The 143,153-nt window shown below is 46.8% G+C and overlaps 6 protein-coding genes across 10 annotated transcripts in view; 4 read left to right on the top strand and 2 right to left on the bottom strand.

The window, feature by feature from the left end:
- Positions 1-7,054: 7,054 nt before the first annotated feature.
- Positions 7,055-32,709, bottom strand: LOC144125134 (polyubiquitin-C). Its single transcript, XM_077658245.1, has 3 exons — positions 32,553-32,709; positions 30,533-31,912; positions 7,055-9,813 (listed from the first exon to the last, which is right to left on the bottom strand). The coding sequence occupies exons 2-3, from the start codon at positions 31,900-31,902 to the stop codon at positions 7,518-7,520; spliced, it is 3,666 nt and encodes a 1,221-aa protein (XP_077514371.1). The 5' UTR covers positions 31,903-31,912; positions 32,553-32,709; the 3' UTR covers positions 7,055-7,517.
- An 8,890-nt stretch (positions 32,710-41,599) lies between these two features.
- LOC144125133 (uncharacterized) lies at positions 41,600-53,196 on the top strand. Its single transcript, XM_077658244.1, has 3 exons — positions 41,600-42,127; positions 44,857-45,207; positions 47,510-53,196. Exons 1-3 carry the CDS (start codon positions 41,770-41,772, stop codon positions 47,776-47,778), a joined length of 978 nt encoding a protein of 325 aa, XP_077514370.1. The 5' UTR covers positions 41,600-41,769; the 3' UTR covers positions 47,779-53,196.
- A 981-nt stretch (positions 53,197-54,177) lies between these two features.
- TH1 (negative elongation factor complex member TH1) lies at positions 54,178-63,793 on the bottom strand. Its single transcript, XM_077658240.1, has 5 exons — positions 63,503-63,793; positions 62,784-63,008; positions 61,519-61,713; positions 59,749-60,399; positions 54,178-55,340 (listed from the first exon to the last, which is right to left on the bottom strand). The coding sequence occupies exons 1-5, from the start codon at positions 63,791-63,793 to the stop codon at positions 54,918-54,920; spliced, it is 1,785 nt and encodes a 594-aa protein (XP_077514366.1). The 3' UTR covers positions 54,178-54,917.
- Positions 63,678-74,800, top strand: LOC144125132 (uncharacterized). Of its 3 annotated transcripts, none has more exons than XM_077658241.1 (6): positions 63,678-63,816; positions 67,582-67,874; positions 68,441-68,596; positions 70,084-70,257; positions 71,595-71,943; positions 74,691-74,800. In XM_077658241.1, exons 1-6 carry the CDS (start codon positions 63,810-63,812, stop codon positions 74,702-74,704), a joined length of 993 nt encoding a protein of 330 aa, XP_077514367.1. In that variant the 5' UTR covers positions 63,678-63,809; the 3' UTR covers positions 74,705-74,800. The 3 variants fall into 3 exon arrangements, with proteins under 3 accessions (XP_077514367.1, XP_077514368.1, XP_077514369.1); XM_077658242.1 differs by lacking the exon at positions 63,678-63,816 and adding an exon at positions 64,257-64,484; XM_077658243.1 differs by lacking the exon at positions 63,678-63,816 and adding an exon at positions 65,500-65,517.
- A 1,314-nt stretch (positions 74,801-76,114) lies between these two features.
- On the top strand, positions 76,115-117,597 carry Pak (serine/threonine-protein kinase PAK 3-like protein). Of its 3 annotated transcripts, none has more exons than XM_077658248.1 (11): positions 76,115-76,318; positions 81,210-81,324; positions 82,249-82,367; positions 94,555-94,821; positions 96,592-96,665; positions 96,807-96,896; positions 98,330-98,413; positions 103,227-103,460; positions 103,904-104,273; positions 106,524-106,858; positions 107,887-117,597. In XM_077658248.1, the coding sequence occupies exons 2-11, from the start codon at positions 81,266-81,268 to the stop codon at positions 107,968-107,970; spliced, it is 1,716 nt and encodes a 571-aa protein (XP_077514374.1). In that variant the 5' UTR covers positions 76,115-76,318; positions 81,210-81,265; the 3' UTR covers positions 107,971-117,597. The 3 variants fall into 3 exon arrangements, with proteins under 3 accessions (XP_077514374.1, XP_077514372.1, XP_077514373.1); XM_077658246.1 differs by having other exon boundaries at positions 76,127-76,318; positions 98,327-98,413; XM_077658247.1 differs by lacking the exon at positions 76,115-76,318 and adding an exon at positions 76,834-77,021 and having other exon boundaries at positions 98,327-98,413.
- A 22,158-nt stretch (positions 117,598-139,755) lies between these two features.
- Positions 139,756-143,153, top strand: part of LOC144123378 (hydroxyproline dehydrogenase-like) — a 14,161-nt gene continuing 10,763 nt past the window's right edge. The window contains 2 exon segments of the mRNA XM_077656220.1: positions 139,756-140,282; positions 142,589-142,806. Of these exon segments, the coding sequence (XP_077512346.1) occupies positions 140,091-140,282; positions 142,589-142,806 (410 nt within the window). The 5' untranslated portion in view covers positions 139,756-140,090.

The raw sequence follows: 143,153 nt of genomic DNA on the forward strand, positions 1-143,153 counted from the left end.
ATCGCGTGTATTGCAATGGGTGGGGTACATGTAGTTAGCAATCTTGTGATTCTAGAATTTGCAAAATTTAGTGAATTAAAAGAACTACGCGCTGTCCTCCCTCAGTGTCTAACGCAATTTACACCCATTAACGTCTCTGTTACCTAGGCCGATTTATTATTTTGATGAATGCGCTTACCCTTTTACTGCTGAGACTGAAAGCTGGCTTCACTGCTGAAATAGTTATGTGAAGGCAAAGCCTAAGGCATGTGTAGCTGTGGGTAAGCAAATTAGTCAATTGGGCGAATAACATGATGCTGTCTATAGAAGAAAAAATATTGAATTTACAACACCGGAAACTGTTTACCTAAAGAATAGCATGCCTGCCGAGGTTTAAACATATAAAAAAAACGTGGATGAATATCACGATCAGTTCATGCGTTCTAAAAGATGCGTGAGCGCATCTGCATAGCTCTCTCTCTTCTAAGCCTTCCAGGGTTCAACCCTGGAAGGCCTATACATTATTGATTTTGATACACATTATCGAAAAACAGTTAACATATTTAATGAGAGAGCACGTAGAAGGAGTGGGATAGGGGGCAGAAGTGTCAGGGACGCGTCGCCACGTGCGCCGTTTATCAACTAGAGGCGCGAGGTGTGCGCCCTAAGAAAAAAAAGACGTTTCTGCATGAGGTAGTGTGTGAGAGAAATAATTATAGTGACCAAGCGATCTGGGACACGTACACTATAGGTCCCTCACGTAGGTAGTGTAAATTTTAGCAACAGCAGGGATGGGGCCAAATGCTGACAGTGTTGGAGTACGTATACGGGTACACAAGCGGTCATGGGGTACGCTTTGCGCGGACGATGCCTACGACGCGAGTTCATGAACCACTGTAAAAAAAAAAAAAAAATGACAGGACGGCTACCACTGTCTAACGCGACATTCAGCGAGTACAGCTGTTAGGGTATTCATATTTTACGAGAGATTGAGGTAAAAAATATGAGAGCGACTTCATATCCGTATAGCTTTAGAGCGCTCTTTTGAGTTATCTGCACATCATCGCTTTCCGAGTAGCTCTCCTCCCCAGTCCGCCGCTCTAGGCACGCGGCGCAGCCAATGACCTCCTCCACGGGCAGCGCGTTTCATAGCAGCTGCCGTAGCTGGATCGTCGTAAGTACATTCCTCCATTCAGGCCATACTCTTCCTCCTCCTTCCATTGCAACCGCCCCCGGTCATGCATTCCTATGGTCTAGCAATACCCTCCTCCTTCTAGTCGAACTGCCCTCCGAGTGGTTCCCATGACAACGCATCTACCGGTTACGCCAACGGCTACGACATATACTACGATGACGACGTGAAACGCAGGAATGGGCGCTCAACAGCTGTCGCTGTAAAACTAGCGCTCTTCAAAGCCGCCTTTCCTTTTCATATACCAGGTGTCCTGCAGCTAAATGTAACCAAGATTTTTAAAACCACGGAATCTCTTTGCCGCTAGAAACCCACTGAGGGTTGTTTATAGTCGCGTGGCCTAGTCTGTAGTATTTTTCATTCTTCAAAGATAATTAGTTAAGCCTAATTCGCTTACTTTTGAATTACTGACTTGAGGATCGAACAAAAGGGTCAATGGAAAAGTTGTAGACCGCTTTGAAAAACGACTGACAGAAACGTTTGCGCCTTCGAAGCCGACCGCGGCGGTTGCGTTTTTATGGAGGAAAAACGCTAAGGCGCCCGTGTGCTGTGCGATGTCAGTGCACGTTAAAGATCCCCAGGTGGTCGAAATTATCCCGGAGCCCTCCACTACGGCACCTCTTTCTTCTTTCACTCCCTCCTTTCCCCTTCCCTTATGGCGCGGTTCAGGTGTCCAATGATATATGAGACAGATACTGCGCCATTTCCTTTCCGCAAAAAACCAATTATTATTATTATTATTATTTGCGCCAAGGTACCGTTTACGTAAAGTAGCTTATTACCGGCCTTAAACATAACTCGCACAATTAAAAAAAAAAAACCTTCCACGTGACAACGGCGCCATTTCAACGTCCCAAGACATGTCGTAACGAAATCCAGCTTTTTCCTGAAGTGCTATCTCCGATGAGCCTTTTCGTGCACGTTAGGGTGGAGATGTGAGCCAGCAGCTGGTCACGTGACAGCTTTCTTTTGAAGGCTAATAAATAAAGCTGATCGAACGAGCGCGGCTGGAAGTTTTTCGAGACGATCTAGAACTTCTCCATTGACACTTTGTTCCTCAAGTCAATAATTCAAAAGATAGGTAATTAGGCGCAACTAATGAATTAACATTAAAGAACGAAAAATTTGGCTGTGAATTTGCTCAGCTAATCCAAGATATACAAAGCTAAGGCTGTCGGCATTCATTGTGTTCATTGGCGTTGATAACGTTCTAGACTTCGATGATCTTGAGGAAAGGAAGTGTGCATAACTGGCTCCCTGGGTCAGCGGACGCCTCAATCGCGCTTCGAGGTACGTGGTGGTGGTGAGAGAGATGAGGGCTGCGTGCATTAGCGCCGACAACGTTATGGCAGACACGCGGCATTGCAGCAATAGGCCGCAGCGTTCATTTGGTGACCAACCTCTCGCGATCAACCATTAACTGCCACCTGCCAGGGTGGGCGCGCTGCCTATCCAGTGTGCGGCACGCACTGAACGTTACCAAGGCCAAGCCGCGTCTACTTGCCCTATACACAACAGCTTTCGCTCTCAGCCAGGTGCAGCAGAAGTTAACCCGCAGCTATTTTTTTTATATACAGCTGAGGCTCGGCTAGATCACGTGGTCAGGCACAGCCCCGGCACAGCGACGGCGAAGTCACGTGATGCGTTGCTACCCAGTAAAAAAAACATTGGAACCAATTGGAATGGTGTTCCAAATGGACTAACCAATTGAACCAACTAGGATTCCATTTGGTGAGCCCAATTGGTCAGCCCCGCTGCACCCACTGTATCCATATGAATGTTTGCATATTTGATAAACAAAGAACTAATCTGGTTCTTATGATAAGAGCTATCAGCAGCTTAACCTACTAAATTGTATCCATCATTGCCATCAAAATTAAATAACTGCACCGAGTAGGCAAGTGCCACTGGCCTCAGCATGAGAGCCTTATAAAAGGGGTATATAAGTTGAAGCAGAAGACTGTATTCTCTGGATGTACATATTGAGCTAATATATGCTTCTAGAGTCTGTAGTGTTTCTTGTGTGATGTATGCATGTCTGTTCGCCTTGATTTCCACAAAAGTATGCTAATTCCAATTCCGCAGTACAAATGTTGACACCAGGCACAGTGCCTCCCTGCAGTCCTCACAAATCAGTTTTCCTTTTGCACATTAATATGTTCAGTCGTAGAAATATTTCTCACACTGCATATTTTGCAAAACTTTATATTTTGTGACTATTACCAGAGTGCAGTAACTACCTGGCCTAATGGGTCCAAATGGGACAAACTGCTTGGGTGGCTAAAAACACAACTGAAACCACTCGGAAAATACAGTTGGAATCAACCGGACAATCCAATCGATTTCAATGGATTTTTTTGACTGGGTAAGGAGTGGCGCCAAGTTGCATGGTTGTGAAGTCTCATTCCTAGGGAGCAGAGCTTGCTCGCTCCTGCTAGGCCAGTAAAGCTTTCGCTGGAATAATACTGCAGACTAGGCCATGCGACTCTGAATAACCCTCAGTTGGCTTAACGGAATAATGACGCAGATCAAGTGACAGGACAGCAAGAGAGTACAAACACACACAAGCGCCAACTTACAACTTTATTGTTTGGCTGCCAATATGCTGAACTAACTCATGAGCTTCCAAGTGAAGGTTTTATAAGGTTTTTGGACCTTCGTCTGACCTTCAAGGACAACCACATCTGTTGGTGCTACGAACCCAGAGCGAAGAAAGGCCTCCTGCCATACCAGTCAGTCCACTCCAAACTAGTAAAGAGAGCCATTGTGCAACACTGTTTCACCGATGCTCTCAGAAAGTCGTGTCATCATGGAATGGACAGAAGCTTCAGTATGCAGGTCACGCGCCTAAAGACAGCGGGCTATCCGGATCCCTTGTTGGTATCGGTTGCTGAAGGCGTGCACAGGAAACAAAAAGTAGAGGCCCGTCTGAGTGATGAAGAAAAGAATAGAATCAAGGCCAAGAAAAAGGAGGAGCTCAAGGAAAGCAAGGTTGCTGTGATACCATATCTTCATGCCGTTTCACACAACCTCAAAAAGATCAGAGCTCGTGCGAAAGTCAGAGTGGTATGTTCCGCTCCTGTCAAACTTTCTGCCCTTTGCAAGAAATCCTGTCATGTCAAGAAAGCGAAGCCGGACTGCATGATCAACCATAAGAACAAATTCGTAGCCTGTTCTGAAGGAGTCGTTTACAAGATCCCTCTAACATGTGGTACCAGTTACATAGGCCAAACAGGAAGGTGCCTCAACGAGCAGCTGAAAGAACATAGCAGGAAGTTAAGTCAATTGAAGGCCATTTAGCCGAACACTGCAGATCCTGCAAGTGCAGGGCGCTACTCAAGAAATGCTATGTTATTTACAAGCACAAAGATCAGCTCACCCGGGAAATTGTAGAAGCGCAAGAAATAGCGCGAGCTGAGAAGACTTGCATCAGTGCGGCATCAATATGCCTAACGAAAAAAGAATTAACCTTCCTCACCGAACGAGAGCACTCTGGAGGTGGCAGACCTACTTGAAGGGTTTTGATTTTGTTGCCCTTTACTCTTTATACGGGGCCCCGAGGTCGTGTCAGCATGCTTAGTAGGTTTTTTTTGCGCTTTTATACCAGGTTTCTTGTTATTCACTTTCCATCGAATTTAGCCGTGTTTTTGTTGGCTTTGTAGTTTTGTTTTATGAGTCTTGTTTTACACTGAGTCTTTGCGTGTTCTGTTGACGTTTCAGGTTTTATTCTCATGGTTTTTAGCCCTTTTAGTCCTCCTTTGTCATTTCCCTGATTTTATGACGTGGCCTTCCGTCATTATTTTTCTTCGGTGATATGTGCGTGATTAGTTTAGGTTTTAACTTGTGTCGTCCCGTCTTTTACCTCTTGTTTTTTGCCAGTTAGTCATCTGAGACAGGGATGTTCCATGTCCTGCGGTAGAGCTTTGTGCACTCGTCATGTTGTTTGCCTCGTGCGATATCATGATGTGCCGCTTCGCACATCGCGTCCATGTGCGTCACTGTTTGATTATTGTTAACAGTTTGGGCGTGTTGCTTTGTATAAATTCGGCATATTGGCAGCCAAACAATAAAGTTGTAAGTTGGCGCTTGTGTGTGTTTGTACTCTCTTGCTGTCCTGTCACTTGATCTGCGCCATTATTCCGTTAAGCATGTCTGACCAACTTGCCCAATCCTTTACGCTCCTCAGTTGGCGTCAGTGGGCTAAGAGAATTCTTTTAAAAGCGTGGTTAAATTTAGCTGGGACAGCCGATATATTGGGCCTCCACGAGTACTTTTACCTAGACAAACTAGGATGGGCCCACTATACACTACCAATGGACATGGTCCAAAATGCCGTGACCGTGCACATTTCTTTTCTTGCCATCGCAGCGGCTCAATGGTTATGGCGCTTGGCTGCTGACCGTAAAGACGCGGCTCGATCCCGGCCGCGGCGGTCGAATTTCGATGGAGGCGAAATTCTAGAGGCCCATGTACGGTGCGATGTCAGTGCACATAAAGAACCCCAGGTGGCCGAAATTTCTGGAGCACTTCACTAAGGCGTCCCCGTAGCCCGATACGCTTTGGGACGTAAACTCCAACAAACCAGCCTTTCACCTTTTGCTTCCCTTTCATGGATGGTCACCTCCTCTGCATGTCACCTTTCTTCACAACAGGGGCAAGGGTGGTGTACCACAGTGGCAGCTACCCAGTGGTGGAATCATTGCAGGAACGATCCAGACGAAATCACACGTCCGGAGGTCGATTAACACAGGACACCAACGCTTGTGCAAGCTCCCTTTACCACAATGGACGAGATAGACCCAGGACCAGTACTCCTACCAGCTATTACCGTAAAGAGTCTATCTGCTGCCGCATCAAGGGCAAAATGCGCAACAGAGTATATTGATCAGTGTTGCACGCTACAATAACATTACGCAACCATAGCTTTAAAATGGGCAATATAAGCCAATGAGCATGAATGACAGCGCAACTGGATGAAGTGTGTTCAACACCAAACGTGCTTCAAACATCGTTGAATGTTGGCATCAAGGTACATCCAGATCACTACAGACTTCAGGCCATGGCAGCCCACTGACACATCGTTGAATGCTGGCATCAAGGTACAGTACTCACGGATTGAAATAGGACATTCGGAGCGCGTGGCCGTCGCTTCATGGAGCGCCGCCCGTATATGCTCATGGAACCAAGGTGGTGCATTGTGGTATGGCGCGAGGGGGAGAACATCTACAAAGCAGAATTGTTCCTTCCAGTCGCCAACGAGCCAGCCTGTGGTTTACCACATGCCTGCGTGGCACTGTAAGGCTTGCGCTTCGAATGTCCTATTTCAATCCGTGAGTACTGTACATCCAGATCACTACAGACTTCAGGCCATGGCAGCCCACTGACACAATTGCAATGCGATGGTGGTCATAACATGCTCTGGCAGACGCTTTTCAGATATACAGTTAGGATGCTGCGTCAGGCTGTGTTAAGTCGGCAAGTCTATCAGCACTACTGGCAACCAACTCGTAAACTCACTAGCTCATGCTTTCATGCAGTCAAGGCACATAGCTTCCAGTAGTCGATCACAGGGACGATTGCCACCTTCAAAGTATTAAGCACTCTACCATTCAACCACTACCTACTTCTGCCATGCATGGCTTCACAATCAACAATATGCAGACTAACGAGTTCCACTAACTAAGTTCATATTGAAATATTAATGCTGCCTGAGACCTGAAGAAACTGACACCAATATTACTTTTCCACTAAGTGTAGCAATGAAAGAATGGCTACATTTACCACAGTCAGTGCCACGAAAATGACAACATTCATAAGCAGGCTCCAGCTGCACTGCGCCAGAGCAGCACGAGAGTCAGGACATTCAAAACAAGCACACCACAGTGCACATGTACATGTCAAATTTTATTTTGGTTACCAATGCAGATGAAATTGACAGGTTCTCGAATCAACTGATCACCGTGCATAAACATGGAAAAGAAAAAAATTCACAGATGCCTTGTTGAGAAACACTGGACGATTTCCGGAAGTCCACAGGTCATCATTGAGCTTCAGGACAGGATAAGGAAAGAACATGATAGACCATATCAAAAAAAAAAAATGCTGGCAGAAGTCCAAGATAGAAGGGAAAAAAAACCTGCTGGTAACCACAAAGTGAGTCATGATAGTCCTATACCATTAAAAAAAATTCCCCTCACACAACTGATTGAAGGTGCCTACAGCGCAAAAAAAAAAAAAAGTAGGCACAAGGCTCCTTCGGACCAGATGAGAGTAAAAATGGCCCTAGCAAAGAAAAAAATAGTCACTGGACAATGTTACCTGGAGGTGTCCAAGGCGAAAAAAACATCTACTGTCCACCACGCAGACGCAGCACCAGGTGAAGGGTGGACTCTTTCTGAATGTTGTAATCGGACAACGTGCGGCCGTCCTCGAGCTGCTTGCCAGCGAAGATGAGACGCTGCTGGTCAGGCGGGATACCCTCCTTGTCCTGGATCTTGGCCTTGACGTTCTCGATCGTGTCGCTCGGCTCAACCTCGAGCGTGATGGTCTTGCCAGTAAGGGTCTTCACAAAAATTTGCATCCCACCACGCAGACGCAGCACAAGGTGAAGTGTCGATTCTTTCTGAATGTTGTAGTCTGACAACGTGCGGCCGTCCTCGAGCTGCTTGCCAGCAAAGATGAGACGCTGCTGGTCAGGCGGGATACCCTCCTTGTCCTGGATCTTGGCCTTGACATTTTCAATCGTGTCGCTCGGCTCGACCTCCAGCGTGATAGTTTTGCCAGTGAGGGTCTTCACAAAAATTTGCATCCCACCACGCAGACGCAGCACAAGGTGAAGTGTCGATTCTTTCTGAATGTTGTAGTCTGACAACGTGCGGCCGTCCTCGAGCTGCTTGCCAGCAAAGATGAGACGCTGCTGGTCAGGCGGGATACCCTCCTTGTCCTGGATCTTGGCCTTGACGTTCTCGATCGTGTCGCTCGGCTCGACCTCGAGCGTGATGGTCTTGCCAGTAAGGGTCTTGACGAAAATCTGCATGCCACCGCGCAGACGCAGCACGAGGTGAAGGGTGGACTCTTTCTGAATGTTGTAATCGGACAACGTGCGGCCGTCCTCGAGCTGCTTGCCAGCGAAGATGAGACGCTGCTGGTCAGGCGGGATACCCTCCTTGTCCTGGATCTTGGCCTTGACGTTCTCGATCGTGTCGCTCGGCTCAACCTCGAGCGTGATGGTCTTGCCAGTAAGGGTCTTCACAAAAATTTGCATCCCACCACGCAGACGCAGCACAAGGTGAAGTGTCGATTCTTTCTGAATGTTGTAGTCTGACAACGTGCGGCCGTCCTCGAGCTGCTTGCCAGCAAAGATGAGACGCTGCTGGTCAGGCGGGATACCCTCCTTGTCCTGGATCTTGGCCTTGACATTTTCAATCGTGTCGCTCGGCTCGACCTCCAGCGTGATAGTTTTGCCAGTGAGGGTCTTCACAAAAATTTGCATCCCACCACGCAGACGCAGCACAAGGTGAAGTGTCGATTCTTTCTGAATGTTGTAGTCTGACAACGTGCGGCCGTCCTCGAGCTGCTTGCCAGCGAAGATGAGACGCTGCTGGTCAGGCGGGATACCCTCCTTGTCCTGGATCTTGGCCTTGACGTTCTCGATCGTGTCGCTCGGCTCAACCTCGAGCGTGATGGTCTTGCCAGTAAGGGTCTTCACAAAAATTTGCATCCCACCACGCAGACGCAGCACAAGGTGAAGTGTCGATTCTTTCTGAATGTTGTAGTCTGACAACGTGCGGCCGTCCTCGAGCTGCTTGCCAGCAAAGATGAGACGCTGCTGGTCAGGCGGGATACCCTCCTTGTCCTGGATCTTGGCCTTGACGTTCTCGATTGTGTCGCTCGGTTCGACCTCAAGCGTGATGGTTTTGCCAGTGAGGGTCTTGACAAATATCTGCATGCCACCGCGCAGACGCAGCACGAGGTGAAGGGTGGACTCTTTCTGAATGTTGTAGTCCGACAACGTGCGGCCGTCCTCGAGCTGCTTGCCAGCGAAGATGAGACGCTGCTGGTCAGGCGGGATACCCTCCTTGTCCTGGATCTTGGCCTTGACGTTCTCGATTGTGTCGCTCGGTTCGACCTCGAGCGTGATGGTTTTGCCAGTGAGGGTCTTGACAAATATCTGCATGCCACCGCGCAGACGCAGCACGAGGTGAAGGGTGGACTCTTTCTGAATGTTGTAGTCCGACAACGTGCGGCCGTCCTCGAGCTGCTTGCCAGCGAAGATGAGACGCTGCTGGTCAGGCGGGATACCCTCCTTGTCCTGGATCTTGGCCTTGACGTTCTCGATTGTGTCGCTCGGTTCGACCTCGAGCGTGATGGTTTTGCCAGTGAGGGTCTTGACAAATATCTGCATGCCACCGCGCAGACGCAGCACGAGGTGAAGGGTGGACTCTTTCTGAATGTTGTAGTCAGACAACGTGCGGCCGTCCTCGAGCTGCTTGCCAGCGAAGATGAGACGCTGCTGATCGGGCGGGATACCCTCCTTGTCCTGTATTTTGGCTTTGACGTTCTCGATCGTGTCGCTCGGCTCGACCTCGAGCGTGATGGTCTTGCCTGTGAGAGTCTTCACAAATATCTGCATGGCGGCTGATCTGTTGAGGAAACAAACAGGAAACAAACAGCACGGTGAGTCACGCGACAAAACTAAGTGCGACTCATTAAGACCAGTCACCCAGGCCCAGGCAAGGATGGTGCCCACCCCCTAGGTCTGACCTCCCGCGTTCGACTCATTAAGACCAGTCACCCAGGCCCAGGCAAGGAGAGCGACTCATTAAGACCAGCCACCCAGGCCCAGGCAAGGATGGTGCCCACCCCCTAGGCCTGACATCCCGCGTTCGATGCTTAACAGTCGACCTCGCTAACACATCAGCCGCATAAAACACCATAAAGTGCATAATTCAATTAGGGCAATGGTAGTGCCATAATTCTACAAGCCATCAACGACAGCGAATAAAACATGGCCCAAAGTGGCACCACGCCAACAACGCATTAGGCTTACGTATCACCCAAACATCCACGCAGCAGCGATGACCCGCAACGTTATTACAGCTACAGTCGGCAACGGCGCACTACGCTTACCTAAAAGCTCAATGTATATGACAGGCAGAGCGGGAGAACGTACGCAAATCAAACTAACCAGATAATTTGAAGCAAGCTACCGTTGCTGTCGGTCTGTGCACGGAAGGAATTAGCCGACCGAAAGAATTTGGAACACTCCCGATGGCAGCGCGATCCTCACGAGTCTCGCGGCACTTCAACTTCATCGCACGGGTTGCTAAGAAGTTACCTACCTGTAACGACGAGTCTGCAACACAGCAAAAAACAGAGCAACCGGCGATCCTTCCACGACCAGAAACGGTGGCGCACTGGTAGGCTGGCAGCAGCTGTCAGCCTTTCACGCGCGCAACGACCGCCCAGCCTGTCTGGTGACGTCAGACGTGTGCTTGTCGTGTCGGCCGCAATGGCAACACGCGGGATAACCCACGTTTACCCACGTTCTGTTGCAGGTATTTGCACTCTAGAAATGCTATTCTCTTCTGCAACAAAAATAACTCTGCTATGCTACTGTCGAGGAGCCGACACTTTTATTAATGCAAAAGTAATAAAATATCCAGCGCTGGCAAGAAAGGGTGACGTCAGCGCAAGCGGCCGTAGGACTATGGTTGCTATGGTGTAGGACGCGCACAGCAACGTTTGCGCCATGGTTTGCGCACAGCTAGCCGAGCAGCGCCATTTCTAAATCCCAGGTTGCTCGCTTGCAATTGTCAGGAAGACAGAAATAAGAGCGGGAAAGCTGCCGGCTGCATCGTCTGGCAGTGGAAGTGTCGGGGATACCCGGCCAAGAGGTTGATCTTGCAACAAATCCTTACTACATATGCAGCTCCCCCATTAGTGATTGCTCTCCAGGAGACCAACACACAAAAGGCTGGTCTCAAAGGCTACAGATGCTTCCCAAGTTCGAAAGGGGTGAAAGCCAGAGTTGTCACTCTGGTCGAGCACAATACTGCTGTCACGCAGCATCCTATGGACGGGGAGATAGAGGCGGTCCTAATTGAAATCCACTCCGGCTACCCCCCCTGTTCAAAAAGGCACTTAAAATTGCGGGAAACGGCAAGCTCCTCATATGCGGGGATTTTAATGCAAGGCATCCGGAAAGGGGCTATAACACTCAGTGCACCAAAGGAAAAAGACTCCTAGAAGCCATTCTAATCAATGGGATGTCTATCTTAACAGACCCGACAGCGCCCACTAGATCTGGGAACAGCATCAGTAATGACACGTCACCAGATCTTACCTTAGCACATAGATGTAGCAATGTGTAATGGAGGAACACTGGAGAGAACTTCGGGAGTAATCATTATGTGGTGGAGATCACTATTGTCTTCAACCGGAGAGCTCCCAAAATCAGCAGAAAAATCACTGACTGGGATAAATTCCGAGAAATTAGGCAATCCCTGGAAGTTAAAGCTTGGCCTAGTCTCATGGCATGGCAGAGGGCGCTTAGTAAAAACCTAAAGGAAGCAACAGATACTGTTCAAGACACCCTAGCGGTGCCCCGACTGGACAGTCAACTAGCCAATCTCCTGAGAAAGAAAGCGGATCTAGAAAGGGAACTGAAAAGCTAACGATGGAATCGCAATATTAGGAGAGAAATTGCGAGGCTAACCAAAAGCATAGAAAAGCATGCCGCTGATCTGTGCGAAAAGAACTGGATGGAGATGTGTGATGAACTTGGATCTAATATGAGTCTATCCAAAACCTGGGCCATTCTCAGGTATATGATTAGTCCAACAAAATGCAAGAGGGAGACCAGGCTAAATCAAACCAAAATCAAGCATAATTTTAAAGGAAGTAATGAGGAACTGCTAGATAAGATTTGCAAAACCTATGTTTGTCAAGACCCGGGCTCTCCACTACCGGAATATGAAGGCGGGGAAAATAGAAGCATTGATTCTTCGTTCGAGGTTGCAGAGGTGCGGGCAGCGTTACAGGACCTGAAAAAGAAATCGGCTCCAGGTCCTGACAACGTCACCAACACCACTCTGAAGAACTTGGATGATAATTCTATCTCTTTTCTAACTGAGCTAATGAACAAGATTTGGGACGGGGAGGACTTACCGGAGCAATGGAAAGTCTCTAAATTAGTACTTATCCCAAAGCCAGACAAAAGTCTTGATCTGGGCAACATGCGACCCATCTCTCTGACATCTTGCGTGGGCAAGCTCATGGAGAAGGTGGTGCAGACAAGAGTCTAGCGCTACATGGAGAGCGAGGGACTCTGGCCTGTTGAAATGGTAGGTTATAGACCGCGTCAGCGCACAGGACGTCATGCTAAGGCTTAAACGTGATATACTTGATGATCCCGACGGAACTAAAGGGGGCAGGGCAATCTTGGGGCTGGATCTTACAAAAGCCTTCGATAATGTTGAGCATAGAGCGGTCCTTGAAGGCCTCAGTGAGGCCGAAGTAGGCGTCAAGTGCTTTAATTATGTCAAAAGATTCTTAAGCAATCGAAAAACCACTATAAGCTTTGTAGGGCTCTCCTCAAAGCATATTGGGCTCGGCAATAAGGGGACCCCTCAAGGTTCAGTCCTGTCTCCAATGCTCTTCAATTTTGCCATGAGAGGACTGTCCCACAGGCTAAATAGTATTGAAGGGCTAAAACACAGCATTTATGCCGATGATATAACCATTTGGACAGCAGGGGGAACGGACGCTGACATCTCATACCGACTGCAGGCAGTGGCAGAGGTAGTTGAAAACTATGCTCTGGAGAGAGGACTTTCCTGCTCCCCTCAAAAAATCTGAGATCTTCTCGCTTAATACCAAAGACCAGATGAAGAAAGAGACTCGCTTCCCTCACATATACGGCCCGATAGAGGTTGTCGTTGGAGGTAGGTTAGTACCTAGGGTTGACACTATAAGAGTCCTAGGATACTTTCTCCAGACGAACGGATGTAACACAACCACTATAAAGAAGCTTAGCACCTATGTCACACAAGTTATAGGTATCTTTAGGCGGATCTCCCTCAGAAACAAAGGCCTGCGAGAGCACTGTCTCCTCAGATTAGTACAAGCATTCATAGTGAGTAGGATTGCATACGTGACTCCATTTCTGAATATTAGTCAGCAAGAGGAGGACAAAATAGACAAGTTGATACGAAATGCATACAAAAGAGCTCTCGGCATCCCATTGAACTCCTCGACAGAGAAATTGCTTAGTATGGGAGCCCACAATACCTGTGCGGAGATCACCAGGGCAGTAAGAGAAGCACAAATTTGGAGGCTTAGCTCCTCAATAGCAGGCAGGCAGATATCCAATGACCTAGGGGAGAGCGAGAGGAAACCCCCGTATTCAGTAGTATTCAAGACAGGATTACGGTAATCGAGACAGAAATGAGCCGATTGAAGCAGTGTGAAAAGAAAATAGCAGAATGCGAGGTAGTCTGTACGAATGCCAATATACAGGTGTTGGACATGGCAGCCAAGCTAGATGATCTAGAAAACAGGAGCAGACGTAATAACCTTCTCATATACGGGGTAAAAGAGGAGCCGGAAGAAGACGCAAAAGTACTCGAGGGTAAAGTCAAGCAAGGAATTTTTAAAGACATCCTTGAAGTAGAAGTATCCTCAATAGAAAGAATACATCGAATCGGAAACTCCAACAGCAAACGCTGCCGACCGATCATGTTGAGATTTTTTGACTTTTCTGAAAAAGCTAAGATTCTGTCTAGTTGTTTTAAACTGAAAGGATCAGACTTCTCTATAAGTGAGGACTTTTCGAAGAGAGTGAGAGACATACGAGCAAACCTTTGGCGTTCTGCAGCGGAAGAAAAAGCGAATGGAGCGAAAGTGTCACTGGTATTCGATAAGCTGAAAGTGGACGGAAAGGTGTACATTTGGAATTCACAACAGGATTGTAGAATGGAGGCACCTCGCTTAGGTGCTTCTGCACTTGACAAACCAAATGTCTGCAGAATGGAGGCAACTAGCTCAGACGCCTCTGCACCTGAGAAAAAGAAAGCCCGAGGCAAAAAATGACAAACAAGCCATAAAGTTCTCAGAGTCGTATCCCTCAACGCTCGAAGTATACTTAACAAACTCAGTCTTCTTGAAGGCATAATACTGTCTTATCAGCCACATATTCTGGTCATCAGCGAAACGTGGTTGCACGCTGAAGTGCACGACTCGGACATAATCCCGCCTTCGTACAAACTTATCCGCAAAGACCGAGGCGCAAGAGGTGGAGGAGTCGCGATAGCAATAAAAAACAACATTAAATTTTCCCGCCTGGAGGACATTGATGGTCATGAAAGCATATGGTGTAATATAGAATACGCGGGCAAACGCATACTCCTCGGAGGCGTGTACCGACCACCCAATGCTCCCCCCGAGTATCTCGAAGTAATGCACGACTACCTCATGCAATGTACCAACTCACGATCCAAAATAATCATTACAGGAGACTTTAACTTGCCTGGAATCAATTGGTCAGACATGTCACACGACAACAAGGAAGTGAAAAGCGCTGAAATGTTGTTACTAAGTACCTTTAGTTTTTCATTAAAACAATTAGTAACTTCTGATACTCGTACTGTCGGGTGTTGCTCTTCTCTACTCGACCTTATGCTTGTTAGCAATTCACTTCAAGATTGTTCCGTAAATGTAGCTCATGGAATCTCAGATCATAAGATGTTAATCCTAGCATGTCCGTTGCATGTTTCAACTAAGACTGTGAAACCATCTGTCACTTTTGTTAAAGATTACGAGCGGGCAGATGACACTTCTGTTTTTGCTCGCCTGGAATCTTGTTACCCAGCATTTGAAGCACTCAATGACGTATGTGAAATGTGGTCCTATTTCAAAAAAACTGTTCACTTCTGCGAAAAGCAGTACATTCCTTTGAGGAAAAAACGTGTGAACCGAGAATATCCGTGGATAACGCGAGAAATTATCCATCTGAAAAGAAAGATTAAGCGGCGGCGCAAGCGTTGCCTATCAAGCAACCTTGCATGCCTTGTCAGTACACTCAAAGGTAAAATTCGAGCTGCGAAAACACGTTTCTTCTCGGAGACGTTACCGTCATTTATGAAGCATGACCCGGCAAAGTTTTGGCGCTACTTAGCATGCGAGCAATCCACAGTTTCTGAAATAAAAACGTCCAGTTAAACTATAACCAACACTGCCGCTATTGCTACCAATTTTAACTCGTTCTTTCAGTCTGTTTTCTCACGCTCGGTTTCAGGTGCTTCCCTTGATTCTTACTCCATCACTCATCCCATGTCAGAAATAAACATTAGTGAAGACGGCATTTTCTGCCTGCTGCGCAATCTAGACGTAAAGAAATCTCCGGGGCCTGATGACATCTCAAATAATTTCCTGAACAGATACGCCTTCTGGGTTTCCAAATATTTGTTCCGAATTTTCACTCTGTCGTTGCAAACCCTAACAGTCCCGGATGACTGGCTCAGGGCTAAAGTAGTTCCAATTCATAAAGGCGGTCCCAAAAATGAACTAAACCACTACAGACCGGTCTCGCTAACAAGCTCTACTTGTAAAATACTCGAACATATTATTTACAAAGCAATTATTAACCACTTAGAGGTTAACAACCTCCTCTACAGTAGGCAACATGGCTTTAGGTCGAAATTATCAACAACCACACAGTTGGCAGAGATAACGCACGATATCGCAAGCGCCCTTAATGTAAGGAGTCAGTTAGACGCCATTTTTTTAGACTTCTCTAAGGCATTTGATTTAGTTCCTCACCTAGATTTAATAACAAAACTGCAGGCTATAGGGATCGAAAACACTATCATTTCATGGGTTGAGTGCTTTTTGAAAAATCGTAAACAGTGCGTCAAACTGAAAAGTTCCGAATCTGATAATTTGGATGTCTACTCAGGTGTACCACAGGGTTCAGTCCTCGCCCCCTTATTGTTTTTAATATATATCAATGATATTTATCTATGCGTTGACCCTGAGGTACAAATTCGGCTCTTTGCGGACGACTGCGTGGTATATAAGGAAATAGACACCATTAATGATCAAATTAAACTAAATGAATCTCTATCGTCTATTCAGTCTTGGTGCACTAGGTGGGGAATGAGACTTAATGCCACCAAAACAAAGAGCATAACTTTCAGTAAGAAAAAAAAGCCACTAGATTTTTTATACACTATAACTAATGTTCCTGTCGAGAGAACTAATAACATTAAATACCTAGGAGTGACACTATCAAGCAATCTATGCTGGGAACAGCACATTAAAAACATATGTCATAAGGCCCAAGGTAAGCTGTATTTCCTTAGAAGAAGATTACGCAACGCACCTCCTAACGTGAAACTTAATGCGTATAAAACACTCGTAAGACCGACCTTAGAATACGCGGATCTTATTTGGAGCCCACACCAAAAATATTTGATAGGCAAGCTGGAACGTATTCAAAACCTAGCAGTACGCTTCATATACTCAAATTTTTCTAGACATTCTAGCGTATCTAACCTACTTCACAAAGCAGATCTTCACACCTTAGCACAGCGCAGAATAACATCAAGGCTTAAATTTCTGTACTTACTTTATTACGGTCATTTGAACATCTCAAGAGAAACATACCTCCAGGAACCATTCCGTCACTCTTCAAGAAATAACCATGAAAAAGCACTTCATCAACCCATAAGCCACATTAATGCTCATAAATATTCTTTATTCCCATCGGCTATTTTTTGCTGGAATAAACTACCACCGGCTGCTGTAAACTGCAACTCAATCGAATCATTCATAGAGCATGTTAACAGAGTTGAATCACTGTCAGTACCACCGTGATGAACCTATGTCGCCCAATTTCCATTTGTATTTTCTTTGCAATTACATGTGTTTCCTTTTCAACCCGCTAGTTTCTTCTCCTGGCTTTGACGTCATTAGTACCCTGTGCCACTATAGCGATGAAATGTTATTTTTGTACCCTTGTACTTTACGTATTCCCTTTGTTTTATATTCCCTCCTTGTAACCACTCGTGCATGGGCCCGAGAAGGGCCTGCAGTATCTGTAAATAAATAAAATACTGCAGAGCTAATCCCCTTAGACATACGGAAGCATCTCAAAATTGCCAATGTACCTACGAACATGCACCCGGAGCATGATAAAGAGAGGAGGAAACATAGAGCCCGAACAATAATGAACAATCTTGCACGGGACCCGCCGGGTAACATAGCCTTCTGCGACACAGCCTGTGGGTCCGATGGCGCCTCCGTCATTGCCGCCGTTGATGGGAATGGGGATAAAGTGACTGTAGCATCAATTAACACTCGGAATGCGTTAGTGGCAGAGGAGGCTGCTATTGCCCTAGCGTGCGTCAGTACCGAAGCCAAGATCATCTTGTCTGACAGCAAGGTAGCTGTTCACAACTTTTGTAAGGGGGTGGTCTCCAGTCAAGCCTCCAAATTACTAAGAAGATACCCCTCAAGCAGAGAAGTCTCCCTCATATGGGTTCGTGCTCATGAGGGCATTCCGGGGAATGAGGCTGCTCACAGCCTCGCTCGAGAACTATACATCCGAGCTGCTCTGGAAGTGCCCCTGAGTGGGAATAAAGACCCTCTCATAACGTATAAAGAAATAACAGGAGCACCCAGACTGGATAGGAGAACACTCTCATTTCCGGATCGGTCACTCAATCCAAAGGAGTGCAGGGCCTGGAGGAGGCTTCAGGTCAACAGATTCTTTCCTTACTCCATGCTACATGATGAAGACACTGGGGAGCCTGAGCTCTGCAGTAGCTGCCGCAGAAGGGCTTCGCAAAATCACTTAATTTGGGAATGTCAGGATTCTCCTGGAGCTAAATCACAAAGCATCCCAGACCTTGCCACCTGGGAAGAGCTGATCCAGAGCCACGACCCGGATCAGCAAAGACTGATCATCCGACAAGCGGAGACAGCTTACTGCAAGACTCTCTCCGCGGTCTCCGGTGCTGAGAGCTGGCTGGGAGGCACCCCCTCCTATTTGCTGCGCCCCGACCGCAAGACCCCACGATGTCGGAAATAAAGTTCATTCATTCATTCATTCATTCATTGTCAGGAAGAATGAAAAGGAAAGTGCACAGGCGTGCCCACTGGCTCAAGCTGAGCCACAATCGCTGCCACGTGCTGAAAGTAGGAGAGTTGAAAGATAGGATAGGAGAGCAAAGATTGAAAGAAAAGACGCGCTCTATAATCCTAAATCCTATAATCTAAATCCTAGGTCTCTTCGTCCGCATGCCCCACTGGCTCACCTCAATGTGGCGCTAGTTCAGTTTTCCCGACTACATTCGTGCCAAAATTGTGAACAACCGGCTGTTGTACAGCGTGCCTGTGGTGTCATACGATTTCTCGTTGCATATAGGTCACATGTGTTAGTTAAGTTGGAGGCTAGCTTACGACAGGGGCTCGAACCAATGATGTATGCACCCTCAATTGCATGCCCTCTCAGACTCTACCTGTTTCATTAAGGCGTGGTTGAGGTTTCCATCAAGATGTGAGACAATTACTGTGCCATTTCCTTTCTTAAAAAAACTAATTTTCCTATCAAAATTGTAACGCAACGCGGCAACCGTTCATTCGTCCTACACCGTTGCATGTGATGTCATACGACTTCTCGTTACATATAGCACATGACGTTTGGGTTCGAGGCTAGGTCCCGACAGGTATTCGAACCGAGTGTTTCACTGGACCTTTGTGTATTCAGCGTTTGTGACATCAGTGTTCGGAGGCATGTCTCCGTTTCGTTTTTCAGTGTGCAACCTGCGTCAAGGTCAACGCTCACGATGATACACTAATATCCTTTTGCCTTCACAGCACACAAGCAGTCTTAAGTGTCTTCTGAATTTTTTATTCTGTACATTGGCGTCATGTCAGCAATATTCTTGAAAGTACACTTCCATATATCCTGCAACTCGAACAGACACTGATGCCGGTATCAATGCCAGCAGGTTGGTTTATAGAGGAAGGAAGAGGCGTGAATCCTTTAATGGGGACTGAAAATGCTTAACTGCAGGGTGATATATCTTGCAGCTATAGGTTAGACCAGATTAAGAGGTTTAGGCATTTATAAAGGTCCTAAAGAGTGGCGTGATACTGCAGAAAGTCGTAATCTTTTCATGTTAATGTTGCCGTTGGCTTTGGTAAAGTGCATAAACCTCTGGAAAAACAAATAACATTCAAATCTAGGGTGTGTTGCCACTCCACTACTGCATGGGTCAGGCCGTTCAAATGTGGCAATTTGGTTTTCTGAAACGTCGTGTTACTTCTTGCAATAATTGTGCTGAAAATTTAACGTTGACACACAGAAAGCATTGAAATGCAAATTCAACTTTTCACCTCGCACACAGGATCATTTCATTTGTGATAACACTGAAATTTGGGCTAGTTGGTTCATGTTCGAAACTTTTACCAGCGATAAACCAACTAGCTCAAATTTTCGTGTTACTGCAATTCATCTCTAGCACAAGTGCTTGTCCTTGTGTCTCCTCTTGTTTATTTGTGATTTGCCAGCTCACTGCCAGAATTTTAACACGATAGCGTTAAAGGCCGCGTTCACCAGAAAAGCGAGGCCAATGTCGGTGTTGTTGGCGTCAGCATTGCAAGTGAAAAATCATGGGCATGGCTGTGGCAGGTCGTCCCCGGACTGCGACCTAGGAGGCAGGTGGGCTACAGGTCACGTGACCTCGGGGCGTCATCACAACCTGCCCACTGGATAGTGAGCATACTGCCCACTGTTGCAGGTGGCAGTTAAATTAATGATTTGTCGCTCGGGAACAGAAATCTGGGCTCCACAAGGCCCACCACTGGAAGCACCTTCCATCGCACGGCAGTGGCGCAGGGATCTATGACTGTAAAGTATAAAATGACCATTTGCACATATGGGAATTAACCAATTACGCTGTCATAATTCGTGACATAACCTTAAGGCAGAGCTTATGTCTCCCCTCCAATTTATTAGCTAAGCCCAGCTGTGTGAGAATGAGCAACTGTCCATCAAAGAATGACAACAGTTTGTAACAGAAAAACTGCAGTCAATATACAATTATAAAAATTTGTCTGTTGTGTAGCCCGCAATACTCGATTCTAACCTAGAGGCGCACAAACCTGTAGTAGAGTATGAAGAATTTTGACCTCGCTTCAACTACTAGGATTGTATAGTGTTTAAGCAGAGCTGCATCATATGTAATGCAGGGTTGTTGAAGTGAAATGTTCTAACATTTGGGTCAGTACACTTAAACCCACTCAATGAAAACTTGTTTGCCAAAGAAGGAAATTTAGCTGGCATGTGTCTTTCGGTCTGTTCAAACGATACTGGGAATGTTAACTGATGGTGCAAACATTAAGTAAGACTGTTTCTGACTGACAATATGTAATGAGATTTCTTAGCATATAGGTGCTTTGTTTTGACATCATAAATGATATACTATTTTGGAGTGAACAAAGATTAACCTAGGGTATGTATTAAGTGTCACTGATGAAAATTCAAGATATTGTGCTTACTGTATTAATTTTGACATAACTGTATTCACTGGGGTACTTTATCTACGGTCAATGATGAATGAATCACTGTGTACTGTACCTTTATCTGCAGTGGGGTCATTTCACAAGTAAAATTTCGATTAAACCGTTGCCTTGCATCGCCATCAGTATTGGAGTATGATGTGGCGCTATGGCCAGGGCACATTGCATTCACTTCCTCACCAATCAACACAATGTAGCCAGGACTAGGACTGAATGTTGTGCATGTTTTATGACAGGCTTAGGACTGTCCTGGAAGTACAGTGGAGTGTGGTTTGCCAAAAGACGCTCACTTATGTCCACAGCAACCTTGCTGAGGTTGGTCAGTGGCTGTGGCATTTGGCTGCTGAGCCCGAGGTCGCAGGACAAAATTCCAGTCGCAGCTGTGAAAGGCAAAAATGCTTGCGTGCAGTACAGTCTTGCAGTACACATTGGACTAGGAGCCAGGTAGTCAAAACTAATTCACAGTCATCCAGCTGAGACAAATCTTTCTCTCTGCCTCTTTTCAGCTTTGGTTCCTTCTCCTTACAGCAAGGTTCAAGTGGGCTATAAGTGGTACAGTTACTATACCCCTTTCCTCATAACCACCCCATCTCACTACCATGTCTACCACAATGCAAGTTGTCAAGGATCATATTCTCATGAAATTCATGTGCCTTTTATATTTTCTACATAACAACTTTAAAGAATTATAGGCTTTCTTTGTGCAGTTATGTGCGATTTGTTCTTCTGGGTTTCCAAGCAGTTTCAAGAGCCCTCACCAGTTCTTGAGCCAAAGCATCATAGAGCCCTTGATGATTTGGAATGACACGAATACATGGAAAAAATGGAGCTTCCTTATTTCTACTACCTAAAAAGATGTTTACACTGGTGAACTGTCAGCCTTAATTCCCAAATAAGGCTCCCATCTTTTCTCACAATGAGTGTTGTGGCAACTGCAAATTCGCTTAAGAAAGTGGTTTCACTTCAGCACTTGGGTCGCTCACGTGTGTCATTTAGGTCCTTGAAATAGAAGATGCTATCTTTTAACACAGTCCATCTCTCTATGGAGTACATACCATAATTAATCCAGTTGAATGTCAACATAAGTGCGACCAAGGCTTGTGGCATATGGTGATCTGACAAAGTTCTTATGCTTGCACACTCTGCTTAATAAAACTGTTAGTTGCCCACTCAAAAGCAGCTCTGTAAAGTATCATTCAGAGCATGAAGACTGAGCCACATGAAACAAGGCATGTTCTACTTGTGTGCACGAGGGATGGGGGACAATGGCATCATGTACTGGAAGTGGCTTCTCCAGTTCAGTTGGGCCAGATGTGCTATACTTCTCAACACAGCGTCACTACTGGACCTCACAAGAGATGTCCTCTCTCAAATCTTATAAGCACACATAACTTTTTCTTGTACATGCATGCTTGATCTTCACAAGAAAGGCGTGTATCTCCAAGAAATACCACACATGTCAATACTTGCATTCATTAAAATAAATACAGTCTGGATGGCTAGTAAATGTTATCAGAGAACAATATAATGTATTGCTGGCATCTGCATGTTACTTCTGTTGTTTACTTCTGCAGTGTTGCCATAGTTTTTCCTTATTAATTAGGAAAATTATTTTAAAACATCAAGAGCTAGGCTGCTCTAAATTTTTCCTGTGTCTATAGCTGTATGAGACAAATAAAATCCTCTGGGGAAGATATATAATTCCCCCAACTGGCTTATGGAACCATTCCCAGTTGGTTCCAGTTGCTTTCAACTGAAACCAACTGGGAATGGTTCCATAAACCAGTTGCACGGGAAGCCTGGCCTAATTACAGTGCTGGAACATACATACTGCACAAGCACTAGTCTGTGCTACTACAAAGTGAACTTTATGCTTTTGTGGTTAAACAATGAATGGTCAAACCTTGACTTTTTATTCCCAAAATGTTTATTGCAGAGAAGAGAAGCCATTGATTTCAGTACTGGTCTCTTGTAGCACAAAGGATTTAGCACACCCTGAATGCAACTAGGGAAGTCCATCCTCCTCTCAACATTTCCAAGTGGCACAATAGCGGAGAGGCTAAAGTGCATTGATTGCAGCCATCTCCGGTTGTACTAATTAAGTCTTATTAACTGTAATCATTGGACAGAGAATGTCGTACACCTCAAATCTTATGTTGTCATCATTTCAGGGCAAAAGGCACTAAGAACGCTTCTTGCTTAGAAACAACAAGCGTAACTGGCAAGAGCAACTATCTCGACTGCATAAATTGCCTATGCCTGTAACAATATGTCAATGTGCCTCAAGGCTATGGCTATAAAGCATCAGATATAGTCAGTGCACAGGTAAAACTAAATGCTTTGAACACGAATAGATACACTAGTTGTTACATCAATTCCTCTTAAATTTCCAGACCTTTTTTCGAAATGTCACGCCACAAGCATTTTGTTTTAAAACAATGCACCAACCATGACCTAGCTCTCACAACTGTCTTGCGTAAAGGAAAGCTTTCGGTCTTTCTGCCTTCCTCCGAGGTGAACAAGTGACAACAATAGCTGTGGCGCACCCACCCACCGTGGTGGCTGAGTGCATGGTTAGGGGGCCTGGCTACTGAGCTGGCGGACCTGTGTTCGATCTCGGCTGCGATGCACTCATGTTTTCATGGAGGAAAAATGCAAAAGACATTTCGCATGTTGTGTTTTGCCTTTTTCCATGTGCCGTACGTGCGATCTCAGTGCATGCTGAAGAACTCCAGGCGGTCTAAATTAATCCGAAGCCCTTCACTACAGCATCCCCCATAGCCCATACGTTGCGTTGGGACTTTAAACCCTGCAGTTCACAATTTACAGTTTTGCACCCACCCACTCCATGAGCGCATGTGGCCACTTCAAGACCTACACAAGTATGTGGGTCACATCCAGGTGAGCAAGTAATCTTAAGTGAGCACAATCCCAACTCACCTACAAATTTTCATTGGACACCAGAATCATTATCAATTATGATGTACAGCAGCACCAAAAGGTCTTTACTCCTCCCTCTACCCAACTGTCACTGCAAAACAAAGAACACAAAAAGATAATACGACAAGAAAATCAATGATTTGGAGAAAAAAAGAGCACAAATTTACTATGGCATGCATTTTGGTAAATCACATTAAGGACCCTTGAACGTGTTATTTTCCAGCTATATTTACATTTACAGATTTTCTGCTAAAAAGTTGTGTAATATATTTAAAACAAAAGGTACTGTGCTTGAAAAAACCTGTACAGCAGCAATCCTACATCATTATCTGCAGTGTATTATGATTTCTATCACACCCTATGCATAGAATTACATGCAGTGTTTCTTCAAATGTCACTCATCGGACAAAATTTGTAACTCAATCTGTCAAAGGATTAAAGTTCAGAATACATTTCTTGCAGCTGCTGTTCTCATGATTCCACTCAGCCACCAACATATATGATGAGCATCTAAAAGACATGCTATCTGGATATTATACTTCATGTCCATCAGACATTCACTCACACTGAACGTGTACATGCTGCCTTCTGCAAAATAACACTTAACTGATGTAAGCTACTACTGGATACACATTCAGCAGTTTTAGTGAACGCTGCTACTGAGCATTCAGGAGGCTTTTATGAAACACTTAGAGGCAAAAAAATTCCAATATGTGCAATGGTCACAAATAATGGCGGCAAATGGGGAACATCGTGCTATTTTATGAACTTTGAACTTTAAATATACACAAATGAATTTTGCATTTTTCATTGAATATTCAGTGAGCAATGTAACTATAACTGAATAATTTTTTGTGGGTAAGCAAGAAAGAGGGTTTCTTTTTAGGACCCATAAAAATGTACCACCTTAAGTTTACAAATGCACTATGAAGTTGGAATACTGATTAATTTAAAATGAACAATGATATTTAACAGACACAAAAGCAGTTTTCGATGCAGCCCTACTTATTCCCATAAAACACTCCACAATTCTACAAAGGTGCTGTTGGTTGGGCTCTGAATTCTTTATACACAACTGCTTCTTAATCTGCAAAATACACAAGATAGCAGCTGATGTGCAACATTTTAGAGAGCGATGACAAGATTGTACAGTGAAGCAGTGCGAGCTGTTCAGCATAATCAGCCTCCCAGAAAAGTCAGAAAAAAACTGAAGACAGGACCAGTACGATAAAAATTCCTTCACTAAAATTCTTTTCCATTCTTACTGTACATCATACTAACCAGCAGATCCCAGGGGCGCATCTTTGCAGTAGCATATGGAGGGCAAAAAGAATAAAAATGGCCTAGAACAGGACAGGATTGTTACATTTTCTTGGCCAAAGTGTCATGCTTTATTTACTGACTGGCCCTTCTTAGTATAAAACAAAATGTATGATAGTACGATTGCAAAATAATCACTGAAATTTATGCCATGCATACAAGCGAATCACCGCAAGTACACATTTAGCTGTAAATAATGGCAAGAGTGGAGTTCATAGTCTCCTTAGGTAGAGCTACGGAGTTGCGTAAAGGCAGCTTAGTTTCATGAAGAGACGAGAAAAATGTTCTTCAATACTGTTTATTGCAGCCTAGTGTTTCTGAAACATTTGACTCAAAAATTATCTCCAGGCAAGGTTGAAAAGTCACACAGTGTCATATAGTTTACCTTTACTTGCGTAAATATATCTGCTCACTGTGTCACTTCAGCATTTTTTCCTAACAAACACTTCCTGCAGGAATGCAGAAATTGCAGCCTGCTGATACACTTGCTCCTGCCTGGCCATCAATACATGCACAGCTGTTGGTCAGTTGGGATGCATTATGCATCCTCTGTCCACATTATGCATCTTCTGTCCAATCTTTTTGTCCTCTAGAAATCATATTAACATCATCACAGAGTCTTCAGGCGCCATCCACAGTCTGCAGCATGTCCAGAACTTCAACTTTCTGGCATAGGAAATTCAGGACATACTTGACAAATTCTCTGCCTCGGTATGCGTACAATGGATCCATTGAAATGCATACTGCACACAAGCCTTGGTGGATGGAGCAAGTCACAGCCCAACACCACCTCGTCCCCTTCCATCGGTCCTCACTTCTCCAGAAAACTTTCAGCGTGCCACACAAGTGCTTCTCCCACTGTGTGGTACTGACCTACCAGGCGGCCTCGCACATCGGGTAGGGGTCTTGGTTAAAAGGTTAAGCCTCCGTGTCCGTGTACCTGGTCATGGCTCACAGTTTCATGCACTTTTGGTGAATGCTGCCCCTTCTGTCCTGTTCCTGTCTGAGAGGTGGACACTATACACCTGCTCTGGACCTGCCCTTCTGTGACTGCCCTCTGGAAGAAACACCTGCTCCGATGCAGACTGCCCTCAGGTCGACTGCTGGATGTAGAAGGTTGAACTTTGAGGCTGCACCACCAGACCTTGCTTGACCTCCTTTGGGAATCCTGCGTGCATCTTTATCTGTAAATTGCCAAAAGGCATGCTGTCATATGCAGCCGATATGGAGGGTTTCAAGACTCCATGGACGTGGGCTAGATCATATGAAGAGCAAAATAACTTTAAGCTGCTTGCTCTAAAAGCTTGGGCATTAAAGTTACAAAGCAAGAGCACGGTGCACTAAGAAAAGGTGTTGAGACAAGTCTCCGAGTAATCATTTTATTATACTCTAACTGCTCTATGTGTAACGGCAATAATGCCCCGGTGGGTTCGAATGCACATTAAACAAACCTTTGGCTGCAGCACGATTTCATTTTGAAACTGGTGCCGACTCTGTTTTGATCATTCTGCTCCAAAGAATGATGTGGCTACGAATCTGTGACTGACAACTCGGAAGTTGACGAGCACTCGGCATTTTATGATCCGAGCCTTGGTAAGCAGTGCGTTACACTTTCGAGAACACCGCAAACTACATGACATTGTGACAGCCTGAAGTACCATCATGCCTCATTAATATGAATGCTTTGGTCCCCTAACAAAATTGTCCATAAAGCAAGTCACCCGTAATAACTCACAAAGAAAAAATATTTAACAAAAACACGCTATGATTTGGGTCTTTTTCTGTGCATAGTAGTGGTCAGTGAAGTTCGAATTAGAATAATTGTGAGATCCTCAAGCCCATTATCCTGGTCGCTATTGTGCTTGAAATAATCTAGAGCAGCGCGCTTCATGTGCCTAGTGAACTATGTATGAGGTACGTGATGCGCCCCAAGGTTAGATGATCCAATTCCTTCTAAGACTGTTCACATCCCCGGCCCCATGACTTAGTAGGCTGACAGCTACTCAATTAGGCTTTCTACATAGCACAAACTGCAGAGTATTTTCCAGTCATTCATGCAATACGGCAAATGGCAAGGGACACCAACTTGACAACTCTGGACTGCAAAGCATGAAACTGGTAAACAAAAGGGCCATCAGACATTCATTTGCACTTTTCTACTTCATTCCTATGGTCTCCTGTATTGAAAATGCAGAAAATGGACCACCTGGTTAGGACAATAGAGATTTTGTTCTCATCATTATCCATGTCAACGAGACAGAGAGAGATAGCTCTTTCATGAAAAAGAGACTTTAGCTAGCGTGAATATTGGCTGACATGCTACTCTGCATAGGGGAGGGAAATGGGGAGCAAAGGTGGAAGGAAGGTGCTAGAAAAGTGTGCGGTTGTTGAAGCGAGTTGTAGCGCAATAGTTCATTGCATGATGGCTTCTTTGGATCAGACCAAAGTCATGTGCATGTACAGTGGGGTGATCAAGTGTTTGGGCACTTAGTTTGTCTAAAACACCAACAGCATCTAAATAGGCAACTAAGAATATCATTGCACATCGCTGCTGTCTGTGGCAGGATGTAATATAGAGTCCACTGTGAGTGGCACTTGGGTGATGGACTGCATGCATTGTTTATAGTGCGCATGTTTGTTGGTGTATGTGGGACATTTGAAGAGAATATGAAGTACAGTCTCAAACGAGCCGCAGTTGTCACAATACGGACTGTCTGCTTGCTTGAAACGGTATCGTAGACTGTTCGTAAATGCAACATTAAGACGGAGACGATCATAAATTGTTTCTAGTTGACGCGGAAGCCTGAGTGGTAGTCTTGATTTGAGCTGCGGGGAGATGGAATGGAGAAAGGGGTAATGATGACTTGGCAATTTAAAGGAAGCGGTTCTTTTCATCCCGAGTATATCGACTGACGAGCTGGGGCGCATCTGATTTTGTGAAGATGCGCTTATAATTACGACGCTGTAGACCTTTGCGGGCCACTTCATCTGCTCTCTCGTAGGCCAGGATGCCACAGCAAGCTGGAATTCATTGAAAAATTATACAGTGGCCTTCAGCAACAGCCAAGTGGTGCAGGTATCCAATGTCCTGAGAAATTGGCTAGTGATTTGTTCTCTTCAGTAGGTTGCACAAGGTTTGTAGGACCTCTTGCGAGCCCGTGAAGATTACCCGGCGCCCTGCATTATGGCGCAAGACATAGGAGACAGCTTCTTTTATTCCGCATAGCTCTGCTGTGGCGGAGGATGTCCTAACGCTCTAGGTGCCATGAAAGCATTTGGTTTGATGACGGCACATAAAGGCTGCATGATGAGGAGTCGTGAGAAGTTGAGCCATCAGTGAAAATGTGCATGTCGTGCAAAAACTGCTCAGCTAAGTAGATCAGAGCAGCTTGTAGCAGCACAGCCAGCAGCATGCCATTCTTTGCAATGACATCCAGTATGACTGCTCGATTTCAAGAGGTGAGTGTGTCCATGGGCCCCAATGGGCTCTGTGCATTTTCCCCTTGTCCATTGGCCAGACAGCACGTTTCCATATTAATGACGTGCAAATGCATTAAAAAAGTTTGATATCCAGAAAACTTGTCCACAGTTCGAGTTGTTCATATTGACAAGGGTGGAATTAATGAGGCACGACTGTATTGCTTCTACATGAGGTGTGCACCTTGACTTTCAGTCACTGCACTACATCCCAAAGAGTTGCGAGGAACCTGCCCACTGCGGCAGGTGGCAATTCAATTAAACCATATGCTAGAGCTTAAGTGGTCTTTTTTTTCAGGAAAAAATCAGTCAAAAGACGGAACACTGCACTATGGCATAGTACCAACTGACCCAGATTTCAACTTTACTACAATGGTCTTTTTTCCTTTTTTGGTCAGAATAAGTTCATCTGATATTTAAAATGATATGGCCGCACAGACAATGCACACCATTTACTCTCTGCAAAGCAAGGTGTACAGGTGCATACGAAATTAAATGGTGCACGCTTTTCCCTTCGAACATTTTTCACGCATTTCCCAATTGAAACTGACATTTATGGTATGCGATTGTTCAGGTTAGTGCACTTTCTCATGTCCAGTAGGAAAGGCATGGTTGCAATTAGAACAAATAGCGTACTCCGTTCATGCACCATACCAAACCTCACCTACATTAACCGTAACTACTTGCCAAGGTATTTTTCATTCCATTTTCCCGCCAACCTTGAGACCCTAGGCTTAAATTGACGTCTACACCCCCCACATCAGCAACACTCCCCGGCAGACTCCTACTGCCCAAGAAGCATCCAAAAACACTTTCCTCAATCTCCACAGCCTATATCGCATTCACCCGACATACACCCATACATGCCCCTGGAGTGGCGATATTCCCACGTTCAAACACATTACATAGTTGGTTGATTAGGTTTATTACATGAACATGCACAGCTAAATCCAACCACTGCTCTGGAGCAGCGAGAGGAGACTCTGGCCAGCGACGCCCTGGGAGACCAGGGGGCGTTAATCGTCCCCCTCAAAGAGTCTGTGGAAGCTACCATAGTCCTGGACCGAAGTCCCCACCCACAATCAGGTCTCCTTTTACACAACAAATGTTTTCTATGTTCACACCGAAGCGTAAAGCATAGTGCACCCTTTATGAAGGTTTTCATTAGGCTTCTTCTCATTCCAGCATTTGACATTCAGAAACCAATACTGCAGCTTAACTGCCTTAGTGCTGCAATGCTTCCAACACCAAGCAAAAGCACTCACTAAAGAACAGAACCTTTGGAAATTTTAATGGCACACAAGATTCTATGAAAGAGAACTTGTAAACAAAAACTTGTATCCAGAAAATCTCCATTGCACACACTTGAAATTCAAGCAGCACCCCGGGTGCAACACCCCTGATCTTGCATCAAAAGTAGCGCTGCCTCCATACTAGTCTTATTGGACTTCAAATAGCTGCAAAAATTTAAGATAGCTTGAACATGCACTTTACAAAGGGAGAAACGGAACTATCTGTACACATATTGCCCAGCAATTTCAATGGACGGCAGCTGTCAAGGCGGCTGTGGGTACAAGTCAGCAATCAGTCATGCCATCAACCCGCAAGGCTGACTGATGCTAGTGGTGGTTATGTTTATACGCTGTGGCTCCAGATGCATACTGCACTGGTCGGAAAACTCCGCAATAAACACACTCAAAAATATGCATCAAATTTTATTCTGGCAGCACATGTAAAGCAAAAGTGCTGGCTTTCAAAATTGCTGGACACTTTGAAGATTGCCAAAGGAAGAGTGACTTGGCAAAGTTGACGAACATGTCTAAGTTGGAAAATAAAAATGGCCAACTTGGACCCTCAGGCCAAAAATAAAGAGAGACCGCAAAGTCACAGTACAAAGAAAAAGCCTACAGGCTGCCCAGGAACCTCAGGAAAGACCAACACAGAATCACCATAAAAAAAAAAAGCCTACTGGCCAACAACGCACCTCGGGACAATTTTAAGGATTGACACGAGACCACAGAAAAAAAAAAAAGTTACTGGCCCCCGCGCAGACGAAGCACGAGGTGAAGGGTGGACTCTTTTTGAATGTTATAATCTGAGAGCGTGCGGCCGTCCTCGAGCTGCTTGCCAGCGAAGATGAGACGCTGCTGGTCAGGCGGGATACCCTCCTTGTCCTGGATCTTGGCCTTGACGTTCTCGATCGTGTCGCTCGGCTCGACCTCCAGCGTGATGGTCTTGCCAGTGAGGGTCTTCACAAAAATCTGCATCCCACCACGCAGACGCAGCACAAGGTGAAGTGTCGATTCTTTCTGAATGTTGTAGTCCGAAAGCGTGCGGCCGTCTTCAAGCTGCTTGCCAGCAAAAATGAGACGCTGCTGGTCAGGAGGGATGCCCTCCTTGTCCTGAATCTTGGCCTTGACATTCTCTATCGTGTCGCTTGGCTCAACCTCCAGTGTGATGGTCTTGCCGGTGAGGGTCTTGACGAAAATCTGCATTCCACCGCGCAGACGCAGCACAAGGTGAAGTGTAGACTCTTTCTGAATGTTGTAGTCCGAAAGCGTGCGGCCGTCCTCGAGCTGCTTGCCAGCAAAAATGAGACGCTGCTGGTCAGGAGGGATGCCCTCCTTGTCCTGAATCTTGGCCTTGACATTCTCTATCGTGTCGCTTGGCTCAACCTCCAGTGTGATGGTCTTGCCGGTGAGGGTCTTGACGAAAATCTGCATTCCACCGCGCAGACGCAGCACAAGGTGAAGTGTAGACTCTTTCTGAATGTTGTAGTCCGAAAGCGTGCGGCCGTCCTCGAGCTGCTTGCCAGCAAAAATGAGACGCTGCTGGTCAGGTGGGATGCCCTCCTTGTCCTGGATCTTGGCCTTAACGTTCTCGATCGTGTCGCTCGGCTCGACCTCCAGCGTGATAGTCTTGCCAGTGAGGGTCTTGACAAAAATCTGCATCCCACCACGCAGACGCAGCACAAGGTGTAGTGTCGATTCTTTCTGAATGTTGTAGTCCGACAACGTGCGGCCGTCCTCGAGCTGCTTTCCAGCAAAAATGAGACGCTGCTGGTCAGGCGGGATGCCTTCCTTGTCCTGGATCTTGGCCTTGACGTTCTCGATTGTGTCGCTGGGCTCGACCTCGAGCGTGATGGTTTTACCAGTGAGGGTCTTGACGAAAATCTGCATGCCGCCCCGCAGACGCAGCACGAGGTGGAGGGTGGACTCTTTCTGAATGTTGTAATCGGACAGCGTGCGGCCGTCCTCGAGCTGCTTGCCTGCGAAGATGAGACGCTGCTGGTCAGGCGGGATACCTTCCTTGTCCTGGATCTTCGCTTTGACGTTCTCGATCGTGTCGCTCGGCTCGACCTCGAGCGTGATGGTCTTGCCTGTGAGGGTCTTCACAAAGATCTGCATGTCGGCTGATCTGTTGGGGAAACAAAAAAACAGCACGGTTCGTCATGCGACAAATCAAGGGCCCTCCCAGAGACCAAGCTAGGATGACGCCTAGGCCTAACAGCTAGCGTTCGAAGCTTCGCAAGCAGACTCGCGGAGCTCATCAGCCCTCCCAGAGACTAAGCTAGGATGACGCCTAGGCCTAACAGCCAGCGTTCGAAGCTTCGCAAGCAGACTCGCGGAGCTCATCAGCCGCACAGAACGGTACGAAGTGTATACTGCGTATGAGAGGCAAAGGGACTGCCACAGTTCGGGAGCCCGTCAACGGCGGGAAGTTGGCGAAATATGAGGAGGTGACGTTCCACCAACGGCGCATTAGGCTTACACTACAGCTGCAACAAACGGCAACAACGTTAACGTCATATGCAACGGCAAAATACGGTTTATAAGCTAAGAAAGCTGCCACTACGATACAAAGATGGAGCAGGCTAGCGTAGGCAAACGAACTAACCAGAAAATTTGAAGCCAACTACTGCTGCTCTCAGTCCGTGCACGGAAGTATTCAGCCGACCCAGTGAATTTAGAACGCCTCCATCGTAGCACGATCCCCACGCGGCTCGTGAGCATTCAGCACTTCAACTTCGTCACCTCAACCAAGTAAGAGCACCTACCTCTTTCGAAGCAATTGGCAACACAGCGACACAGCCAAACACAAGCGCAGAACAACGAATGACTCGACTCAAAGGGCAAGAAATGTTGCAGCGCTGTGGCGGCTCTGGCGCTGATGGTTGCCTTTGCGTCAAGCGTGATGTCATGATCTCGTGACGTAGTGGTGTCGTCGAGATGCTTGTTGCTTGCAGCGTGCAAGGACGCTCGTAACAAGTGCGTTGTTGTTTTAAGAGCTAAAAACTATTATCTAGTGCAAAGAAAATAAGTGCAGCATTATCGCACACACGATAAATGTTTCGTGTACACAGCGTTGACCGCTAGCATGATAGTCGAGGCGCTAGTTTTGAACGCGGTTGTGCGTTGTAATGCTGTTATCATCAAGCTAGGGAAATAGCAGCCTCCTCTGCCACTAACGCATTCCTAGTGTTAATCGATGCTACAGCCACTTTCTCCCCATTCTCATCAACGGCGGCGATGACGGAGGCGCCATCGGACCCACAGGCTGCGTCGCAGAAGGCTATGTTACCCGGCGGGTTCCGGGCAAGTTTGTTCATTATTGTTCGAGCTCTATGTCTTCTCCTTTCTTTATCATGCTCCGGGTGCATGTTCTTAGGTACATTGGCAATTTTGAGATGCTTCCGTATGTCTAAGGGGATTAGCTCTGCAGTATACGGGGGTTTCCTCTCACTCTCCCCTAGGTCACTGAGGATCTGCCTGCCTGCTGTTGAGGAGCTAAGCCTCCAAATTTGCGCTTCTCTTGCTGCCCTGGTGATCTCCGCACAGGTATTGTGGGCTCCTATACTAAGCAGTTTCTCCGTTGAGGAGTTAGGTGGGATGCCGAGGGCTCTTTTGTATGCATTTCGTATTAACTTGTCTATTTTCTCCTCCTCTTTCTGACAGATTCAGAAAGGGAGTCGTGTATGCAATCCTACTCACTATGAATGCTTGTACTAATCTCAGGAGACAGTGCTCTCGCAGGCCTTTGTTTCTGAGGGAGATCCGCCTAAAGATACCTATAACTTGGGCGACATAGGTGCTAAGCTTCTTGATAGTGGTTGTGTGTTACATCCGTTCGTCTGGAGACAGTATCCTAGGACTCTTAATTATAGTGTCAACCCTAGGTACTAATCTACCCCCAAACGACAACCTCTATCGGGCCGTATAGGTGAGGGAAGCGGGTCTTTTTCTTCATCTGGTCTTTGGTATTAAGCGAGAAGATCTCAGATTTTTTACGGGAGCAGGAAAGCCCTCTCTCCAGAGCATAGTTTTCAACTACCTCTGCCGCTGCCTGCAGCCGGTATGAGATGTCAGCGTTAGTTCCCCCCCCCCCCCCCCTAGTACCAAAGCCAAGATCATCTTGTCTGACAGTAAGGCAGCTGTTCACAACTTTTGTAAGGGGGTGGTCTCCGTCATTACCAAAGCCAATATCATCTTGTCTGACAGCAAGGTAGCTGTTCACAACTTTTGTAAGGGGGTGGTCTCCTGTCAAGCCTCCAAATTACTAAGAAGATACCCCTCAAGCAGAGAGGTCTCCCTCATATGGGTTCCTGCTAATGAGGGCATTCCGGGGAATGAGGCTGCTCACAGCCTCGCTCGAGAACTATACATCCGAGCTGCTCTGGAAGTGCCCCTGAGTGGGAATAAGGACCCTCTCACAACGTATAAAGAAATAACCGAAACACCTAGATTGGATAGGAGAACACTCTCATTTCCGGATAGGTCACTTACTCCAAATGAGTGCAGGGCCTGGAGGAGGCTTCAGGTCAACAGATTCTTTCCGTTCTCTATACTACACGATAAATACACTGGGGAGCCTGAGCTCTGCAGTAGCTGCCACAGAATGGCTTCGCAAAATCACTTAATTTGAGATAGGATATGATAAACTTTACTGCTATAGTTTCTATACACTTCAGGATGCAGAGGTCGTCTTCATCTTGCGATGTCTTCGCCCTCTTCAGCGGATGGAGCCCCTATTCCAGGGCCCCATTGGATCTGGCAGCTTTCACAGCATGTTGTACCAGCCTTCGTTGGAAGGCTGGATTGTGGCTGGAAAGCGCTTCCTCCCACTGCTCCCGACACGGTTCTTTCTGATTATGGAAACTATAATTGTCCTTGCACTCCCACGTTGTGTGATACACCGTGGGTCTGCCTCCGCATTTGGGGCACGTGTCCCTGTACTGCGTTGGATACATCATATTTAATATGAAAAGATTAGCCAGGGTTTCTGTTTGGACCTATATGACCGCCTCTTCCATATGACCGCCTCTTCCTAAGTCAGGCTAGAGTGCGGTTCCGGATATCTTTTCCTTACCCCCCTGTAGTAATTTGTGATTTCTGAGAAGGTGGGCATTACGTTTTCTAAGGCCCGCTCCGGCCTGAGTGGATGAGAGGCTCGGTTCGTGTGAGCTCGAGCGGTCTCATCGGCCCTGAGGTTGACCCATACTTCCGCATGTCCGGGTACCCAGAAGATAACATGCCTCGCCTGGTCCTTTTATGGAGCCACTTGTGCTAGGACCTGTCTTGCACATTTACCTATCTTTCATTTCATATAGTTCCTGCACGCCTCTTTCGAGTCCGTTAGGATGGTTAAAGATTTTCCGATCCGGCTGCCTTCGGCGATCGCTAGAGCAACTGCGAGTTGCTCGCCCTCATCAACCGTACCGTTTTTAATGGATGCGCTAGCAAATTCTGCGCCCTCCCAGTTGAGTGCTACAGCTGCCATTCTCACGTCTCTTCCTCTATATCTATATATATATTAATTTGGGAGTGTCAGGATTCTCCTGGGGCTAAATCACAAAGCATCCCAGACCTTGCCACCTGGGAAGAGCTGATCCGGAGCCACGACCCGGATCAACAAAGACTCCTCATCCGTCAGGCGGCGACAGCTTACTACAAGACTCTCTCCGCGGTCTCCGGTGCTGAGAGCCGCCCGGGAGGCACCCCCTCCTACTTGCTGCGCCCCGACTTTGAGGCCCCATGACGACGGGAATAAAGTTCATTCATTCATTCATTCATTCATTCATTCATTCATTCATTCATTCATTCATTCTGTTATCAGTGTTGGTAGTGCTTCAGCATGAACTAATCACGCGTACAACCTGGACACATTTCCTATTGTGTAAATAGTTTGTGTATATTACCTCTCCCCTATTTTCTTTTCCGGTCGCTTCACCTCTTTCATTTAATATCTCCATTCTGCCTGCTAGCCTTTATTTCGACTGCCCCAGTTCAGGTGCTTCAGTATCGATGGCAGATGCCAGGGCTAGCAAAAATCTGATCCTTCCTTGTTATTATTTTTAATAAACCACTACTACTACTACTACTAAAGTATTGGTAGGAGGATTGGTTGGTTTTGGATTCTTGGGGTTATTGGCGGATATGCGGCCGCCCGAGCACATACCCACCGGGACCTCATCCAGGCTCCTCCGGCTCATGGATTAGGCAACCGCTTCTGCGGTTCAGGGAAATTCTGGAATACTATTGCGAACGTCATCGGTTTTTCCCGGTCCCTGCTGAGGGCCTGAGTATAAAGCCGATGAGCGAACTCCGAGGCGCCTGCAGACCAACACTTTGTTGTGTCCTGCAATAGCGAAACATTTTGACCCTAAAATTGATGGGCGCTGCCCACACTGTGGGGAAGTGTCCGATAACTTCCACATGGTTTCGGCCTGCCAGAAGAATCCTCCCCTTCCCCTTCCGAGAGGCAAGGGAAGCAGCCCTGCTCAACTGCCCGGGGCTGGAGTGTCAAAGGGCGCGAGTAGCGGCCTCGTCCAACGGGGTCCCGGACTAAGGACTCCACCTATGTAAAGGACCATTTTTGGCCTGCAAACTCTCTTTTCACTGAATAAAAAAAATTTCGCCACCACCGGCGGTCTAATTTCGATGGAGCCGAAGTTCTCTACGCCCCTGTACTTTTCTAAGCCTATGTAACGCCGATGTAACGCATCGTTTGGCAGCAGAAAACGAGCAATAAAAGTGGTGTCTATAGTCCTTTAAAGTCTGGCTCCATAGGAGGGGTGATGCGAGCACAGGTAGAGAGGGTAATAGAGGGATAGAGAGAGAGAGTCTGGAAGCCTGTTTTACGCATAGTTTTTTTTTTGGAACAGACATACGGTGTATGCGTGTGTTCGGCGAAAGGCAGCAAAGCGGCAGAAAGAAGCTCGTTCTAAGGCGGTGAAGCTATCTGAACAGTGTACAGTGGAACGTGGTGCGTACGTGCGTGCACGAATTTGGAAAACGGGTCTGTGTATGCTAGCTTGCTTGAAAAAAAAAGAAAAGATCGCTGTGTGCAGATTCCGATTCCCCAATACCCAAAGACAATGAAGGCGAGGGGGTCCTAGTACCCCTCGTCAATATAGGAGGGGGGTTGGAGACCCCCCTGAGCCCCCGAGACTCCCCTGACTTTAAGCCCTGTACCAAGGTAAAGGAGCAACCTAATCCAACGGTATATCCCGACGAGCTAAGGATGCTGCTGCTGCTGTTGCTGTTGCCGATAGGAAGAAAGAATAGGAAAGTGCACGGGCCTGCCTACTGGCTCAAGCCGAGCCACGCTCGCTGCCGCGTGCTGAAAGTAGGAGAGTTAAAGGATAGGAGAGCAAAGATAGAAAAGGCGCGCGCTAATATCCCCCGGGCCGGTCCCGGAGGGAGCGCAATAATGGGCCTACCCGTGCCAGAATTCTTCAAGCCAAGCACTCCACAATATTCCAAAAATAAGTTTGATATCTTGGGTCCGAGGACCCGCAGCAGATATTAAATCAGATATCAGGTACTAAGGACGCGATATCTTCCGCACTTAATTTACTGTCTAGCTGTGCCGCGCATTTCAAGGGTAATGACAAGTTTTTTTCGGTTAAAACCGAATTTCGAAAGTTGAATTCGGCGTACTTTTATCAACCCGGCGCAATGGCTGGCTAGGGCGCTCGGTTAATTACTGATCCGGAGTACCCGGGTTCGAAGACCGAGGCGGTCGCGCATTTTGATGGGGGCGGAAGGCAAATTTAGGTACACTGCCCGTGGGCTGTGCGATGTCAGTACACGTTGAAGATCCCCAGGTGGTGGAAATTATTACAGAGCCCTCCAATACAGCACCTTTCTTCCTTTCTTCTCTCAGTCCCTGCTTTATTCCTTCCCTTGCGGCGCGGTTTAGGTGTCCGCTGAGATGTAAGACATATATACTGCGCCATTTCCTTTCCCCCCATAATATATTGCTTTTAATTTTACCGCCAAAAGCCCAACCCCAATTCATAAACAAGTCTGCAGAGCAATTTAACGCCTTAAAGGGGCTGTGAAGGGGGCTCTAATAAAGTTGCGGCATGCCTGGGATATTGAAGCACGCCGCTTCACGAATAGCGTCCAGCAAGGATTTTTTAAATGCGCTTTGTAGAAGCTGAGTTATCTGTAGTTAAAATTTGAATTTCAGCGTCTTTGCGCCTTTCCCTCTCGTCACTTTGCACGCTGGAAGGTAGGCGCTCCTAAATTCGCCGACTCCCCTCTGGGAGGGGATCTTCCCGATCTGCCGGAGATAAGTGGCTTATTGGCCGAGGCCATGGTAGCTGCCTGACGTCTGAAAGAATCTAACCAATGGCTACCTCTCACCTTGTCTACGCAAATGCGGGGGACGGAGGAGGGTGCGAGCATGAAAAAGTCGCCGGGAAGAGCCGAAGAGCTCGCCAACTTTGACGCGTGATTGTGGGTCGTCTGCTGCGTGTAGAAGAGTATTATTTGGCTCTGGTTTTCATGGCAACACAGTGCAGTGATTGAGTGAGTTAATGTGCTCTCCTCGGAAGGCGTTTCAGAGCCCCTTTAAAGCATAGAGCTTAAATTTTTAAGTGTTTAAAGGAGCAGCTTTCAGTTATCAGAGGGTCACTTTTTTCCCCCTTTTCAGACTGATCCCTGGGTAATTTATTTGAACATATGGGTGATATGGGTTATGTTCGCCATTGTACAGAGCGCCATTTTCCTTCTTTCTTGACTACAAACCACTCTAATACAAACTATAGGAGGATTATATACAACTTAAGAAAACAGAAAATTGGTTTTGAGGAAAGCAGCTGTCTCAGGTACAAATCTCGGTGGACACCCGAACCGCGCTGTAATAAAGGGATAAACGAGGGAGTGAAAGAGGAAAGGAAGAAAGAAGTGCCGTAGTGGAGGGCTCCGGTAAATTTCGACCACGTGGATCTTTAACGCGCACTGACAGCCAGTCGCCAATCGCGACAGCCAATCGCAACAGCAAACGAAATCAACAAGACGCCATCTACCAACTGACGCGCCGCTGTGCGGAGAAAAAAAAGGCGCGCACGCATTTCGCTTAGAAATAGACAGTGGAAAAAGAGACAGCCATCACGTGAGACATTTTGTGTAGAAAGCGGCCAGGTGGCGCGCACGCTTATTTCCCGCTAGAGTCATTGGAAAAGTCACTGAAAGCTTTTTTTCCGCTGGCTCTATTTCCCGCTACAGCCCCTGTAATAATTCCCACTGCAGATGAGCATAACCTAGGTCACGGTACCCTACAATTGCTAGAGACGACAGCGATACACCACATACAAAGTGACGGCAGGGTTGTGAGATAGCACACGAAAGGCAGACGCGACACAAATGAAAATGAAAATTTAGAGGTTTGCCCCGCCGCGGTGGCTCAGTGGTTAGGGCGCTCGACTAATAATAGTTGATTTTTGGGGGAAAGGAAATGGCGCAGTATCTGTCTCATATATCGTTGGACACCTGAACCGCGCTCGACTACTGATCCGGAGTTCCCGGGTTCGAACCCGACCGCGGCGGCTGCGTTTTTATGGAGGAAAAACGCTAAGGCGCCCGTGTGCTGTGCGATGTCAGTGCACGTTAAAGATCCCCAGGTGGTCGAAATTATTCCGGAGCCCTCCACTACGGCACCTATTCTTCCTTTCTTCTTCCACTCCCTCCTTTATCCCTTCCCTTACGGCGCGGTTCAGGTGTCCAACGATATATGAGACAGATACTGCGCCATTTCCTTTCCCAAAAAAACAATTATTAATATTAGTGGTGACACACACACACACACACACACACACACACACACACACACACACACACACACACACACACACACACACACACACACACATATATATATATATATATATATATATATATATATAAAATCACCAAAAATTGAAGAAACATAACAGGATTTAATTCACGACGTTTCGGCTGGAGGACCAGCCTTTTCCTCCAGCCGAAACGTCGTGAATTAAATCCTGTTATGTTTCTTCAATTTTTGGTGATTTTATATTATATTGACCATATCAGCTGCCAGAAATCACTTTTGGTATATATATATATATATATATTTATTTATATATATATATATATATATATATATATATATATATATATATATATATATATATTGGTCCGCTGTATCGTTGTTGTGACAGGTCCGTTAAAAAGAGCCACATGAACGTCACCAGCGAAGTCTGCGCACAACGCGCGGTTAGAATGGGTAAGAAATAACTAACGTTGTCATCCACGAGCACACGATTCATGATTATCGTGGCCAGAAAATTGTTTAAATTGCTTTTGTCCTGTGTTTTGTTGGAGCTGCTTTAACGAGGCCTTCTGGCCGTTTTGGCCATATAGTTTCTTACTGTTAACTAGAGGGAAAGGGGAGTTTGCACGGAGCTTCCTCGAGATCCCCTGAGCCACCATGGGCGCTCTAAGCATCATGGGGCGGAGAGCTGCCGACTGCAGAACCACAACTTTTGGCCAAAAAATAATAAAAAATAAACGTTGTTCGATAATCAAGAATGTCCTAACATTCAATATCCTGTCTATAAATTACAAAAAGACGAGGAGAAAAGCATGTAAATCTAAAGCGATACCTTGATCACAAAATACGACATTTCGTGCTTAACAAGCGCTTTTTAAAAAAAAATGTTGAACAAATTTTGCTGCTTCAACATTTTAAGAGGTTTTTTAATTGCACTTCGGAAACCAAAAACATTTTATTGGCGTCGTGTGCTGTTGCGTTTTCGCTACTATGGCTTTTGCGCACTACATTTGCGCCAAAATCGTCTGCGCCGCGGACGGAACGGCACATCTACGCCACTTCTGTTCGTGAAAAAAAAAAAAAAAACGACTGTCTCGCACCAAGTAGCTCATCGCCCCATGATGCTTTGAGCGCCCATGGTGGCTCAGGCGCAGCGCCGCCAGCTTTCCGTCTAGTTAATAGTAAACTCTGTGGTTTTGGCCGCATGTATAAACCTTCTTTGAAAAATAGGCTTGCTAAGAACAGGTTGTAGAGCGGCCTCTAGCTCTGTGGCGTTGCTGGTAAATGGACCTCGCGTTTTTTTTTTTTTTAGAATAGAAAACATGCACGCGAGTATGCTGACATACTCATGTGCACCTCATACATACTCGAATGCGCAACCACATGCACATTCGTTAATTAATTACTTGATTGGCCTACGCTAATATATGATAATGAAGATACAACATCCCCAACAAACAATTGATGCTTCTGAAAGACGCTTATCTTTTCGATGCAGGTTATCCCATTGCGTACGTCGAGCGTCGTTTTCGGACTACTCCGAAATGTAATACCGTGCGATAATTAAGCCGCGGGGTATCCTGTCTTGCAGCTATGGCCAGGTGCATTTCTTGTGGAATGTCGATACTGATGAGAAACCTCAACAAATTCGAGATTTTTCGAATGTTTGCCTCTGCCGCCTCTGCCAAAAACTCCAAGCATCGCGACTGCCGAAGCAGGCGCGCACAGGTGCGGCCAAAATGATTAATAATGATTAATTATTACGAAGCACGCTTTGGTGTCTCAAGATTTTCACACGTTAGAGAAGGTATTATGGTTTCTTGCTTTCATACACGAGCGCACCAGCGGCATTATTTAACATAGACGGATGCATAAAAGCTGAACCCTTTAAATCGGGCGGTGGTTCAAGTCACAGCAGCGCTCCTGTCGGCAATCCACACTTTCGAGATCACGCCGCCAATGCGACACAGCTGCCGCTTTTTCCACTGACCCTAGTTTTATTACACTACTGTTCGGCTTGGCCTAGCCATTGGCCTAGCACGCAATAGCAACGGCCGCTTTCAAATGGATGTCTGTATATGTGATACCGTTTGTGTTACGCAGAGACTGACCGTTGTTTATCTTATGACGCCAGTATTTTAAATACGCTGAGAGTCGTAGCTTTCGTGGCTGCATTGCGTGATCCGGCCTGAATGGCTCCACAGCGGCGTAAGCGGCGTTTCTCGTCGTCGTCGCCTGAAAGCGGCGGCGGTAGTAGTGATGGCAGCGAAGACGCATTAACGGTGTCGGACGTTACTTGCCCGGTGTGTCTGAGCCTTGTCGTCGAGCCTGTGACTATGCCGTGTGCTCACGAGGTTTGCAAGTCGTGCTTCACGAGCACTGTGCTCATGGCCAACAAGGAATGCCCAATGTGTCGCATGCGGATCGCATCATGGGCTCGGCGCGCGGCCCGCGAGGGTACCCTGGTGAACCGCAGGCGCTGGGAGCTCATCCAGAGACGCTTCCCGGCACAAGTCGCGAAGAGGCTCAGTGGAGAGGATAGCCGAGCAGGTAGTGTGGAAACACGTCTGCCCGATGCGCGTGCTTTTTTTTTCGCTGTCGGGGAGCTAAATGGGTGTTGTCAGCGCGTACGAAAGTTGGTGTGGTTTACTAAAAGAGTACTCTTACCAAAAACAGTGGATCGCGGTGTGCCCCAGTTCTGCGCTTTTTCCTCGAACACAAACGCCTTCTCTCAGCGTGAGGCCAACGGCGAAACGATCGGAGCGGCAGCTTTGCGCTGCGGTTTCGGACATAGGAGCCCGGTATCCGCACTGCGATTTGAGTGATTTTGGGCCGGTTTTTGCACCCGACCAGCATTGCCCGATACTACCGAAACTTCCATTGTGAGACTATTGCCAGCGCAAGGGTGCGACGAGTTCGTTCCCAGACGTGTTATAACGTGAGAGCCATTGTTGGCAGCGATCCAAGTCGCCTGCTCGCCTTGATCGGCGATTATGTTGCATGAACTTGGGTCCCGTCTTTCTTCCTTAAATGGAGTTTTGCGTGAAAAGGGTACTGTTATATACTCCAAACGGCGACATATGAACGTGCATGCTTGTTCGAAGGTGCAAAGGAAGTATTCGAGTAGCAGAGGCGAGCTGAATACTTCATCGTGTGGAATCTTAAAGCTGAAGCAGCAAGGGGATCGTCACAGCGTGAAGTTGGGCTATCGCTCGTGTCATCCCTGATCCTCATGTCCCGTCCTTTGCGCTAATTTATATTAAGGGACCCAGTTGTCATAACTTGTGTGGTCCTGTGACCCTGTGTGGTCATAACTTATGTTATAGTAGGATACAAATTAAAAAACCGCAGTGGGTAACAGTGTGCCACAGTCTGTGGCATCCTGTATTACACCGCTGACCAGCCACAACAGTAAACAAAATCAGGTTTAATGTTTGACGGTATCAGACAAGCCAGAGCCGTCAAAATTATTGAGCTTGTTATTTCATCTCATGATTGACTTTTTTAGGCAACAAGAAAGATTTAAAGGAATATAGGCACCTAATTTTGGTGGCATGTTTTCTTCACTACAATGATGCGGAAGACACTACTATGCATGAATCACCATGTGGTATTTGCCTACGACAGCTAAATAATTTATAATCGAATTTTTGTGTCATGCTGTTTCGGTTTAAACAGCCGAACGATTTCTGTGACATCAAAGTGTGGTTATTTGTCACATGAGACATGGAAAAACTGCGGTATAATTGCCACTTCATCGTTTTAATTCACTGCAGTGCTGAAGTCAGCCTTCATCAAGAGCTGGAATGGCAATGAATTTAGAAGCAATGATTATATTGCAGTTTTTTTTATGTCTCTTGTGACCTATAACCACACTTTGACATCACAGTCATCTTTGGCTGTTGAAACTGGAACAGCACAAGAAAGAAATTCGATTATAAATTACTTAGCGGTCATAGGAGAATACCACGTAGTAATCCATGTATAATAATGCCTTACACATCATCAAAAACCCAACGGTCTACTTTTTGTGCCGCGGAGGAATTCTGTTCGACAGTCCTCAATGTTGGTGTGTGGTCATAACTTGTGTAATCGTAGAATACAAAGTAAAAAAACAGCAGTTGGTAACAGTGTGTCACAGTCTGTGATGTCCTGTATTACTCTGCTGACCAATCGCAACAGTGAACAAAATCACACCAGGCAAGCGTAGCATGGGGCGACAGAAAATTAAGTGGGTGGATGAGATTAAGAAGTTTGCGGCCGTACGGTGGGCGCAGCTGGCAGAGGACAGGGTTAATTGGAAAGACGTGGGAGAGGCCATTGCCCTGCAGTGGGCGTAGTTAGGCTGATGTTGATGATGGTGATTTTTTCTTTGGTTTAACGTGGAGTGCTTCATGAATTTCTAACAAAATTCAAACTTTCCATTCCATTAGCACCTGCAAATACATCCTCAGCCTTATGGCGTGCTTACTTCACATGCTGACCTGCTCTAAATTTAAAGGTTTGGAACATGAACATTTCAGCAGAGATCTGTTTGGTCAGGAGGCAAAATTTGAAAGAAAAGACTGAAGCTCCGACCAAAGTCTCACGAGAAAACCTCTCATTTGAGTTTGGTCAGAGTGTCACGGCATTTTCTCTCTAAATTTATAGGGACAGTTTTTGTTTTTAGTAAAAATTGATTCTATGGCTCTTTCTTGGTATGTTGATGTTTATTGGGCAGGAAAAGATGCATATATTGCTGTGAAAATTGCATTTAAAAATCTTCCCATCATTCAGCTTTAACCTGTGGCACCTACACCGAAGAGGCCTCTGTGAGTACCATTGTGAAGTGAATGGCATAGCTTCTGGGATTCTTGCCCAATATGCTGTGTTGTTGCCCCGCAGTTTACCTGTGAAATTGCCAGTGATGGTGACAGTGTTCCAGTTTTTACCCTTTTATTACCTTTGTTTCTTTTGTCTTGTGCAGTGCACTACTTGCCCCTTCTATGATTGCTGAACCATCAAGGTCACTGGCAAGAAGAGAGAGCTAGGTTAAAGCTAAAGAAATGTGTCTATACTTCCGCTGTAATTGCATGTTCTTGTAATATAAAATAATAATTATAATAATAATTTGTTTATGTGACTCCAGCATTTTCTTTATTGAATTTATGCTATCGTTTGCAAGACTTGAAAGATGTTTTTTTGTGCATGCATTGTTCCTGTTTGGTTGCGCTTCAAGCAGGGCTCTGCTTCTGAGGGACAGTGTCACAGTTAAGACAGACCAGTGATTCTGGTTGCAGGTACACCACAGCCAACATTGCTGCGGTCTCTTTCGGCACCCGGCGAGATTCGCCGCGAGTACGAGGAGCAGCGGCAGCGCGTTGAGGCCGAGTGGCGTCAGGAGCGTGAACAAGAAGCCCAGGCTGGCGAGGCCCTGGCTCAGCAGCTGGCTTCAGAAGAAGAGCGCATTCTGCAGGAGCAGCGAAGGCAGGAGCGGCGGGACCTGCGCCTGGCCTGCCTCTGGGGTGTGTTCGGAGACACCCCTGCCGTGCTGGCCGCTATGCCGGTTGTTAGGTCCCTGCTCATGCCAGATGACAATGACGATGAGGACAGTGCGTCCTCCTTCGTGGCACCAGAGGATCGGCCAAACGGTGTGTTTTTGCAAGTCTCCTTGCAACATATGATGCAAACAGCCTTTTCTTTCATCTGCTTTGTCCATGAAAGTGCGTGAACTTTCAGGAGTAAGAAAAAAAATGCATTAGTGACTAGATTTTGCCGAGCTGTGCACATATAGACCGTAATGCTGTGTGCAACGTTTATGGCACAAACTAATTGTTCATTCTGGACTATGTTGATGGTGAAATTCTCATGCAGAACGCAAGAGTACTGTATATACTTGTGTAAATGCTGCACCTCCTACTTGGCAGCTGGTAAAGCGGGAAAAAAAGTTAGTCAAAAGAACTGCTTCATGTGTGCATAATTTTGCTCACGTGGTATGCTACGCTTGGAGCTGATAGACAATAACTGCCTGCAACACTCAGTATTACCGCGCGTGGGTCGTCCTGTGCACCGGACTCCGTCTGGAACCATGAACATGCGGAGCTGCAGCGTTGCTAACTCGTCTTGTGTGCTTGGCGTTTGCACCACTGTCGACGAAATGTTATGCTGCGCAGAAAAACTAGAACGGGGTGCACTCACACTGGCGGCACATTTCTTCATGGCGACGTGCCGCCTGCCAGGCTCAGGCACCATAGCAGCTTGCCGTTAGCCTGGTGTCGATAGGCCTAGCACGCTTCGCATCAAAGCTGCACTGAAAGTGCTTCGAATCTAGTCACAGTTTACTATAAAAGGTCTAACCTTGTTACCAGTTCACCATCACACAATAACCTCACATTACCTTTTGCTACCGCAAAAAAATGACCGATTTTGAGTGTTTCAAAATAAAAATTATTTCTTCAAGAATTGCTAAATACACTGCACAATGTAATGCATCAGACTGTAGCTTATTGGTGATATTTTCGAACGAAATAAATGCCAGAGTTGTGTGTGCAAAACTTTTCTAAAATTAATTGGTTAAATGTTATGGGAACGCACACACAAAAATACAAGCAAAACAAAAATAAGCCGCAGCACTGAACCAGAAGTTGACTACAAAAAAATGACAGTGAATATGACCAGCTACTATTCTTGTCATTTTCAGCTGCGTACATAATACACTGAACTTTCTGTGGCCTTTAAAGTTGGGGAATATGACTGCTGCGCCACTAGAGAATGCATCTGTGTGAGGACATGAGGTGGAGATAGATATGAAATGTGCTCCACATTACACTTGTTCTGAGTTTTGTTCTTGTTTTTTTATGACAGAGCTTGCAGTTCTTCTTTTTCTCCATATTTTTTTTCAGTGGATAGCGAATGCATTCTATGGGTGAAAAAAGGGAATGGCTTTCCTTGACATCATAATCAAAATCTGCTGATGCATTTGGTAAAATATATTGTCAGTATGTTGCGAAGACCCTAAAGCACCAAATAAAACCACTCTCACTATTTGCAAATCAAGTGCACGACATAAAATACAATGTGAACGGTAAAACAAATTACGAGTGAGTACGCGCCGATATCCCGGGCCCCTGAGACGAAGTCTCGCAATCGGAACTGAAATCCGACCATTCCGACCAAATTTGATGGCTGTTTATATCTAATAGCTGTGCCTGACAATGGCGTTTTCCTGGCTCATTTTCTAAACTGTTATGTATTTCACATGGCGAGATGCTTTGAACTGCATTAATGGACTTTGTGACAAGGTCATTAAGCTGTGTAGTGCCTCACTGTGTCTAGTCATCACCATTTTTTTTATCTTGCTTGTACAATCAATGATGGAGGAAAGGAAATGGTGTGAGCGCAACGTGCTTGATGTCCTTTGAATGCATTCTAAAATTGTCTTGCTTTAAATATTTGCTTTATTCTTCTCAAACATTTCAGTTCACATTTGTTGTGACAGTCACTCAGGTGTACAAAAATTGCATGTTTAAACGAGCCCCATGATGATGGTGATTGGGCTTGTTGGAAGTGCAGACTTTTATCTTGTGCACGTGGTTGAAGAAGCCCTGCAGCTAAACCTTCCAAACTACCCTTACTCGCACGAGAACTTGGAGCATCACTGTCGCAAGTTATGAGTAGATCATCAGTTGCGAGAATGAAAGGTTGAAGGTTGATGGCCGTCTAAATAGTTGGATGGTAAATGCTTGTTTGGGCACACGGCTTTTTGCAGAATGCTTTCCACTTCCTTTGTCAGTGTGAGTTTCACCCTGCTATGTTCAGCATTCAAGATTAAATTCCGCAAGATACTGTGTGGAACTGTCATGTGTAAATGCCTAGTTTTGAGGCTGCTCAAATTGTCTGGTACCATGCTTGTGCAAGTGGAAGTGAAAATATGTACGACCTCTGCCGTTGCAGGTGGGACCACCGAGAATGTACAGACAACGCCCTCTCATGGAGGCGGTGACAGACTGTGTTCGCGCAGTGTTCAGACTGTGCTTTTTGAGACTCGGCAGCAGGAGACTCAGACGAGTGAGCATGGCGACAGGAGTTCACCTTCTTACCTCGAAGAGGACCTGGAACTGGCACGTCGCATCCAAAGACGGCTGAACCGTCAGAGCATGCTGTTGCCTGGCCGTACATATGAACTGCGCTCACGGATTGTGCCCACTGACAGAATCGAGTGACAGAGTTGGTCGGTTGCTTGAGACAGTCTTCTTTTTAAACTTTTATCTTTTTTTTTTGGTTTCCCAGCACTGTAAAGTTGTACATATGCTGTAGGACGCTTGGATGGATACTAAGGAAGGTGCAGATACAACATAGCTGGTAAATGGTTTGGACAGAGTCCGAGTGGCACCTTCTTGTGTGGAAGCACTACTTCACTAGCAAAACTGAAAAATCCGAGGTATGTGTGAAGCGTCAACCTTTGACCTTTGACAGAGTGCCAGTGTCTTGCGCACCTGCTTCGTCAATGTGTGAAACTGGCCCCCCCCCCATTGCCTGTGCGTGGCTGCCAATAGCGGCTGCCTGAAACGGGTGAGCCGGCACCGCCTCCCCCACGCGGCTGACGATAAGATCTTGCATGCAGTTGCCTTTGAGTAGGTGTTGCCTCTACTGCTTTTGTCCATCGTACTTGGTTTTAATACTTTACTTTAAAACCATGCCATTTTTTTTTTAAAGCATTTAACCTGTGAAAGAAAGCTAAGGGGACATTGCTTTCAGAACTTGCACATTGCACAGAACTTGTGGGTTGCCAGTATAAAAGGTAATGATGTGCCACTAGGCTGTCATGTTGAAAGAAAGGTTAGCTATTGTATGTACCATGCGGGACAAATCTAATTTGGCTGACAGTGGATTTAGTCAGTGACAAGGTGATGCAGAAGGTTGAACTGGGAGATAAGGTGGCCCCTTTCCCAAGTGTGACCTTCGGGGCAGCCGAGCATCAGTTTGGGCTCACTTTACTTTACAAAAAAACCAGCGGATTCTTAGGATGCTCTACCACTAGACCAAGCCACCACCACTGTTGCCAGGTTATTGCAAGGCCACTGGGATTCAAACCATTTACCTGCTGTGTATATACAAAAGAGGCACCTTTTTACTAGGCCATTGCCTGTATCGTATCTGTTACTTCCTGCCTGTCTGAGTTTGTGGTAGAGTTGTCACATAGCATATACAGACTTTGTGAGCAGCAAGTCGCTTTATATATATGTCTGTGTGTCCTTGCTGATGACAATGGTTTTCAGACAAGATGAGTGAGAAAATGGGCGTGTAAGTGCCACATTTGGCAGAAGTTAATTTGCTATTGCACAAGCAAGTGCAAAGCTTGTGCTGCTTAGATTTGTTGTTTTAACTATTTGCAATGACAGTAGTGCTTTATATACGGGTAATTGTATACCTTGGGGCGTGTTCACATCGGCGGGTCATGACAGGAGTCTGCACAAGGGACTGTAGCTTGCAGCCTGTGAGTCATTGAGGAAGGAACTTAGTGGGACTTGCATACCATAGCATGGTGCCTGACAACATGCAGCAATGTTTCATGCCACCGCTTCTGCCAGAGATGTCCGTAGGTGCAAATGATGGTCGTGAAATATGGGGTATAAACCTGCATCTTATTTCAACCTCATGTCGACATCCATGTGTCAAGAAACTAGAACAGGCTTAAAGACAAGCACCACATAGGTGCGTGCTCATTCCAAGCCAAGAACACATGTAACACGTCAAACATGGTACTTTGCGCACCGTTTCACACTGAAAGAAATATATTAATGTAATTATTTCTGGAAAACTGTATTTTAAACACAGTCTCAATTTATAATATCAAAGAGCATTACTTTAAGAACTGTGGATGGTAAGAGGGCACCATTATGAAAATTCGGCAAGCACACTCGAGACTGCTTACGTGTGGGAATGCGAAAGCATTGATGGTTCATTGTTCATTGCACGAGCACACACACAACCGGCTGCAATGAAATCCAATAATAAAACAGCGCACCGCAGGCATTGTGCTCCACTGTCTATGCTGTGTCCAGCGGTGCTATGTATGATGCCACCCGGAACACTGTACGACGAACGGTTCCATCACAATTTTTGTACAAATGTCGGGAAAACTGGTGCCACATGGAGGTCAGCCAGTGGTGAATAATTATAGACAAGCAACATGTATAGGATTGTCTGAACTGGTTGCGCTCAGCTTGCTGTGTGTGTCACAGGGCCACTTGGTGACGTCGCCCTTTTTTCTTGCCATCACTTGGATTTTCTGTATCCTCTGCGAATACACACACCACCTGGTTTTTTCTTAATGGGACTAGTAATACTCTCGCATTAAAAGCCAGATATAGAAAATGTTACGGGGGCACCTAAGCAATTCTTATGATGTGTAAATGCGAGAGAAACTGTAACTGGCATCCACCTACACATTCAGGCAGTTATGTGTCTTTCCTTTCCTCAAAACCAACGGAGGGTTTGTACGTGGTGGTGCGGAGCCAGTGGCCTATTGCTCCAGGAGGGGTGATGACGTCATTTGCATGCTGCGTTTCAGCCACGGGTTTCTGATGACTGCAGGTTTTAGCACAGTGAGCCAAGTAATGCTCTCGCATAAAAACCAGACGTGTTGGCGTCACTCATTGGCCGAGGAGATTTGAGACATCATGTGAGCTGCAAAAAGTCATTCAATGCACGACTACCCCAAAGAGGTCACTTTTCAACTCTTTGAGCATAGAAAATTGTAAGTTACGGGGTTTAATGTCCCGAAGCTACACGTGGGCTATGATATGCCGTAATGGAGAGATCCAGATTATTTAAACCACCTGATGTTCTTTAATATCCGCTGACACCGCAAAGCACGTGGTATTTTTGTATTTTATGTTCATCGAAACGCAGACACCGTGGCCGGGTTTGAATCCGTAACCTTTGAATTGGCAGCTGGATGCCAAAGCCACTGAGCCACCGCGGCAGGTAGCTTTGTGAGCATAGCCAATTGACTAAACTGGTTGTGCAGCCAACTGCAGTGGTGGCCTAGTGGTTTGAGCATCCGCCTCTCGTGTGGGAGGTGCGGGGTTTGATCCCCAGGACCGCTTGGTACCCACTAGCAATACAGTGGGCACACACTTTCCTCTAGCCTGGTGCTTGGTGTCTTTAGAGTAAAATGCTTCGGAAATGGGTCCTTGTCACCACCTTGAGTAGACGAAAAAAAAACCTTGTGCCATGACATCCTTTGGTCACAGGTGCTCTTGTGCCATAAAAATTTATGGTCAGCATCATCATCTATGTGCAACCGTTGTAACTCGCCGATGTGAATACGCCCTTATAGCATTTGTGCTTGAGCATGCACGCTGCCTGGTTTTTGCAGCGCCATGTCTCGCAAGGGGACAGTAAAAAATGTGTCACATTGGAGCACTAACCTCTCGTTCTAACAAGACTTCTTATTCTTCTTTAGGGACACTGAGGACATATTGAATTTGGCCTATAATGATGGATTACAGTTAAGACAAAATGACAAAGAGGATACTTTCACAGAAAACTGAGCTTGTATAAGCTAGAGAAGGTAAGAAAGAAAATGGATACAGGCGTAGCCACTACCGGCTGTTTTCGTAAGCAAACTGTGTCTGCCAATGCAGTTGTTTGTGCACGTATCTCTGAGGCTATAGACAGATACAGCTCAAGAACGAAGCGGCAGATTCCCCCAAAGAAGGCTCTCCAGCCAATGGCGTCGACTGATTTTCATGACGCCGTGACTAATCCGATTAAGCTGTGGATATCCCCCATTCAACTCCCACTCCCTGCAATTTCATGCTAGCCGGCAAAAGGGGATTGGTCTAGGAGGAGAGAGGAAGAATCAGTCGACACCATTGGCTGGAGGGCTTCTTTGAGAGGCATTTGCCACTTCGTTCTTGAGTTGTATCCGAATACAGGCTACACTGCCATTCACTTCCAAATGATGACCATGGTGTACATTTCTGTTTTGATGTCGTGAGTTTGTTGGCGAGAAAATTTCTAAATCCAATTTTCTCAGCAATAAACGCGCCTTTGCTGGAGCCTGGCGGAAAAAAACCGCCATAGCCAGAAAATGCCAGAGGATTGATGTTTAGTGAGAACAAAAATTGTATGGAGTTGTCCTCAATGTCCTTCTAGTGGACGAATCTTAACATGTATGTGTACTTTTTTTGGGGCATGAAATTCTTGTCAGCCATATTGTGGGCGGTTTTAGAAGGGGGAATCCGTAGCCCAGCCAAAGTAGGTTGAAATTAAAACAAATCCAGATCTGAAATCGTTTGTCGTCATGCAACACTACTTCAAAAGTGGCATTGTGCCCAAGCCTTTCGTGCCAGTGATGCTTCCTTCAGCAAGGGAGTGCATTTTTAATCTTTACAAGTTTTTCGATCAAAACAGCCTTTTTGCTTGTGTGACAAATATCCACTTGTAGTCTTGCCAGAGGCTACAAGCCTTTGTTAACAGTGTTTCTTTTATTCTGCTTCAGCCATGCCATGAACAATTACTGTTAGGCTTGCATTTATGTTCAAGGGGCCCACGGCTTGCCAGTCTGTGATTGCCATCGTGTTTCGCACAACAGCAGTGTAGCAGCGCTTGGTGCATTCACTTGTAACAAGTTGCAAAATGCGCTTTGCTAGCTGTTTTCAAACCGGCAAAGGGATATGTGTGACATGTGCCTCCTGTTACTGTGTTTATTTCGAGTGCAGGGTGGGCACAAATGTACAAAGCACAAATCTTTATAGTTTGATGGAAAGTGGTTGTTTATACGTATGTTAGCACTGTGCAGGTGTAGCCTAGAATGCTGTGCTGGGGTGCACAAGGAAGGTGCACTCATTCATTTTTTCTGCCTTAATAGCCAGCAGCTGATCACCAGGATCTTTTCACCATTGCAAGTTTTGTTACAAGTGGTGGCTTGAATGGAATGACTGCCTTGCTACTAGAGGCGGCTGTTTAGCCACAATATAGAGCACTTGCTCAGTCCCTAAGCAAGGGTGGGCTCTTGGAGGAGCTCTACTTATACTCAGATAAATATGATACATTATGTTCACAAATAGCTGCATCTCATGTTAGCCTTAGAGGATGCTGGGAAAGCACGCTTCAGTACATTTATGTCAGAAAGAAAACTTGCTTTTAACTGCCTAGTGGACTTGGGACGAGCCTGGCTCGTCATAAGCAGACTATCATTTCTGGCGCTGATGAGACTTCTGCGTCAGGTTTAAGACAAGTAGGTCTTGTCCAAAGCATTTTTTGGGTTCGCCAACAGACTGCAGTATGAATACAAGTTGACCGTTTTAGTACCACTTTCGAAGAAAAAAAGAAAAATGTGTCCGCTAGGGAGTTAAATATTTATTGTGTTCTATCGGGTGTGTTTGCTGTGAGTGTTTGCTGAATGAGAGAGTTGTCCTTTCTTGCTCCTTGCAAGATGCGTATGCTGTATTGCAAAGTGTTGCCTTATGCAAAAGCATCTTGACTGATATTACCTAAAGGTGTAGAGCTTTAAAGTTCTCAAAGAACTGCTCCTCACTTGTCACCGAACACTTTTCATGCTATGCTATGTATATACCATGTCCGTGGATTGCATACTGTTAAGCCATAAAATGAGCCTCTGCAATGTCCGTGTCATGTGTTGTCTTCTGGCAGATGAAAGCTTGGTTATCAAAGATTGTAGCAAACTGTGGGGCAGCTACAGTCCTTGTACAAGCAGAGTAACGCTGCCTTCAAGATGGATGTGCTGGGATAGGAAGACTTTTTACAGCAAAAGCTGTTATAGCTTTGGTTTAGTCATTTAGCTGAAGCTATTAGGGGTGCCATCTTTGCTACCTGCCTCAGCTATCGCATAGACCATGATCCGCCGGAGGGGAGAGGTGCCTAGTGGGAGAGGATGTTGCACAGACGCCAGTGCCCGGTCCTTGGCGCTGGGGAGGGAGAGAAGGGAGTGCACATGTGCAGTGCGCCTAACTTCGGGGGGGAGTATGCGCGGCGCATAGTACAGGATAGCTTGGCTCCAGAAAACCTGTCTGAGAATTTCCAAGCAGTTGTTGCCCAGCGTTTGCACATTGTTGTAGCTATTTGTCCACCGGTGTTTAGCAATCAGTTTGCCATGGATTCTGCACAGGATAATGAAAGTATAGCATTGCAGCAAAGCAATGACTGCTTCTGCACCGTGAAGCTCGAAGAGCGTGTATGTCTAAGCCTGGAGTCAGTGAAGTGTGCCGGGAATGCAGTTGGACCGAAGACTGCAAGCGGAAGGCCGAGTATACACGCAAGCATTTGGGACTCCAAAACGGGCCTGTTAGAAACCTAACCGGGAGCCGCCAGGGAGATGCCAAAACGGGCCTGCCATTCGAGACCTCTCAGCTGCTAATGCCAGTCAGCTTTTGCCGATTAATGCACTAAGCTGGTAAGCTTAGCTCTACTACTTTTTTTTTCTACTACTCTTATTTATATTCAGAGGTTTTGTACTATCATAGAAACTTATTACAAGTGAGCTATTCATAGCTGTTGCATTAACAAGCACACCTTTGGAAACTTGGAACGTGAAGCCAAAAACATGCAAGAGCTCTTTCTTCAGCAATGAACAGAGAAGGAGCAATACATTTCAGATTTTGCATATTTTTTATGTACAGTGTCCTGAAGAGCTAACAGTGACATCGATGCAGAATGCCGCTGGCATGGTACGATGCTGCCCACACAGGTACAGAATAGAGCAAGAACAAATTCACAAAGAGTCACTTGCTGGATGGCTGGTTTTCTTGCAACCAAAAGTTTTGTCTTTGCCCTGCTGTGCTAGAACTCTAATAAACCTCCATCTCCAGAAAATATAGCTTAGTTAAAAATGTGCAGCACTGAGATGCACTCCACACAGTGACCTATAAATTATTACCAAAATAGTGTTGTCAGTATGACAACATGCTGGAACCAAGCAGCCATCACAGTGGAGAGAGCATCCTCAAACGTATTATCAAAGTGAAAAAATGAAAGGAGGCAAATAATACAGTGTGGGCTCTCTGCTGCATGCGTTTTGCATGTAATATATGTTCAAGTGATGAGCTATGTATTGGATTATGATGCATGCCACAACACATGTTTGAGTGCCTTTCAGGAATCGCAAACACTAATGCCGGTCTGTGCAGATCAAGGATAGTGGATTCTGTTAGAAATCCACACACTAAACAGAAGAGAACTGAACTAGTAATATGCACAATGAATTGAATTTATGACGTAGCAGTTTTCTGCACAGGCACTTTGCTGCCTTTGCAACACTGCCAGTGTCAATAATTATCACAGAAGAAAGGGACATGAATGCCACTATTTACACGACGAATTGCGGTGCACTTCAACTCATCACAATGTAGTTAGCTTTGCAGTGCACCACAAATTCTGAGACTGCGTCTCCTTCGCCACTCCCGCACCCTCCACCCGAAGCTCCTCCTCCGCCACCTTCTGTGGCGGCTGCTCCACGCAGGCCACCCGTGATCTCTTCACTCTCGGCAAGGGGCAGAAAGAGCTGGACAAACTCGGGCGTGTATGGCGGTGCGATAACGTCCAGCACCTCGGTCACAAAGTAGCGGATGAGCGAGACGTCCGTATCCTGGCGCTCCCAGCAGGCCCGCACGTAGGTGACCACAGGCACCACGCAGCCACGGCTCAGCAGATGCACCATCCGGTCGAGCAGCATCTTGCGCCGCTCCAGTTGCACCAACACATCCAGCTCCTCGTGTGGGGGCGATTCAAACAGCCTCACAAGCAGGTCGAGCACCTGCGAGACCCCGCGGCTGATTGCAGAGGACTTGTGTGCTACAGCTTCCACACTAGTAGCAGTCGATATGGGCACTGTTTCTGCCAGTACGCAGGTGTTCTGTGAATGGCTGGAGCATCTGCTGCAGCATCTTTTACACTGGACACTTAGAGTTGTTGATAGACTTTTACATGCCAAAGTAACATTGTTGGCCACGGGTAGCCATATTTGATGGCTGCAAATCAATTTCTGCCACCTGGGGTTCTGGTACATGCACCAAAATATCTACATAAGCATCAGCGCATTCTGCATCCAGTGAGGCGGTTGGAAGTGAGCCTGCAAACTTGTGCTTGGCAGTCTAATGCCACAGGCATTGTGCCAACGCAGTCGGTGGGATTTGTTCACGTGCAGACATAAGTTGCGGTACAAATGGGGCCATGACAGACAGGGAGAGACTGAAAAATTCTGAACAATTTCGTCTTGACAAACTACCACATATAGTCGCGTAATGAACCCGCACCCCACTTTTGTCGTCCTGAATTTACTTTTCTTTAGCCTTTTGCTCTTTGTAGCGGGTTCTTCAGTTTTCAGCTGCAGCGCAGACCTTGGCAACGTGCCAAGATGCTCCGTGCTGATAACATCACTGCTTGCTTGTTTAACTTTTGAGAAGAGCTCCTGCCAGGGGAGGGGGTCGGCGAACTTGGCAGAGCGTCAAAATGTTGTGTGCTCTAAGCTAAGCCTTAAAAGTTCGCACTGCACACTCGTAACCATCCTGTGTGTTTTTTAACCTCGCGTAAAAAAACGCGCACCTGACCTTCAGAGCCAGTGTTCAGCATTATCGCGTTATCTCGCCGCGATTGGCCGGCGCCGCTGGCTACCACAAAATTGTCGCACAAAATTGATGACGGAAGGATGGACGGAGGTATGAAATGAAATTTCGACCCTTCCAAAAAAAATATGTTGTAACTTTTTTTTCCTGTGTAATAAACCCTCCCCCAAACTGATGTCATTCTGGTAAAAAAAGTGGGTTCATTATGTGAGTATATATATGGTATAGTGACACATTTTGATGGGTCCGAATTGCATAAAGTGCTCACCCCGCTGCCACATTACAAGCAAAACTGGCAGATTTCAAAATAATGTACGAGTTACTGGGACCAAACTACATCTCAGAAAAGAGGCCCCGAAACATTTTTTTGAACAGAGATGTAAGTTCTCCCAATCAGATAATGCCAGAAAATGTGCTGGTGAACACATGAAGCAAATACAGTGGCTCTATGTGCAGCGGAGAAACTATAGTCTGTAACCCCGCTGCCACATTACAAGCAAAACTGGCAGATTTCAAAATAATGTACGAGTTACTGGGACCAAACTACATCTCAGAAAAGAGGCCCCGAAACATTTTTTTGAACAGGGCTGTCATCAAGGGCTGTCATCGCACAGCGGGTGCCTTAGCGTTTTGCCTCCATAAAAACGGAGCCGCCGCTGTCGGGTTCGAACCCGGGAACTCCGGATCAGTAGCCGAGCGTCCTAACCACTGAGCCACCGCGGTGGGTGAGGACTCAATACAAAATTTTGTTTTCTGTGCTTCATCAAATTCTTGCCTCCCTTATTTTTTACCAAATACAATGTCATTTCCACTGCTGTCAAGTTGTGGCAGACGGATGGCGGGCGTTGTTCTTTTCGTCATTTGTGGCAGTTGCCAGTGGCAGCACAGTGGTAAAGAGAACAGGCCATGAAAGCTTGGTGAGCCCCACATTTAAAGGGCAACCATAGGTTTTAGAAAGCAACGAGCTTAAAGGGGTCAAATGTGTGAAACTTGAACGTAATGCACGCGAAGTCCCTTTGGGCTAGAATTTGAAATGATGACGTAATCGCCAACTAAAATCGCGACTGCCTTCAAGCTTCTCGGCAGCGCACAGCACCAAGTGGGGGACACATCATGATGTCATCGAAGGTACTGATACATTTCCAACGCATAAACACTTGCTTTCAAGGAAAAAAACCGATGCCATCAAAGGCAAAGGCTGCTGAGCGTTGTTTGGCATCATCCAACGAGGCACGGCAGGGTGTGGTCGACGGCAGCAGAAATGTGGAATCTTACTCGCCTCGGTGGGTCAGTGGTTAGGGCGCTCGGCTACTGATCCTGAGTACCTGGGTTCGAACCTGACCACAGCAGCTGTGTTCTGATGGAGGCGAAACGCAAAGGCGCCTGATGTGCTGTGGATGCCGGTGAACATTAAAGATCCCCAGGTGGTCAAAATTATTCCCAAGCCCTCCACTGCTGCACCTCTTTCCTCTCAGTCCCTCCTTTATCCCTTCCCTTATGGTGCCCTTCAGGTGTCCCCCGAGATGTGAGACAGATACTGTGCCAATTTCTTTCCCCAAAAACCAATTTAAAATTTTTTTTACCTTCCACACGTCACACCAAGCTTCACCTACCCCTCCGCTGCAGTGAGGAGAAGCTCGAAATTTAATCGTCGATTACATCACTATTATAAATGCTAGTGCAAAAATACTTGGCATGCTTCACGTACAGCTTTTATAGATTTGAATCCTTGAATAGCGCGGAATTCTCAAAATGTGGTGCAGTTGCATATCATTCAGGTTATGTGAGCAACAAAAGAAAATTATGGTCGATTTGCGTAGTTAGGCCAAATGCGAATTAGGTGCACTAGCTGTTCAATTTTTTCCTTCGGTTCTGGTGTTCAGATCGTGTTCACGGATGGCAGTTGTTCGGATAGCGATAATGGGTTAATGTCCATGTATGCGGAATTGGTCATTCTCTACATTCACAGATCCCTGGGAGTCTTCCTACCACTCCTGGCGCAGTGGTGCAACGGTCAAGCGATGGTCTACTGCCCTCCTATGGCAGGTGCTGCCATCGGTGGGACTTTGGTTGCTTAGGTTGGGTCTCCACCCGGGCTGCTCTTCCCAAGCAGCCTCTCACGATTAAATGAGCTGCCGCTCGAAACGGTGGTCAGGTTGCTGGTATATATATATATATGCCTGGGCAGGTGAGCAGCCGGCCACAAAACTGGCTTCAGACAAAAACACGACGACTAAATGCGGGAAATGGCCACAATAAGTGCCAGCGCACTAAAAATATGAAGCATAATCAATGGGTGCAGCATCATGAGCACTTGCTGTGCTAGCAAAAGCATGCACCCTCCAGTGTAGGGTTTTAGGAATGATGAGAGATGGAAAAACTTCAAAGTGCTCAGCAGAAATTTTCGGCTGCAGATAACTTTTTTAGGTGATTCTACAGTTGGTGGCCCCTTCTTGCTGCATATATTTTGAAACTTTGAAGCCCCCCTCTAGTGCCATGCGAACCTTTTTTCGTTTTTTCCTAATGAGGCCGCTATGAAAGTTTACGGTCCCATAACCAATGCAATATACTTGAGTTACCTAATGGGGTTTTCAGGCAGCCCTTGATAAAGCTAACTCACGTCAACCTCTGCAATGTATACTGTAATACTCAAATATAACAAAGCCATGTCAGCATTACATTCAGATAATCTTCCCACAGTGAGCTCACCAGGCAAAAGCAGCGGCAGGCGAGAGAATGCTATTCTATAAATGCAAGGAAAAACTGGTACGAAGGTTACCTCTTAGCAAATGGTAGCATACAAGCTATTAATCCGCCGAACAATGAGGACATTCATTGCGATGGGCTATAATATAAGAAAAATAGTGCCTAGACCGCGCTGCCTTCAGCCTATGAACAGCAAGAAAACTGCATGAAAACTTTTTTTTTACCTAGCGTGCACCGTCTAGCCCAAACAGTTACATGATCAGGAAACTATGCATCCAGTCCCGGAAAGGCGCTCTTCTACATGGCATGTGCGCATTAGCTGTCCTTTCGTTAAGCTGCATAACTGGCAAGTACCTCTTCACTACGCGGCTCGGCAGTTCAGCAGAGACCATGCCCACTTGAGAAGCTCCTTGCGCATGTTGGCACACATGCCGTAAATTCCAGAATACAGCTTGCAGGGCCTGCATGTTTAAAAGTTAAAATTTTGGGCTTTGCATTCATACGTAGGCTGAAGAATAAATGAGGCCTTAGCTACCATCTCATTCATACGAAAGTGCTCAAACTAAACTTCATGCATCATTCCGTGGGCATCTTGACATTTGGCAGCCCTGAACACAGCCAAGTTGGACCGCATTTACATATGCACTAAAGTGTGTGTGGTACTTGCCTGCACTTCACTTCTCTGCTGCTTTCACCCGTCCTCTATTCCTTTCCTCAGGTATCCACCCTGAGTGAGACTATTTACTATGCCTTTCCTTCCCCCAAAACTGTAACCACTACAACCACTGTCCGGCACTGTTTCTTCTGCATCCTCATCTACACTTATTTCCTACTGGCAAAATGCAAAACAACACCTTATTCAACGCACCACTCTCTGATGAGCCAGTTACCCACCTTCTGGTGCAAAGTAGTGTGGCAGACAACCACCTCGTCGAGTAGGGCCAGGTGCAACGGTGTGTGCTCTGTGGACAGCTTGAAGTATGAGGGGTCCGACACTGTGTGCTCCACCCAGTGGACCACCCCGAGGGCCACCACTGGATACCGCATGGCCTGGAACAGGGCGCCCAGCTCTGGCACCAGCTCAGAGGAGCCCCGGCGCTCTTGGCACAGGGTGTGCACCTTCTCAACTGCCTGCTGCGTGGCTCGCAGCTCGTCCCGGTTCAGGGACTTCCGGACACCCTTGCGGCGTGTCTCGTACACGCTGCCCGCGTACGCCAGCAGGTAGACGTACTTGGGCCGATGCTCGGGGTTCAGTCGCGAGCCAGGCCTGAACAGCGCATCTAGCAGGAGGTCCAGAAAGTGCGGCTCCCGCAGGAGTTCGACGGGTGGTGGGTCGGGTGCCTGGTACATCTTGTGCAGGACAGTAACATCGGCCGGGTTGAGGGCGTCTCGCGACAGCATGGCTGACAGGGCCTGGCAGGCACGTGGGTATGCGGCCGCACCATTGAGTGCCATGGTAATGGGGGTTGGGTCGTGGCCTGTGCGCTGAGCATACCGGCTGATCTCCTGTGCGAGGCGCTTGACGTTGGAGCCTCCACGGGGCTCCTGTGTTGTGGGATGTACAAAGATGTGAAATAGCATGAAAAGAACATTTAGGAACTGGAGAACTCACAGAGTTCCTGACACTGTAATAGCTGTAGCCCCCTGACCCCATGAGAAAGACACACACTCCAAGGCACCATTCGCTGAGCCACTTGGATTACATTACCACACAAAGGATGTTCCTGATAGTACCACCTCCCTGGCCCACCTAAACAATATTCTCATTGACCACAAGGTGGACATCGAAATTTTCAGTCCAGATACATAATGATGACAATGCTGTCTGCCCCAGAATAAGTTACCTACACACCTGTCACTATGAAAAATCATATTTTTATTTCACCCAACAAAACCATAAAACAACAAATGCGTAAAGTTCATAATTAAAGAAGACGCAATCAGGCTAGGTGGAACAGACATTGCAAAACTCGTACTAAAATGGAAATATGGTTGTTTCCTCCCTCTCATTCCTTCAGGTGCATCACACGACATTTGTGGAGAAAGCCTCTATTTCTCTGCGTTCTCCTCGCCTGACTCATCAGTAAGTTAACATGCTGCTAACCATCAACCCTGCTCGATTGCAGCGCTTCACCAGGATGTATGGGTGCAGTTAGAGAGACAGAAGACCGATGTGCATTTTTCCAATAGCTGAAAGAAGCAGTGCCGAGGAAAGCAATGTTGCCTCTATAGCGGGTACTCTTAGTTCTATCTTCGTTCCTGCGTTGAGAGATTCCCAAAACGGAACCACTGCATGTATCAGTGGGCAGCACATCCTGCTGAGCAACATCATCAAGTGCATATTGACTGACTAAGAATGGCACTTTTTTTGGCTGCCTGTAGACCTCTTCATGACCCTTGGAACGCATTACTTCTGGACTGTGGGGACAGCGTGCAAGAGTCGCATGCCACTTCTACATGCAGGTGTTTGCCGCTGCTCCCACAGGCCAATGTTGAATATGGCAGGAGTCCTCCATGTCCTTGTGGAAAGGTCTACTATAGCCTAGTCTCTGCCTGTACTGGTCACCTCCTCTGGGGAATAGGTGTTCTCTACACAACTCTGTTCCCTCACTGAGGAAACGGGAAACATTAGGAAGCACAGGCAGAAACAGGGGAGTTGGTCACCTGCGCGAGCGTGTGCAGCACTGACTGGCTGTACAGGTAGGTGTGCTCTCCGTGACAGACCATGCGCGTGAGCTCAGATAGGTTTTGGCTCATGCGCTCCTCGCCACCCTCCAGGAAGTTGTCGGTAGCAGCCCGAAGCACTCGTGAGAACACTTCCAGCTGCTGCGAGGCTGTTGAGATGGACGTGATCTCGGCCTACAGAGACCAGGGCAAGGGGAAAAGTGGATACAATGCTTTGTGTAAACAGCAAGCTTGTAGCACGTGCCCACAAACGTGATGAAAATTAAACACGACCACAGAAAAGAACTGGCAGCAGCAAATAGAAGTGCAACTACAAGGAAAGCCACAAGTGAAGATAACAACAGCCCCTGCAGTTCTACAATGCCATCTGCATGCAGAAATGCAGGATTTAAAAATATGCTGCTGCATTTGAAGGAAACCATACATTGCCTCACTTAATTCTGCACGCAGCCTTTGAAACTGAAGCTGCAGCTGACCAGTCCAGTCAGGAGGGTAAACACAAAAAAGCATTCTGTTACTCAACCCTCTGGCTTACTCCGTAAGCTGTGGCAACGGCGACCTACACTCGTGACGGACCCTTTGTTTTTTTGCATGTTAAACGAGACCTTTACAATTGTACATTGCTTCTGCGCACTGCCTTGCAAAGAAGAAATAAAGAGGAGTGACCGCTAGGTGCTGCTTTTTACTTGGTAATTGTGGTGAAACAGTGCAAGAATATGCAACCAAGCACTACAGCTCCCTGCGTCAAATTTGCTCGCACTGCTTTGTACACAAGTGCGTGCTTTACAAGTGTGGTTCTCCACACAAAAATGGCAGCGTTACATGAGGAAAGCTACGATGCATAGCATTAATGAGACAATCTGTACTATGCTATTGCCAAGGAGCACCAATAATTTTTTCTGAGGTTCTGGTTCATTCCTTTCGATAGTCATGTCTGTGGTCACACTATGACACACTACGACGGATCTCGACGGATCTAGCACTCTGGTGAATCTCGTCAAGTCTACAACTAGTGGGCAGAAAATAAAAACCCCAAGAAGGACAGCTTTAAACTCTGGATTTTGCCTAAGCCTTCATTTCTTAAAGACATGGAACTAGGTTTAAAGAAAAATGGGGTTAAAAGCACCTGAGTCTCTGCCCCTGACCCTCTGCACATTTCCATTATATGCATTATTGTTAGTATAGAAGCATGTCCCTCTGTGTTTAAATTATTTTTCATGCAACTGTGAACCTCGCTTTTCTACCTGGAACCCGGCATCTGAGATGAGCTTAATGGTGAAGTTGAGCATCAGGCAGTCCGGGTACTCTTCGGCCAGCTTGTAGATGAGCGAACGCCAGGTGGGGTGCTCAATCATCTCCGTCAACCAGCCGGGTGTCTCGCCCTCGTCGTTGAAGATGGAGTCGGCCTTCTTTGGGTCAAAATGCTTCAGGATCATCTGCTTCAAGTGGTCTTCGACAAGACCCTGGACCTGAAGCCATGATTAAAGCATCACAGTGAGACCAACCACAAAACAAGCCTTGACTAAGATTAAGTTTTGCACCGGTTTTGCTATATACTGTTTACCACAACGCAAGGGCATGCGTGCAAGGAACCATCGAATCGGTGATATGCAGCAGGTCGCAACACAGCAAACTTATGGCGTTCATGTGGCTGCAAGGTAAAAGTTCGCACTTTTGGAAAAAAAATAACAAAAGTAGAAACTGACGACCAACATCGCGTGAGCACTAGCGGAATTAAGAATTATTAGCTTCAGCTGCTTCAAATAAGTTCGGTGAGAAAGCAAGGTGAATCGAAACTCGGATGCGTCTGTAGACGTCGCTTACGGTTGCAGCTACGCAACGTCAGTCTAGTTTAATCACAGCACCCAAAAAATGTCCAGGACCAATTTCGATTGCTTGTTGACGTTAGTCACGTTGCGTTGGTGTTTAAGGCAGCGCTCCGGGAACGGCGGAGCAGGTTTACCTCTGTGATCTTCATTCCGGCCATAATTAGCCACTCGGCCAGAAGGTTTGCCGTCTGGGCCACAGCCTGATAGTTCTCAAGCAGCAGGTCCACGACTTGCTCCGGGTTTCCGCCTGCCTGGAAATAGCGTTTCAGTTGCACGAAGATGCCGGGCTCCATGATGAAATCCAAGCTGCTGAACTTCTCGATGCACTCTTGTTGAATTCGCTCCACGAGCGCCTCCTGATCTTCTCCCAGTGGTGAATCGGCGTCGCCCTCTTCCCATGCCCGGTCTTCATCGTACTCTTCCATCCTGGATCTACACAATATGTCCGGTAACTATAACAAACTTGTTTATTGAAAGCTGAAGCGTTCTTCGCGCTTCCGCCTGTTGCTGTTTCTCTCAAGTTGACTTGGTTTGGATTGGCGTTGTGATGCTGGTACGGATTGTTTACTCTGAGCCGTTGACAACGGACGCTGGCCTTGTCTGTTCAGTAATCTTTGGCACTCAAATGAAAGATCAGAAATATCTGCTTTGAGACCTTCGACCTTTGTTACAAATTTTTGATTATAGAACTCTCAAACCTTTGATTTGATTGAAGGGTCCTCTACCCATGCTCTCGAGTCAGTTTCAGCCCTTGTTTCAACAAATTAATTATTCGTGAAAGATGTTGCACGTATTTTCTAACTTTAATGTTCTTTTTTCATAAATGACTTGTTTTGGGGGCTCAAAGTAATCAGGCGCAGGGTAGATCTTGTCACGCGCAGGTATGATTAGACAACAATGCGCATACCGCGTTCGCGCTCTACAGCTACAGCTGACAGACGAGTTTGTTTATTTTTTCCTTGGTCGCTTCGTGTCCTTGTAATTTTAGTGAAGAAAAATAACTCGTAAATCGGTGTGCTCGCAGTGGGCATTGCACTCGTCTGCCACCCGTAAAAGACCATACTAGTGCGTTTTGGCTCCCCTGTGGTTCTTTTTCGCAGTTTCCATCCTTTTCTCGTAAGTTATACGTGTTCCGTTCTTACCGCCCCATTCATCATGATCTCGCCGCACGATCCTTGGTCCCGTTATTCGTTTGGTTTTACATTTGATTTGTGCAAATGTTATGGCTTCTTGCTGCGTGACATCGTTTGTTAGCCATCTGACTTAACTGCGAGCGCTTGCAACTGCTCTGAAACCCGTACACGAACCTACTTCCATGTAGGAAATATGAATTATGTTTGCCGTAACGCTTTTCAGCTACGTTGAGGCTTGTCCTCTTGTTCTGTGCCTTTGCCTTTATTTTTCCGTAGTGAATAAGCTAAATTATACTGGCTTTATAGTTAGCCTTTATCTAGACCACAACGCTTTACAAAACACTCGATCCTGTATTTTTGCTCTAGGAAGTGCCCACCTTGCGTCGAATCCCTGTGACCTCTCCCCTATGGTTAGCTGGGTCGCTTACGAAGATCTGCCCAAAACTTATTTTGCGTACATCCTCGCTGTGCTGCGAAGGGCGTGTTGACATTTCGCTTACTCGCCACTGGGTTTGAAGTCAGTTTTTTTTTTTTTTTCATTGGCATACTTTTTTGCTTCTGTTGAGATTGTGTGAGCTGTCTGTTATTGTATTCGCGTAATGTTCCGGATCGCGACCGCTGCAGGATTCATTTCTGTGCGAAAGAACTGGATCGACGAACCTTTTACCTTTTTATTTAACGAATGGGTGCGGAAGTTGAACAATGGCTGCCTCCGTTCGCTCATCTCTTGTATGTAGTACCAGCAAAAAAAAAAAAAAAGGCGTCTTCTCCAGCAAAACTTATTTTTATGAACTTCGGGTACGTTTCCCTCAATCCGACCGACCCTGCTTTTCAAGAGGCTGATAGTGCCTAGCTCACGTTTGCGGCTACATTTATCAGCGCCGTTTTCCGGGCGACTTGTGCGACTATCTTTGAGACAGCAGCAGCTTGGTTTGCTGAAAGGAATCTTTATCGCTGTTGCAGTGATGTTTGCCTATGGCAACTTGATGCAGGCTTCTGGGTGTGGCTTTGGCTCAGTTAACGCTTCTCAATTTTATGAATAGTGTTGCTTTGAGCACAAAGCTTCATGCTGGTCTTTTTGTTTTCTTGATAATTACATTGTAAGCTGCTTATTCATGCTGCCATTCTTTCTCCCCAATTCCTGGTTCAGTCAAATTTAAATTTCGCAGAGGGTCGCATTTTTTGGTCTTCCTCGCACAGTGATTGATACATTTGGCATTGGTCTTTCCAATGCGTGCATAGTACAAATGGAAATCCACTGTCGTATGCTTGCTTGCCGGCTCTTGAAAAGCTAGCTTGTGTAGCAGCAGAGATCGGTGTCACCATCTGCTGGGCAGAGGCCAGCCCAAGAGCAGGCACTTGCATCGGTGGCTCAGTGGCTTTGGCATTCTGATCTCAGGGTTGTGGGATTGAATTCGAGCTGCCATGGCCACATTTTGGTGGAGGTGAAATGCAAAAAATGCCTGTTTGTTGTGTAACGTCGGGGCACATTTAAGTTTCACAAGTGGTCGAAATAAACGCAGAGCCCTTCACTACAACTTCTCTCATATTCCATGAGCAGCTTCGGGATGTTTACACTGCATGACGTAATATTAAGAAGCAGGAATGCAGAGCTATTGTGCTGCCAGTAGTCTTGTGCTTAATCCTGAATGAAGTGAAATGCGTTTCATGTGACTTCAGACGAAGCAAACTGGTGAAATGGCTTTTTTGTGACAACTGCTTGGCCCGTGCAGCCACTGTGCCTTGCGCTTATGACGTTTATGATGTGTTTATCGATTTAGCATTTATTTGTCTATCATAAGGCCTGAGCATGTGAACATTCTGCGCTTGAGCTTCTTTTTCTTTTTTTTTTCTTGCAAGTAATTCCAAATGTCCTTCCTTACTAAAGCATATCCCACAGTCAAAGGTGCCACTAGTGACTGTGTAGTGAGTGCTGGTGATCACCACGTAACTGCTGTGTGGTGCGCAGTACTGGTGGTAGGTATGTATGCAGTTTATGTATAAATGAGCAGCAAGAAAACCAGTTATCTTTGTCCTTTGCACTGCTCTTTGAAAGACTGGTGACAGCAGCAGCATCTATGAAATGATGGCTGACCGTGTTGTGCATTGGTCAGACATATTTAATGCAGCTCAATATCAAGCTAACTTTCAGGGTAACTTTAGAAGAAGTACTGTGAGTCTTATTCCTCGAGAAGAAATGGTTTAAGTGCGCTGTTTTTTCCCAGCTGCTGATGTCTGTAAGGAGGCTTCATTATGTAGTCCAGTAACTAGATTTCTGTCGAGACGAGTTACAAAAGCACTTGAATTGTAAAATCTAGACGTTTGTCGAACAAACAGTTATTTAAAGCTGGCTTTGTGTTCTCTGCTTTTTTGTATTAGAGCTTGCAATTCTGTCTGGCCTGGCTTGTATTACTGCACAAGTTGGGAAGCAGACTTCAAGTGAGCTTCCAGGGATATCTGTGTCTTGGGCCAGTGCATGGTGGGAGGGAACCTCATTTGGAAGCTACCATTACAACCTTTTCTGCAACCATGTTGGCTGCAGCAAAGTGCAGCTGCTGTGAATTTTTTGCTATTACACACAGAAATGAGGGCTACTTCTTCTGCATGGGGTTGGCATTGGCCTTGCTACAGTAATAAAAACCTTGAGGCTGACTAGAACAAAAGCAGTATCAAGGAGGGCATTATGAATAAGACCTTTAAGAAACATCCCAATTTACCAGAACATGCTCTTTGGGCATGTGGTCAAACCTGTGCTAGACCTGGACTTTGAGGATGTTACTACATTCTTCCTAATTGAAGCTAAAAACCAAAAACTGAGGTAACACTACATCATCACTTTTTATAACTATTATTGGACATCTTCCATCAGGCTAGCTAGGCATGCAAACTATGCAGACTGGGCCTAATCACAACAACTGCTGTGGTGTATGCCACTGAAATCTGCTCATGTGATGAGGATATTTGGCCAGTGTAGCCTGACCAAAATGTTCTGTCATTATGTATAAGCCTGCCCTCAAACTTGCCGCTGTTTTGTGACCATGGATCTCGAGTGACTTTAAACATCTTTCTTTTGAGTGTAGAAGAGGGAACCATGTCGTCATCCCGTGCCCCGTCACCATCAACGGAGACCCGCTTAGAGGCCCTCGAGTCGTCGCTGCTCGTGCTGTCGCAGAAGATGGAGACGCTGCGGCCGCTGTTGCACCGTGTACTGGAGAACAGCCAGGCACTGCATCATGGTGGTGGAACTGCCTCGTCATCCTCCTCCGCCTCCCTTAGGGATGATGATCCAGCCACCTCGCAGTTCCTGCATGACTTCTTCACTGAGGACTACGATGAGGGCGGCGGAGGTGACTCCTCTGAACCAGACAGCCAGGTTGGTGACAGGCTGCTGATGGGGAGCATTCGTCATTTGATTGGCTCTGAGTTGCTCAGAATGTCAGTGGAACGGTCATGTCATGTCTGGAGATATTTCTATTGTGCCAGACACAGCATGGTGAGAAAGCCACAGTCTGTGTCTGTGTGAAGCCACCACAGCCCAGCGCCTCTAGTGTACTGAAGCACCTTCTGGGCACACACCAGTAAAATGCATCTCCCACATATAAACCTCCACCCTTCAGATGGTCTCCATGCCCCACCACCATCCACCCACCTCCACCTTCCACCCACGAGAAGACCACACAATAGCAGAATAAAAAGGCAATACTGAAATAAAATTCAAACTCAATGAGAAGGCAGTCAATGTAAACCCGAAATGCACAACCAGTGCAGATTTGTCATATCACATCATATGATTGCCTGTGCATTTTTTCTTCCTGTGTTCCTGCACTGTGTAGGCCATTCATTTGTTCCTGATTTGTCTTGGGGGTGGAGCTGGTGCGAGTCAGCTATCTTTGAGTGTAACTGAATTTATTTACCATGTTAGCCTTCTCTTTTATGCAGGAGAGCCAATGGGCAGAGGAGGACTTTGCCTCCAGCCGCCCTGTGGCGCCTTACATCGGCCGCTTCGTACGCCGGTGCTGGGAGGCTCGTGGACGAGTTCTGCGCTGTCGCAAGGCTCGGGCTGCCTACCCTAACCCCAACCTGCCTTTCCTCAAGGTTTGTGTATCTGCTGCCTTGGTCAACTTGATGCTCATTGAAAGTAAAGATCTGATGCCTTTGAAGGGGATGATTGCTACGCACCTGTTTCATAAAAGCCTCGCTTCTGTAAACCAGCAAATTCCTCGACAAGGACAAGGTTGTGGGTTTTTGCTTCAAATCAATACATAATTTGCCACATGGAAACTCGTTCTGAAGTGGGTGGTACTTGTACTGCTTTTAACTCATCAGTTTTAATCCCTGCTTTTGGTGTCATCTTACATGCGATTCAAAATGAGGTGACATAAAAGCATTGTTGTCGTACTCAGGTATGGTCTGTTTGAATTCTTCGAAACATTAATCTGGTAAACCAATGGTACTCATACTCCAGATATATTTGTTATGGGGAATTCCAGGTGCAGATTCGGAGCACTTCTGGATTAACTCCTGCTTTTTTTTTTTTTTTTCAAACAAGGCTGTTCCAGTGGAAGATTGGGATCACAGTTCGCATGCTCCGATGGCAGACTGGGATAAGCTTCCAAGTCTAAGTCGCTTTGTGAAGCAGTCTTAAGTTCCCCACTGAATCACGGATTTGGCTGGAAGTTTGCGTGATGTATTTGCTTTAGCAGTGCAATTCTTTCTGGCACCCGCCGTTTCTTGATTCATAGCAGACAGCTTGAATGGGGGAGCACAAGGAATGCTAGGTAAAGCCGAAAGTTGGGCAAATTGGTGAATGTGAGCGCTTGTCTGCGTCGTCCTGTCAGTCTTTCGTGTTTCCTTTGCGCTATATTTTACATCATGAATACTAAGTACTTTCTCTGTCGGTGGCATGTGAGTGCTCCCAGCTTGCTCTGGCCAAAGCACGAGTGTTCCAGACGCAGGTTTGGGGCAAGTGCTGTCCACTGGACTTAGGTGCTGTATTGTAGAGCGGGTGGATCACTCCGGACCTTTGGTTGAAATTCACTATTTTTGTACCATCATGGAATTTCCTCAGTAGCTTTTCATTTGGCTGTAACTAGGTCTCATAACCTTTTTTTCATTCATCAGGTAAATAGTTAATAGCTGTGGACCTTGCATCAAGGTGCTGTTTTGTAGCCACAGGGCTTTCGAAGGCATTAAGCTCAGAATGCTTTGCATATCCTGTTTTGCAGGTTTTAAGACATAAATTGTATTAAACTGGACCTAATTTCACAGCGTAACTCAACATTGCTGACCAACAGGTCTACAAAATCTGTGAATAAAATTTCAATCACGAAGTCAAACTCGGTGAGAAATTTTCTCATGGAGCCCCTGCAATGGAGGAATCACGTTGATTGGGCCATGCTTCCGCATGGCCCTGGAAGCTGTAGTGACATTAGGCTCTTCACATGGTGCCAGATAGCTTTTTCTTGCATACACTTTTTGTAGTGAGATAGACTGGCAATTTTGCTTGCTTCTTATGTCTGATTCTGTTGTGATGAGGCCTTATTGTGCATAAGGTCCTTGCAAGTGCACGTGTCCCGCTCCAGGTGCCCCGGCTGAACCCCGAGTTTGAGGGCTACAGCCGCTTCCGGGCCATTGGCCTGGATCGAGCACGGGATGAAGCATTTGGCCGTACCCAGGCATCGGTGGTGGGTGCAGTCGGGGCTCTGGTGGACTTGCTTGACTGCTGCGACCGATCTGGTCCGCACGTCGCTCGGCAGGTGAGCTTGCACCCAATAGTGGAGTGGAATTGCACGTATACACCACAAGGTCGTTGGTTATGCCTCACTGATGCTGTGTGCTGGTAGAAAATGGCGGAAAAAGATTAACTAACCTTATAAGGATGAGACGTCTTATTATGGGTGGAGTTTTGCTGTAGCTAAGGGGCGAATTTGCCAACTTGCATTCTTGGTGGCATGCGTGTGCTGGGGTGGGGGTATGTTAATATTACATAGCTGATAAACTTTGCAGTGACATTTGCAGCACCCCTGAAGGTATGAAGGGGTGAGCTCTATAGTCTTTTGCCCTTACCCTCTATTAACTTCGGACGTTCAGTAGTGCTGTGAGGACTCGTCTACACATCTCTACAGCAGACCTTGTTGCCTGGAGTGACTTGACAAGAGGTGTATGCAGAGCGTTAATCACCTATTTCAATCTAACCTAAGTTAATTACTTCAAACCTTCCAAATGCTACGTGCTGTGATGGTATAACATGGACAGTTGTCCACAGTTAGTATTTCTAAACATGTGTCAACACTTACAGCAACCCAGATATGGCAGGCATTGCACTTGCAGGGTCGGAGCCATCTGCTCCTTGTGTGTCATAGGGAATACTCTGCTTGGTGTCCGGGCCCAGCCACAGCTGCTGGCTGTTCTCTGCCATGTCCTGAGCGATAAGCTTGACCACGGTTGACTCGCTGGCAACCCTCACTCACTCTAAAGTGCATCCACCTTTGCTGGTACTCTTCCACTCAAGGGTAGCGTGGAGACCATGCAAGTCTCTGCCACTGCACTATGCCAACATGTGCACTTTTCTTGATGCATCTTTTCATAATGACAACACTTCTTGTACTATGGGGGCAGAGGTATCCAGGACACGCAAAAAGTGATCTAGGTATGTCTGCCTACAGTCACCTTATTTCACCACCATACATTAAGATACTGTTGAGTGCAAAAGTGGTATACAACACCCGAGGTTGCATGGCTCACTGCTCTTTTGGCGACCTTCGGCATTTGGGGCAAACTGGTGTGCCACGCATCAAAACGAGGTAAGTGGCATGCCTCGGGATCAAAACGGTCACTTTCTTGTCTGTATTGACACTAGCTGCTGCTGGAATGTGGCGTGACATTCAAGTCTAATTAAAGCGCTGCTGTTGTTTTTTTGCTCCTGAGAGTACATAATCTACAGTCTCACCTCCACTAGTGTGATCTCGAGCCACCCGGCTGATAAGAGCTGTTGCTTGCAGCTGATGCATCCTGGAGACTTTCGTCCCTGGTAGTACATTCTTGCATTGGGGCCATAAGCTGTGATTGCAGGAAAATGTGACTGCTCTTTTAGGCTGTGGCCGAGCGCACAGGAGCTGCGCTGGCACATCTGGGTCGGGCGTTTGAAGCGCTGTCGGCGGAGAGGCGCCACATGGTGTTGTCACGGGTGGCACCTGACCAGCGGCGCCTACTCGAGGGCCTTGGTCCGGGCAATGCTGGCAGCGGTGACCAGTCGACGGAGTTCTTGTTTGGGCCGCGGCTGCGTGACCGGGCAGCCAAGCGGACAGAGTTTGTCAGCTTGCTGGACTTCCTCCGTGCCCGGGGACGTCAGCTGCAGCGACAGAATGGCGGGAACCCGTCGGGCGAGAGGCGGCGAGCATCGCGGCGGCGGCCACGAACTCACTTTGGTGCCCCTGCCAGGCGTAAGTGTGATGAGGCTGCTTGTGTGTATGTGTCTTCTGCCTAAGGGGTGGCTGGTATTTCGAACTATGCTGGTACACCGAAATTTCGTTCCTCGTGAAGAAAAAAATTGTTTGCCATGGAGTATTTATTCGTTTTGCTGTGTTATGAAAATCAAATAGGCGTTCATTTGTTTGTTGCGCTTGTAGCATTTGAGTAGGTATAATATGTACATTTCATTCTTTTTCCCATTCTGTTTCGGGAATGTTGGCATGCGGTTAGCCTATTTACCTGTTTCTAGCGCATGCTTTTATGGTTTTAGTACCAGTGTGAAGGCCACAGCTGCCTTTGTATCAGAAAAATTCATCATCGTCGCCACTAGAAGAAACAGTACTGCCAGCCTTTGTTCACGATGAATGAGTAGTCTGCAAAGCTTACGAGGCATTGATATGTGTAGAAGTGAACTCGAATGTGTTTGCACACCTGTAAAAAACAAGACAAAGTGGGCAAGGACGGTTTAGTGAGTATCTCTTAATTACAGCAATAAAATGTTTTCTTTTAATTCTGACCGGCTATTGGCAGCCTGCTGTATTGACTTGCCCTGTTCACTTCTGTAGCAGGCTATATTTTGAGCCTGCTTCGCATTTAGCTGTCCTGCTTAGAAGATATCTTTTTTCATGCTAGAACTTGTAATGCATGCCACCACGTTGCTTAGAAGTGTTGAAAGTTGGTAACAGTTCTTGGTAGTAAGTTGCTTTGCTACAGCTGTTGCATTTTACTTGACGTCAGGCTTCCCGTCGTGTTCATAGTGCAGGGAAAAGCATGCGCACTTCACTTTCATTCAGTCGACCTTGTTGGTACCCGCAGAATCGGCTCCAATTATTAGTAATGTGTGTTTATTTGAAATTTTGAATAGCTTATGAATAGCGGTTGCTGATTGATTCAATTTGCACTGCGCTTGTACATTTCAAACGGCTTGAATTTTTGTTACATTTTAAAATTAAAATAGATGCAGTCGAGCCTTGTTATAGCAAATGGGTCAATATAGCTAAAATCCGTAATGTAAAATTTCGTCGAAAGCTGTGTGCACTTAAGTCTGTGAAGGGACAGAAACTCGGGTGGCCCTTGCTTGAGAGTAGGGATAGACCTTTTTCGAAGTTCTAGCGGCCGTTTTGAAGGCACTTGTAGCGATTCCAGAGGCCACAGAAAAGCACCTCCATGATAGCGGATGCTAGCACAGGGTATAGCCGTCCACACCATTGCATCTGGGGTGCTGTCAGTAGACACAAGAGACGCCGAAGCATGCCAACCACATGGCTACCAACCATGCACACCAACCATGCACAGGCTACCTGCCCTGCGGTTCCTGGTCACCGTCATTGATTTGATGAAGGATGATTCAAGGAGAAGCCCAGTGCGCAAGTCATACTTCGCTTATCACATGAACATATGGAATGCCTGGGCAGAAAATTCTCGGGATCAGCTGTCTTTGGTTGCAATACTTTCTTCCCAGTTCTTGCAATAAAATGGTCAGCGTAGCCATTTCCAGTGAGTTCCCATCGTATCGTGTAGAGCTTGAATTGCTGGCGGTCTTTTTTCTGTGCAGATCCGCAAGGCACACGTCAAAAGTGATGAAGCGACCAACTTCTTGTGAGCCACAGGATGATTGAAGTTAAAATTATGGTAGCGGCCTGTGTATGTAGGCTTGCAGTATATGATGAAGGACAGATGGCTTCCTTTTCGGTGCACGAGGATGTCAAGGGAGGGCAGAAAGTTGACTTTTTTGATTTCATTAGTAAACTGCAAACTGGGGTTCACCGCGTTAAATTTTTGTAGAACCCTTGTAGAACGCGGCTTCTCCAGGATTTGTCCTTTGATGACCAGGACCATTGATGACCAGGACCATAAACTGCACACCAGGAGGCATGCCACTAATCTACATCCAGTCATTATGTCACAAACTTCTCTCTTAAAATGCTACCTCGTCGTCTTGTCCACCTCATTGTGGTCAAGGAACCTGTACGGGATCTGAAACGCCGTTCTTCAATGTCTGACTTGGCCTGTGACTGCTGTTAGTTTCAAAACATAAATTATGGTCTCTGCTGTAGTTGTGGTAGGCGTTGGCCGGGCAACGAGAGTGCACCTTCTCATACACCTGCCTGAACAGTCTCTTACGCTATATTCATTTCACTCAGCAGCACTTTTGATATGGCTGGTAATGCTTGTAATGGTGCCAGTCAGTGACTGTCTCAAGTTTGAATTGTTGGGAAAAAATAGCTTCCCCTTTTTTTTTTTCAGGAATGCACAGGCGCTTGTCCAAGTTTAGCTGGAATCACGAAAAAGGACAAATGGACTAACTTTTCTGTCATGGTGCCTCACTAGTGCCTATGGTATTCTGCTACTTAGCATTAGGTCACAGGTTCAAGCCTGGACGGTTGCCACATTGTGATGGATATGAAGTACAGAAATGTTCATGCACCAAGATTGCAGTGTACTTTAAATAACCTCCCATGTGGCTGAAATTAATCTGGAGTCCTCCGCCACGTTGCGGTTTATGGGCATTTAATTGGTTTTGACACATAAAAACTGGTTTATATGTGGTATTAATAGAAGCAAACTGTGCGTTATATTTCATGAATATCAAGTTGCCCTTGCATGCTGTAGCTACTGCACATGATAACTGTGCACTCACTGACACCTCTGGTGAAGTCAGCACATTTGTGAACCTGTTGTCAATTGTTTTTTTCCCATGCAATTTTTCTTTGTACAGGACGAAGGACGTAACAGCCACCGGTTCCATAGCCCCTGCCATCCCTGTGCCTGTCAGCTTGGTTTTTTCTGCAGTATATAATAAATCTCATGAAAGTTCTGTGCAAAGAATTGTCCCTCCTTGTTCTTGTATTTCTTACCTTTTTGCTTTGTGATGCGAGTATGTAGCAAAGCCAGGTTGACAACTTCATGTTTACAAGAGGGATAAAACATACATTTTATCTGCTTATTTTGCCTTCCAGGCAGTAAACTAAAGTGTGAAGTTGCGACTGACATCAAAGTTTGAGAACATTGTTTGACCCAAACAAATAATGCATTGCTGGGCAAGTTGGCTAATGTTATTCAGTAGTAAATTAAGAGCGCAAAACGAAGACTGGGCATGAGAGAATATACGAGAGAGTGCTTGTCCAATCTGTAGCCTCTCTTCGTGGCTTGTTTTCTGTTTTGGCAGTTTAGCAATGAAAAAAAAATGTTCGTGTAATGTATGGGTGCTACCGAGGGCGGGCCCGCCGATTTTTAGCACCTTGATTGTCCCTAGTGTGGAGGAATGCAGAATCCCGTTGGACTGCTAAAAGGGTCTTGAAAAGTCGAGAAAATATGTACATTGTACTGCGCGGTTACTCGTACGTGCAGGGCGAGTGGCGCAATTCAAAATGCGATAAGTATAATTAAACGTCGGTGGAGATCGCAGCTCCTTCGCGGAAAAATGGCGTGCCGTATGCTCCTGCACGAACTACGGTTCTCGAAGAAAAACTTCAGCTGAAGCTTCTTGCAAAATCTTGCACACGGTTTTCCGAGCCCCCGTTTAATTGTACCACACGTGATTGCATTTGAGCCACCTATGAAAACATGCACGTTACAGATTGATGCTCGATCGAAAACGCTAACACGCCCGCCACATGTTTAAATGCCACCGGATGAGGTGAACGCACCTGTTAACGATCACGTACTAGTTAGGAAGTTCGGGATCGAGTTGCACGGCAAGTACGGACGGCAAGCGCCGCTAGTAACGGTACTTCGTGGTCACCTTGGCAACCAGCGCTGCCCACGCGGTGGCTTGGCAATCGTCTGCTGTAATCAAAACCGTAACTGTAATGATCAAGATTTATAAATATAGTCAAAGTTTAGTGCCGTTATCACGCCCATAAACACATCAGGATTTATTTATTAACAAAAGTGTTTTTAATGATGCACAAGCTAACGTTATTTATATTAGAACATCCTGTTTGGTCATGGTGAGCTCTAGCGCAATTATTGGTCAGCGAGAGCCTCAGCCCACGCATAAAAGCAACTGCGAGAGACGGGAAATGAAAATCGCAACCTTCGGTACTGGTTTTGTTGCAATTAAACCAACAATTTGATACCAGACACGTATTTGCTGTTGTTGTTCGCTCCAGATGACTCATAGGAGGGGTGGAGGTGGGTCTATCTCGTGACGTCACAGCCTAAAGCAGCGTCCGTGCAGCGTCCGCCGATTTTTTTGTGCGCCTTTTTAATCTCTTCGGATTGTGGGTGCGTGTGTGCGTGCGTGCGTGTGTGGTGGTCGCGATGGTGGTAAAATGTTGTGGGAGATGCTAGCAGCGACGAGTGGCCCTGGATCTGAAAAGGCGTGGATGCGCTAGAATGAAGGTGAGTTGTATCGCTAGGTGCGAACCGAAGGACACTCAGGATCGACGCAGATTGTCCTCGATACTCTGAAAGACATCGGCACCTCCGACCGCGGAGACAGCACTTCGCTAGGCGGGTGCTCGCCGCCTCACCCCCGTGTAGTACGTTTTGCTATTCTAAGGAGCACGGGTTTTGCGCTAGACTCGTTAGCTGGAGCCAAATTATCCCCCAGGAACCATTTTCGTGGCCGGCATCGAAATAAAGCTGCCGGTATCCCGAGCAAAACGTCAGCAGCGTCAGTGTACCGCGATGCCTACGGTCCATGTGCCCTAGCTCTGCTGCTGTTGTTTCGGTGATTGACATGCGAAGCTAGCCGACTGGGCTCGCGGTCCCCCACGAAGAGCCTGTGTGCCGTGGCGTCGGTTCTCGACTGAGCTGATTTCGCACGCTCGAAACACACTCGATCCCTCCTAAAATCATTGCGCGTTTTCCCGGGGCTATGCGCGTGCAGCGGGGAAACCGTAAACCGCGGTTGCGCGTGTCGTCGTCTCCCGTACGCCGCGGTGCCGTTATTCTAGCGGCGGCGATGTGCCTCAACAGGCGCCGTATCACCTAACCCTTATCGTGTGAATTCCTGACGCTCGAATTGCTGCCGCCCCTACAGAGATGAGGCGGCCCTCGGAGGTGCGCCTGGCCTGAAGTCTCCCAGTAAATTTTTCGTGAGGTAAGCGCGCGCGCGCACCGGCGTGTCGGCCTTCGCGGGTGCGAGCTCGTGGCTGAAACCCCCGGAGCTGGCAAAGCCGCCGCTGCAGGCGTCTGTAATGTAAACAGTTTATCCGAGCTGATGATCGTGCGGAGTGTTGTTTGCAGGCGAGCTATTTATTATTTTGGTTACGTGAGCTGACCCGTTTCTCGAGACCCGTATTTCATTCTACGTTGCTTGACAGATCTGACGTACGGCGAATTCCTTCGCTACCGGCTGTTCTCTAAGCGAGAGCGGAAAGAAGTCGTTGTCATCTTTGAGCCGCATTGCAAAATGGCTGGAACACATCACTTGAAGTAGTAGTTTGTTCATTATCGGTTTAGTGTTATCGGATAAGTGCTGATATGCAGGCATCTCAGCTGCATGCAGTGATACATGTGCAGTGCTTCCCACCGGGGCTTCTCTTTCACTCTGCCGGGTCCGGTGAGCGCGGTTATGACGCCGAGGAACTTTCACTTTTGAATGGATCCAGCATTAATATACGCATTGCATGTTATCTGGCTCTACGTGACTATGTATATATGTCATGTGCTTGTGGGACCTATGGCTGATGCCCTGCCTCTAATGTACTGTTAACAAATCGCATTACGCATGCTAGTGCCTGCACTGTTAAACTTTGAACATGAATGCATTTGTTTAACATGTGTTTGTTGTGAAATCTACAAACAGGCTTTCAGTCATAATATGAATCATAATTGTAAGCCACAATTGTTCACGTGACTTGTGTTCACCACTTTGAATCATTTTTTGTTAGTGTATTCATCTGTCATGATATGACATAGCTAGCCTTGCAATGACAGAAAGCATAAACACTTCCATGGAGCTGGCCCTGAGTTTGTTCTGTGCATTTATCTGTGGCATTGAATGAAACTTATAGTAAATGCACGTAGTACTTCTGTCTGGTTTTTTTTCAATGAGTGATCTGTGAATTGTGAATTGGGGGGTTTCAGGTCCCGAAGCAACACGTGGGCTACACGAGCTCTGCAGTGGAGGGTTCCGAAGTTTAGACCGTCTGCGGTTTTTTAACATTTTAACATGCATTGACGTCACACAGCACATGGGCATTTTGGCATTTTCATCTCCGTCGAAGTACAGCCGCTGTGGTCAGGATTGAACCCGGGACCTTGAGATCAGCAGCCAGAGGCCAAAGCCTCTGAGCCACTGCGGCGGGTATCTGTGAAAAATGCTTCCAAGCTAAGCCCAATAGCTCTGACGTGCTTTGCTTTTTAGAAAACATCTGCCAGCATCACAGCTCATGAACATTAGCTTAAAAAAAAAAACGTCCTTAGTCATAATAGGACTGTCTGTCTTGTTGCTGGTAAGTTGTCAAACTTCCTGTTCAACACTTAAAAAATAAATCTACTTTTCAGGGGAACATCTGTGTTTTGGCATTCTAACAGAAAAGTTATTTTTTCTTATATTGCTTGCATGTGCTTCTATTTACTATGCACAGTGGGAAGAGAAAAAGAAAAGAGGACTGTGCAAAATCTTTCTTGGTCACAGCATTCACACATTTATGGAGGCAAGGCTTGAAACGCCCCGCACGCTTAAACTGAGGTGCCCTCCTTTGCAGAAATTTTGTTGCAGTTGCAACAAAGTCATGCAAGTTAGTCATGTCTATATTATGAGCTGTGAGATGTCTTCAAGCTTTGGGGCAATCACAAGAGAGCCAGGGCCAAGACGAGTAGCATTGTATGAGACATAAATAAACTCAGCCGCGCCTTGGTGCACAGTCTAGCAGGATGTTGCTGAAAACTTGACTTGCTGACAAGAATATTGCAGCGACATCACTTTTGGGTGATGTTTCTTGGTATTGCTGAAGGCAGTAGAAATCATACCAGTTTTTCTTTTTGAACCCTTGCTGGGACTGCAAAGACCTGTTTCAGTTCACAATGATTGATTTTTCTTTTCTAAGGAGAAGGAGCAGCTGCGCTCATGTAGTTAACAAATAGAAGTATGCTGCAGGAAGAGGTTGTTTCATTTGAAATTCCATTTATTCACATGAATTTTGACCTTGCTAGGGTGCTAAAAGCGCAAGCAACAGTGCTCATTTCTGTAAGACCCTTTGCGTGCTGTCTGCAGCTCTGATAAACGCAGATAATGAAGCGTCTGATTCACAAGTTTTGCCATGTGGTGTTCGAGCTGTGCTACTCTCCACAGATTTATTTGGACATTAAAACTGTGCAAACAGGCTTCTTCCACAGGCAGGCAGTATTTTTTGAAAATGTGGCTAGTGTTAAAAATGCTAGGCTGGACATACCTTCTGAAAGCATTTTAGAGGTCATGATGAGTCACAAGTAACAAAGAATGTGTGTTATCACTGATAAAAGCTGAGCAAAATTTTCCTCCTGCTTCATATCTTTGTCACTCTGCAAAGAGTGTGTGTTATCACTGATAAAAGCTGAGCAAGATTTTCCTCCCCCTTCATATTTTTGTCACTCTGCACATAGGATGTCAAATGGTGGGCCTTTCGAAAGCATAGCATTTCCTTTAGCATTCTCTCCTCAAGATATGATCTTAATTGATGTCATTTCCACCCTCTTGTGCAAAGAACATGACTAAATCGCTGTCTACGCCACCATGCTTGGTTTTATTATGGATCTGAAGCGCTTGCTGTATTAATGTTGGTGTGTACTGAGCTAGAGATAGTCATTTGCTGTGTGGAACATCGGCAGCTACCTTGAAAAACTTTCTGAACAGTTCTTGAAAATACCTTGAGTTGTCTTTTGACATTACTGCCCTCATCATCAGTGTCACAAGCAGCTACACAGCTTACCACACATTCATGGCCCTTGGAAAGTAAGCTATACTGTTGACTTGCTTAGCCATGTATGTCACAAAATGCTTTGTTTGACAAATAAGTTAATGAAGGAAATCCTGCAGGTTGCTATGCCAGCATGTCAATGCAGATTGTTACACCTGTAGAGCTATACCATTTTGTTCTGGATATTCAAGAGCTTATCTCAGTTTAATTAATATTTATACTGCCTGCTGGTTTTGCTTCTACATTTTGCTGCAGGATGAGATTTAGAAAGTTGGAGGTGATAAAAACAGAAACTTGGTATGTTCTATTTTAAAACTGGTAGAAATGTTGTTAAAGTCCATCTGTTTTCATGACTTCAGCTTCGTGTTAGATTTCCTGCCAATATTTTGATGTCGGCAGTGTGGAGTTCTTGAAGCCAGCTTTTCTGAAATTCCCATGCCTTTTTGAGTAACCAGCAGGCTTGTCTTCGATATAAAAGCACATGGAAGTACGTAGCTATGTTGGCTGATGCCTTGTGGTAATGAAAGCAGTGTATGCAAGTTTTTGGGAGTGTTCCTTTTAGTTAGCAGGCAGTTGCAGTGGCTGTAGCAGTAGATTATGCTGAAGTAGCAGTACTTACTGCAGTGTTTGGCAAAACGTTTTGACTTTTGGCAAAGGTGCAGATGTCAGAGAGGGAAAGGACCGTTCTGTGCTTTAGATCTATACTTGGGGATTCCTTGAACTTGCAGTTCTTACTCAGTGGTGCTTTTAGGCACAAAAAAAAAATACATGAAGAATAAACCTTGCTTTCTTTTCTGTAAAGTGTTTGTGAAAATATGATTTATATTTTTGCCCATTTGGTGTTGTTTATAATTATATAATTAAGTTTTGGGTTTTGTGATTTTTCATATTTGCTAAACATCAAATCAACTGATAGCATACTGCTCTCATGATCAGTCGTGAGTTAAGCTACTCTGTGGCCACTCAAATCTGAGGGTAACAATGTGATTGACATCAGCCTGATGTCTGTTTGTTACAGGGTAACTACTTGTTTGTCACAGTGTAGCTACACTTGTTTTTTCAAGCCTGTATGGTTATTGTGTGGAGATTTTGAAGGCTGTGAGCGCTCGTCATGCAGGGAACTTACTATGTGTATACATCTTCTACTGTGTCTAAAATATTGTTTCTGCATTACCTGTTTGACTTATCTATTCTTTCCGTGCTACCATACACTGTATCACCTTGGCTGATCTATTCTTTTTTTAGGGCTACTTGAGGTGTGCTGTGAACAGATGCCAGACAGTTCAGTGAACATTGTGTTGACACGTGGTTTGTATGCCTTGATGTGACAATAATCTACTGTGAGCTGCTTGCCTCAGCCAAAACACTGTTCTTATTTCTTTCAGGAACGGTTGGTGGCCTGACCCTGCGTCCCTCTTGGGGCCAGTAGCAGTGGTGGAACATGGCTGACAACATGGATGACAAGCCGCCCGCACCCCCTGTTCGACTCACCAGTGCTAGGTGAGGCTGCATTATGTTTCTTTGAGGATCAGGCCCTTTTAGCTCTAGCAGCACTGCCATGACATTTGATTCTAACCAGTAAATTAAACTGTGCATTTTTTTTTGGCACTGGTAGGAAGCATGGCACTAAAGTAATATTGTTTTCTTAGCCCCCATTGTAACAATATACGGTAGCCATTCCTGGCACATCTGCTTCCCCGTGAAAGTTATTTTTTAGGCAATGGCTACCTTTCACTTGCGAGGCTTCTTCTCACTGCTGAGCACCAGTGTTGCACTGCATGCGGTCTTTCTTGTGCACCATGCTTGCAAAGCTGGCATCGAAGCAACCCAGTTTCTCTCATGCCAATACTACACATGCCAGTAGAAAATGCCAAAGCTGTGCTGCTAGCATGCTTTGGTCGTGTCTTCTATAACTGCACACAAACAAAGTCATTTATGGCTCTATCAGAAGGGAAACTTCAGGGAGCTCAGCGTTTAGGAATGTCTCCACAACCTTTGTAGTGGCTAGTGCATCAGCTGGGGCAAAGCATTTGTGAATGTTAGCAAATTGATGATCAAGATTTCATTTGAAATGGCGCAAGGGCAGCTTGGTGAAAGAGCACCTTGGCTAAAAAATTTTCCTATCGCACATTGACGAAATCTCCAGCATGAAATGGAGCTAACTGCTTAGTAGATTTGTGGAGCTCACTATTGCAGTCTAACAAAGGTACGCTGTTCTTACCTTTGTTAGACAATGTTCCACCAACTAGCCCAGCAAGAGGTACTGTTTCACAATTGCAGGTTTGCCTTACACACTCCGATTATTTGTTTTTATGTGTTGATCTAGCCGTATGTTGTGCAGCATATTTTAGTTTTCTGCTGTGGAGGTGAAGGGGTTGGCTGTGAAAGCCTTGTGTGCAAGCACATGCATGTTCTGCACTGCAGCACGGTGCGGGGTGCAAGTGTAACACCAGTGCGGGACTCGTCCTCGGTGCCCGTGGACATGCGGCCGCTGCCCAAGGAGCCCGAGCTGGAGAAGAAGGGCAAGCTCAAGCCCTCCAAAGGTAATAGAGACATCCTCTTCATTTGTCTGTCTGACTGGGAGGGGTGCTATGTGTTGACAGTTGTACTATTGCGCTCAATGTTACTTGCAATGCGTCCGGAGTGGACCTGCAGAGGATTCTGCTTTATGGTAAAGTATTGAGCCATGATACGGAGCTCTCAGATTCCACACCCAGTACGACGTACAGCCCTTTTCGGATATACTCCATGGGAGATCTGCCAATCTCCGATGGATCTCCCACGGACGCCTGACGGAGATACATGTGCAACTGTAACGATCTTCCACAGACATCTGATCTGGATATCCATGGATGTCCCTTGCAGATCTAATGATTCCATTGGTGTGTTATGCCTTGTGCGTTTTCATGAAGCAGGCCGTGGTGATTGCAGCCAGTAATATATCCAGCAGTTCCCATGGGCTTGTATAAAAACCCACAGAATGCCAAAATCAGACATATGACCTGCAAATAACGGCCACAAAGCAAAATGTAATAGATTGAAGACAATTTTATTAATGACATTAAAGCTGCTTTCAGTCTTCAAGAGGAATTCTTCTAGCTGGTCATACCAGCAAAAGTTTCACATAGTAGGAAGAGTTACTGTGTGCAGGCAGTACTTTCATGGTTGAACTTGGTATTCCAAAAAAGGATGTGCTGAAAAACAAACCAAAACACAGATATAACTCTGTTACAGAAAGGTTAAGCAAATTTTTAAAGTGCAAGACACTGTAAGTAAAAACATTAATGAATGACAATATCAAGAGAATTTTCAAATTTTAACCCATAGTTTCTCCAGCCTTGCTGCCACTTACCAATGCAACACTGTGACGTGATAAGAGATACACAAGCATTTACAATACATATAGCACACAAAAACAAAATGCGAGAGCAGGCAATTTTTTTATGACCAGGAGCATCAGAAAATATAGCACCTCACTTATGTTTCCCTACATATTACTGAAATAGCATCTATTTCCCCTCATGATTCAAGGCTTTTGATTAAACTGCTTTGGCTAACAGCACAGTACAGAAATATATTTTTCTCAAGAACTTGCATCCCGCAAATTATCCATCACTGTACAAGTACAATGCACAAAAGTTTGATACCCTCCTCTGCACTGAGCAAAGAAAAAGAAAGTATCGATTACATGAGGGGAGGAAACTTTCAATGTAGTTCAAACTTACCTGTAGGCTGCTGCTTGATGTACACTGCAGGTACTATATAGGTCATAGGTCAGTCACATCGACACTGCACGGTGAGAAAAAAAAATATTAGAGAGCAACTTGTACTGCACTTTGTCAGCATAATGTTAGACGTCACGATGCAGCAAAGCATGGTCGTTGTTGAAACTAGCCTGCCCACAAGGCTCACTGATAAAGCACGCAGCCAGCACTAACAGCATATTTGATGATCCACAGTTCTGCTGGAGTAAGGAAGAGAGGCCTGCTCACAATCCAGGGACATGTAGCTCGAGGGTGTCACATATGGTCTTGCTACCTTGCTGAGCACTGAGCCCTGTGGGCATGAACATGCTTGACAAAGCTGCTCCAATGCACTGCATGATCTGATCGCACTCAGTGCGCAGCGATAGATAAGTGAAGAATGTGCGACTGAAGTTTGCAAATTTAACAGAACACTCCAGCTCTTCTAAACGATGCTAGTGCACAGTGCGAAGTTCTGTGCAGTAGATGGTTGGAAACATCCACTCTGCATGCCAAAAATTGAAAAGTCATCCATGGTAAAACAGTGCGGAAAAAACACTACGACGTGTCGTCGTGTTTGTTCCGTCCTCGTGTTTTTTCCGCGCTGTTTTACAATGGATAATAGTAACCAACTTGCTCAGCTTTCCGTACTTCTATTGAAACAAGTCGATAAGCTGTGAAGGCAGACAACTTTTTACATTATTTTCAACTTTTTAATTTTTTTGGCCAGTTGGTACCAAAAAGTCTTTGTTTGTTAATGGGGATTCATTGTCCATCTTCCCTGTTCAATCTAGAGTACCGCAAGGGTCTGTACTCGGGCCTATCTTGTTCTCAGTTTATATTAATGACATAAGTAATAACCTAAATTCACGGTCAGATTATTTGCAGATGATTGTGTTATATACAAACAGATTACTGATCCTTCCGACTACTCGTCTACAATCAGACCTTAACAAGATTAATGATTGGTGCACACAATGGCAAATGGAAATAACATCAAAAACAAAATTTGTTAGATTTACCACATTATCTAGCGCCGAACCTTGTCAATACACTTTGAGCAATGTGCCCGTAGAATCGATACCCATCATAAAATATCCAGGGTTGCTTTTAGCAGCAGACCTCTCATGGAACAGTCACATCGATACGGTTATTAACAAATTATCCAAAACACTCGGCCGTAACCTACGCTTAGCTAATTCAGACACAAAGCTATTAGCATACACTACATTAGTACGCTCGAAATTGGATTATGTGTCTTTGATCTGGAAGCCCATCAAGCATACCTGGTAACAAAATTGGAGGCTCTGTAAAATAAAGCTGCCCGTTTCATATCTAAGAATTGCTCGCGATCAGCGAGTGTAACTGAAATAAAAAAAGCTCTGGATTTACCTCTTCTCGAAAAACGGAGAATGCTTTGAATGCTCAAATTATATCACAGTCATTCATCCTTTGCTTTGTACCATATCAAGCCAGCTCATCGGATATTCCCACGCGTTGATCACCAGCTCAAAGTCGAACCATTATTTGCGAGAACTAACCTGTTCATTCATTCGCCTCTCCTCCTCGCCATCCACCTATGGAACCTTCTCCCTGGCAGCATTGCAGCTGCCAATGATTACGAAGCGTTTGTAACCACCCTAAAACGCCACTTCGAGCTGTAACCTACATCCTTCCATTCCTCTTTTTTGCATTTCTGTTGAAGCACTGCTTTCTAAGAAAACTTGGATGTTTGTTGCCATGTGCCTTTATATTTTGAGTGTTTGATGCTTTTCAACATGTTCCTGGCCAAAGAATTTTGTACTTATTGCAAATTTGTGTTGCGTTGTTTTTACTGTTGTTCCCCCTTATGTAATGCCCGCGGGGCCTTTAGAGTATTTGAATAAATAAATAAATAAATAAATAAATACCTGTGCTTTCCATAACATGGCATAATTTAGGCACCAATACACACCGCAGGCAGGCCATATCCACACTGCAAAGCCAGTAGGAAACATGCTTTCCTTGCGTTGTTTTATCGGAACTATGAGCCTATGTACAACTGCCTTAAGATTCACACCATGCAAATGCACTTCGTCTCAACTTTTTTTCAGAGTAGAGCAAGAGACAGGCGCGACTCACTGGCTTCCGGAGTTTCGTGGTAGGCTCGCGAATGCGGGCAGACACGTTTGCGGCAGCTTTCACATCATACTTGTGACTTTCACTCCAGTGCAAACAAGTTGTGCATTGGAGTGTAATTGTATTACAGCGCTTTGCTCATCCCACAGCAACATCCTCAAGTAATCTTCTAGCACAGCTACTTACTTCACAAGTCATAACACTAGGCTGCTTCTTCCATCCGAAGCAACAAAGCATCGTCGTCTCACAAGGGATCAGTCAGGGTGGAGTTTTTTCACGAGAGCTTCAGGTGCAGAAGAAGGTCTTGTCGAGCGTATAGGTGACATCACATTTACAGCACAGCCAAGCAACCACACAACAAATCGCGCACTGTAGCAAAAATAATGGTCGAAAGAAGCACATTACGACGAAAAATGATGCTAAGAACCTACCGGAACTGTTGACTGACAGATTGGATTAGATCGACTTTTAGTCCTGTCGCTCTGCCGCGGCCCCTCGTAAAAGCTTTGTTTTTGATGGAAGGCTGCATGCCTCATTTTCCTCGGTGGAATGCTGGAAGAGAAAAGGACGTTAATTATGAGTACTGGTGCCAGACCCCACGCAAATAGTTTAAGGTTCTTTCATGTGAGCACCATATTCGAGTGATCTTAATCGATTAATCTGAATATTAAACTAATTTCTGGTATAGAAAGTTGATCACTTGAATTTTGTTATTTGCAGAATAAAATTTCTTTAAAATTTTTGTCTGAGTAAATCTAAAATATGTATGTGATGCAAGTTGAAATCCCTAGAGGGTTTGGTTTTTGGCTTGGTTTAATGGGGTTAACATCCCAAAGAGACTCAGGTTATGAGGGACGCCATAGTGAAGGGCTCCGGAAATTTCGACCACCTGGGGTTCTTTAACATGCATTGACATTGCACATTGCACGGGCCTCTAGAATTTTGTCTCCATCGAAATTCGACCGCCGCAGCCGGTATGGAACCTGCGTCGTTCGGGTCAGCAGCCGAGCTCGATAGCAGAGCCATTGCAGTGGTAAAATCCCTAGAGGGATATTGACGGATACCCGTCGGACGTTCATCTGCAGATATCCACCAACCATCTGATAACGGATGTCCCTTGAACATACTTCGTATCTCCAACACATTATATCTGGATATAGATGTCTGTAGGGATGCCCTATGGACATCCTCACCAGGCACTGGAGATTCAGATCTTATTCGGATGTACCACGGATATCGTCGGTTGGCTGCGCAATTATTGCTTACACATTCTTGCATCAGCGGCTAAGTGCACAAATTTCCATCGGCGCGGGTCTGGTAGTGCTTCAAGAACTGACCTCCTGCCACAGCTCCTGCGTAGCAGCTCATATTTAGCATGGCAGTATATCAATGAAAATGACCAGTGTGCATTAAAGGGGCCGTGAAACACAGTTTCAGTGCATTGTTTTGCCTGTTAGTTGCAAAGAGTGAGTTATAGTCATGCTATGAGCATTGGCCGTACCATGTATATTCCGGTTTTTAATATTTTATTAGCTCGCAAAAACAAATTCATGGTGCTGATGGTGTCACCACACAGTAGCGGTTTTTAGCAGTGGATATGACATCATTGGGTGAGAGCTTGATGATTGGACAAACAGTAACTATACTGCAAATTGTGTTAATAACTGAAGATACGTTGTGTCATGTTTCTGGGTTTTATATTAGATCGACAAAACCAGCACTTCTGCCTTAACGTAAAAGCATTGCAAAGCAAGCAAAACAAAAAACACCACCAGAAGCTGTGGCTATTGTTTTGCATTGAAGGACTTTGCACTTTTCTGTACACATCTATGACCTAGCACACAGCGCTTACGGCTACCCTTTATGTGTCTGACAACGGCTTGGCGGAATCGATCTGATCAAGCCATTGCATTCTACAAGCATTCGTTTCGGTCCCAAGGAAGGACACAAAGAAAAAATTGGCAGTGATGTAGCTTGTCTATCCCTGGAATTCAGCGAAAAGCAAGCACACTTGCTAAGCATATGAGGCTCATCCATGGCAGCTCCACTACACACTCGTGACAGCCGTTCTATATTATCCACACAACCATGTGGCTATGGCGTGGTATCACATGGCCTTATGACACCCCCATCGGATGTCATCACGTGGCTTCACATCACCCCATCGGATGTTCATAAGGTCAAAGATCAACCCTTTGTGAACTGTCAAAGGTACTCTAAAGGTCGTGGGTCAAGGTCAGGGGTCAAGGGTTCGAAACCATAACTGTACCACATATGGTCGGTCATACATGGCTATCCTTGGTTGGGCTGAAGGTCATTCAAGGTCGTTGTGCTGCTTACCTGAAGACTGCTTTTCGTAGCGTAGTGAAGCTTTTCGCTTCAAGAAGTCATTCGCTTCACATTTACCAGCGCACATCATCAGCTTGTGGAGGATCACCGGTCGCCGGCGCCAGACGGTGCCACGTTCCCGTCAACAGCGCGCAGTGTGGCAGGGCGCGGTACACGGTAGCGGCACGCGCTATGCTAAAAAAGTATCTTGCGCTCGAGTCAGGGAAGGCCATTAATCAATTTTCCCTTCTGCACTGTTGACGTGACGATCAAGCATCGTTGGGCCAGCTGGGCGTCCACATATGGTTGTTGTAACCGTGGAAACGACGCTGTTAGCCTTGCCAAAAATAAGTTACAGCAAACAGGCAACCATGGTGTGAAAACTTCCGCGACTTGCTCTGATAAGCTGTTTTGATTGGCCCCATCTATAGTGAACTAGTTAGGAGTAGCGGGGCGAGGGAGGCCGGAGAGCAGGAGAGTTGGTCAAGCGAAAACCACGGAAATCTTGAGCCGCCGCATGGTGGCGCTAGTGCGCCTTTCACCTGAAAGCTGCGCGTCGCGTCCTGCTGTGAGCAGTGGCATGTTTATCGGTTGCCTGCAGTTTCCCATCTACGTTTCGCAGTTTTTTTGTGTGTGTGTGCAATGTACAGAGATAAAATTATGAAATGAGAGACACTGAGTGTAATTCAAAGGCTTGCTGAAATTCACTTCATCCTAAACTTTTTTTATAAAGATGAGAGTATTAAGCACTTCTCCTGCAAGAACAGATTTCAAGAAAAACGTGGCAGCATATAATTCGACCTCAGTAAAAAGTTTCCAATAATTTACATTGTGAACAAATTGTTCTTCAATGTGCACAATTCAGCCAATTTGAATATTCACTCACATTTCTGGCGCTCTCTTCTTTCATTAATAAAAAACTACTTGCAAAAAATACATACATGACATACAGTTATCTGCGTGCATAGCCTACAAGCTCAGTTAATGAGCTTGAAAACTGCTAGTTGAGGTTTCGATCAGCTCACAGCAACTCGTCTTAATATGGCATAAAAATGAGCGACTATGTATTGAAATAAACATGTATCCCTCGCACATGTTCTTTGTTTTCTTCTGCGCTTTCATGCTCTGCCGTCTGCTCAAAAAGCCCTGGTATGGCCATCAAGCTGTTCTCACAGTGTTTGCCAAGGAGCAGATGTTCAGAAGACTTGATTTTATTCGATTTGCCGTAGGCTACATAGCAGACAGCATTCTGAAACTTAATCCCGGCCAGCCGCGGCGGAAACGTTTCGATGAAGGCGAAAGCAATGCACCCAAGTACTGTTCAATGTCAGTGCACGTTAAGAACTCCTGCTGCAGTGGCCTAAATTTATGCTTAGCCATCCACTACGGTGTCTCTTATAGCCCATGTGTTGCTTTGGGGAGTTAAATCCCATATCTCCCATACATGTTGGTATACTGCAGGCATTCCCCTTCCTGAGGGCAAAACACCGTAGCACATGTGCCACACGGGCACGTTCAATGGCATTAAGTGCCTGAAAGTACACTCAGCAGTGTGACTGGGGTCGACGTATGCACCCATCAGGAGATTATACAGTTTCACTACAGCGCCTAATTAATAATGTACTCACCGAACTCATCACGACGTCAGAACTCTATACCAACAGCATCCAATATGCTGTGGCTCTTATGGGGAATTTATTTTTCTGTTTCAATAATGCTGCCTGTGACACTCACAAGCTTCTTATGTGCTCAAAGGTCTGCTCTTTTAGCGTTAAAGTCTGGCTCGTTCACCAGAAAATCCGGTGTCGGCGTTGTGAGCAAAAAATAAGGAGCATGGCTTTGGCAGGTGGTTCTCAGAGAGCAACCTAGGAGGCAGGTGGGCCACCTAGGTCACGCGACCTTGCGGTGTCATCACAACCTGTCCACCAGATAGTGAGCAAACTGCCCACCGTGGCAGGTGGCAGTTAAATTAACGATTGGTCGCTCGGGAAGAGCAACCTGGGCCACACAAGGCCTACCACTGGGAGCACCTGACATCACAGGGCAATTGCGCAGTGCGTAACCGCTGCACCACTGCACCAGGATGGGTATGAGGAATCCCACAGATCTATGAACGTAAAGTAGAGAATGACCTGCATATATGGGAATTACCCCATTGCGCTATCACGTCATATGCTGAAGGCGGATCTTAAGTATACCCTCCAGTTTTTGTTCAAGGCATCAGTGCAAAGCAAATATTGTGCGATTCACGTCAATGCTGGAGAGTTTCTCGTTCGGGCGTTCCGTGTAATGCTTGAAGCCTGTATATAAACCAGTTTTGGCATGCTACTTCTTTCGAACAGCGCTCAGCACACAGCTTGGTAGAATCCGTCGGTGGTTATAAGCATCGGGTTTAGAGCAGTGTATCTTTATGTTATTCGATCGACTCACTAGTTTGCGGACTAATTTCGTGCATTATCTGAATAATTTTTTCCAGCCACTATCTCCGCCATGGTGACGACTGCATTAATTGGAGGAATGCAATAACGGCCGCGCTTGCTATGTATGTCGTGGACAAAAAAAAAGTCTGGACAGCACTTCGGCGGTCAAAGTTACCTGAAAAATATTAACAGATTTTTCATGCATATACAAGTAAAATTTACTTTTGCACTTGCACGTAAATGGAGCAAACATTTCTATTTCTGTTATGCGATGTGGCAGAACGGTTTGAGCACCGAAGCATGGTTCATATTATTCCACTCGCGGCAGTACGTGGTTATGTATGCTCTTTTGGCTTCATAAGCAAATGGGGAGCGTCAGTGCATAGCACAGAACCTTAAGTATTTGCAACCAATCCACAGCACCAAATAGCTCGCCAACAACAAGGAATTAATCTGACAGACGGGGCAGTTCATGCTTTGTAGCCACATTCAGCTCCGCAAGCTTTGTTGCTGGCAAATGATGGCCTCTACTGGGCAACCTTTTTACAGACATCGCTGGCATGGTACGCATTCAGTATTGTTGAACATGGACATCTTGAGCATACTGATCCGATGAGTGGGCGAACTTCGTGGCGATTATCGAGCCAATGAATAGCGGACAAGAACTTGGTAGCTAGATACAAAACGCCGCGGCTTTCACGGTACACATCGGCGAAGGCATGCACGGCACGTGCCGCTTTTCACATACGGGAGCACTTGACTGTTTAAAAGAGACCACACTCGAAAAGCATGCTTCTAAACAAAAATAATAAAGCAGGGGTCCATCGATTTCTGTTTCCTCAACAATCGGAAAATGGGCACCATGAGCAAGTCCGCTTTCCCAAGGATCACTCAGCTCGCGTACTAAGTTGAAGGCTTCCCAAAAGAGAACACGGAAAATGCATTTTATTTCGCTAAGCTAAAAGAAAAAGCTTTTCGAGCGACCGCTGTCTACGGTGTGCATGTAAGCACCTCTACAGCTCGCAGCATACGACGAGGGCGTGTATGCCCTCGTGACGTCAGCGATCAGAGGTTGCCGGACCAGCAAGGAGTTCGCAGAAGAAACGAAAAAATTTGTTTTAAAAATATTTACCGCACAGAATCAACTGAAAAATTCGAGGAATTGTAATTTAGCCTGTTGGGAATTAAAGGCGATAAGCAGGGTATGCGGGAAAACAGGCCGTCATGGCCCCTCTAAGGTGAAGGGAGCCGCAGCGCCTCCTGCCAGTGTCTGTGCATACAGCACGCCGTCGCCCCACTACCCACCCAATGTCGTCACTGGAAGACTGAAATGGGAATGGGAAGCACAGTGAAAATTGAGGGCTGCTTTTTGTTTGCTTGTACTTTGAAATTTGTTCATTGAATAACTCCCGTTCCTATGCGTCGATTCCTGTAATTCTTTTTGAGTCAGTGTCTGTGTGACATAAAGAATTCACTTGAAGTATAGCCAGCATCCCTTCAAGCAGTGTTTCACAGCCCCTTTAAAGTGACAATGAGGATAACTCCATCCAATTCTTCTTGGTACCCACCGCGGTGGCTCAGTGGTTAAGGCGCTCATCTACTGAGCCGGAGTACCCGAATTCGCACCCGACCGCGGCGGCCGCGTTTCTATCGTGACGAAACGCAAAAGGCGCCCGTGTGCTGTGCGATGTCAGTGCTGGTTAAAGAACCCCAAGTTATATTTCCGGAGACCTCCACTATGGCACCTCTCTCTTCCCGTCTTCTTTCACTCCCTCCTTTACCCCTTCCCTTACGACGCGGTTCGGGTGTCCACCGGTATATGTGAGACTGTTATTACTGCGCCATTTCCTTTCCTGAAAACCAATTTTCAATTTTAGAAATGGATGCTGTGACTTATCTGGCGATGTTGGTGCTTGGCAGCAAAATACGCATATATTGGCGCCGAAAATTGGATTTTAAGATTTTGCCTCTGTTGGTGGTAGTTTTTTTATTAAAATAATAGTAAAAAGGAAGGAAAAATTTTGGCTAGCACCTTCATCTGCCATCGATACTGAAACACCTGACCTGGGGCTCTTTTTTTTTTTTTGCCACTGTTTGATTCAAGACTCGTGACGTTCAGACGGATAAAACTCCATGATAGCCATTTTGAAGTGGTGTAGCTTAGCAGTGGCGGAACTGCTGCTCCATTTTCGCCTAACCGCGCCAAAATGGGTAATTCTACTATGTGCTGCTACTAAGTCGAATTTTTGCTCACTCTGCGCCACATCTACCGCAGAGGGTCTCAAACATGGAGGGGAAAAAAAAAAACTGAGGAGGGAGCATCCAGCGAGAGACCTGAAGCCTAGTCGTACAAAGTAAAAATGCATTAGAGTCGGTCAAAGTCCGCCCCCCCCCCCACGTAACCACGCCACGTGATAGCGTGCGGTGATATCTAGCGCCGCTGGGCGCGCGCATGCGCGGATTAGCGCGGCAGGCTGACTGAAGATGAACTTCCTTGCTGTAGACGCCCGCGCCACGGGTCGCGCAGACGCGCGCACTAAAACATACCAACACCAAAACACAGGACTGACCGGGAGAGCGAAAAACCGGGGGAGGGAGCGGCTTCACGAGCGCTTGGCTTGCGAAGGCTTGCCGCTTGGCGTCGCGCTCCCTCCTCAGTTTTTTTCCTCCACGGTCTGAAACGAACTTTGATGGGAACAAAACCGAAACCGAATGCTGCGCTGGCTGCTGTAGCTCACGTGGCCCGCTCGAGATGGCTGGCGGGCATGGCGGGTCGCGTCAGCCATGCGTCAGCGCGCCGCTTTCAGCGTACTCCCAGCCTGGACGAATAATTCTTTGCAGCAATGTTTTTGTTGAAGCTGATAGGTAAAAACTCATGACCGAATATACCTGAGGAACTTTGTGTGGTAGTGCGGTGTATGCTATTAGCGCAAGCTCTGGGCATCGGGCTCCGCGTTGGCTCGCGCGCTCGTCGTTGGCTCGCGCGCTCGTCAGAGGAGTTGCGGGTTCCTTCAAAAGTTGGCGGCGGCGGGCGTGCACTCGTGGCTCCCACGACTGTGCCACAGAAAGTAGAGGTTGGCGGATACGCGGAATAGGATGTAAGCTTCTGAAGAGTATTTTTTATTTGATACTGACGACGTATCTGCTGCTGGAAGTGTTTAACGAATGTTCGAAAATCGTGGATTTTCCTTTTGCCCCGAACTCGCAGTCTAACATCTGGCACGCTTCAAAAGCGCGCTCGCGGATCGGAAAGACCGCGTGGCGCGTCATTGCTCCGTACCGTGAGACAGTCGATAGACGACTGCCTGTGAACGCTCCGGCGACGAAAGCGAACCAGCACATAGCTGCTATAGTTTTCGACTGCTTAGCAGACGCGGCGCGCACTGATACGGGGCTTGCGGAAGGTAGCTGGGCGAGCGAAGCTTCGGCGGGTAAGCGTGCGCTCCTGCAGTCGCGTCGTTCTTTAACCCCACACGGTTTTAGTTTTTTTTTAGCCATATGGGAAAGCAAAAATCGGATGACGAAACATAAGTGTCAAAGCCTGCTCGCGCAGCTGCGCCTCGTGCAGCGCGGCTTAGTTTCGTTTTCGCGCCATCGGTCGCCCCACTGCAGCGATGGAACTACATCAACAGCCGCAACAAATATCGCTTTGCCCAACTGGACACAGAGCGTAATTTAGGAAATTTCCTGGAAGTTTCTCAAACAGTAGCTTACCAGTGCTGTTGTGAAAGCCTGCTTCAAACTTGCCCATCGCATTTTTCATGCGCTGATAAGAAAAAGTCACTGGATGGTTGCGAGTTTGTTACCAGAATGATCCAGCGTTAGCTGGCTTGTGTTTGCGAAGTTGTGGAGACTTATTAGACTTGATATGTTAGAATTAATGCCCGAACCACTATGCCATCATTAGCCTAACTGATGATGATGAATGCTTTTAAGCATTAAAACTCCGCCTCTGGTATCCCATCTGTAACCATTATTTACATGTCAAACCATCGTAAAGAGCTTAAAAGCATTCACTATCAGTATTAAGTGAGTTGTACGTAGTAAACTTTAAATGTATACAAGATCAGGAGGCATGTGCGACCATTAAAATGTCGATTCTGGCTTGCATGTGAGTGCAGGTGCCAAGAAGGAGCGCAAGGAGCTTGAGAAGCCCATCATCTCACCGCCAACCAACTTTGAGCACACGGTGCACGTGGGCTTCGACGCCGTGACGGGCGAGTTCACAGGCATGCCAGATTCATGGGCGCGACTGCTCCAGAACTCCAACATCACCAAGCTGGAGCAGAAGAAAAACCCCCAGGCTGTGCTGGACGTGCTCAACTGGTACGATGCCTCCACCAAGGACAAAGGAGCCTCCAAGTACATGACCATGAACCGGACACTTGGTGAGTCTCAGCGAGCAGTCCTTTAGAAGAAGCACTCCTCTGGCACTGTGGCAGTGGAGATTTGTGGTTTTTAAAGAACTGTGCATTCACTAGACGCGCCTTTATTGAGCTTCAAATGTGGAAGTGTTGTGGCAGAGTGGCAGCGTCCCTGTCTTGCATGCCGGCGGCCTCAGTTCGATTCCCACCTAGAACCCAATTTTATTTTCTTATTATTTTATTTATCATACAATTTATAATTAACAGTTGTGCGGACACTTGTGTGGACAGCCTCTGTCTACAACTTCCGTCCATGCCACTCATAAGCCAACAAAGGCTTTCGCTTTAAAAGATTTCTTCTCTGTCTGCTGCTGCCGCTGTTGTGGCACTGGTGTAGGGTTGCTCTTCTCATTCATTGCAGTGGGTGGAAAAGATAAAACAGAAATTGCAAAAATAAAAAACAGCGCGCAACAAATATAGAAGATCATTTATCTATTACAGCCTGTGGAGCTGACGTTTCTTTTTTTTTTTGCAAAAGTGTGGATGAGTAAATGTCTACAGGTATTGTAATAATAGGTATTGTAGTCCAAAAACTGTTGCCTATTATTGTAGTGTTGCTTTTTGAGTGCTCTTTTGATTAGTGTACATCTACTCTGGCCAGTCGTGAACACCTGTGAACTAATTTCTGTGCTGAATTGTGAACATTCATAAAGCTGATGGCCACTGTAGTCAGTGGCCACAGAAAATTGTGGTGTGCATTGGCCTATTCCATTGAGGTCATTTGTCACTGGCGCATTGGGATTGGTTAGCACTGTGTTGTCATTTTGGGGGAGAGTATTGCAAGGTTCATTCTCCTAGTGCCATTGCCTCTGTGAGTTCTTATTACTTATGTGGCTTTATTTCCAATGTTTGCCTGCCCTCTCACTGTGTCATGCTCTTCTCTTTCTAATGTGTTCCCACCCCACGCCTTTTGTTTCTTCACCTCCTTACTTTCCACCTGCTTTACACTGGAACTCACCAGCTGAGCTTTTAGAGCTGTGGCAGATCTCACGTACGTAACACTCTGGCATTGTTTCTTCCAACCCCGCTTCTTGTTTATACTCCTAAAACTTCATTTGATGTGGTATCGTTTTTATTCCTTTTCCTATTCCCACAATTCTCTCCTCTCTATTTCAGATTTCTTGTCTTGTTTTCGCTTTATATATGCGTAGATTTAGGTGCCATTTTTCTTTTTCTTTTGTGTGCTGCAGCATGCTCATTTTCCTTGTTGTTTTCTTTCCTCAGAATGCTTGTCTGTTTTTTTTTTTCCTTTTTTGTCCATTGAAATTTCAGCTACCACAGTTGGCATGTTATGTCTGAAAATTGTCTTTCGGCACAAGTGATGTCTTCAGACAGCAGCTATAGCAGGTCCATCACCATTGACTGGTGTAGTGATGACCATGCAACTATTGCTACCCATTACTTTAGATACCTGATAAGGGTGAGGGTGATAGCAACTGTGCTCATAATTTTTTTTGACAGAGCTTTTGTTTACACACACTATTATCATTCGACTTAAGAGGAGGATTCCATGAACAAGGCTGAGCCTGTAGAACTCCTTGGGCTACATGCTATTATCATTCAATTTAAGAGGAGGAACCCATGAAGAACACAGAGTCTGTAGAAAATCTTGAGCCAGCAGTGAGGTTGAGACCAAAGAAAGGTAAACTCGCAGCGGTGGGGCCTTGATCATGGCAGTGAGGTAGTGAGGTCATGTGAAGTGCACTCTCAGTGCTCTTTGTCACCTTCTTGCAGACCCTTCTCCCCGCCCAAGTTACTTGGGAGACAAGTATGCTGTCGCGACGACGGTGATTGGATCATCCACCTCGGTGAGTCAGGGCCATGGTTACGAGCCTATCTGTGTTGTTCTGCACAGATGGCTTGTGCGTGCCTGCTGTTGAAGCTGGCAGTCAGTTAGGGCGCACACCAAGGCATTAACCTCCTGCAACCCTTTGCTCTTGGCATTACAGGAGGACAGCATATCTGAGCCAGAAAATGCACCCAAGTTCTTGTCGCCTCACGAGCCCCGAAGGAATGTCTCCGAGAAGATCATCTATAAGGTTAGTGCTCCTGCTTACATTGCGCCTGTTTCTTTTTTATGTGGTACTGCAACTTCCTTTTAATTATTAAACGTGAATGCCAGTCACAGAGGTGGCACACTTAGAACTCTGATCAAGGATTCTTGGTAGTTCTTGCGTTGTTTTTGCCCTTGCCTTCCAGAAAATTAGTGCATTTTATATATCCTATAGTTCTCACCATTCAGCGGAAGCTAGGGAGCCGAAACACGTCCTGCCCTCTCTTCTTGCACAGCGGAATATAGTTCCCGTTCGCAGTTATTAGTTTTCTCTTAAAACATAGTATATGCCGCCGCGGTGGCTTAGTGGTTATTGTGCTCGGCTACTGACCCGAAAGATGCGGGTTCGATCCTGGCTGCGGTGGTCGGATTTCGATGGCCCGTGTACTGTGCAATGTCAGTGCATGTTAAAGAACCCAATGTGATCAAAATTTCCGGAGCCCTTCCCTATGGCGTCCCTCATAGCTTGAGTCGCTTTAGGACGTTAAACTCCCATAAACCTAAACCTGTAACATAGTATATCATCAGTATTCATTATTTAAGGAATATTTTTAACACAACTGTCAGCTTTCACTGTTGAAAGTCGAATATAAAGCAGTTTTCATTATTACAGCAAATTTACTAGGCATTCATGATGATTCAACTGCACAAGCAAACAAGACAGAGTAAAAGAAGATACACACCTTCATTTACTATGTCGTGTTTGTTTGCGTTGTTGAATCATCATGAATTGTTACCAACTCGCCCAATCTGCAGTTCTTACTAGGCATGTCTAGTTACAAGAAGCTTCAACAGATAGCACCAGCTGCTCTAGCGCCAGAATAAAGTTATTGTGAGGAGAGAAACACACCAGGTGGGCAGGCGCACTGTCATGCGGCTGAGGTATTTGGCAGAATAACACACTTAACGGACGCTCCACCCTTGTAGCCTTCCTTTCATTGCCAAGAAAAGCTGTTGGAAAGTGTATAGATATTGCATGTACGGCTGTCGCATTCCCTTTCTCCAGAATGTTCCATTGCTCATTTGAAGTATAGTCGGCAAATTTAGATGCATATTGTTACGGTGTGGGATGGCACAGGAAGACACGAACTCAGGATTCTCCGACAAACCGCCGACTAACTGTCCTTCTATTTCATGTTTTCGCACTCATGTGCTCGCGCCGCGCTTCGTTCTCGTGCCTTTCCTGCAGCACGGCCTCTTCATCCTCTTTTGCCGTTGCAATATGCATGCATGCTAAATGCACTGATAGAGCGGGAGTGCAGCTTCCATGCAGAAATTTCGTGCCAACATTTGCTGTTGATGTGGCGAGGGAACTGCGGTGTGTAGTTTGGGGGGTGTTTCATATCGCTAGCTCTCTTGGGAATCTGCTGTGAAGGTGTAACCACAGCACTGAGCTTGACCTCTTTGCACTCTCAGCAGGAGCCGTCTTCTCCCGAGGAAGATGACGACGAGCCCGGTCCGCCGCCCCCCATCGCCACCCGGCCAGACAAGACCAAGTCTATCGTGAGAAACTCTTGTACCTCTGCTTTCCTGATTCACAAGCTCATTCCTCCAAATTTGGGGTTGCACAAGAATTCGTGTTCTAGGTAAACTGAGTGGTCTGAGCTTGTATTCTGCAAATGTTGCCTTTTGTCATTATATTGCCACCTCTCGAGCCTCTGTGAAAGTCATGATCATTCATTACACAGCCTGTGGCATGGAGGGCAACGTGGCTTGTCTCATGATAACAGGTACCGCGACCCTGCAAGTGCGAATCTACTTTGGAAACATATTGTCACACTGCCTACATAAAAATTAAATGCGAATGCATTTCCTGTGTTATCGCTCAGTTCATGGTGTGGCATTAATCACTTCTATCTATTGTGCCTGTTCATGTCAAAGCTTGAATTGTGCCAGCTTCCTGCTTGGGTGGATGCAGAAATGGGAAAGAGCATGTCATATGAATTACATTTCATACACTGGTAGTACATGCTATTGTGATCAAATGGAATGCGAATTAAGTAATAGGAATTTGGCAAAATGAGAAGATTCAGATAAGAACAGCAAATGTAGAATTGTCAGTTTTAAAAGATGGACAACCACAAATTTGGGTCATTTGATAGAACCCACATGATTGGCTGATGTACACAGGTCTTCCTTGTAATGGTATCTTAGCACAGTACCAACACAATATGTTTTAGTAAGTTTTCTTTTGCATGAAAGCAGTTTATTTGTAATTCCCAGTAATTCATAGGTTTTCTGTGGCTTATAATTTAAATATGTAAATTATTCCAAATAATTTGAGCAGCCAGTATGCCTCCGGCCAGAAAAATGTGTTGACTTAGTAGTGGCCTCGAGGCTCTTGATGCATGCAACACTCTGCTGTTTCTAAGTTGCCCTAAAAGTCGGAGTGGCATTCAGTTTACGTGCTGACAGCTTAAAGGGACACAGAGGAGAAATAGAAGTTGCCTTGTATAAATAGAATACCAGCTCCTGAACACAAAAACACCACTCTTTCTGAACTCCGGATCAGTAGCTGAGCGCTATAACCACTGAGCCACCGCGGCGGGTAAAGTTCCTGGGTTCGAACCCGACCACGGCGGCTGCGTTTGATGGAGGCGAAACGCTAAGGCACCCATGTGCTGTGCAATGTCAGTGCACGTTAAAGATCCCCAGGTGGTCGAAATTATTCCCCTTCACTGAAGCACCTCTTTTCTTCCTTTCTTCTTTCATCCTTTATCCCTTCCATGGGGTGGTTCAGGTGTTGCTCAATATGTGAGACAGATATTGCGCCATTTCCTTTCCCCAAAAACCAATTTTCTTTTTCATTTTACTCTTTCTGAAAACAAAGCTCTTGTAAGGTAGAAAAGAGCAAGCAAGCATGATGCAACAAGTGCAAGCAAGCATGATGATGAAATGGGAGAAATTACGCACAGATCTCTGAGGCTGACAAACGTGCACGAAGGTTATGTGTTTGATCGGTATTAAGTATATAAGTTTTGTTTTAAAACCACCAGTGCACTTTTATCACACGAGGAAGATGAAAAAAAAAAGACAATCTGAATGTTGGGAAGTCAAAGAAAACCTCCAATTGGTGGCGCGCGCAAGAGGCAGCCAGCTGGGTTTCAGTATGTTTTGTGTTGCTTCAGAGCTATGCGCTCGGTGTGCCTGCATGATTTCGTTATGTGCCTCGATTACAAGGGCGGAGCAGCAGAGGACCTCCAAGTGCCTCTCTAAGTGCTCCTTGGACTAAGTTCGTGCAGTGGCACGCAACTGCAACAAGGAAAAAGAGCTGTGTATATACAGCCAATGTTCAGCGTGGCTCGACATTAGCGAACGCACCGCTCGGCGTGTTCACTTTGTCAACGTACCAAGTCGCTGTGCTGCATAACCAGCCCTACCAGAATTTAAATATGCCCGCATGTACCAGTTGCTACACATAGGTATTGACGGTGGCTCGGTGGTGACAGCGACCCAGCTGACTCCTCTGTGCTCGGACTTTCTTCCCAGACCCGCTGCCTCAGCCCTCAAAAATATTGCATGCTGTGTAATGTTGAAGTCGCTGAATACAGACCGCAATTCTTTGCGAGAACTTCGTTGTCTGAATCGGGAACGGGATCCAGCGTTACATTGGTGCAGACGTAAACGAAATGACGACGGCTGATAGAGGCCTTCAACATCAGGCCGACAGTAGTTTTCATTTTGGCTGCTGCTAGGCGGGAGTGCAACGCTTGCGGCCAGCAATCACAAGAGTCAGTGTTTCCGTTTGAGCCGCTTACGTTACTATTCTCCGATTTCGTCGTCAGAGAGTCCCGAGTTTGAATTGTAGTGGCAGGAAACAGTTTTTCAACTTCAAATCCAAATCTCTTAGCAATAAATGCACCTTTCGTTACCGGACAGCGGCAAAAAAGCCACAAAATGCAGCACTATCAGATTTTACTAACAAAAAAAATTCGATGTTTCGACACCTAGTTCGGCCCTCATGGCTTGTGCTTTTTATCCTTCAGATTTTGTCTGTTTTCTTTTTTATTTGCTCCTCTCTTTTTTTTTTTCCACTGCAAACCGCAGCGTTAGCACGTGTGTGCATTTTGCTACAGCAACGGCTTTTATTGACACTTGCTGCGAGATTCGGATCAGTGTCGTAGAAAAATTCATGTCACATTGTCGCAGAAATCATTGCTAGTAGGGACATACATCACTGTAGTATGATAATTATAAACGTTGAGGAATAATTCCTGGCATATACCATAAAAACCGGACTATTAAGTCGGACCGGAGTATAGGTCGACCCTCCAACTTAGCAATTCTAAAAATGAAAAAAATCTTTTTCAATGATGAAAAAAGTACCGAAAGACACCCTTACCTTGAAACAAATGCGACTCGACAGGTTGCACAATGGTGACAGTATTTATTTTCATTTAAATGCTGCTCGTATGTACACCTGGCCAATTATTTAACAGTATCGCGTGCCCATCGACCCGCGTGTTTGTTTCTGGCACACAGAAGTACGGCGCCGTAGAGCAAAGCCTTTCTTCTTCATGAATCGCTGCCGCACCCAGGATGGCGAGCCTTTGAATTGTGCCCTCGTGAGTCTAGAGGCACGCGCGATCTCTACCGCTTTCACGCGGATGCATTTTGCAGTCAGAGGCAGTGATCTTGCACGCAGCGCAACCTTTCCTTCCAATTCTGGATACGCTGCGGTCCGCCCACGAAATGATGTTTTCTTTTTGTTGCTGCAAGTTTTAATACGCAGCTTCTGCCTCCGCCAGTACTGAATGCTCATTTCGGATACTCCAAATTCGCGCTGTGCCGCCAGGTTGCCGTGTGCTTCCGCGTATCAGTCGCGTTTTTCTTGAAGGTGACGGTGAATTGCCGCCGGCTTTTGCTAATTTTGAAACAAAATGTGAAAAAGCAGGCTTTAACCAAACAACGGAAACGCAAAATGGCGGTGCACGTCGCACTGCTGCTGATGGCGATGGTGATGGAGGCTGTTGACTTCATCCGCCCATTGTTGCAAGACTTCCGCAGTTTTTCTGCCAATGACCGGTATATAAGACGGGGGTCGACTTTTCGCTATCGGTTTTTGAAAAAAAGTTCGACCTATATTCCATTTTTTATGGTAGTTGGAGGTACAGTCGTGCTTAGCATCACCTTCAACACACTGGCATTGACCTTACTCTGGTTTACGATTGACAGCAAATAAATGTGCCCTGGTGCACGATGCCATACATGTTGGCACACGGCAAAAATGCCGAGTGCATAACGCTTCTGTAGAACTGGAATCGCACTACTTCATAAAGTGAACTCGTACCACGTGATGCGTGTTGCAGGTCATACTGAGCACGACAGTACCTTGCACATCATTCTTTGGGACTGTGTCATGTAATTAAATATGTATAAAAGCTTGAGTACTTACTTGTGCTGGTCAGCCAGCACTGACATACCATGAGTTAACCTCATACAGCCTATAATCTATCTGTTGGAGACGAGCAGTAGAGGCAGTGATCAATGCCTTATTCCATTTCACTGAATAAAAGGTTGTGGATCATTTGCAGAAACCGCAACATTTATGACAATACAGAATTGTTGTGCAAATTGAACATATATTGCAAACCTGTTATTGTAGACCTGTCGTGTTGTAGATTTTGCAAATGCCCAATGATTTCTGTTTTGGTCCTTCATGCCGCAGAGTAAAACTTATAGTAATATTCATGGTTTGTCAATGGGAAACACCAAAGTGCAATGCTTTTGTACTGTTTTTGTAAAAGCAAATCTAAAGGGTTATCGTCTTTGCCAAAAGTAACCAGGCAATGAGGTTTGCTTCTTGGCTGTGTAGCAGAGCACTTATGGCACCCCTTAAGCTGTAAATTGGTGCAAGGCGAGGAAAACCCTTGTTTTCACCTTACAGAGGGGTTCCATAAGGGCTCCTCTATGCGGCAGACAAGCAAATCCTGTTGTGTGGTTACTTTTGGCATAGACAGTACGTGTCGAAGCAGCTGTGCAGCCAATGATCTTTGAAATGCGTTACCCGAAGTTACATGTTCTTGATAGAACTTTTCGGTGCATCGTGCACTGTCACTCGGATTCCGGTGCGTCTGGAGGTAAACTTTGCTGATGAGCAGCAGTAAATTTGCTAGTCATTGAATGGTGATAGGTACGCACGAATATGCAAGGCAGGTCGCTCGCTGCGGTGTCTCAGTGGTTGTAGTTTTCACCTGCTGGATATAAGTTCAGAGGTTTGATCCCAGGTGTTGCAGTTGTGCTTCTATGGAGGTGGCTGTGTTGTTTCTGCAGTGGCTGTTCACTCAGTGAAATTATGCTGCATTGCTGTGTGCAGTACACAAAGCCCATCGAGGAGGAGAATAAGAATGGGGCGGCCCTGGGCTATGATGCGCGCGACATTGCCAACAACAACAGCACGGCTGCTGCGCCGGGTGCGGTGACACGGCCCCGCAAGAAGAAGATGACCGACGAGGAGATCATGGAGAAGCTGCGCAGCATCGTGTCCGTAGGCGACCCCAACCGCAAGTACACCAAAATGGAGAAGATCGGGCAGGGCGCCTCGGGCACGGTGAGCATCTCTCCGTTGTGCACTAAAAGGGTCGTAACCTCAAATTGTTGGGCTTGGAACTGCATGTTTCACCTTATAACTTTTGGTTCCGAGTCATTTCTCTTCAAGATATAGGTTCATTAGATTTGTCAGACATTTTGAAAATATTTAAAATTTTTTTTCATGAATAGCTGCCTTCACTGTTTAATGATCAAATGATCACCGTTGTCAGTAGCTGATACTGGCTGAACCTTGTGTCATCTCCTGCATGCTTTTCTTATTTTTCATCTGTTATATTTTTTAGGTGAAAAAACTGCCTTTGAGCAAGTTAGTATGTTTAAAGAGAGGATGTAGTGTTACTTAAGCAGTACCTTTTGATGAGTGGTGTGAAAGTGAAGCCGCAGAGGCTACGAACAAGATTTAAAGTGAAATGTGAGAGGTGTGTGTATTCTGCTTCTTCGCAGGTGTTCACGGCAATCGAAACGTCGACGGGTACAGAGGTGGCCATCAAGCAGATGAACCTGGCACAGCAGCCCAAGAAGGAGCTCATCATCAATGAGATCCTGGTGATGCGCGAGAACAAGCACCCAAACGTGGTAAACTACCTGGACAGCTACTTGGTGGGCGACGGCGAGCTCTGGGTCGTCATGGAGTACCTGGCAGGTGGCTCGTTGACTGATGTTGTCACTGAGACGTGCATGGACGAGGGGCAGATTGCTGCTGTCTGCCGCGAGGTCCTGCAGGCACTGGAGTTCCTGCACCGCAACCACGTCATCCACCGCGACATCAAGAGTGACAACATCTTGCTCGGCATGGATGGCAGCGTCAAGCTCAGTGCGTGGCCCCAATTTGCTCCCACTTTTTATTGCACAAATTGCATGTTTTTGCTGTCGTGCTGACTGGAAATACAATAATCCTCCTGCACTGGTTACCTTTTTTCTTTCTCTGCAATTCATATTTCTTTTTTATATGCTTAGTTGGTTGGCTAGCAGCTTATGGTTTGCTTCGTCTTTGAACCCTGCTTTCTATGAAGTGGTGCCAAAAGTTTGAGGGGTGACAGCTGTTACAGACCAGCGGGCTTTTGTTCTGAAGCCATTGCATGCCTATCTCAAAAATCTTGGTCAGCCTAGAGTTACTTTTTATAACTTTGGCTGATGTGCGCCACATGTGACTCGTATGGGATCATTCCATGCCAAACGCACCAGATTTTATGCTCCACCTTCCCCAATTTCTTACAGAAAATTTATGGCTCTTTATTGCACCGTCCAAAGTAATTTCCATCAAGATTTTTTTGCGAAAAATAATTTTCTGGTCTTGCAACACCCCTTGGAATTTTTCAGAACAGTGCAAAACTGGGTCTCATTAAAAAAATTACTTAAATATAAGGTTAGTTCTTATTCAGTGAATTTTTCTGAATAGTTTAGAAGCATTGTTCTTCAGTAGCAGCCAAAAATAAACTTGATTTTTATATTTTCATGTCTTTGTTTTATTCTGAAAAGTACCATTTTTACAATTTTTACAGAAAGCATATGTGACATTTGTTAGCAGTCTAAAACAATTCATTGGCTGTCTGGGACATTTACCACCTAATATAAATGTCATTCGAATAGAACAGAATAGATTAATGAAAAAGAATTCTCAATTCACAGGAAAGGTGCGATTTTCCGTAAATTTCATACAGAGGTGGTCTAAGTAAAAGTGCCAAATGCGGCTTTTTACATAGCCAATATGGTTGTAGTTACACTTAGTGATGCTTATTGGAGCAATTTTCGTTCTACGTGAAAAAACATTTTTCAAGTTGAATGTCATCGCCACCTGTAATTGCTATCCTGTAATGCTGCTGTATTGCATGGCATTCTTGCACTACTTCCTAAGAGGCATATGCTGGCTGTTTTGTGCTGTGATTTTTAAGTGGACCCTGAGATCTACAGAAATAAGTTGCTTCCTCCAGCCACAGGTGTTGACTGATTGTCATGACATCATGGGTAATCCTATAATTTATGGTTAATCTCCTAGCCTCTGCCAGCCCTCTATGATTTCATGCTACCAGGCACAAGGGGATTAATCGCAACACCATGACAAGCGATTGACACCGTTGGCTGGAGGGCTTTCTTTGAGAGGAAGCTGCTGCTTTGTTTTTGAGTTATATCTGACTATAGATGTCTTTTGCCCATACGGGAGGTGCGGGGTTCGATCCCCGGTGCCGCCGGGTACCCACTGGTGATACAATGGGTACAAGCTTTCCCCTGGCCTCGTGCTTGGCTTCATTAGGGTGAAATGCTTGGGAAATGGGCCTTTGACCCCACCTTGAGTAATCGAAAATACCTTATCCCATGGCGCTGTTTGGCCATAGACGCCCTCGCGCCATAAAAATCCATAATCATCAGATGTGCTTTGCCTGCTCGCCCAACTTTAAGTGCTTTTGAGTTTGCACTAGTAGCTGCAAGGCCGCCTCGGAGACAGACATAAGCAATGGATTTCTGCTGTCCCACTTTAATAATAGCTTCCGCGTGTGCTTTCTTTCATGGAATACCTAAGGTATCATCCTTTACCATGACAGTGGATATATTTTGGCTATTTTCAGTTAGGTAGTGCGGGCGCTTTGCACATAGTTTTTCTACCGCAGCGATGGTCCAGTGGTTTGATCATCTAACTTGCTTGCGGGAGGTGCGGGGTTCGATCCCCACACCTACACGCTTTCCCCTGGCCTGGTACTCAGCTTCTTTCGGTGAAATGCTTGGGAAATGGGTCTTTGACCCCACCTTGAGAAGACAAAAACACCTTGTGCCTTGGTTTAGCCCCAGATGCTCTTGCGCCGTAGAAATTCACAAATCCATAGTTTTTCTATGATCCTGCGAGGTACTCTTAAACGAGGTTTCACTGAATTTGCATGCTCATAGTGCAATGCCAGTCTCTAAGTCCTATTTTTGAAGCAGAAGCTGCGCTTCAAGGAGAGACAAAGTGCTTCTGATGATGAAAATGTCCACTTGAAGACACTGCTAGCTTTAATCTTCCTTTTTTTTTTTATGGGTGTGCTGTTATTGTCATCGGCTATCTAACCTCTTCCTTTCCTGTACTGTGCAGCGGATTTTGGGTTCTGCGCCCAGATCTCGCCCGAGCAGAGCAAGCGCACCACCATGGTGGGCACGCCGTACTGGATGGCACCTGAGGTGGTGACACGAAAGCAGTATGGCCCCAAGGTAGACGTCTGGTCTCTGGGCGTAATGGCCATCGAGATGGTCGAGGGCGAGCCCCCCTACCTCAACGAGAACCCTCTGCGCGCCCTCTACCTCATTGCCACCAACGGCAAACCTGAGATCAAGGAGCGTGACAAGCTCAGCGCTGTCTTCCAAGACATGCTTGACCGCTGCCTCGAGGTCGATGTGGACCGCCGCTACTCAGCTTCTGAGCTGCTCAAGGTGAGTGGGAGCTGCTTGTGCCTTTGTGTGGTTTGCTTTGGCTGTTCTTTTTCTGTCCAAAGAAGAATTGTGATTAGTTTCTAGCTGAGGACCAAATGAGGAGAGAAATGGTTAACTCTGTTACCCTATTATGTATTGTTGTGCGGCGGTAGCACTTACGCTCGGACATACGTGGGGCTAAAATTCAGGGGCTAAAATGATGGGCCCTTACAAGGCATCGCATCCTGAGCGTACATAATGTGACAGCTACCTGGTGCAAACGACCGCGCAACTTGAGAAAAGCCAGGCTTTCTGTGCTGGCAGTGCATGCTTTCTTGATCGAATTATTTATCTGCATTTTTTCATGTGATGGCTTAAGGCACCTCTCAGTTAGTATAAGGTGGAAGTCCAGGCTTATAATTGAGTTTAACTCCTCTTCTAGGTTGTGAACATGCTTGGTCTGTAATCCCTCAATGTTGTTTCGCGTGTATGTGTTCCTCTCCGACATTCTTAACCAGAAATTATGAATTCTTCTTTGATAGAATATTAAATTTCAACATAAAGGAATGTTAAAGGCTTGTTTCCTGTGTTTCATAGAAGTGAAGTTACTTGCAGAGCCTAAGTCTGTGCCTGCACTCAGTGAGGGAAAGGGAGAGAAGTTGTGCAGCAGGCAGTGAGGCTGCATTTGCACGCTTCAGGGCTTCAGCATAGCCACAGGAAGGCAGGCCCGAAACTTTGTATGTTAGCTGCTGTTCCCTGACGTGCTGCTACTGTGCATGTTGTTTATGGTTTCCTTTTCATAACCTAACCATTGCTTTCTAATTGTCTGGTTTTATATTTCTTACTATATTTTGCATCCTTGTCCTAAGATATTTTGGCTACCGAAACTTGCAAACGTACATGAAGTATGACGTTTAAAAATGGTAAGGTTTGCATGTAGGGCTGCGCTTCCCCATTCAGGAGCACTAATAGCCTGATTCTAGTACTAGGCAATCCTCACATTTCTCTCTTTTTTTTTTAACCGCACTCACTCTTTCTCCCTACTCCAGCATCCATTTCTGAAACTGGCACGACCGCTCACCAGCCTACACCCACTCATCGTCGCTGCTAAGGAAGCAGCCAAGAGCCACTGAGGAACTGGTACTCGAGAGCAAGCGGGCCCGCCACCTCCTTCCATCTCTCTGCTTCTGTCTACGTGGCCTAACAGATTCGTGTCCCTCTATTTCTTCACGGAGGGGGCTGGCGCCTATTATGTCCTCAGACGGGGGGGAATTGGGTCTGGCTCCGTCACTGTAAGGAGCACAGCCTCAAGAGCTGGAGGAAGGGGCTCCGAGAATGGGCCTATCGCCATGGCTTTGGTAAGGTGGCCCCAACTCGTTGGTCTGGTGGCTGGGCTATCTGGTCGGTGCTGCATTCACTCTTGAGTGGCTTTTCACCACTGGTGGCCTGGCTGGTAGCTGCCGCACACTATTAGCCCTGCAAGCTTTGCCACTGGGTGCGGCAACACTATGATTTTTGCTTCTCACATCAATATTGGGATGGCTTTCTGTGACCCACTGTTGCCACCTTGGACACTCATGTGCAAAATGGCCCCCACGCACCCACCGCAAGACTTGCAGATGCCTTCTTCGGTTTCCTGTGAAAAGCTGTGTGAATCACTGTATGCACTGGATGGTGAGATGCACGCATACTGCAGTGCGTAGCATTCTTCTGGCCCTCCGCTGCCATGTGCGAAACATTGCGGGGCTGTCGGCATGCAGAAGCTCCGGACAAGATTCGAGACCTTGACACCGTCGCTGGATGTAACAGAGTGACTATCAACCACTCCGCAGGAGCCTCATGCGCGACGTGCTGCAAGCAAGATCTCATCAAGGCAGAGACGAATCAGGCGAGGGCCGATGGCAAGTGCTGGGGTTCTCGCACTTGGAACGCTCATTGCTTGTCAGCCACACTGCTCGGCTTAAAAGAGTGTCCCTAGGAAAGGAAAACCAATTGTCAACCTACTCTGCATTTAGGAATGCGCTGGTTGTTGCAACCATGCACTGCTGGGGCATCAGGATGGTTTCTGTGGATGTAACCCATTGTTGTTGATTTGGGGTAAAAAAATTTTATTGCAATGCAACAAGGCAAGACAAGACTGTGTACAACAAAGCAGTTAAGGGCCAGAAAGCTGCTGCATTTGTCAAGTTATGGTTCCCACCATATTCTTGAAAAGTAACCTACAGAGTGCTGAAGGTGTTTCTTGATGCATGTCATTGGCTTTCGCAAAAGGCCCATTTCAGTGCCCTCTGGCCCTGTTGTAGGGAACCTTTTCATTAATGTTGAGGCACTGACAACAGAACTATTATTACTGCTATTGAGAAACGTGAGCATGTAATAATTCCAGCCACGTTGTAGCAAAGGGATGTCTCCAATTCACATTAATGTTAATAAGCAAGCCACACTGCATAGTCCTGCACCAGCTTTAAGTGGCTTGTTTTGGATACTTTGGAAACCCTTCCCTCTTGTAAGAGAACAAATATTTTTATGAATTGTTAGCATAGAGCTTCGATCATGAGAGCTTGCAAGAAGGTGCCCATAAACTTACGAGCAGTGGCATTTCAGTAATAGCAGGGAGGTACAGGGCAGGTTAACCAGAACTTGTTGACCTCTGCAAGTTATGCTAGTGACATGCATAAGGTGAAGACATCTTGCGCTCAGTGTTTTACTTTTCCATTGTGGCAAACGCAGCATGCTACTGTTCATTGCAACTTACGACCACTTTGCTCAGTATCAGAACTGGGTTTATAGCTGAGCATTCAACCTTGGTTGAAAGTAGCTGTGGTGAGTGGTCATAGCAGCTGTGTTACAAGGCTATTGGAAGTGGCATCACAATGACATTGATAGCTGTATTAGCTGCTGCTGTGCAGATTGGCAATGGGTTAAAATTTAAGTCATGAAAGCATGAAAGTGTGGCATCAAGCATGTGTTATCAAGCTTTGGATGACAAATGTGAGTCGTATCTTTGCTGGCTTCACGAAACAGACAAAGAAAGGTCCTTCCCTTGCTATACAAAACGGGCTCTCTGGCGAGTTTTATGGCTAAGCCCCAGAACTGTGATTGTCATGTGACTGTGCGTTCTTCATTTACAATTTTTTTGAGCAAGCACAGACAGACTATGTGTGCTGATGATTATGAGGTGTGTATTTTGACAAGTGTCACGATTGCTGCTGCTGTTCCAGCATAAGCTGCATTTTTTGAGTGTGAATGTGTGAGGCTTCTGCAGTTGGTGCAGTCGGCATTGCCATGACTGCCTTCGTGTACGTTTGGTTGCACATCTTGGTTGCACCTGAGAGCAGCAGCAGCAGCATCAGCTGTGCTTTCATCTTGGTCTATTTCAGTGTCAGCTAGAGAGTGTTAGTATTGTATGCAGGCATGAACAGTCAGCATTGCACACATTGCATGATGCTGTTTCGTGGCTTTTGTGCACTTGTGCTGTACTCAAAGCAGCACTGTGAGGATTGTGCTGGAGAAATGCTGGTTCATCGTAGATTGACTGCTGAGTTGGTTGGTCAGTCAGTCATGGTTGCATTGTTCTTTGCATAACCAGCTGTAACCTACCTCTTCTATAGCTTGCATCCGTTGGGGCCCAGGACTAGCTAGAAGCATGCCTCAGTTTTGCCCTGTCATTGGCAGCTCTCCGGGCAGTAGTGCGGTTTTCATCGGCAGTAAGAAACAAATGACTACTATATAATTAGGCAGCTCGAAAGGAGAATATTGGGCAGTGGAGAGCTTTTCAACAAGTCCACGTCTCCAGGTGTTTGCTTCCTCCTGAGTGGCAGTCTTCTTTGTGTTCACATCAAATCGAGCTGTGACTTTTGCAGTTTGTTCAATTTTATGACTATATAGTAGTGCTATTTACTTTTTAGTGCTGGCCATCTATTTATAATCTGTCAGGCACCCTAGTATTTATATATTTTCTTTTTGTCACTCTCCACGCAGCCTTTACAACTGACTAATTGGGCATGGAACCGGCAGTGAGAGTAACCGTCAGTGCAGTTTTTTTGTTATTAGCATTGCTGGTCTTCCAAGTCTTGGCATGTGGCAGCATCATAGCTTATGCAAATGGTACCAAAGAGATGAACGATAGGCGCGATTGGTGTGTGGCAGTCGGCTTGCATGTCACATTTCCTTTCGCCACGGCATAGTCCTTATCTTATTTTGCTCGGTTGCCTCGAAAAACCTTTATAAGTTCTCTTATATGATCTATTGCACTTGACAAGAGCAGAAAGCAGACGAAGCATGCACTGCTCTGAAGTCAGCTGTGAAAGTGCATGCATCCACTTTGAAGGTGCTCTGCTAACAGCCATTCATCAAGTCAGTGTGAGGCAGCCAGCAGGGGAATGTCTCTCATGCTGTTGTGCTGCCATATCTCCCACTAACACTAGTGCCAGACTGTTGGATTATGGAGTCTTCATTGTGTTGTGTTCCCTGTGCAATATCATTTTGTGTCATGTGGCTTCTTAATAACCAGTGTATTTTGCTGCATAATTTCAGTAAGGATTGTCAGAGTGGTGTTTTGATGGTCACCACTGCATAACAATGTTGTATGGCAGCACTTAGTTCCCTATTTTTCAATTGCAGCTGCTCTCATAGTCTTTGTTTCATGAAGTTCTGTTGGTTTTTTTTTGTGCTGAGGCGTCACTTGCATCATCAGACATTTGTATTGGGCACGCTCCAGCTGAATTGTTGGATTGTTTTTACACGACACTGATGAAAGCATAGAATTTTTCTAGTGTTTAATCTTGCATTTTCTAGGTATGATCCATTTTGGTGTTGAGGTGTGCATAAGGTTGTCTTTTGTTGTCGAGGGATAAGGGGAAAGAGTACAGTGGCCTATATTTTATTTTTTTTCATTAGAGCATGCACAGCAAGGCAGAATCACTGAGTCTTGCTTTTTAAATTTTTACGTAATGGAAGCATCTGTGTATAAATAGCACTTTCACCAGCTGTTGTTCCTGTGTTCAATATTCTTAGCTTTTACATCCACTTTAAAACTCTGCCATCAGTTTTCTTGCTTGCTCAATTCGTTCTTTTCCTTTTATGGATCTTTGTTTCAGGAGTTTTCTGCACAAAGAGCCAGTGCTTACTTCTTAACCACTTATAAGCCAAACCCCGTTCTATTTTGTCTAGCTGTACTTTAATATCCTTAGCTCATTTTTTGTTGGAAGCCAGCAGTGTGATCCTACATCCTTCCAGGTTATTTGCACTGTGTGCAGCTTGGCAGCTTAGTTACTGATTATGTTTGTTTGTTAGCTTTTCCTCTTTTTTTTTTGCCTTTCATGTTTACTCTTGTGGCAGCTTGATCGTCAGGTGTGTTGCGTTGAGACAAACAAAATGGTACACAGTTGCAGTGCCGGTGTACAGTTCTATTTTGTAAGGCTGCGTGGCACATGCAGTTTTTGTGTGAGGATTTTGTGTTTTTTCTGCTTGCTTTGTGCTACATCTTGAAGCTGAACTTTGTGTTGCTGTTTGGGATCTGTTTCTCAGATGTTCAAGGTGCATAACTTTCGCAGGTTTGCATTCTGCTGACGTGCATGATTATACAGCTTGCACATTGTTTCAGTGGTAAGTTGTTTGGTTGGTGTCCACCTTTCTTTAGTCGTCACCAGAGCATCACGAAAACAGGGGATTACATCTAGTTGTGTAAGGTGTCTTTTGTGTGCACGAAATCTAACTGATCTTATGTATTCTGCGCTGACATTATGTGCCTGGCCTGGCCTGTTATGGTCATGTCGCCATTTTGCGGTATGCTTTGTGGATTGGTGTAACAATCTGTGGGCAGGAGTGCCTTGCTGTCTGTGTGGTTACAGAAAAAAACAGGAAGAAAAAAATTTCCTGCCTTTTATCACCATTTTAAGAACTGTAAGTGTGAATTTTGTTGTGTTGAAATATGTGCAGATAATGGGGTTACTGTTACTGTAACTATAAGCTACATTCTTGCTGCAACTCTTTTGATTTAACCAGCCATGTTAGAGAATACAGCTTGCTCACTGCAGTTGCAGTCCGCCTTGTGTGAAGCACATGGACAGATGCGTGCTACATGCAACAGAGACTTGAGTACATGAATAGAGATGTTTTATAATTCATATTACATGTGGTCATGTGCATATTGGGAACCAGAGTAAGAATGTGAATGCATGGGGCGCTTGTGGTTTGTTTCGTCAAGGGATGCAGCAGTGCAGACTAGGCAGTTTACGAAAGGATTTATCTGGGCTTAATTTGCCTTGTTTAGTCATCGGACCATGTTACACATGATTTAGTCATGCAAACATCTCCTGCCAGTTGACTCCAGGAGAAGTCATTGTGCAGCCACTTCACATCTATGTGAAATTGGCATGATTCTTGAATGAGCATCTTGCTTCTCTGAAAAGGCATAACACTAGAACAAATGAACATTTTTCTTGGGAACTAAAACATTTAGCAAGACCCCCCCCTTTGAAGCTTGAAAAAACAACTTGTCCCGTGGCATTTTTAATCTGAGAACTACTGACACTATTTATAGATTCAGTAGAGTAATCGTTTTTACTGTGTTTAACTTTCAAATGACATGCTTGCACCTTTGTAGTGTCATATCATGCAGTTAAACTGCCCATTGTCATGTCGTCATATTTTATTTTAAATTATTTTAATGGTCATTGACAGTTAACCTTCCTATTTTAGTTTGGAGCTTGTGACATTTACACGCTACGCATGGTTTTTTTTTTTACCTTTTGGCTTATTGCTTGGTATGTTCCTTGCATGCAGAGACTTTGTGCCAGCTGTAAGTCATGTCCGGCATGTAAATATATTTGTGCCTCTGGCCTCTTTTTTTTTCCTCCTGTTGAATTTTTTATTTGTTTTCTTTTCTGATTATTGTGTCTCACATAGCCTATTTTCAGTGTTTTATAAAACAAGCCTCCCCACCCCCCCTCCCCCTTTTTTAAAGTGATTTACGGGAACTAGTAGCACGCATTCTCGTTTTTGGCTGAACTGATGTGGTGCACCTGCGATGTGCCAGTAGTGGGGTCACTAACGTTAACTAGCATTGACGTTCAGCTGTTGTTGATTTCTGACAGATTAGTTTTCTGGCGTTTTCATTTTTCGAATAAGCTACTGCTGATGTTCAAATTCGAAATGTAAACTTTTCTCACAAGAAGTACTGCCAAGTGACCTTTCACAAAGGGGAGGATATATTAACGTTCAGACGGTGCAGTGGCACATCTGGTTTCCAAGAAATTCAATGTAAACCATCAAAGCACTGCTTAGAAGGCAGATATTTCTGAAAAACAACTAACTTCTGAATAATCGTTCATTATGCTTGTGGTATTGGTAACGTGTTTGTGACTGCGGGAGATTAAATTATGATTCTGCACTCGCAGCAATGCTCCAAATACGGCAGTCTCGTTTTTGAAGTTGGATTCTGCGAGTGCCATTCACGCAGGTTATTGCTAACGTTAGTCTTTAAGGTAGGCTGAACTTGATGGCCAAATTTGCTTTTTAGATGAATTCAGCTTAAGTGCACAAGGGTACAAAGGAAAGATCATCAGAGGACAACCACTGCTCTGTGGTGATCTCCCCTTTGTGTACTTGTCCAGTTATGCTCAATTAAGTTGAGATGCCTTGTACAATATAGTCACACAGGACAGTTTCATACTTGTTTTTTCTTTGAAAGGGACATTCACTATCTATATTGCCTGTTTCACTCTTCACTGCCTGTATTATGTTGTGAATATTCCTGCTTCTGCCTGAATTAATGCCCGTATGCCTGCAATGAAATTGAGAAAAATTTAGTATTCTGAAAGGCTTGCACAGATTTTGAATAATTAAGCTTGCTTTAATGCAAATTTTTTTGGTTGCTTAAATGCTTATTGGTCATATTTCAAGAATTTTTTGTAGATGTTCTCAGCTTGCAGTTGAAATTAGTGGGTAACATAAGCAGCTGTGCCATCGAACATGGTGAATGGGCTGCCACCTAATTACTTGACAGCATTGAGATTAGCTCATTCTTGTAGTACACCTCAATAGTTTCTAAATGGCGTATTTTCAAACTCCATCCTCTTGACTAAATGATGCGCCGTTCCCACTTTACCGTTGCTAGTGCAAGACAGGACGTTGCACTTGCCGTGCCATTCTTAAAAGCACATTATTTTAACGTTGTGGAGAAAATGAGAAGATGAATATACTTGGAATTAATTACTTGCTAGCATGACCTTTCCAAATAAGGTGTCGGGTCATTCCTTGAAATGTGTCCTGCTTTCCGGGTGATAAGTAGGTCGCGAAAGCGGAGCCAGAAATTGTGTCCACAATAACCGCCTTCAATTTGCATACAATTACATGGTTCCAGCTGTTAACTTTAGCCAAATTTTGGCTTGTGGCTTCATGTTAGGTTTTGTTTGGGTGTAGATGTGACATTTGCTCTGGCTTTCCATTGTTTTCAAATTTATTTAAGGCAAGGCACTTTGCACTGTTGATCAGTTTTGAATTTTTGATGCTGCCTGCGAGTTTCCAAAAGTTGTGGCATCGCTTGTGGGTGCAGGAATCGTAAATCCATGAGTACCTAGCTTTGAGACCAGCAGAAATTGGCATAACTTTGCATTTAATTGCGGCATTGCATTGAGATAAATTGTTGTCTGGGCACATTTTAATGCACTGCTAACACTGTGACAAGTGCCACAGTCTGTTAAACTAGTTTCACATGTGCAAGAAAAAAAAAAAAACAGACCTGTAGGTGCAGCTACGCATGATTCAGTTGCAGATTGTCCACTATTTTTGAGACTAACTTTTAATGCATCTACTACGAAGAGGTTCCATCATGGGGTAAAGTGACAACACTTGTGTTCTTGGAAATTACCTTTGACTGTTTTTTGCTTTGAGAGTGTAGGCTTCTGAACACAGCATTTTGTACAACATGCTGGGAAATGGCTTAACACATCTTCACTCACTGGTCTCGGGCAACTTGAGAATAGCATATAACCTGAGCTGGCAAGTTGGACAAAATCAGCTTTTAAGCAAATATCTGTGCTGTTTCTGTTGTCTTGTATTGTAGAAAACATCAGAGTCAGGTTTCCATTCAGAGTTGATCTCATTCTTATTAACACGTTCACTGTGGCAGTGATTTTTGGGGCCCTAATCCCTGTGAGTTGTGGCTTACTGGTGGGCCACCTTTAGATTTTCCTGGGTGCGGCATCACCTGCCAGTGAGCCTCCAGAGAAATTGACTTATTGTAGCCGAAAACAGACGGAAATAGCAACCTGGCATGCGTATTTTTCGCAGGGTGTTTGAATAATCTGAGCTGCCTTGCACCCTTTGTAGCGCTACTCGGTTTTGTGCTGCACAGCAGGGATACACATCGTGACCCACCGGTGACCCATGATGCAGTGAATGTGTTAATGGGACAATGATAGGAAATGTAAAGCGTGCTGCTAGATTAGGTTGCACGTTGACTTCTGTAGACAGTTACGTCACAGACAGGCAAGAACTGTTGGCAAGTCAGAATAGGTAAATTTCCATATGCCATACAAATGCAAGACGACTGCTAGTGGAAGCACTGGCTGTAATGGTTCGATCATCCTTAGTGCCCTTCAACCTTGCATAAAGCAGCAAGGTCCCTTTACTTGTTCCAGACAGCAGCTGGCGTAACTGTACTTCTTTTACCAGTCCTATTGGTCTTGAGCTGGCTCCTCAGAATGCTGGCACTGTAGGCGGGCTGCTGTTCACTCTTAGTGCCGTGGTTGGGCCCTTGGAGGCAGCATCGAGCTACATCTCTGCTAGGTTGGCAAAGGCAGAAATTGATTGTGGCCAGCAGCGCATGACTTCTGACTGCACGTGTCCACTGGCTAGCTGCTGGTTTCCACCGCCACTGTGATTACTGTTAGATATTAGCCATGGAGCCTAATCTGGTTGCGATTTCCTTTTCTGCGTTCTCAGTCATTACAAGTCGGCTCTACATCTTATAAAGTACTTTTATTTTTTTTCTGGTGTCGCCATGGCAGCTCTTGTAACTGACACAGCGTCTCTTGCCAGCATGACTGCTCCTCCAAGAATCGAGCACCTATTGAGCAGTCAATGGTTGCAGTAGACTTTCTGCGTTCCTGCTCTAGTGGCCATTGTGTGTACCGGCCATGAATAGTGTTTGGCGTAGCAAGAGCACACAGCGTTTGTGTTGGGTATCTTTGGCCCGTGCTGGTTTCGAGTGCGCCGTGTGGTGCTTCGAACACCACATGCAAGCTCATATGGTGGGGCTGTGCTCCGCTACTGTGCTGTCTTTGCAGACTCGACGCACTTACAAGATAGGAAAATAGACGCGTGTGTGCGTGCAAGTATGCGTGTACTGCCCTCTTGTGGGTTGTCTGTGCGAGAACGTGTGGTAAGGTCATTGACAATGCGACGATTACCTGCTGCTTGGGCGCACGCCTGTCGTCACCATACTCCGTATGACGTGCCTCTCCCTTCTAGTGCGTACTACTACTGTTCCTCTTCGTTTCACAGCTGTATGCCACCACTGGCACCGCTATGGTGCTGTGCACTGTGCCACTTGCCGCAGTGTGAACGTCAGCGCTTCCCCCGCAGATGTGGCTGTGGTGGCGGAATGGCCATGAGACTTGGGCTGCTTCATCGAGAAGTGTGTGCATTTTTGCGTGTGTGCGTGAGTGTGCGGGTTCGAGTGTGACTTTTCACTTTAGCGGTAACGAACAACAAGGATGCAATAATGCTGGGTGAATAAAAGACTTTTATAGGAACTTAGCCGTATGGCCGTGTCCTTTTGATTGCCTGCATGATTCATGCAGTCAACCGTGTTTATCCATGGATTTGGTTTGGAGCTCGGTTTTAAACAGAATTTGGCAGAACAGATATGTGCTGTCGTTTTAGACTGTCAAAGTAGAAGCACGGCGTATGCAGCTGCCGCTGATGAGCCAAACTGGAGGTGTAAGAAAGGACATGCGCTGGACATTGGTGGCTCACCAGTTGGCATTCATGCCTGCAAAGGGCAATTTTATTGTCGTTGGGGTGCTTTTGTACAGCGTTCCGAGGAAGCTGCATCGAGGCACACAAGGTGGTCGCCTGAGAGCGCACCTTTGTATGCAGCCTGATTTCAAGTAGCTCAAAGCGAACCGAAAATTTGAATTATGCGGAGACTCGTGGGCAGTTTACCCGAGAGCAGTGACGATGCACCGAGTTGGCGAAGAATCGGTCCGCGCTAGGTCTATTGCGCGAAAATAATATCGCAGCTTTCACCAAAGGTGCCGCCCCCACGCGGCCGGCTCCGGAACCGCCCGAAAGACGATGCCCACGTGACTGCGGCCGGCTCCGTCCGGCTCTCCCGCTCAAGTGCTGTGCAATTCTGTGGCGCAGCTCTTAGCGTATTATGCCTATTCGGTAGAGCTTTGCTCACAACCACGGCAACAGGTTGATATATCCTTTTGCGCGTGTAAACCAATATATAGGCAGACAACATGAAAGCACCCGCCACGGTGGCTCGGTGGTTAAGGCGCTCGGCTACTGATCCGGAGTTCCCGGGTTCGAACCCGACCGCGGCGGCTGCGTTTTTATGGAGGGAAAACGCTAAGGCGCTCGTGTGCTGTGCAATGTCAGTGCACGTTAAAGATCCCCAGGTGGTTGAAATTATTCCGGAGCCCTCCACTGCGGCACCTCTCTCTTCCTTTCTTCTTTTATTCCCACCTTTATCCCTTCCCTTACGACGCAGGTTCAGGTGTCCGCCGATATATGAGAGATACTGCGGCATTTCCTTTCCCCAAAAACCAATTATTACTATTATTAACATGAACGCAATTGCATTTTGCGTCTTTCGCAGTGCTGAAACTGCGGGTTCGAAGTCGAGATACACCTGCGTATCCTCCCTCTAGATTCTAAGCTCTAGGAGTGGATAATTAAAACCTCGGTGTGGACAAGTTGGTTGCTCATCGTAAAAGTTTAAAACAGCAATAAAATAGGGACGACGAAGAAGCACCGTTATGTTTCTGCATCGTGCTCGGTTTTTCGCGCTGCTTTAAATTTGCAGCCCAGTCGAGGCTCGCATTGCAAAGCCTGTGACCAAGACTGACAGTTTGTAGTGCGCATTTCTACCCGAGTGATTTTGTCTAGAGCACCACTGGTGAGCAGCGATTTTGACTGACGTAAACAGTGAACTACGCGGCTGCTTGAAAAGCCATGCAAAACGATTTGTCCCCTGCCAGGAGGGAGTCTACTCTGCCAATATCATGTGGGAAGCAATACATCGGCCAAATTGGACGATGTATCAACGAAAGATTAAAAGAGAATGATTAGAATGTCACACGTACCCCCATCACAGGCCACATAGCGAAACACTGCAGAAACTGCGAAAGTTATGACGTCGAAGAAGACCGATGCCTGCGAGCCATTGTACAACTAGTGCGTTGTGATGGGTAGGAACCGCGACTCGCTGACAAGGAAATTTGTTGAAGCACACATGATAGCAGGGCTCCAGGAAGAATGTATTAGCGCACCCTCTGTATCGCTTTCAGAAAAAGAAAAACGTTACCTCGACTGCGAATGTTTTGACACGTACGTGCGCGCTTGTTCGAGATTTTTTTGATACTATGTTTCCGCTGCATGACTTGTGTGCATAATAATGGTTTTGGGGGAAAGGAAGTGGCGCATTATCTGTCTCGTATATCGTTGGACATCTGAACCGCGCCGTAAGGGAAGGGATAAAGGAGGGATAATAATAATAATAATAATTGGTTTTTGGTGGAATGGAAATGGCGCAGTATCTGTCTCATATATCGTTGGACACCTGAACCGCGCCGTAAGGGAAGGGATAAAGGAGGGAGTGAAAGAAGAAAGGAAGAATAGGTACCGTAGTGGAGGGCTCCGGAATAATTTCGACCACCTGGGGATCTTTAACGTGTACTGACATCGCACAGCACACGGGCGCCTTAGCGTTTTTCCTCCATAAAAACGCAGCCGCCGCGGTCGGGTTCGAACCCGGGAACTCCGGATCAGTAGTCGAGCGCCCTAACCACTGAGCCACCGCGGGAAGAGGTGCCGTAGTGGAGGGCTCCGGAATAATTTCGACCGCTTGAGGATCTTTAACGTGCACTGACATCAAACAGCACACGGGCGCCTTAGCGTTTTGCCTCCGTAAAAACGCAGCCGTCGCCGTCGGGTGCGTTTTTATACAGCCGACACCCCCAAGGGGCGCAGGGTATGGCTCGCAGCTCAGCAGGCCGGCTTCTCTCTTCTCACAGACCCCACCACCCCTACTCGCATCGGGAACAGCGTCTGCGCAGACACTACTCCTGACCTCACCTCCACCCACCGCCTCCCTCACGCTGCGTGGTGTAACACCCAGGAGAATTTGGGTAGTGATCACTACATTATCGAGATTCTCCTACAAGCAGGCCCAACACGTAGACCCTGTCGTGATGCTACCATCACGAAGTGGGACTCGTTCCGTACCTCCAGAGCAGCCCGCACTCTACACACCATCTCAGACATAGCCACTTGGTGCGACCAACTCCAGAGTGACGTCCGCGCCGTGAGTCGCGAACTCCAAGAGGACTGCCCTGCAGACGCGATGGATTCCCATCTCCTGCACCTATGGGACGCCAAGGCGGGTCTCGAACGGAGGTGGCGGCGTCAGCGCTGGAATAGAACACTCAGACTCCGACTGGTCCGGCTCAACAAGGAGATTGAGACGCATGCTGCAACTCTGTCTCGCCAAAATTGGGAATCTCTCTGTAACAAGCTGGACGGCAACATGAGCCTGCCCCAGACCTGGAACCTATTCCGCCATCTCATTGATTCGACTCAGTCCAAGACACACCAGAAACACAACCTCATAAAGCTCATACACACATCCGAGGCCTCCCCGCAGGAACTTCTCGAGGAGCTTCGTGATCTCTACATCCCGGCATATCCCTCCGCAGACCACCCTGACTACACAGGCTCTCCCAACGACCTTCTCGACCTACCGATCACCGAGGCGGAAGTGAGGGCAGAACTTCAGCGCCTCAACACGTCCTCAGCTCCTGGCCCTGACGGAGTGCACAAGGCACTCCGCAACCTCGATTCCCCCTCCGTCAAAACCGTAACCGACTACTTCAACGAATGCTGGCTGCGCGGCGCCCTCCCACCTCAGTGGAAAGACGCCAAAGTAGCCTTTATTCCCAAATCCGGCAAATCACTTCTCCCCGCTAACCTCCGTCCCATCTCTCATACGTCGTGTGTGGGCAAGCTCATGGAGCGCGTTCTCCAGACCCGGCTCAGCCGGTATTTGGAGAACAACCTTATGCCTTCGTGCATGTTTGGTTTCCGCCCGGGCTTGTCCACTCAGGACGTCTTTCTACAGCTCAAGCACCACATCCTTGACTCCCACGCGGGCGACACCAAGGATATCTTCGGCGTCGACCTAACAAAAGCTTTCGATAACATTACCCACGCAGCCATACTAGAGGGCCTCCACGCCCTAGGCGTAGGCCCGCGGATGTACAATTACGTCCGCGATTTCCTCTCGAACGAACAGCCACACTCACCATGGGTGACCACATGCTGTCCGGTGTCTCACTGGGAGCACGGGGAACCCCTCAGGGTGCTGTACTGTCTCCTATCCTCTTTAATATAGCCCTTCTCCAACTCCACCACCAACTCGCCCAAATACCCGACATACATTTCAGCCTCTATACTGATGACATCACTATCTAAGCTAATCGAGGCTGTGATGCCGACATGGAACACAACCTACAGTCGTCCCTCAACATCATCGACTCATACTCTCGCACGCGCGGCCTAGCCTGCTCCCCTTCTAAATCAGAACTCTTCTTCTACCAAGAGCACAGACCTTTGGGCTAGTCGGTGCATTGCAGTCATGACAGGGACAGAGAAGGATGGGACACCACTCCACGAGCGCTCGTGGTGTCCATCCTTCTTTGTCCCTGTTTGTTCTGCGCTTGTACGTGACTGTCTTCTACCGCCCCAGGCCGCACGACCCCGCCAACCCTCCCATCTCACTCACTCTAGGAAACTACCCCATTCCCCTGGTCTCCAAGATTCGCATCCTGGGCCTCGTCCTTCACTCCCACGGCGCGCATGGCAACGCCATCCAAACTCTCCAGACCCAAGCCCAGCAAGCCACCCGTCTCATTCGGCGCGTGGCGAACCGGCGCGCGGGTCTGCGAGAGCGGAACACTCTCCGCCTCACCCAAGCTTACATCACGAACCGCTCGGCGTACTCATTCCCCTACCTCCCCCTTAAACAGAAGGAGCGCGACCGCATCAACGCGCTCCTCGGGAGCTGCACGAAGGTTGCCCTCCGCCTGCCCCCCAGCACCTCTACTACCCGGCTTCTCAACCTCGGTACCCACAACACGTTTGAGGAGCTGGCAGAAGCCACCCTAACAGCACAGCTGACTCGCCTGTCGAGTACCGCGGCAGGCCGCACTCTACTCTGTCAGCTAGGCATCACCCCGATCACCTATCCTACCGAGGGGGTTCCCATACCTCCAGACCTACGCTCCCATCTCATCATACTTCCAATCCCTAAGAACATGCACCCCGAGCACGACGGAGAACGCAGGACATCCCGCGCCAAAGCCCTGCACAAGCTCTACGGCAACAGTCCCGAGGTAGCCTACGTGGACGCGGCAGCGTACTCGTCGGGCTCCCGCATGGTTCTCGCCGTCGCTAATTCTCAGGCCCGACTAATCGCATCAGGATCCGTCACCACAGACTCATCGGAAATTGCAGAGGAAGCGGCCATTGCACTCGCTCTTGCCTCCACCTCTGCCACCAAAATTATCTCCGACTCAAAATCCACCCTATCCAATTTCGCCAAAGGCCTGATATCCCGCACCGCGGCTCGGCTTCTACGCTTCAGGAACCCCACCCACCCCGTAACCCTTATCTGGACCCCCGCACACGCAGGCCTCCCGGGTAACGAGGAGGTCCACTCCCTCGCCCGAGGTCTCACTTTCCGTGCCAGAGTTGCACCTCCTCCGCCATCCCGGGAGCGTCTGCTTACGTTCAAAGATATTCTTGCCTACTACCGAGATACCCGGCGCGTTTACGCACCGCCGGCTCCCTCCCTAACCTTAACCCAGGCCTCCCACTGGCGCCAACTCCAGACCCGAACTGCTCCCTACCCTATTCTCCTTCATTCCCGCTACCTCTATCAATTCCTCTCTTCCTGTAAGCTCTGCGGGAAACCGGGAGACTTCCTTCATGTCCTCCTCACATGTCCTGCCTTCCCACACCCTCCATCCCCCACCACGGCGGACTCTTACTGGGAGACTCTGCTGGCCAGCTCCGCTGCTGCTGACCAGCGCCGGATAATTACTGACGCCCTGAAGCGGATAGCCCTCCAAGGGCTGTCCTTTGCCCTATAAGGGCAGCCCCCTAAGGGATGCCTCGTGCTATGTTAGGGGGTTTGCCCCCCTCGGTATTTGGCAATAAATGTTTCCACCACCCCTATCCTCTCTTCCTGTCCCCGCACTTCTTTCATTTCATTTCTCCATTGTACCTGCTATCCTTTATTTCCGCTGCCTCAGCTCAGGTGCTTCAGTAACGATGGCAGATGCCGGGGCTAGCAAAAATCTTTTCCTTTCTTTTTACTATTATTTTAATAAATAAACCACTACCACCACCAAAACTGCTTTTTTAAGAAAGGAACTGGCGCGTGTATTTGTCGCCCACCTCGGTGGACACCTAAAGCGCGCCATCATGCAAGGGATGAAAGGAGGACCTTAAAGAAAAAAGGTAGAAAGAGGTCCCGCAGTGTAGGGCTCTGGAATAATTTAGACCACCTGGGGATCTTAATGTGCGTTGCTGACATCGCACAGCACATGGGAAACAAAACTGGTTTTTGGGGAAAGGAAATGGCTTAGTATCTGTCTCACATATCGGCGGACACCTGAACCCCGCCGTAAGGGAAAGGATAAAGGAGGGAGTGAAAGAAGAAAGAGGTGCGCTAGTGAAGGGCTCCGGAATAATTTCGACCACCTGGGGATCTTTAACGTGCACTGACATCGCACAGCACACGGGCGCCTTAGTAGAGACTTTTAGTATAGCGTACGCAGACATACGCAAAGGCATAGCGTACGCTATAAAATAGCGTGCTTCGTACTGCGCATGCGCTAAACGCTATTCCAAACCGAGGTTTAGCGTACGTGCGCGTTACGTACGCTATTTCTCGAATTTAGCGTGCGTGCTCTTGCGTACGCTGGGAAAAATAGCGTTGTCAAGATGGCGGCGCCCACGTCACCCGCTTCGGAGAGAATTCGTCAATGTTATTGGGTTTTTAGGCATATTCATTGCTTTAAATAGCACACGTGATATTCGCTTTGCCTCGCCTCGCCAACAGCATAAAGAAAGAGGGATAAACTTGCCCAATTTTCGATTCTGTGCAACGATTCCGCAGCTCTTAACCCTAACAAGACAGAACCGACTGTGGATTGCCTTGATTTGGATTCTTAAGGAAATGTAGTCACAGCCTTGCCAAAAGTAGCCGTTTCAGCGGTTAGCTGGTTCATCAAAGGCTAGCCACCAAGCCCGTCGCAGCAACGCTGCGTCGCAGTGCTCGTAGCACGTGTGTGCGTTGACATCGTGGTCGTACTTCTCAGATGGCAGCCACCGTGTTGACAGCTGTTGCTGATGCTGTTCACGCTCGCGCTCGTTCATGTTCATGTTCACGCTCGTTCACGTTCACGCTCGCGCATCATCACGGCTTCGATGTCGTCTCAGCTTAAAAACGCTAGGCAGTAGGGGTCCGAAAGGATGCTAGTACGCACCATGACGTTATTAAGAACCTCGCTCGGTTCGGTTACCTAAAAAAAGTCGGGCCCTACCTCCACTGTGCAGAACACGAACCATTTGGCCACGCAACCGGCTATCTGCGTGATGCGACTTGGATAACCTTGGCCATGCCTTGGCTAAATAGAAAAAAAACTTTGTCGCAACATATTTTCTCAATTTAACACCAGATGGCGCCACTGCAACCTACGCTATCGTTGCGTTCAGGTTGGCATACGATAAACTAAAAGTGGTCGTGCGACCTCCTCTGTTAACTCCCGCTAAATGCTTGCGTATAGCGTACGCAAGCGCTCATACGCTATACTAAAAGTCTCTAGTGTTTCGCCTTTATCGAAACACAGCCGCCGCGGTCGGGTTCGAACCCGGGAATTCCGGATCAGTAGCCGAGCGCTCTAACCAGTGAGCCACCGCGGCGGGTATAAAAAAAAATTGGAGGACGGACGCTTAAGCTTCGCCTTTAGGAGTGGAACGCTACAAGGTGTTGCAGCACTGCCAGGAAGTTATCGGAACGCCATCGCCCGTTCGGCGCGACGCCTTGCCCGTTCGCTTTGCTTACGGCGAAACGGACGCGCGGAGCGGAAAACCACGTAGAAGCGGTGCCAGGCGCGCCGCCTTGCCGAAAAGCGCGGGACTCAAGTTGCAGTCGTAGTTCGTCGGCACATCGTTCTCCACAAACCCGATGCCACGAACGCCAGCATAGCTTACGCGCCGAACAAACGGGCAGCAAGCCGCAAGCTTCGTGGTGAACGCACTTTGGATGTGCGCTGCGTTGTTCGCCGCTCACCGCGTTCTCCGCCGCGGTGGCTCAGTGGTTAGGGCGCTCGGCTACTGATCCGGAGTTCCCGGGTTCGAACCCGACCGCGGCGGCTGCGTTTTTCGCCCGTGTGCTGTGCGATGTCAGTGCACGTTAAAGATCCCCAGGTGGTCGTAATTATTCCGGAGCCCTCCACTACGACACCTCTCTCTTCCTTTCTTCTTTCACTCCCTCCTTTACCCTTCCCTTACGGCGCGGTTCAGGTGTCCAACGATATATGAGACAGATACTGCGCCATTTCCTTTCCCCCAAAACCAATTATTATTATTATTCACCGCGTGATTCCTGCATGCCCGCACGGCCGCACTGCGCCCGAACGAGAGATATGTCAGACGCGTCACTTCCTTTCCTTAAAATCAATTTTCCTTTTCCTTTCCTGCCCCGCCGCGGTGGCTCAGTGGTTAGGGCGCTCGACTACTGATCCGGAGTTCCCGGGTTCGAACCCGACCGCGGCTGCTGCGTTTTTATGGAGGAAAAACGCTAAGGCGCCCGTGTGCTGTGCGATGATGTCAGTGCACGTTAAAGATCCCCAGGTGGTGGAAATTATGCCGGAGCCCTCTACTACGGCACCTCTTCTTCCTTTCTTCTTTCACTCCCTCCTTTATCCCTTCCCTTACGGCGCGGTTCAGGTGTCCAACGATATATGAGACAGATACTGCGCCATTTCCTTTCCCCAAAAACCAATTATTATTATTATTTTCCTTTCCTTACGGCGCGGTTTGGGTGCCCACAGAGATATGTGAGACAGGCCTCACTTCCTTTCTTTAAAACCAATTTTAACGCGACAGCGTTAAAGGGCGGTTCACATGCAAGCGATTGAGCGACCAGCGGCTCGGCGCAGCGATGCTTTTGGTTTTTTTTGGGGGGGAAGGAAATGGCGCAGTATCTTCCTCATATATCGGCGGACACCTGAACCGCGCCGCAAGGAAAGGGGTAAACGAGGGAGTGAAATAAGAAAGAAAGAAAGAGGTGCCGTAGTGGAGGGCTCCGGAATAATTTCGACCACCTGGGGATCATTAACGTGCACTGACATCGCACAGCACACGTGCGCCTAAGCGTTTTGCCTCCATAAAAACGCCGCCGCCGCGGTCGGGTTCGAACCCGGGAACCCCAGATCAGTAGCCGAGCGACTTAACCACTTGGGTTTTTGGGGAAAGAAAATGGCGCAGTATCTATCTCATACCGCAGCCGTGGCTTCGTGGTAGAGCACCCGCCTCGGCTTCGGGAGGTGATGGGTTCGACTCCCACTGCCGCAGGTTACCCACCGGTCATGCTGTAATGGGTACAAGTCATTCCCCGGACTGGTGCTCGGCTTTCTAGGGTGCATGGCCTGGGAAAGGAGCCCGCGCCTTCAAATCCGAACACTGTGTGAGCCTTGAAAGGGACAACAAAGCTGAAATAAACTCATGTCCTCTGTTGATCAGAGGTGGGGCTCGACGATTGGTGTTCGCGGTGCTTTTCGCAAGGTTCCGTTTCACATGCGTCGCTCCAGAGCGTTTACTGCCGCTTCGAATCCCAGTGTTGCTGGCAAAGAAAACGAGCTCGCGGTTGGTTCCGGTGATTTGCAACCATCAACATGGACAACGTTCATGCATTATTTTTTCATGATTGCTCAAATCTTGTTAAGAAATAAAGAACTCTTGTTTTTTAAATATCAACTACTTCTTATTTTGATGCCAATAATATCATTTTTTAAGTTCGTACGTGCGTGTCGGAAGCACGTGTAGTAAACAAACATTGTCTTTCCCGCACGAATTCTCTTCTTGTCACGTGGCTTTTCCGCCGTGCGCAGTCATTGGTCAGAGGGCGGAGCTATCGCGATGTGGCTGCGAAAATTTCCAACTTGTTGGAACCCCTTCGCTCTGGCCGGCCGAGCCGCCACGACGGGTCGAAACATGTTTTAAAGCGAAAGCTTTACTGGCCTCGAACTTGCGATTTCGCCGTGGCGGTGCTGCGAGGAGGCACATGACTTCACAACGCGTGCCTCGCCGCGGAGCCGAACCGGTCTGGCCGGGCCGGCGGCGGCTGGCTCACTTGGCGCGAAATAGAGACGTGCTCCAAGTCTCCGCCAGTGCGGTCAGAATGCTCCGAAGCCGCCGAACGGGCCGGCGGTCAAGCGCAGTTGGAGTATAGAGGGTCTCACTTTGGCTGACGTGACGTCGCCGTGAAGCGTGCGCGCGTTACGCCGGAGTATAAACGCGCCTTAACAGAGCCTGCGCTTAACTGCTAACCAACGTATTCGGTGGCGGCATCTGTGGGAGCCACTAAAACCCCGCGCACCCTCACTGAATAAAAAAAAATTGTTGATGGCCTAGCTCTGTTAAGCCAGGATATACGTAGCGAAAGCGTGGCTACTTCTGCATCGGAAGAGTGCATCCACTAGATCAGCCTTTATTCATGGTTAAAGCTTGAGCCGTCGTGGCGGAGTGGTAGCGGTGAGTGTCCGGGGGTTTCATTGGCTCCCATAGATGCCGCCACCGAATACGTTGGTGAGCGGTTAAAGGGGCTGCGAAACACCGCTTGAACGGATGCCGGTTACGCTTCAGATGGATTCTTTATGTCACACAGATGCTGACTCAAAAATAATTACGAGAATAGATGCATAGGAACGGGAGTTATTCAATGAAGAAATTTCAAAATACAAGCAAACAAAATGCTGCCCTCAACTCGATTTTCGCGCAGCTTCTCATTCCCATTTCACTCTCCCAATGACGACACCCAGGGTGACCAATCAAAACAGCCTATCAAAACGTGGCGGAAGTTTGCACTCCATGGCTGCCTGTTCTCTGTAACTCGTTCATGCCAAGGCTGGCAGCGCCGTTTGCATGGTTACAACAACCATGTGAACGCCCAGCTGACCCAGCGATGCTTCACCGTCACGTCGACGCCGCAGAAGGGAACACTGATCAGTGACGTTCCCTTACTTATGTGTCCGAACTCGAGAGCGAGATACTCGACGGTGTGACAGCCTGCGCAAGATATCAGACACATTTAGCATAGCGCGTACCGCTACTGCTTACCGCCTACCATTGCCCGTCGCTCCTAGCGCGCTGGTTGGCCACGGCGAGCAAGGAGCGCGCGCTGTTGACGGGAACGTGGCGTCATCTGGCGCCACCGCCCGGTCATTCTCCACAAACTGACGGTGCGCACTGCCTGCTAAATGTGAAACGAACGCATCCTTCCATGGGACCAAAACGAATGCTTATAGAGTGCAAATGGCTTGATCGGATCGATTCCGCAAAGCCACTCTCAGATACATAGAGAGTAGCCATAAGTGTTTAGTGCTAGGTCGTAGGATGTTGAGAGAGGCGCAAAGTCCTTCGATGCAAAAAGCAGCCAGTGCCTCTTATGGCGTGTTTTTGTTTTACTTGATTTACAGTGCTTTTATCTAGAGAAAACAAGCTGGTTTGTTAATGTAACATAAAACACAAAAAATTGACATAACCTATCTCTAGTTATTAACGCAATTCGCAGTATATTTACGCTTTGTCCAATCGTCAAGCTAGCGCAAAGTGATGTTATATCCGCTGCTAAAAACTGCCACTGTATGGTGACACCGTCAGCGCCACGAATATGTATTTGCGAGCTAATTAAAATATTAAAAACCACAGTATACGCGGTACGACCGATGCTAATAGCATCACTATAACTCATTCTATGCAACCAACAGGCAAAACAATGCACTGAAAATGTGTTTCGGGGTCCCTTTAAGACCCGCCGCGGTGGCTCAGTGGTTAGGGCGCTCGACTACTGATCCGGAGTTCCCTGGTTCGAACCCGACCGCGGCGGCTGCGTTTTTATGGAGGAAAAACGCTAAGGCGCCCGTGTGCTGTGCGATGTCAGTGCACGTTAAAGATCCCCGGGTGGTCGAAATTATTCCGGAGCCCTCCACTACGGCACCTCCTTCTTTCTTTCTTCTTTCACTCCCTCCTTTATCCCTTCCCCAACGGCGCGGTTCAGGTGTCCAACGATATATGAGACAGATACTGTGCCATTTCCTTTCCCCCCAAAACCAATTATTATTATGTCCCTTTAAGCGCAGGCTCTGTTAAGGTGCGTTTATACTCCGACGTAACGCGCATGCGCGCGCTGCATGGCGACGTCACGCCGGCAAAAGCGAGGCCTTCTATACTCCGACTGCGCTTGACGCGACGACGAGGAACGCGGTGTGACGTCTTACCAAACGGTGGCGGCGGCGGCGGCGAGCCGCGCGGTGTGACGTAATGCCAGATGGCGCGGCGAGCGCGCGAAGCACAGTAACCGTCTCACATATCTCGGTGGACACCCGAACCGCACCGTAAAGGAAGGGATAAAGGTGGGAGGGAAAGAAGAGAATACTGAAAATGGAAAGTTGGATTTTTGTGGAAAGGCGCGGCGGTGCGCAGCGGCGGAACTCCTGTGGCTCGGTGCTACTAGTTGTACATGCGCAGTAGCGACAAGGGAGGGGGAGAGAAATATCCGCGGCGAGGCGCGCGTTGTGACGTCATGTGCCTCTTCGAAGCACCGCCACGGTGAAATCGCAAGTTCGCGGCCAGTAAAGCCTTCGCTTTAAAAAAAAACTGCTGAGGCTCGGAATCCAACCAGGACCTTTGGCGTTGAGGTGGAGGCGCTAGCACACCGCCACGACGGCTCAAGCTTTAACCATGAATAATGGCGCGTCTAGTGAATGCACTCTTTCGATGCAGGTCTCCGCGCTTTGGCTACGTATATCCTCGCCTAACAAAGCTAGGCCATCAGCAAATTTTTTTTTCGCTCGAGATAACATGTGGATCACGGTCTCCTAGCATCGGCGTAATAGCCAGCGCCAAAGAAAATAACATTAGCAATAGTAATTCATTACGGAATCCTGAACTCGAATCAGCATCAGTGCGCATGTCGTGACGTGCAATTCTTGACAGTTATTATATATATAATTGCGTAACCAGACCTCAACGGAACGACAAGCAAAACAGCCCGCACTCCTGAGACAGTGACCAAACCGAGTCGGGTCAAAATTGCAGCGCTTAGCTTTTATTTCTTGCCCCAAAGACAAGTCCTGCTTAAAAAGATCTGCTTGCTGCACGGAAATATAATTTTTAATGTCAGTTATATCAAGGCATAGTTTTTCAGACAAATGAAACCCCTTTTGAAAAGAAAAATTTGGTAGCCAAATGCAGCATACGTTACATGCCTTCTTTGCTTTCACTTCCTCCTTTATTCCTTTCTTTACGGCACGGTTCAGGTGCCCTCCGAGATAAGTGACACAACGCGTCATTTGCTTTCCTAAAAAAATTCTACCAATCCTTGCTTTTAAAGCGAAAGCTTTACTGGCCGTAGGTCGAGCAGTTTCGCGTGATTCGCCGAGAGTCGTGCAGCGCATGCGCGAGGAGAAGTGACAACACAAGGCGCATTTCTCTCTCTCGCTCCCTAGTCACAACTGCGCATGCGCCACTAGTAGCACCGAGCCACAGGTGTGTTCCGCCGCTGCGCAGCGCCGCGCCTTTTCTCAAAATCACTTTCAATTTTCACTTATCTCTTTCCTCTTTCCCTCCCTCTTTTATCCCTTCCTTTACGGCGCGGTTCGGGTGTCCACCGAGATATGTGAGACGGTTACTGTGCCATTTCCTTTTTCTCAAAAACTAAACAAAACAAGTGATTGTCAAGTAAAACTCTAGTTTGGGCGAGTTGGTTCATGTTGAAAGTCCTGTCTTTTGTGTGCCTTCTGTGTCCCCGTTTCTTGCGCCATTACCAGTTTTTCTTTCAAGTGATTGGTTTATGGTTTATGGGGGTTTAACGTCCCAAAGCGGCTCAGGCTATGAGAGACGCCGTAGTGAAGGGCTCCGGAAATTTCGACCACCTGGGGTTCTTTAACGTGCACTGACATCGCACAGTACACGGAAAGCCGACGGGGTTAATAGAGTTCATTGGCTTTAACAACTTTGCAAAGACCGTTGTTATTCACGAATGGAAAGGCGCCCAACCAGCTCCATGGGTCAGTGGAGACCTCAATCTCGCGTTCGCTTTGTATATCCTGGATTAGCTGGGCTAATCCACATGAATTTTTACGTTGCGGCGACAGGATTCGCTGGCATTTTCGATTGCATGTGAAACAGGCTTAAGGAGCTCGTGTAGCAGAAAAGCCGGTGTCGGCGTCGGCGGCGTTGGCCGTGAGCGAAAAATCCTCCTCCTCGAACTCCTCCTCCTCGTCGCAATGTACTACACTGCCCCAACAGATAGCGTGGCTCCTTCGCTCACTCTAACCCTCTCTCCGCCGCGAGGCGGCGCGCGGCGAGCACTTTCCCTCGTTCCTCTCCCACTCTCCCCTCCCTCCACAGCGCAGCGACCATCCCCTCAGAAGAGAGAGATAAATGAACGCGCTGTGTCCCCCTTTCCACTCCCAACAAGATCGCAACTCGCGCGGCGGCGGCGCCTCCCGCTCGTCTCGTTCGGGCGCAGTTGGGCCGTGCGGGGACGCAGGAATCACGCGGTGAGCGGCGAACAACGCAGCGCACATCCAAAGCGCGTTCACCACGAAGCTTGCGGCTTGCTGCCCGTTCGTTCGGCGCGGAAGCTATGCTGGCGTTCGTGGCATCGGGTTTGTCGAGAACGATGTGCCGACGAACTACGACTGCAACTTGAGTCCCGCGCGTTTCAGCAAGGCGCCCGGCAGCGCTTCTACATGGTTTGCCGCTCCGCGCGTCCGTTTCACCGTACGTAGCAAAGCGATTTGTCTAATGGGCAAGGCGTCGCGCCGAACGGGCGATGGCGTTCCGTGGACTCCCTCGCAGTGCTTCAACATTGTCGCGTTCCACTTTTAAAGGTGAAGCTTAAGCGTCCTCCAATTTTGTAAGGTATCCCCCTCATAGAGCCAATATGCTATCCTCATAGATTTACGCTATGGTCGCTTTAGCATAGTTACAGTGCATCAGAAGAGACTTTCGATGGCCCTTGTACCGTTTTCATTTTCCTTCCCTTGCGGCGTGGTCCGGGTTGCCCACCGAAGTATGTGACAGGCGTCCCTTCCTTTCCTTGCGCTGCCGTCGCGCGCTATCTGTTGGGGCAGTGGCGTACATTGCGAGGAGGAGGAGGAGGAGGAGGAAGGATTTTTCGCTCATGGCCGACGCCGACGACACCGGCTTTTCTGCGACACGAGCTCCTTAACGCTGTCGCGTTAAATCAACTCTAGGTATCGTTACTATCGTCGGGCAAAGATGAAGCTGAAGCGTCCTCCAATTTTCTTCCCTGGCTCCCTCCTTTATACCCGCCGCGGTGGCTCAGTGGTTAGGACGCTCGACTACTGATCCGGAGTTCCCGGGTTCGAACCCGAGCGCGGCGGCTGCGTTTTTATGGAGGAAAAACGCTAAGGCGCCCGTGTGCTGTGCGATGTCAGTGCACGTTAAAGATCCCCAGGTGGTCGAAATTATTCCGGAGCCCTCCACTACGGCACCTCTCTCTTCCTTTCTTCTTTCACTCCCTCCTTTACCCTTCCCTTACGGCGCGGTTCAGGTGTCCATCGATATATGAAAAAGATACTGCGCCATTTCCTTTCCCCCCAAAACCAATTATTAATTATTATTCCCTCCTTTATCCTTTACGGCGCGGTTCTGGTGTCTACCAAGATGTGAGGCAGATACTGCGCCATTTCCTTTCCTCAAAAACAAATTTTCATTTTATCCGTGAACCCCTTGGCAACGCTGCAAAACGCTGTCGCGTCCGACTCTTCGCTTTGTTCACATGTGCTGAACAGAACTCGACGACTGCTCACTGCTCCGAACATCGAAGATGTTTAATTGTGAAGCTTAAGCCTGCTCCAATTTTTTTTTTGTAGGGAAGCTGTTCAGCTTCCCCTTAAGAGTAAACGTAGCACTAGCACTTAAAGGATTAATCTTTTAAAGCAGTCCATAGACGTGTGAGACCATAAAGCAGTAGGCAAAAGGGTGAGCTGTACCTATCATACCCTAGTGCGGCTGCCATATCTTGTACCTATTTTAACGCGATAGCGTTAAGGAGCTCGTGTCGCAGAAAAGCCGGTGTCGTCAGAGTCGGTGTCTTTGGCCGTGAGCGAAAAATGGCGCCTCTCGTTGGACACCTGAACCGCACCGTAAGGGAAGGGTTTTTAACGCGACAGCGTTAAGGATTGATTGATGGATTGATCGATTGATTTATCATTGATTGATTGATTGATTATGGATGGATCGATCGATTGATTGGTCGATTGATTGATCGATTGACTGATCGATCGATTTTTCCTTCCCTTACGGGTCGATCCGGGTGTCCAGCGAGAAATGTGAGACAGGCGTCATTTCCTTTCCTTAAAAGCAATTGTTCATTTCATTTTCCTTCCCTTACGGCCCGGTTCGGGTGCCCGCCGAGATATGTGAGACAGGCGTCCTTTATTTAAATTGTCCAACGGGCCACACGTCGCTCCGAACGGGCGATGGCGTTCCGTGTACTCCTCGGCAACGCTGCGACACGCTGTCGCGTCTCACTCTTAAAAGACGAAGCTTAAGCGTCCTCCAATTTTTTTGGGAGGGCAGGCGTGCTAGTAATAAATTTTCTTGGGTGTAGACTTCCCTGCCATCTTAAATATATCTATTATCGACTTTACTGGACTCCACGTTCACAAGTAATATATCGGTGTTTGGAGTACCCGGGTTCGAACCCAACCGCGGCGGCTACGTTTCGATGGAGGCGAGAGGCAAAAGGCGCCCGTGTGCTGTGCGATGTCAGTGCACGTTAAAGGTCCCCAGGTGGTCGAAATAATTCCGGAGCCCTCCACTACGGTACCTCTTTCTTTTCTTAGTCCCTGCTTTATCCCTACTCTTACGGCGCGGTTCAGGTGTCCGCATATATGTGACAGATATTGCGCCATTTTCTTTCCCCAAAAACCAATTTTCATTTTCTTTTGGGACAAGCGAATATTTCACAGAGTGGCAACTGTGGCTCAAAGTTGAAACAGTGCAGCACATTTTGTTAGAAGCTCAGCTTATGCACACGAGTTGGCATATTACGAGCACAAAATGGAGACTCTCACACAGCAGCCACTCGCAATGAACTGTGTTTTAGGTCCCCTACCCTTCGCAGCAGCGCTGTGCACTGTACTCTTTATTTGCTCTCTGAGTAGAATATTTTTAACAAGGTACCGTTTACATAGGTCTTTTTGCCAACTTAAAAAGAAAGCCTGCGAAATAAAAAAAAAACTACCTCGCGATAGCGGTGTTACTTTACCGCCCCAAGACGCGCTCTCTCTGAGCAAAATCAGCCCATCTCCAGAGCGCTGTCTCCGACATGGCTTTGCGTTTGCAGTGTCCGTAAGTTACTCACCAGTGATTGCGAACCCTTTGGCGGGCTTTCTTTTTAGGCCGGTAAAGGAATCTGTGCAAATGGCACCTTGTTCTAAACATTTCAGTTTGCTGTTTTTAAGGACGATCGAAAACTTGTGAACGGACCCTTTTTCCCGAGGACAATATGTAAAAAGGTGTCTAATTAGTCCTTAATAGATAATCAATTGTCCAGAACGAAAAAAAAATATTACAGGCTAGGCTTCTTCCCAAAGTACTCAGGTGATTTCATTCGCCTAGGACGGTCCTTTTTTTAAATTCGTTACATTTAGTTGGAACAGCCGGCGGGGATGTATCCAAGAGGAGCTCGAGTGGACTCCTCCCCTTTCCCTTCCAGAAATCAGGCTCCCCCCCCCCCCCCCCCCCCCAGCAATGTTCTTGTTAGGTATGGGTCCTGCCCCCCCCCCCCCACCCTCTTCGGGCTTCGCCCTATACAACTGCCTCGGGTCCCTCCCGAAAAAAAAATCCTGGCTACGTGCCTGACAGCCGGCTTACGGTCTTCTGAGTGGTACACAAGACGGACAGCGCGCCCGGCTCCCGACTGGTAGTTAAGCGGTTCGATTCCCCACTCTGCTGCAGTTTCTTCTAAAGTTTCGTTGTAGAAGGAGTTATTAGCACTGTGTCCTAGCTGTACACTTCGTTTCTTGTGTCCTCGTCCTTTTGCGCTAGAAATTCGGCAAATACGTATCAACTAACGGACAAGAATGTTCTCGCAGAAGGAGTATATTCACTCCTGCAGAAGGGTGTGTCTTGCACTCTGGCTAGAAGGAGTGCGGCGATTCTTGACAAAGGAGTGAAATACGAGACCAGCATTTACTCCATCAAAAGGCGCTCCTAGCACTCAAGTTGCCCGGCTGGCCAATAATTTGCAGTTGGCTGACGATGGAGTTTTCGCAACTTGATAAACCACAAAACAATCCAAGCTGACTGCAGCATGTAGAGACAAATCTTTATTCGGAGGAAATTTCGTTGAGCGCGGTATGTTGGAGGTTTGCCTTTCCCGAAAGGAGAGCAGCGGCGTCCCATTACACAATTACATTAAAAAGTCAACGTAGCTTCACTTACGTTCATGTCGAGCATTCACACCGTTGTAGTAGTGAAATTTGAAGTATTTAGAGTGAGGTTGCGCTCGAGTTGGGGAGATTTATGAGGATTTTGCGGGAGCGCTTCCCTTGGGCAGGCTCGTAGTAGGCTTCCTGAGCAAGTGTGAGTGCCCGGGGAGAGAGCGCGCGGGCCGCCTGGTCGGCTAACTCATTGCCCTGGAGTCCCTGGTGGCCGGGAGCCCAGATGAGGTTACAGTTTGGAGGGTCGCTGGACCCAATATCTAATTACATTCAAAGACATCACTACATATTATAAGGACAGTCATCGTCGCTTTCCGGAACCCTGAAAGGGTCTCCGGAGAGCAGACGAACGGCTTCTCAAAATTTTTACAAATACAATGCTGTGCCCGGCAGTATTGAAACACTTCAATTCAGAATTTGATGGTGGCTGCAGGCTGTGTGGAGTGACGTTCTCGGACGTTTTCCATATGGTCTGGACCTGCCCTTCCAATCTCACCCTTCCCAATCCTTCACATCCCACCCTTCTAGGGAGGCCTGGGAGGCGGCGCTGCTCAGCTGCCATGACCTGCAGTCCCAACGGACCTTGGTCGCCAGGGCGCGAGCGGTGCTAGACGCCATTGGGGCTCCGGATTAGGAGCTCCACTTAGATTTGTGAGGACCTGGGCCATAGGGCCTGGGCCCAAACACCTCCTTGTAAATAATAAATGTTTACCACCACCACCACCCTTGGGCAGAAGCGTTGGTCATTTCAGCGAAGCGCTTTTATTCGGAAGGTCGCTTTTTTTGACACATATGTACGGAAACATGCACGGTACTTCAGAAGGGCATCGAAACTTTTCGCTTAGTGATATAGAGCTGTAACTGTTTCGCAGAAACTGCGACAGTTTGGAGACAGTGTCTTCTCAAACTTATGTACGCAAGTTCATGGCTTCGCTAAATACTTACTGTGGGCTTATGTCGAGGTATATCGCTTTCTTTCTACCGCTCAGAACTGAGCTTCCGTTGCTCGTAGAGAGAGTGCGCAGGCAGCTCTACTCTGCCGAAGGAGGTATTCGACTCCTTAGGAAATTTATGCGGAGTAAACCGCTGGAAAAGAGGGTACAGCAGCCAGTTTACTCTTTTTGAGAGACTGCGGTTTTTGGAGTGTGGAGAGACCAGATTATGGTCGCTACCTAACGTGTGGGGTGACTGGTCACTCTGAGCGCCTTTTAGATGCAGGTAGTACCTGGCCGGATAAGATTAGGAAGTTTGCGGGCACAAGGTAGGCGCAGCTGACACAGGACTGCAGGTTTATTCGAGAAGCATGGGATGGCCCTTCAATTGTTCTGCTGTGGGCGTAGGCAGGCTGCTGCTGATGATGATGAGTACTTGAAGCAACTCCATGGAGGACAAAAGTTATTGCTACGTCATTCAAGACAACAAAACTTCATTTTCCGCATAATTTCGATCAGAGATGCGTGTTACGTATGCAAAGATCTTGAATGGCAATAGATGAACTTTTAGACGAATGATTGGTGGACCTATGCAAACACTGCGCATTTGTGCTTAGTTACTTGCTTCCAGAAAGTCGCCGGCCTCACGTAAATGCTGGAACTTTATGGATGAGTCACGTCCTTAGTACATGGAGCTCGTGCGGACTGCTATAGCCGCCTCACCGTGGTTACGAACATCAGCTCGGAAAGAATGAGCGTGTTGACAATATTTTGTGTGTATAAAAGATGTTCATGTGGTACGTCAGGCGTGATCCGAACATTTTTCAAGCACGTCATCTTTTTAGCGAGGCAGCTTGGTGGTGTTGGGCTTGTGGGGGTGGGGGGGGGGGGGGGTGGGGGGGGGCTTCTTATGCCAAAGGTGAACATTACGTGTATGCGTGTGGTTGTAATGAAAGCCCACTGACTGCACTGATGCGCTGGCGCATGAGCTATTGTGCATTGGGGCAGGAAGGGGCGAAAGGGGATAACGGAGTAGAGAGAATGCGAAATACCGATTTTCCTCACACAGGTCAACATGGGAAACCGTGTCAGAGGCAATGGTGACACCCACGGCCTTGGCTGGGTGTGAGTCCAACTCATGCGCTCACGTCCGGACGTGTTGTCGCATCACACCAAACGCCTCTATTGCGGAGGTGTTCTGCAGTGTGTGCACGCACTCCAAACTTCGGCACACTAAACCGTTCGAATTGTATAATCCACATTCAGTTGGACATTTGGAAGTGTCCCCAGGTATTTGCACTCTCCCAAAATAAGAGCACATTCCCAAGTTGTCGGATACCCAGCCCTAGAACACTAATAGGCGGCTTCTGAAGAGGACTCCTGATTGTTCATTTATGTGGTTGGCGATGCTTTAACTGAAGCGTCTTAAAGTGCGAGCAGCTCCGAAGCGCGCGTTGCTACATTTAAAAAGATAATGCTCCAGATTTGTGAAGCATGACACAGCGTACGGGTGATGAAATTAAACATTTCCATATACCGTACCAAGTTTTCTAAAATCTTTTTCGGCGAAAAAAAAATCGATGTGAATGGGTCTTTTCAGTCACAGTGATCTGTATATTAAACTGGCCTGAAGATTATTACCCCAAGTACTCTGGGCCGTTTTGCTTCCTTTAGTACAAAATTGTGGTGCAAATGGGCAAAATATAAACCATTTAGCCCGTCTACAAGTTCTTTTAAAGCAATTAAAAGTATGCATTAGCTTTCGCATAATGGTTATTATTAATTGTAGGCAGTATGAACATCATGCATACTAATTCTGGACAAAATAATTTTTGAACGAGAAAAAGTTTATGAAGGCAGTTTTTTCACATATTGTATGATTTCAGCATAACAATCAATATATCCACAGATCTCGCGTCGGCAAGCTTGCATTTTTTTTTGCTGTTAACGTTTTTGGTATCGTCAAAGCGTTCCCCATTGGTTTTCTATGGCAGTACTAACTGCTCGATGCGAGCGATGGGAACACTTTAAAAGAAAGATTTTGCTACTCATAAGAGGAATGGACCATTACCTTCAGTATTTCCAAAACCGTACATTACAATTTTGCAGTATTCAAAAAGGTTGTTGAAGAATGTTGGACATGGTCCTCTGAGAAGCAGAATGCATGCCACTGCATTATGTCGCATCTGACATTTCTAGTTAAAGAGGTAGTTTTGACGAACAGTGCTTATACGGTAAAGTATGTATAGAAAAAAGAATTGAACTATTAAGACTTCTAATGAATGTTGTGCTGATCAGCCAGACTGCTACCTTTTCCTATAGCGTCAAGAAATACATAGCACCTAACTCACCCTAGGATGACAACACGTACGCTGGTGGTCTTTTCGCAGATAGCCACCTAACTATTAAGACTTCTAATGAATGTTGTGCTGATCAGCCAGACTGCTACCTTTTCCTATAGCGTCAAGAAATACATAGCACCTAACTCACCCTAGGATGACAACACGTACGCTGGTGGTCTTTTCACAGATGGCCACCTAACTTGCGCAAATTCGACTCGTCCGTGTAATAATTAAGCGGTCGGCTAACGAGCTGCATGATATTTATCGCAGCCTTATTGTGCCAAAACACAACAGCGATCGAGTGAGACTGCTCTCAGTTCATGGCCGGTCAAATTTTTACAAACACTTGTGTCTTAGCCTTCACCGAATCTTCGGTGCGCGCAGCGACGTCGACGCGTGAACATTGCGTTCGTCGTGCGCTGAGCCGACCGCACGAATTGCGGTGCCAGCTTGCTCTCCCTACACGTGCCATGGCGCTAGACGCGTTGAGGACTGTAATCGCGCGAGTGTAATCCGAGGCGTCCAAGACAACGCGGAACGTGCCGATTAGCTGCCCAGACGTCAGACAGGCCGGCCTACTGGAACCCCGCGGACGTGGATATGAACCAAGCTTGTTTTGGTGCAATAAGAACTCTGGCGACGACCGGTTTGCAGCGGGCTTTAGAGACAGGACGGTTGCGGTGGAATGAACTCGCAGTTATGACAAGGTCAACACAGGTCCATGGTCTTCTGGTAAGATGCAGCGAAAGACAAGAACGCAAGTGAGGATTCACAGAGCTTCCTTGTTCTGACCTGAACAAGTTTTTATAGCTGTTTATTGGATATAACGACGGGCATCAGCGACGGGGGAGTGTAACGTTATTCAGACACGTGACGCGAGGCCTTTTCCTCGGCTAAGCAGAGCCATTCGATCGTTCTGATCAGAAGGTGCAGTTTAGGTTCTCCCCGAGAGAGGCGACACGCTTTAATTGAAATGCGAGGTCTTCGAGCCATAGCGCTACCTGTGCGGCGGCAGCGTGCCTCATTCTGCTCGGGGCAGGGCGAGACCCTGGACTTCTCGGACTACAGCGTGGCGTACCAGCACAAGACCCTTTGGGAGCTGGTGCGGGCCTTGGGTGTGCTCAAGGCGTGCTCGTACGACAAGCTGGTGGACAACAGCCAATGGGTGAGTGCTTGCTTTGGTCACTAAAGATGCTCAGAGCTGACAGCTGCACTATGATGGTGGGACGATAACACGATTGTTAGAGGTTACACACACGGAAAGAGAAACGAGAGAAACGGTGGTGCCCCCGTCTGTATCCTTAATATTCAGAGTACCGGATGCTTTAGAAACCTATAGTACTGTATGCCTAGTTGAACCTCGTGGCGACTTGGCGCTACCGAATCGTGGTCTTCGAGTTACTATGCAACGCACTCCAGGCTTGAAGACCCCCCTTGAGTGAAGGCAAGATGGAGATGTGGGGGCTCTAATGTGTCTAATGTACATTTCTCTGAATTTCGAAAAAAAGAATGCTAATATTTTAGTCGCGTTAGAACACGATGAGGTCGAAATAAACTGATTCACTACTCCCCAATACAGTGTGCTTACTAGCGGATTTAAATTATTGTTTTAGCGCGCAAGTATTGAAAAAAAAAAATCTTAAAAGATAAATTTGCTGTCAAAACAAGTTTTCTGTAATAACCGCGTGCAAGTAGGGAAAATCAGCTGTTGGCTAAATGTTTCTATATGGGCGAATAAGCCTCGTCGTACACAAAAATAATGAATTTGTCGCTGTCATGTCTGCATTCAAGAAAACTTCCTTTGACCCGCCGCGGTGGATCAATGGTTAGGGCGCTCGACTACTGATCCAGAGTTCCCGGGTTCGAACCCGACCGCGGCGGCTGCGTTTTTATGGAGGAAAAACGCTAAGGCGCCCGTGTGCTGTGCGATGTCAGTGCACATTAAAAAATCCCCCAGGTGGTCGCAATTATTCCAGAGCCCTCCACTACGGCACTTCTTTTCTTCTTTCACTCCCTCCTTTATCCTTTCCCTTACGGCGCGGTTCATGTGTCCAACGATATATGAGACAGATACTGCGCCATTTCCTTTCCCCCAAAAACCAATTATTATTATTACTAGAAAACTTCCTTTCCATTTTATTGACGGAACGACTGAGGGATGATTTACGAGTTGCACATATTACTTCTCCCCCCTGTCCTCTATTCCTGTCCCCTCACCTCTTTCATTTCATTTCTCCATTCTGCCTGCTGTCCTTTATTTCCGCTGCCCCAGCTCAGGCGCTTCAGTATCGATGCAGATGCCGGGGCTAGCAAAAATCTTTTCCTTCCTTTATACTATTATTTAAAAAAAAAAACCACTACCACCACCACCACCACACACGAGGTGCTGGCCTTGCCTAGTCGGTGCCAGAACACGACCTTTGCGCCATGTTCCGGCATCGACACTGCCAGACACGCGCCAATCGACGAGTTCCGCCTTAATCACTGAAAGGTCGGCGTTTGCATATTTGCTGTGGGCAGGCGCGCGAATAGATTAGACTGTGGTGATGCCTGCTGTTTATGAGCAGTGGCCAGGTGGGTAGACGCACTTGTTATTGGACAACCTGCTTGTCTCGTATACGTCAACGCTAGTACGTCTTCAGATACTCTGGTAAATAGACGGCTTCATCATAGCGGACGCGTACTAGCGTACAGAAGATGCCAGATGCGCACAATTAGCGGCCAGGTGGTGATGCGCAACTACCACAGCGCATGCGCAGTAGACACCTTGCAGATCCGGAATACGTCTGCGTTAGTAAGTCCCCACTCAGTTACTGTTGCGAGGAATAATGTGTGCAAAAACGATGAAATCCCCATTGTTTTAGACGAAGGAAGTGCAATAAATTATTGCACAATTAGGATCGCCCTTTTCAACGGCCTCCTCCAACAGTCAGTTATAGTTATATAGAGTTTAATGGCGCAAAAACAACTAAGGCGATGGTGCGCCAAACACAACGACAGCCTCCTCCAAGAACACCCATGAATCCGCCCCTTACTCTGCCGTATTAAAACTCTCCAATAACACCTTGCTGCTTCGTAATTCTCTAGATTCATACTAATAATGCTTGTTTCACTACTACGCCGTACATGATGACAGGGTGCACATCGTAAAGCACTGTCATCTGACAGCTTTAAAACGCCATGGGCTGCCGCTGCGTTGAAAATGTTTGCTTTAATCATTAGACAAACGCTGCTTCTTCTTCATAGATTTATTTAGTGATCCAATTGGGAAAAAACGCCTGGATTCACTAAAGCTTCTGCAGGGGCGCGTGACACTCGTTCGCGTTGCCGCTCTTTCCGTTGTGGTTGTTCGAGTTATTCTGGTGGAATTATTGCTAGTGTGCGTGGATGTGTGCGTGGCATGTGTACAGCGTACGCCAGTGTGCACGGGTTGGACACACGTGTCGTGATGATGAATGCCGCGAACTGCAGCTGCTCACCACTGGCGAGCGCGTGCTCGGCCGCCGCCTCCTTGGAGCTCTGGTGGGGCCGACGTTCTATCGGCACTTCGTGGGGGGCGCAACGCCGGAAGAAATGCGGGCCTCGGTGGCCCGCTTGACCGCCACCGGAGTGCGCATCATGGTGGCCTGCTGCCTGGAAGAGGACGAAGACGGAGAGCTGGGTACGGACCCCGCGTCCGCCTTCCAGAGGTGATGGCTATGGACTATATGGTTGCGAATACAGCTACGACTGCTGCGGCTTAATAGCCGTATACTGTTCATGCGCCTTCTATGAAGAAAAAAAATTGGCGGTGGTTTAGCTCTGGTTAAACCTGGAGTGATGCGATAGCTACAGCTGGCCGAGTGCAACTTGGTCACCTGACCAACCACGTGATCAGCCATGGCGCCGCGCCGCCGGCAGCTGCTCCGCACCACGTGACCAACCACGTGACAGCGTGGCGGCGAGAGCCACAGGGTGGCGCTGAAGGCTCGAAATGCTACCGTAATGTTGCTATCGCTACAAAACAGCTAGCAGGTTAGTACTTGCGACGCCTGGA

The sequence above is a fragment of the Amblyomma americanum genome, chromosome 3, assembly GCF_052857255.1.
Source record: "Amblyomma americanum isolate KBUSLIRL-KWMA chromosome 3, ASM5285725v1, whole genome shotgun sequence".
NCBI classification, from domain to species: Eukaryota; Metazoa; Arthropoda; class Arachnida; order Ixodida; family Ixodidae; genus Amblyomma; species Amblyomma americanum.

Bases quoted from the DNA above. Each gene is read 5' to 3' on its own strand.
- LOC144125134 (XM_077658245.1), bottom strand. From the start codon at position 31,902: ATGCAGATCTTTGTGAAGACCCTCACAGGCAAGACCATCACGCTCGAG. The intron at 9,814-30,532 runs GTAACTTTTTTT...TTTCCTCAACAG, and splicing joins CTTCGTCTGCGCGGGGGCCA to ATCAGCCGCCATGCAGATAT.
- TH1 (XM_077658240.1), bottom strand. From the start codon at position 63,793: ATGGAAGAGTACGATGAAGACCGGGCATGGGAAGAGGGCGACGCCGAT. The intron at 61,714-62,783 runs GTAGAAAAGCGA...TGGTCTCTGTAG, and splicing joins TCTCAGATGCCGGGTTCCAG to GCCGAGATCACGTCCATCTC. The intron at 60,400-61,518 runs GTGACCAACTCC...CCCACAACACAG, and splicing joins TGCTGCACACGCTCGCGCAG to GAGCCCCGTGGAGGCTCCAA.
- Pak (XM_077658246.1), top strand. From the start codon at position 81,266: ATGGCTGACAACATGGATGACAAGCCGCCCGCACCCCCTGTTCGACTC. The intron at 94,822-96,591 runs GTGAGTCTCAGC...ACCTTCTTGCAG, and splicing joins GACCATGAACCGGACACTTG to ACCCTTCTCCCCGCCCAAGT. The intron at 106,859-107,886 runs GTGAGTGGGAGC...TCCCTACTCCAG, and splicing joins CAGCTTCTGAGCTGCTCAAG to CATCCATTTCTGAAACTGGC.
- LOC144125133 (XM_077658244.1), top strand. From the start codon at position 41,770: ATGGCTCCACAGCGGCGTAAGCGGCGTTTCTCGTCGTCGTCGCCTGAA. The intron at 42,128-44,856 runs GTAGTGTGGAAA...TTCTGGTTGCAG, and splicing joins TGGAGAGGATAGCCGAGCAG to GTACACCACAGCCAACATTG. The intron at 45,208-47,509 runs GTGTGTTTTTGC...CTGCCGTTGCAG, and splicing joins ACCAGAGGATCGGCCAAACG to GTGGGACCACCGAGAATGTA.
- LOC144125132 (XM_077658241.1), top strand. The intron at 67,875-68,440 runs GTTGGTGACAGG...TCTTTTATGCAG, and splicing joins CCTCTGAACCAGACAGCCAG to GAGAGCCAATGGGCAGAGGA. The intron at 68,597-70,083 runs GTTTGTGTATCT...GTCCCGCTCCAG, and splicing joins CCAACCTGCCTTTCCTCAAG to GTGCCCCGGCTGAACCCCGA.